Source organism: Leishmania martiniquensis, chromosome 31, assembly GCF_017916325.1.
Source record: "Leishmania martiniquensis isolate LSCM1 chromosome 31, whole genome shotgun sequence".
Classification (NCBI taxonomy): Eukaryota; Euglenozoa; class Kinetoplastea; order Trypanosomatida; family Trypanosomatidae; genus Leishmania; species Leishmania martiniquensis.
In genome coordinates this window covers 570,887-708,395 of record NC_090166.1, presented here as the reverse complement: position 1 = coordinate 708,395, position 137,509 = coordinate 570,887, and the positions used below count along the sequence as shown (strand labels likewise).

Here is a 137,509-nt window from a genome sequence, read left to right as displayed (position 1 = left end):
AAGGCATTGAAGCGCCTTGCGGTGCTCTTTCGCTCGTGTGCCTCTATTCTATTCGTTCATCAGCGCTTCGTTTTCTTCTGTTTAGCTCTGTGCGCTCTGCTGCTTCGGCCGCTGAGGCGTGCTCTCTTGCTAAGAGAGTGGCGCTGACGCGCTTGTGTGCTCCGAGCTCACGGCCCGTAGGCTTCGGCGAGACGCGTATTTTCTGACGCCTCTGTCGCCTGTCCCGCCGTCGTCTGCGGGCCTCCATCGCCCTGCTGAGCGCACTCGGCTGTACTTGGCATTTTTCGGCACAGCTCGCTTTCTCCGCCCCTTCCCTCACCTCCCCTCTCTCCTCCGTGTAGCTTTCGTGTTGCGGCCGCGCAACGCCGTTGTGCGCTGCCGCCATCGGATGAAGAGGCGACACCGGAGGCGTCGTGGATGTGGAAAGAGTGGTGGATGTGTGTGCGGCTGTGTGCGAGGATAAGAGAGGCGCTTGTGTGCCGCGGAGGAGGCCGAGGAGGTGTGCCAGTGCACACCGCGGCGGTGGAGAGCGAGGGGAAAGAACAAGAGAGGGGCTCGATGGCGGCGCCGCTCAGGCTGCGACGGACTGCTGATTCTGTTTCGTCTGCATTGCGCCTCTCTGTTCCGCTCTCCTTTCCGTCTCCTCGCGCTTTCTTTGCATGCGTATGTGCGCACGGCCACTCGTCGTCTCTCGGCGCCTTCGTCGTGGCGCGACTCTTCGCTCGCAGATGCAGGGTGCTTCATCATTGAAATTTCTATTCATTCTTCGCTGGTGCCTTCGCGCCTTTTCTTTTACCCTTTCTCTCTGCTTCTCCCCCTTTTCGCGCAAATACATCCGGCGCCACATTGTGGTGGGCGCGGGGAGCCACACCGTCCGCAGCCTAGAGCGAGGAGGGCGGGCGGGGGGAGGCGCTCTCTCTCTATGATGGTGCGATGGTGTGCATGAGGCGGTGTGGCACCTCTCTGCCCCTCTTTTGTTTCTGATTTGGCTGTTGCCCCCCTCACCCCCCCCTACACTGACACGGACACTCGAACCCGCGCATCCCCCTCCCCCCATTTCTCTCTGTGGTCCGCTCCATGGCGACAGCGGATCGCTCAAGCGAAAAAAAGAGCGACCGCGTTTTCCTTCTTTGTGCTCACGACACAGCGAAAAAAAAGCGAAGGCGGCGAAGGGGGAGAGGGAGAGGCGGTCAGGGGGACGGCATGGGGAGAGGGGCCGCAGCCGGCGGCTGCACCGCGTGGGAGGAAATCAAGTGCGACTGATACGCATTGTGCCGAGGCTTTGGCCCACGCAGGCAGCGCATCTGCCCATTGCTGCCCTACGCTTTGCCTTCTCGCTGCCCCCCTCGCCCCCCTCCCAACCTACGCGCACTCGCTTACCTCTCGCCTGTGTACGTTTCTTGGACACCAACCTGACGGCTGCTGCCCCTTTCCTCGTTTTTTTTCCCGCCCTCTAACGGATGCGATCCCTTCTCTCGTTCATCTCTCTTTCTTTCTCTATAGTGTGTGTGTGCGTGCGTGCGCTCTCTACTCCCCGGAGCAGGCGTGTGCGCAGGCGCCCTTTTCCCTTCCCGCTAAAGCCTTTGAGATCGTCTCTGGGCTCGACTCCCTCGTGGGAGGCGTTCTTTAAGCTTCTTTTTTATTTTGTGACTCATTCTGCGCTTCTTTTCTGCGTTTTTTTTTTGTGTTTGGCCGGGGCCAGGCTGCAGCGTCCCCTCCTCTGGCCTTTGAGCTGCCATGCGGAGTGCCACGGCGAGTTTCTTAGCTGCGTGGCGATGGCGATGGACATCCTTGGCAGTGGGGCGGGCTGTGCTGAGGGCACGAGAGGAAGACGAGGCAACGAGGCAGACAGCGCTTGAGGAGACGGAGTGAGCTGCAGTGGCCTGTTGAGCTGTGATCGCTTCCGCAGCTTCATTTTCTGCCGGCGCCTCTCTCTGTCTCTCTTTTCCCGCTCGACCACCGTCTCCACGCGTGCTGCATGCCGCAGAGGGAAACGCCACGGGTGCGATGGGAGTGAAAGGGGGGAGGCAACGCGCCGTCTTCCGCAGTGATTCCGCGCACTCTTTCCTCCCCCTTGCCGCCCTGTCTCGGATACGCGTGTGCAGAGAGGAAAGAAAAGGGAGGCGCGCAGCGACAGACGCGCGCACCAAAGCGGTGGCGTATGCTGCGCGCGACTTCTCTTCCCCCTTTATGACCGGAGGGGGCGGGGGAGGAGGAGGCTGCATCGACTGCTGTGGCTGCCCGACAGGACTTCCGCCGCTTCCTTTCTCTCTCGGGCGGTGAAGTTGCCCACGCCGCCACATGATGCCTCTGTTGCGATGCGCGCTCGCTTGTGCAGGTGTGTCTCCCTCCTCTGCTCGTCCCCTCGTTACTGTTTTGATCGCTCCCGTCTCCATCTGTATCCTCCGTAGACTTCTGCATCTCCTTCTCAGCCTGCAGCGGGGCGGCAGAGAGGGGGCCCCGGCAAGGACAAGAGATCCCAGCGCTGACAGGCGGACAGTCGAGCTGCCCCCCCACCTCTCTCAATCCTGGCCTATTGTCTATCGTTACCCCTCCCCCCTATGCAACTGGCGACGGTGACAATGCTGATTTTCTGCACCTCAGAGGTTAGGCATTGGCTCGTTTGTACGTGATCACTTCAGCGTGGCTTTGCCCCCTCCCTCTTCCCTTTTATCTTTTTTAGGTTTCGCCTCGCACGCTTCCGGTGGTCCCCTCCCCCCTTATGCGACCATATCCCACGTGAGAGTGGAACGGGCGCCAACGTGCAGCAAAGGCAACCATTGGTCGCAGCAAACTAAAGAGAGACGAAAAAAGGCGCGCGGTTAGCAGCGGAATCGTGCGTGTGTGTGTGCGTGCTATCGCCGCGCACAGGTGACGAGCTGAGGTGTACTCTAGCGGGGCTGGGCAAAGGATGTTTCTCGGCGGAGGCGGCCACCGCGCCGACGGGCACGCGCTGCGACGGTGTGGCGGAGGGGTGGGAGGCGAAGCGAAGGGCAGCAGGGTAAAGGGGCAGACTGTGCCTCTTCGCTTGTGCTGGTCTCCGCCAGTAGTGGTCTCCGCGCAGAGATCGCCCGCGCACTGTACCTGCACACTCCCTCCGACTCGACCAGCTTTCCTAGCCGCTCGGAAGGAGCTACGAGGCCTTCCCAACCTGCTTCTTCGCGGCACTCTGCATGTGCCCCTCGGAGAGTGTCCCTTCACCGAGCGCGGCTGTCCGGCCCCCATCCCCGTCCCACCGCGCTCTAGAGCCCCCCTCCTTTATCACGACGACGCCACCCTCTCTGCCTCCCAGTCGTAGCTTCGCTGATGCACACGCGCCGGGCGCGTGCCCTTCACCACCTCTGCGCCTGCCCAGATCGTGTGTGATTGTGGGCCAAATCGCGCGGCAGCACGGTGTGTGTGTGCGGCAAAATGTTGCATTGATGAGGGGCTTGCTCTGCTCACTTCTCTCTCTTTCTGACCCCTTCTCTCCTGCGTCCGCGCACGGTGCGACGCCTGACGGACCTTTCGCCATGACCTTCCCCTTGTGGTGGCGCATCGCTATCACTATTAAGGGCTTGCACGCCACGGCTCTTCTTCCACGGCCTCTACGTGCGCTCGAACGCTTTCATCTCTGCGTCATTCAGCGCACCTGCGTCACTCACATTGGCGTGCGAGGAGCAGCACAGCGCTGCGATCAACGAAGTGCGTCTGCTTGTCGTGCTCTGCCAGGCTCTCGGCTGACGTTTTGCCTCGTCGTGACCACATCGCGCCCCTCTCCCTCTTGATAAAATTGCCCCCCCCCGCCCTCTCCGCCTTGCCGCTCTTCGGTTCAGCCTCCGCGCGCACATAGGCGCGCAAACACGCGGGCCCGTTCGAAGCTGCTGTCTACCTCGTCCCTCATTCGCTCCTTCCCAACGACATCCGCCTCTCACCTTCTCTCGTGCCTTCGCAGTGGTGATCTCCTTTTCTCTCGCACGCGTCGCTCTGTGAGCTGCGGTGCGCCCTCCGCACCCTCCTCCCTCTCCCCCAACAGAAGACACTCTCAGCAGCTGCTGGCGCGCCCCTCTGCGTCTTTTCCCCCGCTCAGCAGTCCTCGTCACGTGCCTGCTGCGTGTGCCGCCTGTGCTCACGTCACCAATCGCGCACGCGTGCCTGTGCTTGGAGGAACTCACATGAGAGGGAGCGCAGCCACTTGTCGGTGCCCTGGCCTGTGTGCGTCGGCTGCCTCAGCGGATAACCTCACCTCGGCGCTCTCTCCGGCCGCACCTCGTCATCGCCCGTGCTCGCGAGCGTAGCGTTGAGCACTGGGGAGGGAGAAGAAGGGGGAAGGTCTGCGGCTTGCGGCGGCAAAGGGGCGGCGCCCGAGGCGGAGGCCAACATTGGATCGTTCGTTGAAGCTGTGACCACCTCGTTGTATGCACACATACACACACACATACATATATACTCATATACTTGTGCGTGTGTGTGTGTGCGCGCTGCATCTTCTGCCGGCTCCGCTGCCCAGAGTCCAGAGAAGGAATCGGCGCCAGAAGAAAAGGGACCTCTGCATGCTCGAGTGCTAGCGGCCACGCTGCCCCCTACCTCTCTGATCTCGTTTTAGAGATTCTTTGTGGGGTGTAGGCCTTGTGTGCGCTGACGGTCTTCCCTTCAACCTCCCGCCCCTCCTCTGGAGGAATTGGTCGAAAAACGTAGCCGACGCTGCATCGACCTGCGAAGGGTCTCATTTTTTTTTAGCTTGTTCGCGTTGCAGTCTTTTGTGCGATTCTAAGGAATCTCCGTTCACTTATCATTCTTTCGGATGGAAACGCGCGTGAAAAGCCGCTGTGTGTCTATACCCACACAGACAGAGAGATTACAGAGTGTCTTGGGCGGCTCTACCGCTAAGCATCTGCATAGCATAATAGGTCGCTCTCATCCGTCTTGTTTGCCTTTCATCAATTTGGTGCGAATTGTGAATCGCAACAGCGAGTCGCTGTGCGCTGGCATCCCCCTTTTTTTGTGTGTGTTCGCGTTGCTGTGAGGTGACAGGGTAGTGCGATTGCAGCGGTGCGTCTGTTACCCCATTGGTAATGATCTTGCCGTATTTGCCTTGGAACGGCAGCATTACAGTATATGAGGCGACGCTCTGCTTCTCACAGAGCTTACCACCCGTGCGACAGGTGCAGGCGCGACTCTCTTGTGCTCCAGCAAGCGGCATCGCGCAGGGCTTCCATCTCTCCTTCCCGAAAGCACCTGTTGCCGCTGCGCAAACCTCCAGTACACGGTGCTGGAAGAGGTGAAGACCTGTGTATATGTATGTATATATATGGGTGGCTTTCCTCAGACCTCTGTGCGGCAGGCGCTCCAGCAGGTGATCGCGGGCTGCGCTTATTGCCGCGGCGCTCTCCTTCTCCACTTCGCATGTGAAATCCGTTGACGCAGCCGAAACCCAAAGGCCACTTTGGTTGTCATACGGGCCACTCTTTTCGCACTCTTCACCAGTGCACTTATTCTGGCAGGCTCTCACGCATCTCTAACAGCCACATGAGCAGTGTTCGGCCGGGAAAGGCGGCGGGGTCCGAAAGCGAGGGCGTCTGCTCGTTTGCGGAGGTGAATCGGCGGCTGTGGCGCCTGCCTACCAAGGCGCCAGTACACGTCAGCGGCAGCAGGGGCGAGGAGCCGGACTGGGCTGCGGTGCGCGGGTCACTGGAGGAGGCACCGGAGGAGCTGAGCGGTGCTGTGTCGCGGTACTGGCTGAGCTGGCTTGACCCGTACATCACACTAGCATGGCGGGAGCGTCTTGAGGAGTCTTACATGCCGGTGCCGAAGCGTACGCACCGCGCTGTGTACTGCGGTGCATTGCTGAGTCGCGCCTTTCGCGAAGAGGAAGTGCGCGCTGGGCGTGATGTGTGGCGCTCGCGTGTGGAGGCGGCGCTTCCACTTCCTGGTAGGGACGGCAGCGACACTGTAGGTGCTAGAGAGAGTAGTGATCTTGACAGTCACAGCTCCTATGGAGGGGCGAGCGTGCTCGCTGTGAACGAGCGAGCGCGTGTGAGGTTCCGTGGTGAGGGCGGTGTGCACGGTCGGCTTCGTTGGGTCGGGTACGTGCGGTCGAGCGACACACCTCACGAACTTGTTGGAGGCGTGGAGTGGGACGCTGAGAGCGCGCTGCCGCGGTACCGCGAGCGGCTGGCTGGTGATGCTGACTCTGAAGTGGTGCACGACGGGTATGTGCATGGCGAGCGTCTGTTCCATCAGGTGCAGTCCGGGCGGCCGCGGTGCACGTGCGAGTACGTGCGGGATCTGGTCCCGCTTGCGGAAGGTGGGCTTGCGGATATGGAGTGTCCACGCCCGCCTCGTGCGCCGTCTCTGCTCAGGGCCCTGCTCCGCACGTTCCGTGGCGACTTGATGGCGGTATTCCTGCCTTCGATTGGCGGCATGATGTGCGAAGTGCTAACGCCATGGCTGCTACAGCAGTTCGTGCTGTTTCTGCAGTCGAACAAAGAACTTGACGGGGTGCACAGGGGCTCTTCTTCTTTGCTGTCTTTGCGATCCTGAAGATCGCCCAGCCAGCCTTTGTGAATAAAGGGATGCACCGCAGTCGGCGTCTGTCGAGCCTTTGGCGCACCTCTGCACTTGCACTGGTGTTTGAGAAGTGCCTGACGGTGTCGCCGGATGAGTTGTCGCGGCCGGACCTGAACATCGGGCGCATCTTGACGATGGCGAGCTCGGACATAGAGAACATAAAGGAATTTCCCATGCAGATGATGTACCTTTGGATGGCCCCGTCAATGCTGACGCTGTACGTCGCCTTTCTCTTTGTTCTCGTGGGGCCGAGTGCCCTGGCGGCTGTGGTACTCTTTGCTGCTTCGTTGCCTGTGCAGGCTGCGCTAACAAATGCGGTGGGCGGCGCACAAAAGAGCTTGACGAGCTGCACGGATCAGCGCCTGCGCCGCACGAGCGAGCTGCTCTCTGGCATCCGTGTCGTCAAGACGATGGGATGGGAGTCAAGGTTCATCTCGGCGATCGAATCCGGCGCCCGGGCCGAGGAATTGCGGTTCCGACGAAGGCTGCAGATATGCCAGGTGGGGCTATGGGCATGCGTGTTCTCCACCCCGACGTTCATGATCGCCGCTGTTCTCGCCTCCTACACCCTCAGCGGGCACAGGCTCGATGCATCCGTCGTGCTCCCCCTTATCGCCGTTGTGAGCGCTATAACCTTCCCAGTCATGATGCTTCCCGAGGCGTTCTCGTCGCTGGCAAAGTTCACGGTCTCGGCAGGTCGCATCACGCAGTTCCTGGAAAGCGATGACTCGCACATCATTCTGGAGCACGCAGAGCGCGTGTTCAGCGCGGCGGGTGGTGGTGCTGCCGACAGGGATGCGCAGACGCTGAGCGCTGCTTCAGTCAACGCTGCAAAGGTACTTGTGTCGTCTCCTAACGCTCTGCCTGTGTACAAACCGCGACACGGAGGACTGCGCCGCGTGACGGAGAGAATACTGTGTGCGGTGCTGCGCCGCCTCGTGCCTGTGGAGCTTCAGTGGCGGAGGGCGGCTGTTTCACCTGCCACAAGCGAAGGTGATGGGGAGCCGGCGCCTGATGCTGCGGAGCATGGCGACGGTGACGCGATACTGACGGGCGGTGAGGACGAGGACAGCGGTGATGCTGCTGGAGAGCTGTACGCGATGGAGGACAAGGCGCTGTTGCGTGACGTGGGCGTTTCGTTTCCGCGCGGGAAGCTGACGATGGTCGTCGGTGCGACAGGGAGCGGGAAGTCTGTGCTGCTGGCGACGCTGCTCGGTGCGTATCGGTTCGAGGGGCGCGTGGATGTGGCGCGGTCGGTGGCGTACGTGCCGCAGCAGCCGTGGATAATGCAGGCGACACTGGAGGCGAATGTGACGCTCTTCAAAGGTCATCGGCACGGTACCGCGCGGGCTACTGCAGCCGCTGGGGCCGGTGGCGATGGTGCGTTCGGCCGCGAATTGGCGCCAGTGTACTCGCCGCTGCGGTGCGCCGAGAAAGCGTCTGGGACCGCCGCCTTCTCGCAGCGCGGCGGCAGCCGTACGGCAGTGTGCGAGAGGCTTGCGCGCGCTCTGCGAAGCTGTCAGCTGGATGCGGATTTAGAACAGATGGCACAAGGGATGCAGACGGAGATCGGCGAACGCGGGATCAACCTGAGCGGCGGGCAGAAAGCGCGCGTCAGCCTTGCGCGCGCCGTCTACGCGGACTGCGACATGTACGTCCTGGACGATCCGCTGTCGGCGCTGGACGCGCACGTTGGGCGGCGCGTGATGGGCGAGGTTGTACTGCGTGCACTGGCCGGCAAGACACGCGTGCTAGCGACGTACCAGCTACAGTTTCTGCCGCATGCGGACCAGGTGGTGGTGCTGCGCGAGGGCTCCGTCGTGTTCGCAGGCAGCTATGCTGCTTACGCTTCCTCGGAGTGGAAGGCGCACGTGGAGCACGAGGAGGCTGCCACCGCCGCTTCGGCTTCAGGCAAGAACGGTGCAGGTGGCGGTGGCGATCCGGCTGTGGCGGAAGACCAGGAACTGAGTCCGGCGGGGCTGCCTGTTGCGAGCGTGAGGGCGTTGGATGCCACGCCGGAGGAGCTGGACCGCGCTCTGCATGCTGGTGCTGATTGTGGCGGTGCCCAAGAGGACGCCGAGCTGGTGCAGAGGATTGACGGCACTTCGCTAAAGCTTCACCGGCGCGACTCGCGAGACAGTGAGGACGCGAACGCGAAGAGCTGCACTGACGATGGCTGTACGCTGCTAAGGACTTTAGACGCCACACATACGTCTAGCGTCGTGCTGCGCTCTGCGAATGACTCAGGTGGTCTCGGCGGTGATGAGGATGCAGCCGATGGTGGCGACTTGATGACTATGGAGGAGAAGGAGACGGGGCACATACCGTGGAGCGTGTACCGTACCTACTTTGAGGCAGGGGGAGGCTTGCGCGTCGCCATTCGCGCTACACTGCAGTGCCTCCTCGGCGAAATCCTCTCAACGGCCACGAGTGTTTGGCTAACGCTGTGGTCTGTGAACTCCTTTGGCTCCTTTCTCTCCGCCAACGAACAGCTCGGCGTCTATCTCGGCTTTCTCTTGGCGTCCTCTCTCACCGTCTCCGCCAACGATTTATTCATTTTGCAGTGCTCCCGCCGCGCTGCCCGCCGCTTGCACGCCACTCTCCTGCATACGGTGAGCTCCGCCACGCTTGCCTTCTTTGACCGAACGCCGCTGGGCCGCGCCGTTAACCGGTTCAGCAAGGACATCTTCGTCCTCGATGACGAGCTCCCGGCGAACGTCATTCCATTTCTGGGCATCGGCGGGTACATCACGACGTCGCTAGCAGTGACGCTGTACACGTCGCCCTTTAGTATTGTCGTGCTGCTGTTGGCGGCTTACGCGTTTGGACGCCTGCTGAAGTTCTACGCAACAGTGGTGCGTGAGGTGCGGCGGCGCGGCAGCGTGGCTCAGTCTCCATTGTTCTCACTACTAGAAGATGTGGTGCACGGCCGCGCAACCATTGCAGTATACGACAAGTCGCACGTGCTGCTCGCGGAGGCGCTTCGACGGCTGGATCTCGTGTATAGCTGCACGTATGTGGAGAAGGTGATGACATTGTGGCTCGCTCTCCGGATCGAGTACATTGCGGCCTTCGTAATTGTTGCTGTCGGGCTGATCGGCGTGCTAGAGAAGCTGATAGATGCGTCCCCTGTGATGCCGGAGGCACGTGTGGGCCTGATCTCGCTGAGCCTCACCATGTGCCTCGACCTCAGCTGGTCGCTTTCTTCCATCCTAGACCTCGCTGCTGTTGTCGAGGCGAGCATGAACAGTGTGCAGCGTGTGTGCCATTACATTCGCTGCGTGCCGAAGGAAGCGCTGCTACTGGAGCCGCGGGAAGCGTACGCTATGCAGGATGGGATGGCGCACAACGGCAGCTGCGAGAATAGCAACTGGAGCGCCAGCGCTGCTAGCGAAATCGTCGTCGCGGCTGGTGATGACGATGAGGGCGCGCCTGCGTGGCAGGGAGGTGCTACAGGGAGCGACGCCGGCCGCGATTTCGGCGCTCTGCGGCTGGAGCACGTGGACATGCGGTACCGACCGGGTCTGCCGCTGGTGCTGCGCGACGTGTGTTTCGCCGTGGCGCCTGGGCAGAAGGTGGGCGTGGTGGGGCGCACCGGCAGCGGCAAGTCGACGCTGCTGCTGGCGTTCCTGCGGCTGGTGGACGTGTGCGGCGGGCGCATCCTCGTGTGCGGGCGCGACGCGCGGACGTACCCGCTGCCTACACTGCGCCGGCTCTTCTCCATGATCCCGCAGGACCCGCTGCTGTTCGACGGGACGGTGCGCAGCAACGTGGACCCGTTCGGCGACGCGACGGACAGGGAGGTGCTAGAAGCACTGGTGGCCGTAGGGTTCGTGGAAAGCGGTGGCTGCTGCTCCCCGGCTATCTCTCCGACAGCTGCGATGCCGTCGGCGCTTACTAGAAGGCCGAATACCGTATTTGGAGGCACGCCTGCACTAGAAACTGTGGTGCAGGCGGGCGGGTCGAACTTCAGTGTTGGCCAGCGCCAGCTATTATGCTTAGCGCGTGCACTGCTGAAAAAAGGGAGCGCGTTCATTCTGATGGACGAAGCGACGGCGAACGTGGACGCGAGATTGGATCAGACGGTGCAGCGTGTAGTGGCCGAGAAGTTTGGCGCCTACACGGTGGTGACGATCGCGCACCGGCTGCACACCGTGGCGGCGTACGACGTTGTGCTTGTAATGGATCGCGGACGCGTGGTGGAGATGGGGTCGCCTCGAGAGCTGCTGGAACGACGCGCGTCTGTGTTTTACGGGATGTTAGCGCAGAGTGCAGCGGTGACTGTTGCCCGTGAGCACTTGTCGCGGGAGGATGCTGCGGGTGCGGTCAGCGGGCCGACTTCGTGCGATGCGGATAGCGGAGGCACTGGACTGAGTACGGCAGAGCGTGAGCGCCGCGTGGAGGACGCGGTCGCGTCGCTCCTGCGTCAGTGCAAGTGATGGATCGCTAATGGATGTCTTCGTGCCATCAAGGCGACCCCCCCCCCGACCGTTGGCGTGAGGCCTCTTGTCTTGGCGCCCCTCTCTCTGCCGCACGGTACTGAGCTGAGTGAGCGGCTCTCAGGTACGTTGGATGTGTGCCTGCCTAGCGAGTCACGCACTTGGGCGAACCCGCCGAGTTTTAAGGCTTCCATATGCGCCGGCTAACAGCTGAGTCGTTGACTTGTGGACGAGGTGCGGCTCTTTCTGTTTATTTCCATTCGATTGTGCGACGGTCTCTCGGCAGAGCGGCGGAATCGCGCGCAGGGAGGAGGAGGAGGGGGGAGGCGGCAACCTATTGTACCCGTGGACGGCGTGACAGAGTTATCGATGCGCAGCTCTTATCCTGCCTGCCTATTTTTGTTGGCAGGAGATGCTGTGGCGCGGCGTGACGCAACGAGAGGCATCTGATCCATCGACCCCGCCCCTTTCCAGCGTGAAATGCGATGGCAGTCTGGGGTGGCGGAGGCTGTGTCTCACCTGTGCATGTGGAGTGGACAGGGCTCTTTCCGTTTTTTCCTTCCTCACTCAAGCAGCTTCTCTGCCGTGCGAGTCGGCGGCTTCTACGGCCGCACAGATTTCGCGTCTGGTGCGCGCAATATTTGTATGCGCACCACTGCGGCGTGACATCTTTTGTACTTCGCCATCTATTCCCTCCCTCGGTGCGCCTCGGAGGTACGGTGGCGCTATCTTCTCCCCGATACCCCCTCCCCTCCTCTTCCACGTGCCTCGTGATCGGCGGCTCCGTCCTCCCCTCTCCCCCCGACTCCTCCCCATACACACACACACACACGACGTCTTCTGCCAGGGTCGCCTGTCTGTCAGCCATACGAGAGAAGGCATTGCTGTGCTCGTTTTCTCTCTCTCTCATGCCTTTTGTACCTCAGCGCCAACGCACTTCCCCTCCCCCTCCCAAAAAAAAGGCTTACCGCCAATCAGCTGACGTGCGCCGCTCCCTCGCGTCCCCTCTCACAGGCCGTATGGAGGAGGCGAGGGCTTTTTTGCTTTTCGTTTGATCCGTTTTTCTCTTCACATCTCAGCGTCGCTCAGTGTGCACAGCATTCTCCGTTTCATCATCTTTTTTTTAATTGCTGTTGATTTTCTGCGCCGTGTCTTCCGTCTGCAGCGCGCGCTTTGCCGAGAAGGCGACGTGGCGTGATTTCTTCACGCATCCATCGACTTCGGCTGTTGCCCGCCTTGCCTCTTCCTTCGTCGGCGTGGGGGCCGCTACACGGAATCACTCATGGGCGCATCACCGAGCCGAGAAGCGCAGGATCAGTACCTCGATGAACTTCGTGAGCGAAAGCAGAAGGCCTGGCGCGTCGACCGTCGCCGAAAGGAGGTCTCACTGCTGCCACTGACGAAGAAGTTCATGCACTACGTACAACCGGATCCGGCGACACGGCCCGACTCCCGAACTTCCTCCAACTCCAGCAGTCACAGCTCCCACACGGATACTAACACCTCCAGCACGTCACGCAGCTCGCGGCGCGATTACTGCCCTGGGCAGTTATGCCTTGACGCGGCACCGGCCTCGCTGCCGTTTGTGCAGCAGCTGTACAATGCCTACAGAGAGCCGGGCATACAGTTCTACTGCCGAAAGGAGTCATGGGGAAAGATGAACGAGCTGCCGCAAGACCTCTACTACCCGACAGTCGAGTCCTTTTACGCGGCTACCGTCAGCTGCTACGAGGAGGACCTGTACGAGACCAACGAGGATATGCAGCAAGCGTACGATCAGCAGAAGCTCACGCGCCGTCTATGGGCCCTCGGGCCGTCGCGGAAGGGTCCGGCATCGACACAGCCGTCGAGGACGTATCGGCAGGGCCCGTCCATTCGGCCAACGCCGTGCGCGATTTGCTTCGAGTACCCGACAAGCTCTATCGCCCCCCCTCCGAGAGAGGGGGAGGGCGCGTCGCCGGCGGCGAATGCCCACCGCTGCGGCGCCCCGCACGGCAGTGTGGTGTTCGCGCCCCACTGCTCCTTTATGGTCGTCGGCTTTGTCGGACTGGTGCCGGCGCGGCAAGAGCGGGCGCGGGCCTGTGCAGAAGCCTTCCTTCGGCCGCCGGCGGAGAGCGCCGGGAGCGATGGGGAGGGCAAGTGCGCCGGCACCCGCGAGGAGCCCGCCGAGTACGAGCTCGTCGCGTTCATCTCCAAGTCCGCTGGCGAGCAGCATCTTGGCCGTGCGTTGTTCCAAGCAGCATTTCTCTACGTGGATCAGTGCCGTCGTGCCGGACTTCCGGGTAATCCGCCTTTGCCGAGTACGCGCTTCGCATGCTTCTTGATGGACGTGCCCTCTTTATGCTTTCTGCGCGAGGTGCGACTGCGGTGCGCTGAGTTGCAGTGGACACGGCGACTGGCGCGAGCGTTGCGGCGAATACGCATCGCGGCGCATCATTTGGCGGCCGAGATGAGTGACGCGATTGCGTCGGAGCTGTGCGCTTTCATGGCGGAGTGCTTCGTGAAGCTTGACTTTCACCCTTCGCCGACGACGCCGGCGTGTCTGTTTGCCGGCTTTGTCGGCGATGCTGGATCTGCCGTGGTGGTGGACGCAAGCGCTGCTTTCCCCTCTGCCGCCATCCACGCTGCCCCGCTGCCAACCTCGGCGAGTGCGGAGGTGAAGGCGCTGCTGAAGAGTAGGGCCGACGGCGACGGACTTTTCGGTCACGGCGGCGGGAGCACGGTGGGCGGTGGGTCTCGCGGCGGCGCCAAAGGGAGCACCGACGGAGGCGCACCTGCCGCTGCGGGGGCCGGCGCTGAGACGGTGAAGGTGGTCTGCGTTGTGGGAACGAATCAGCTGACGGTCGGGAGTGCAGTGTACCCCCATGCAACGGTGCTCGAGCGGGCTGTGGAGGTCAGCACCGGTGCTTTCGTCGAAGCGGACTGGGCTGTGGCGCAAGACTTGTCCGGCCACGAGGCCCTGGCAATAGATTTCTATGATGCAGATCCGGAAGACGAGTGGGACTACAGCATCTGCGTTCGCGCGCCCGGAGAGCGCGAGCCGCGGCCGACGGCGGTGGTCTCGGACATTATCTTGTCGTGGTCAAAGAACTTGTATGTGCAAGCCCGTCTGGCGGACACCTCAGACAGCCACTGGGTGAACTCGTACCCGCTAGACTACTATACGGCCACTCAGCTCAAGGCAACTCCATCTTTTCAGACGTCGGCTCTCAATGCGGGGCCCTCAACTCATCCGCCACTCACCACCGCCACACCCGCGGCGCAGGGCGCGAAAGATGGTACGGCGCGCACTTCTCCACTCACAACATCAAACGTCAAAGCCCTTTCACGCGCCTCGCCCGCTGACATCGGTGGTCAGCGCGTCGTTCATGCCGAGGGAGACGCGGATGCGAACACCACCCCGTCCGCGCATCCCGAGGCTACTGCACCCGGGTTTTATCTTTGGGAATTCGAGCATCAGGGCCGATTCTACACGATCGGGCTCGTTCCAAACTTCGTGCGAGCGACCCGGCGCGGATGCAGCAACGCGGGGAATCGCAACTCCTCAAACCGTCGCAACAAGAGCTCGGACACGGAGAAGAACGCGCCCGCAGCGGTGGCGGCGGCCTCCGCTGGTGGCGACGTGATTAGGAGCGCCGTGGACCCGATGTCGGAGGCGGATGTGAGCTCTGCCGCGTCGCAGCACTATGCGAATAGTCGTTCCTACAGCGGCCTCAGCTCCCGGAGCGGTGAGACGTACCGCACCGCGGGATCGTCGCACTCCACGATGAGCAACCTGCATTTGGTCGGCGGCAGGCGCACGGTGCGCCAGCGCCGCATGGTCCTCTCTCTGAGGACAGGTCAGGCGTACGAGAACGGCGTGCCCGTCTCGAACGCTATTCCACCTGTGAGTGGAGGTCGCCATTCCCGCGCGCTGTCAGACACTGGTAGCTCTGCTCGGAACGAGTCCGGCGCTGACGCGCACGCCGGCAGCGGAGCGGACACGTCAAGCAAGCGGCTCAACCACAGCGATGGAACAGCCGTCGCACCGCCTATGGGCAGCGGCGACAAGGCTACGCTCGACGAACTGGGAGGCGGGTACGAGAGCGACGATGCCTATGGGGGTCAGTCGTTCTCAGGCAGGGGTATGCCGCGCTCGTGTGCGCGGCAGCAAGCGAAGAGGTACGTGAACACACCCTATGAGCACTCGTCCCAGCAGTTTCAGCCTCCACAGGCACTGCAGCGCCGCCTGTCGGGTGGTGCAGGCGGCGGCTGTTTGCCAAAGGCTGAGGCGCGCGCGCCCTTTCAATGGCAGCGTCGGCTTGCCCTGGACGATGACGGTGCTGCTGGCAACGGCATTCCTTCTCTTCATGGATTTGGCCCAGGTGGCTACTCGGACGGGCTGGTCGACTACACCGGCTGCGAGGAGCTGGGAGAGACTGACATGCTCTTTCCCGAGTCGATGACGAGGGTAACGGCGCCTGCGGCTGGCGTGGAGACGCTGCAGCACTGGCCGAAGGAGGAGCAGCTGGGCCAGTACCAGATTAGTTGCGATCAAGGCGTTCTCGGGCCCTTGCACTCGCTGGCCCAGGGCGGGAAGGGAGCCCCTGAAGCGGAGCTAGTGGTCGGCAGTGCGAGCGGGGCTGCGGCATCGCCTCAGCCCCCGGTACTTCAAGTGACGGCATACGTACAGGAGGTGAAAGACTCGGATGGCAGGACAAAGCTGCGGTGGGACTGGCGAGGCCTGCCGAGAAAATAGAGCGCCGTCACGAGGACTACAGTTTCGCCCGCCACCAAAAGGTGATAGTGAAGGACCTCTTATTACCATCTGAAGGACCTCTCTCTCTCTCGCTCGCTCTTTCTTTCTTTATGGACATCTGGGGCCAGGCCTAAGGTCAAGCGCTCGATGCGGCTCACGCAATGCAGCTAGCGAGAGGGCGGTGTGTGTGATGATCTCTGCTGCATCTCCTGCACACCCGCGTCGCTCATGCGCTGGCGTGGGCGCGGTTGACATTCCCCGGGCGAAGAGTTCACCTGTGCGTTTTCTTCATATTCTCGCGCGCCAAGCTCCGCATTGGATTTCAGCGCCTATTCGCCTCTTTCTTCGCTGCCGCTGCCGCTCTTCTGAGAAGGAGGAGACAATCTTTTCCCTTCCCAGACGGGCGCGGTAGGTGTGCGCCCATGCGCTTACTCCTTAAATGGTTTTCGTGGCTTCTTCCTTCCTGCGCCCCCCCTTCTCCCCTCTCTCTGTTGCTGAGCGGCTCTCTCCGAGGGGCGTGGGCCGCTCCTCTTCCGTACTTTCTCCTCGCTGCAGTGGCATGCGCACTTTCCTAAAAAAGGAGTGCCCTTTTTTTTCTTGTCCGGCTGCGTTTCAGCGATGAGTGCACGTCTCCGCGCGTGAACCTGTTGCGTGGTGGACTCCTTTATCATTCTTGTTGTTTCTACGTTATGCCTTCTGCTGTTTTTCTCCCGTCCCTCTCTCCCTTCTTCCCGAGACAGCCTCGCTCGCATGCGGTGTGTGCCCCCTCTCCCCCTCCCCAACACACACACACACACTGTCCCTCTTTTTTCTTTTTCCGTTGACCTCTGAGCCCCCCCTCCCAGTTGAGGCCCTTACCGACACTTTCTCTTCTTTTTTTGTTTTTATTACCATCATGACTGCGCTTTTTGTCGTCCCTCTCCCTCTCTCTTCACCCACCCCCCTCCCTTTCTCGCATCGCCCTTTGCGTTTCATGCGGCAGTGGTGTCGCGCAAGCGTCGCCTCCAGGCCGTCCGCGCTGCCTCCCACTTCTCCGGTGTACGGGGCCGACAGGTATGTGCTTAGCACCCCATATAGCTTCTCTAAGACTGACACCGTGCTGGTCATCATCGCAGCGCAAAGCTTGTGATTGACTGCTCCGTTACGTCCACATTTTTGAGCGCAGCGAGGCTCGTGTTATGCCCCCTCCCCCTCCCCTCTCTTTTGCAGGCTCGTTTTCCTGCGTCTGTTTCGCGGCCGCTTCCACTCCCCCGTTTTTTTTTTCCTCATCGCGGCGACGGGACGAGACTCATCGTGGAGGGACGTAAGTAAATAAGAGATTACCCCTGATACCGGCTATCGAACAGAATTCTGCACACCTGTAAATATAACTGTATATACGTATATACATATATGCGTGTGCGTTTGTCCTTTTCACAGAAGATGTCGCGGAGCGGCCCGTTTCTGCTTCTCTGTAGCACTGATGGGGCGCCTGCCATCCCTCCTTTTTCTCTCTCCCCTCCTTTCTGAGTATTTTTTTTCTTCGTCGTCATGCTTCGGCAATGCTGTGGTCGTGTCTCGGGCATGCCCCACTGCAGCGGATATGTGAACAGCTCTCAGCCATACATTCACCTCTCCCCCTCCCTTCCTCTTCCTCTTCAGGCCGCTTTTGCGCTCATTCGCTCTCCGTCTGACCTCCCCATTTCTCTCTGCCTCGGCGTGCGAGGACGTGCGTGGGTGTGTGTGTGTGGGGGCGCGTGCCGCGGAACTATGGAGCGCCAGCGGACATGTATGCCAGCGCATGCGCTTGTGCGTACAGCAAAATAATCCTCTGCGCTTATCACTATCGCTTCCTCATTCCTTGTCCCCGATGGCGGAGGGACACGCACCTCTCAGTGCCTTACTGCGAAGGCCTCACTTCCCACTTTGGGAGGAAGCCGATCAGCAGCCCCCCGCCTCCTCCATCTCTGCGATTGCCGAGCTACTTCCGTAGGTGACGAGGTCGAGTGCTTACGGCATAGGGAGTCTGCATCGATGCGTTGCTGCTGTTGTCAGCGACCAAGGCCTGCCTGACACCACGTCGGTGTGACTTGCTGCACTGGACGCGTGCGCGTCATTCACACGATAGGCAGAGCATCGATGTGAATGGAACGCATCCCACTCGCTCTTCACGCTGCCTACTCGTGTAGGTAGCTTCAGTGAGTTGGCAGGGATACGCGCCTGCCGTAACCGGCACGGCGGGTGCGGCTGCGAGTCGACCTGCGAGGCAAACTGTGAGTGGTGCGGTGCGGGTAGAGTCTGAGGCACGGACCGTGCGCAGGTCATGACGTCGGTACGTGGCTGTTGCGCGTGTCGGTACGTGGCTGTTGCGCGTGTCGCTACGGCTGTATCGCAGCACCAGGCGGCGGCACCCGCGTGAGACGGGCCGATGGGAGGTCGGGCGAAGGCTTGACTGGCGCGCCATGACCGAAAATGGATACGTTGAGGCGGAGATAGGCAGCAACAGCAACAACAGCGAAAATACGTTTGCTGCTGTCACACTGAAGGCAATGGCGGCTCAATGGAGCCGCAGACCTCCCCCTTTGGCACGTGCGGAGACGGCCGCCCTTCGTTGTAAGCTTGCGATCGCTTTCACATAAAAGAGATGGCTAGTGACGGCGCCTTGTTCATCCAGGGTCGCACCAATGCAGTGCGAGCTCATGTATGTCTGTCTGCCAGTGTGTGTGTGCTTGTGTGGAGCGTGCACACATATGTTTGCGTATTTATCTTTATATGACGTGCATTCGTTCTTTTTTTTCGTTTGGACATTCGGTGATTCGGCTTCGCTCATCACATTCCCCCGAATCGGCTCGCTCACGTGTTTCCACGACTGGCAAGGCCGTGGGGGCGGTCGTCTGGGGAGCTCTGCGTGTGCGATTCCAGGGGTGCCTTCCACTAGTCTTTTTTTTGCTTGTTTCCCCGTTGCAGGACCGACGCGAGGGCGAAGTGAAAGCGTATGTGCGTATGCGTATGTGTTTGAGTGGGAGATGGGGGAAGACATGCGATCTTCTTTTTCGCCCCTGCCATACTAATGTGGAGACATGCGGAGGACGATTCTGTCGTCGACTCCGGCATTTATTTCGTCTCGCTGGTCGAGTCACCGTGGCGGCGCCCATCGAGGGCGTAGGGCGCCTTAACTTGTTTAGCAGAAAGCAAAAGAGTCTGCTGTGGCCTCTTCACTGTGGATCACAGGAACGAATCTTTCAGTCTCTCTCTCTTTTGGCTACGTGCTGAAGCGCGTGCTCTGGCAGAACTCTTCCTCGCCTGGACTCCTGACGGTGGTGGCTGCGGTCTGTGGTGGCTGATCTCACTTCTCCAGGACCCCTCAGTCGGGCTGTGAATGAGAAGCACATAGCAGGGGGTGAGAGGCGCGCTTGTGGCTGCCAGCTTCATGGCAAGCATGAGGCGTGTGGCTCGATTTTTTTCGGTTTCCGGTGGACTTTCCGCTCTTCGCACCACGTACATATCTGAACATGCATATACGCTGCCGCCTGTGGCGCTTGCGCACGACGCCAGGCTGCCCCATGGCGCCTCTATTGCAGCCATATGTTTCCGCGCATTCCTATTCTGCATGCCGCGCATCTGTGAAAAATCCTTCCGCGATGCTGATATCTGGCTGGAAGAGGCGAAGACCCCACAATGGTGGCCTGCGCTGCTCGTGGGGGTGGGGCGAGCCGCTGATTTCTCCGCACTACTCTGGCTCATATAGGCCCCCTCTGTGGGCGAGGGCCGAGGTGGCGGCAACAAGGATGTGTGTGCTAGATTTGATGAAGGGAGGCTCTGCAACCCTGTGGGGTCCCCCCGTAACGACGATCGCACCCGTTGCTGGCAGAAACCCCTCTTCTCTCGGGAAAGCGGTGAATGAATCGCTGCTGCGAGCGCACCATTCCTGAAGCCTTGCTGACCCCCATACGCTCGCATCCTCTCTTGGCCCCCCACCCACCCTCATCCCCCTTCACGCCTCTATCCCATTCAAGTGCCGCACCTCGATTATACGTCAACTGCATTCTGTACACAGTGGACACCTCCGCTCCGCTCCCCTCCCCCTTTCCTTTCGCCCTCCCTCCGAACGTGAACACAAATTCACTCGTTGACACAAGTGCACGTCGGCATCCTCCCCTCAACGGCAAGAGGCTGCTGCTGCGTAGGCGTACGCATCCCTCCGACATCATACATTTTTTTGTTTCTCTATATTTCGCCTTCATTCTATCCAAATTGCACAGTTCTCCTCACCGCATACAGGGAGAGAGAGGGAGGGGGAGAACGCAAGGAGTGGAGGAGGATTGAGAGGGAGGGGGAACGGTCAAGCGGCGCGTCCGCTGTTACGCTCACCTGCGGCTCCCCCACTCTACGACACACGTGTGCGTGTGTGCGCTATATGGAAGGGTACTTTCTTTCACTTTTTTAGTTGTTGTTTAAACGCTCCATCCATTCTCCTTCCCTTTCCCTTTGCCGTGACTCCATTCAAGACAGCAGATCTGAATTTTTTTCGCCGTTGTTGTTTCGTCCTCTCTTGTGCGTGGGATTTCGTCGCAGCCGTCTTCGCCCCCTTAACTCAGAGTAAGAGGTGCTGAACTGCGGCGAAGAGCGAGAGGGCGGCAACAACAAACAGCGGCCACGTACGCCAACATCCCAAGCCTCGAGGCAGCGCACAAAACAAGGGGAGTGACCCCGACGTGGCTATCAAGCTACACATTGTAGCAGCGTGAGGAGAAGAACACCGCCCCCCTCCCCCAAGCAGTATATATATATATCAACACAACGGACACGGTACTTTCGCGCCCCCTCCCCTCTTTCTCTACTGTTAGGCTCTCTCATTTATCGCACCGCCCTCCTGGACTGCCCCCTTTCTATTCCTTCTCCCCCCTCCTCCCCTCTGTGTCTTTTTTTTTCATCTTCTCATCCTTTTTTTTTTGTTTCGTTGTTACCGTCGTCGTTGCTGCTGTGGCGTTTACCACGCTGCTGCAGCCTTCGCGTATTCCTCCCTCCTCCCTCCACGAGAATTATCAGAAAGAGCACACACAGACACACACACACACACACAACGTACTGTACACAAAGAGTAACAACAAAAAAAAGAAACGCAGAAGTGTCTCCGTGTGTTGCCGTTTGTGCCATCGGTGCGGCGTGACGTGGCGGAGTGCAGAGAGGCTCATTTTGTGTTCGTAATCGATTTTCTGTTTAAGCGTGTGTGTGTCTGTGTGTGTGTATTCTCTTTGCTTACCATTCTTTGCTGTTTTTTTTTTAGTGCCTCTCCGTCGGTACGCGACTGCGGCTTGTCGGCGAGCGCACAGAGCAGACGAGCTGGAACAGAGGGACAACAGAGAATAGGAGAAAACGAACGGTAAGAGGTACATCAGAAACGATTACACAAAAAGGGCTGGCACCCATCTCTCTTCTCTCTGTGTGTGTGTGTGCGTGTGCCTGTCTGTCTTTGTGTTTTAACTTTCTCCGAGTGTTACGAGAGGTTCGTATTGTTCAGTGCGGCTCTTTGCGCTGGCGCTCTGCAGCGACTCGAAGTCACGTCAGCCAACGGGCTGTAGACGAGACACGCTGATCGAACAATAAAAAAAAGAGATCCGTTTTAGTGGCATTTTTATATATTCTGTCTTGGCAGGGCTCTCTCAGTGAATTTTTCTTTTGAATCTCTTCGCCTCTTTTTCTGTGTGTACTCCTCCCTTACGTGTATATTTGCATATCTGTTGTGGGGCTGTGGCTGCGTGTGCGCGTCCGTCTATCTCCTGTGCACGCTGGCCGTGGCCGTTCTCCTGCCTTGTAAAAGTCACGGTAACTGTACGCACGACCTCACAAGTGGTATCGCGATCGCAGGTAGGGGTGCTGAGGGAGGCTCCTGTGGGGGGCGTGCCGCGCACGCCCGCCTCGTTTAGGCGCGAATCTTCTCTTGCTTTCTCTACCGGAGGGCGCATTTTTTTCTTTGGGAGCACGACAAAGGCGCTTCGTGCAGGTCTGCACTGACGCATCCTCGGCTGCAATCATGGGTCTGGTGCCCTCCCGGGAGTCTCTCTACGAGACTTCGGCAGCCACCTCGCAGCCCCGCGTCTTACCCTTCATCAGCCGCGCCGCTGAAAACTATGTGTACAAGACGAATCGCACGGAACGAGTGTTCGGCAGTGATGTGGTGCCCGGCTTGGCTGGGGGTGCAGCGGTCCCGACAGCGTTGCTGCACGGTATGCCGACAGCCGAACTTGCGCACAAGATCATGGAGGCCAACTCGAATGCTGTATTCATCGACGATCCTGCAGAGGCGACCGCGGCGGTGGCAGCGAGCCGTGGAGGCCGCCGAGGCTCTGCTAAAGGCACCGAAGCTCCGAGTCGAGGCCGCGGCACGGGAGCGCTGCCAGCGGAGACCCCTGCAACAGGGGCGCTGAGGCAGGGCAAGATGCTGTACGTGTACTATTACGAGCACCGCGTGCTTCCCCTCATCGCGGAGTTCTTTCCCTCCCCGGACTGTGTGCTCTTTCGTCAGCTGTGGCATGCGCGCCAGCAGCAGAACCCGAGGTACCACTTCCAACTCGATCACACGTGGTCTCCTGGCGCCTTGACCGACCCCACGGCGGCGTATGAGTCTTTTTCAGGGTTGGCAGCGCGCAACATGACTGACATTCAGGCCGCCTGCCTCTCCGCGGGGCATCCGTCGACGAGTGAGAGCTGTGCACAGGCGCGGGCGCAGCTGCAAGAGGCGCTGCGCGCCTTGCAGGGCGGCGACGCTGACATGAGGTGCCGTGCTGCCGCATCGTCGGAGTCTCTACACACTCGCGTGCCCTTTGCCACCCGCGAGGAGTTCTACGACCTCGTCGTCGGCACAGCAAAGGAGGCGAAGGTGTACGAGACAGATCAGGAGCTGCGCGACGCCATCTGCGGCGCCACAGCGTCTGATACGGCGACGCCCTCAAGAGACAAGGGGAGTGGCGCGGGGGGGAGCGATCACGCAGAAAAAGAGCGTCAGCGCCTGCGCCCTGTCCCATGCGCCATCGTTCTCGTGCGACGCTGCATGCCGGCACACGAGTACCGGTACACGTACTACATTGCACACAACGAGCGTCATCACAAGGCGGCTGCCGGCGCCGGCGGCAGCCCTAGTCGTCGTCGAGGGCCAACCCATGCATGTGGAGCAGGAGAAATGCAGCAGCAGCTGCTACAGCAAAGGGAGTCGCACTCGACGATAGTGTGCGGTCACAGTGTGCGCGTAGCTGTGGATGAGTCCCAATTAGTCGACCGAACCCGCCAGTGTCAAGTCAGCAATGATGAGCTGACAGTGCCATGGGTGCAGGTCAGCGTACCGCAAACCCCGCTCGGCCTTGCGGAGCTGCGTGTGGTGGGCATGTACGGTTGCTGGACTGTGGAGGAGATTCTGCGCCACACCCTCTTTGCTCCCACTGTGCGTCTCTCTGGTGACCGTGATAGTGCGGCCGGCACCACTGCAGCGGCACAGAAATCGCTGTCGCGAGAGGCGCGGATGCAAACGGTGCTGCGCCGCGCTGCACCGCACGGCGTCCCATCGTCGACTCTGGTGAACACCGTCTTCTTCGAGAAGCAGGTGGGGGACAAGGAGCAGTGCCACACGTATTTCGCGCTGTGCCGTCTCTTCGCTCACGGTATGCGACGATGCGTCTTGGGCGATTCGTCCGACAGGGCAGTGGCGACGTGCGCGGGAGGTGGCGCCGGATCCGAAGCCGCCTCCACAGATTTAGAGGCGTCTGGGGATCACTCCGAGCAGACCAATGAGGCAGCAGTGGAACGCCTGCGAGCAGAACCGGCTTGGAAGGCCTTCATGGAAGTCCTCTCTGGGGGTACTTCGGAGGTGTCGGCTCTTGGCGACCTCGCCAACTGCTTCCTCATCCGCTTCTCGAACATTCCGCAGTTGCAGCTCTGCAGGCAGATTCGCTGCATGCTGACGGAGCTGCACAACATGTATCCGACCCCGCCGGCGCTGGAGGACTTCCAGGCAGCGCAGCGTCAGCGAAACATGGCCGCGATGTCAAGAAGGACGGACGCGCGAAACAGCGCAGGCAGCGATTCTGCTCGAGGAGGGAGGCGGAGAGATTCTGGCCCTTCTCCGCCAAACGACTGCGACGGCGGTGAGGGCAACACTGCGCTACCGCACCTCCAGAGTATGCCGATGCCTTCTCGGGTCGGCACCACCGGCGCTCCGCTCTCTACCGCCTTGGGGACGGACGGCAATCGACAACCAGAGGCCGCTGCAGCGGAACGCCATGGCAAGTCTGCGGCTGTGCCTCTTTCGCTCGACCCCGAGGCAATCGCTGAGGGCCCGCAGAGGGTGTCTGAGAGAGAGCGACTGGGGCGGGTCGGATTCTGCTGTTACGCGTCGCACGGCCTGGTGGTGTTCCGGCTCAGCCGCGTCGCAGTCGCCCGTGCGCTGAATCAGCTGAGCTTTTGTCCGCTGCACGACTCTGTTGAGGCGCTCTGTGTCACCTTGACGGCTGCCGCACCCCCTCCGCTGACCTACCGCGGCGAGCTGCGGCCACCAGCGAGGCTGCGAGCGCACACAAAGTCAGCGGCGGCTGCAGAGACTTGCGGCGCAGGCGAGGAGGAGAGGGACGGTGCTGTGGCGAGCGTAGAGACGCACACCCCGGAGGCTCTTGAGAATATGTATAACAATGCGCTGCGGTACTCCTCCTCCGGGACCGGCTTCTCGATGGTGCCGCTGTGGCCGATGAAGCGGGACAACGCGTCATGGGCGGCACAGGCAATGGAGCTGGAAAATACGCCTGATGAGCTGATTGGTGTCCTTCCGCGTAACTCGATCGAACGGCGTCGGGGGCGCTTGCTCCCGCTCCACGGTGTCATCATGCCTGACTGCACGGCTACAGCCGCAAACGGCTCTTGCAACCGAGAGGCTACACATCCGAGCCACAGCACCGACACATCTGCACCGCAGCAGCACCATCCGCAGCGACACAAGCCGTCTTCATTCTCTTCGGCGCCCTCGTCTGTGCTGTTTCAGGTGGATGTGTACACCGTTTCTGCAGAGCTCGACGGCGTGGCGTTTCGCGACTTGGTGCAGCTGACACATCAAGAGCAGCGAGGCCGGCAGTCGACGGCTTCTGACCCCTCAGGGGAGAACACGTCGCGCTTGCTGATCGAGTCGGTCGATGCACAAGGCAACGCTGAACCGGACAGCGTGTTGAACTGGAGTCCGATGGCGGCGCTCGGATCGTTGCGGTGGAGGCGGGCCCTGGCAGCGGCAGGCTGCGGGAATGCTGGGGCCTGTGGGGATGGTGACGGCGCAGCTGCCGAGACGAATGGCACACAGCGTGCACCGCAGCAGTCGCCAAGTGCTCCGGGAGCGCAGGGGGCTGTCTCCATCTTCGTGCATGAGCCGGAGCGCATTTTGCGCGCAGGCGACAAGATTCGCTTCGCATCATACGGCGGTGGGCCTCCGAACCCCGAGGTGGACAGGTGTTACAGGGACGCCTCAGGCAGTGGCACCCCACACAGTCGGTGCCACGGGGGCGGCAACGCGGCCTCAGGGACCTCACGGTACGGCTACTGGTATGTGGACGACAGCTTGACGACGGAGGACTTGATCTTGTCGTGGATGCGACGCGTCGGGAGTCGCGCTCGCGAGACTTGCGGCACGGACACGAAGTGGGTGCGCTTCCCAGAGCCCGTGCTGCAGGTGCTGCTGCGCTTTGGGCATATGTGCCGCCAGCAGCCAGGCGGCGGCTGGCTCACCACGGGGCACGCGCTACACCCTCTGCACCCTGCTGACGAGGAGTTGGTGGAGCCGGACCTTCTGCAGAACTACCCGGACATTTTGCGCACGCGTCGCTTCCGGCAGTGGCGCTTCTCTCACGACGGCTACGTGTACTTCCACGGCGTCACTGTGCGCATCCCGGGCTCCGCGCCGCTGCTGTCGCACCCGTCGCCTGCGGCCGCCACGGCTGCTTTTGCGCACCGTGCCGCGCTCCATAGTGGTGGAGAGGCAGCCTGGGGTATGGCTGGTGGGCGCAGCCTGGGGGCGACGGCTGTGTTCAGCGAGCGCGCCACATCCGAGCTTCAGCAGCAGCAGTACAACCCCGTGATGCAGCACGGTGACGGGACTCCGTCGTCGGCTATGATGCTGCACAATAGCAGCTGTGGAGTCAATGGCGGCCACAGCGACGCCGGCGCATCCACTTGCGGGCCCGCATGCTATGCAAATCAAGCGATGTGCCCTATCATGGGGTGCGGCGCCGGTGGCAGTGGCGGGGTGCCTGCGGCTCATTATGACCCCTTGATGGAGCCTCAGCAGCCGCATCCGCACCTTTCGGCAGCGCCTCGACAGCAGCGGCTTTCTCAGCAGTATCTGCAAGAGAAGCAGTGCCGAGGTGGCGCTCCTCTTCACCACGCCATGCCGACGCAGCAGGTGCTGCTGCAGGCTCCGCAGCCCCTGCAACAGCAGCATAGAGGACTTGGTTACGGTCTCCCGGGCCCGTACGGTGGCGGCGGGTGCGATGCCCACTGCGCACCCGCTGGCCGCTCTTCTATGGCGGGTGGCCGCGAGGAAGAGGCGATCGCCGCCGGCTACAACGGCAGCTCTTTGCCGAGCGCCGCAGGAGTCACCGGAGGGGAGGTGCCCGCGACGTCAAATGCAGCGAGTGCGCTTTACTTCGACGGCGCTGCGCTTCTCCAGAGCGGCAACCCTGCCACCCCTGCCGGCAGCGGCAACTACCAGCCGGAGCGCCACTCGACAGGCTACCGCAGCCACCGTGCCGATGGGGTGAGCTTAGGCAAAGGGACGCCCAGCGGCGGGGCAGAGCTTTTCACCGATACCGCTGATGGCGTTTTTTTCCGATCCGCCGACAGAGCGCACTCTAGCGCCACAGAGAGTGGACCGGTGCACGTGACGAGTAGCTTCTACAGGGAAGTCTGCAGCCCATCTGCACTGCAGCTGCCCCACACACCGCAGCAACAGCTGCAGCGGCTGCGCTCTCAGACGCTTTCGCCATCTAACGTGAGCGCGCCAGCCAGCAGCCGTGCGAGTGGTTCGTGGCACACCGACTGCACGCTTCTGTCCTACGCGCCACCGCCGAGCGTCTGTGGCGCCATGCCCCCCGGCCAGGACGCCCCGAATTCGCCGACGGCACCTCTCGGGCGTGGGCAGGGCCAAGAGGAGGCTATAGCGTCGCTCTCGGAGTCTTCTATGGCGCGTGCTGCCAGTGGTAACCAGCACCAACCGTACCACCTCCAGCAGCAGCCTCTCACTCCGATGCTCTCACCCCTGTCGGTGCCCGCTCCGCCTCCGCCGCAGCCGATGAATCACTCCTTTCATGGGGAAGGTGACCGGGTGGGCTACGCGGCGGAGCGGCGCACAACGCACGACTATCCTCCTCGTCGTAGTCACCACAACACCCTTCTTGCAACCGCATCCGCGACTGTACCAGTTGCGAAGCCGACGCTGCAGAAGCTGAGTGTCCAGGCGCTAAGGGGTGCGCACGCGAACGGGGGTCATCGCGCCCCGCCAGTTGCGTCGTTCGCTCCGGATGTTGTCGATCCTTCGCCTCTCAGCTCCGCCGGCGGCAACACGCGGCCGGCAGTCATGACCAAAGACCGCACTGCCGAAACGGTTGACAGTAGAGGAGAGACGGTAGGCGACTGCGGCAAGTCGAGTCAGGCGGCTCCGGCGCTCAAGGCGGCTGTCCATCATCCAGATGAGTCGGGCAGCATGCAGCAGACGCGTCATGGCCCACAGCAAGTGTACCGGCATCTTCAGCAGCAGCAACAGCAGGAACATCTGCAGCAGGCTCAGGCTCCCCCTCCACGTTCGCCTCAGCTGGCATCCGGCTCCGGCTCGTTCCGCGACACGGTCACCGCCGATGTGATTGAGGCAGACAGCATCACCGTGCGTGTCATGCAGCGGAAGCCATCGATGGCCCGCCAGTCTTCTTACAGCGGGGCTAACGGAGGAGCGCTGGCAGGTGGTTATAGGGCCAGCAGCGGTGCCCTTGGCGGCTCGTGCAACGTCGCTGGTGGTGACGCTGGCGCCCCTGACGCCTCCGCCCTGTCGCCAATGGGCTACGGGGCAATGGGCGTCTCACCTTCTGGTGGACTCGAACGTATGCGAGAGGAGACAAGCGGTACCCACCGCAGGACTGGTAACGTCTTGACGAGTGACGGCCGAGCTGCGCTGGAACACAGGTCCTACGGGACGCCTCAAGCGGCAACTCCGACGGCAGGTCAGCAGTTGTCCTCAGGCCGCAGCACCGCCAGCGCCTTTGCCGCTCCTCCGTTGCAGGGCCAGAGCAGTAAGGGGGGGCCCTCGTCCCCTGTGCAGCGGGCGAGCCAGCGCATCTCACATAATCCCTACACGAATGCTCGCTCCCTCTCTGCCACACCGGCACCGACTGCTGCCGTGTGCTCAGCCTACTCACAGGGCGGCGCTGACGGCGGAAGAGTCGGCAGCAACGGGGCCCATGACTTCTTGGCGGACGCGCTCGACAACCGCTACGGCAGCGTGAGCGACTTCAACGCTAGCGCTTCTTCTCCAGCCAGTCTTGGGCACCACGCCAACGGTATCGGACACGATACATACCACTTGCGAGGCGGAGGCGATCCGGCTGGGCTCCGGAGCAGCCCGGCGACTTCTCAGCGCCCAAGTTGCTGCCCGTCGCAGCGCGCTGCCGGTGATGCGGGCGACTTCTCCCGCGTCGATCAGCTACGAGAGGGGCAACACGCGTCCTACGCATCTTTCTATGAAGCCGCCGGAGACGTGCAGACATCACACTACTCCGACTTTTACCAGAACGCTGCCGCCGATGGCACGACGCAGGGCTTCTTCTTCTCCATGGGCGAATACGAAAACGCCGGCACCTCTGCACAGGAGCTGTATGGCGGCACTCCCCATTATCACTATCAGGACGGCCAGGGGCGCCTGGTGCAAGGTCAAGGGCAGCCGGATAAGAGTGCCGGACGCGGAGGCAGTATTGGAGGGGGCTTGCCTGCGCCTACTCGCAGCGTGTTCCACCAACAGCAGCCGCCGCCCAACGCGGGTGGTGGTGGTCATGGGTATAGCAGTGGCGTGTACGAGGATGGCACTTCGACATCTGCTCTTCCATACTTCCCACAGCCTCCACTGCCGCCGCCGCCGCACGCATACGGCTCGACGCCAGCAGCTTTCCAAATCAATGAGGGCGAGAGGCTCGGCTCGTGAGTCTTGGCCGCTCCGTCGACGCGTTCTGGCATGGCGCTCTCTGTTGCACGTGATGTTGGCACTAATCAGATCTGCAAGCCGGCGATTTTCTGTGGAAAGGAGGGAGAGGGGCTCTGTCTCATCTTCAGTGATTCATCTCCTCTTCATTCCAGGGTGGCCGACATGCAGGCCACTGCCGCTGATGTATGTGTTGCTCGTCCCCTCCCCCCTCCGTGAACCGCCTTAGCTCTCCGTTTCAAAGTCCTCCGTATCGTTCTGGCTCTTTCTGTTCTCGTTTTCCCTTTTTACACACACGCACACGGACAGGCAGACAGAGACATACACACTCGTGCGTGCGGGTGTCTGTGCATGTGTGTGTGGGTGAGGGGGGAGGAGGGTAGCAGAGGGCGGCGGTCGAGAAGCCAAGCAGCTGGCAGCTCGCCTTCGCGGCGCGGCTGCCGACTCTTTCGGCGCCGGCAGACAGGTGCGGACAGGCGCTCTGGCGAGGAGACGTTCGGTTGTGCTGGCGCTCGCACCCACCCGGTACGCATTGTGTCGACGGCTCAGCCCTTATCGACGCGTCCAGGCCCCCTGCGGTCAACGGAGGGCGGGCTCACGTGCGGGGCGAGCGCCGCTGCGGCCACCGAGGCATGGCAGCGCCCCCCGCCTGCCGCTGCACTCGCGGCCAAGCCACCCCTGCAGGCGGCCCTCCGGCCACACCGGTGGGAATGGGGAGGGAAGGCGGCGAGGTCCGCCCGCTGCGACAGCCGTGCCGTCGTGAGGCGTGCGACCGGGTGCAAGGGCGCGAGGGACTGCACCTCCACGGGTGACAGTGCGCGGGTGTGCGACATGTGCGGCATCTGCGCCACGCGGGACCTACGTGTGGCGGACGCGGACATGCCGGGGAAAAGCATTATGTAAAAGCTCTTATTTGGTGTGTCGGACGCGTGCAACATTTTTTTTTTAGCTTTCGGATTGAGTTGACTGTGCCGTCTCCTCAGATTTTTTTCCTAACGAGCGCATTCGCGCGCGCCTTCTGCGGGGTTCTTTCGCGGGGAGCTACGCTTAACGGATGTGTGCCGCTTTTTGAGATGTGTGCGCTGGTGCGCGAGTGCGCATGTGCGCTGCGTCTGTGTGGATACTGCAGTAGAGGGTGTGGGCTGCACTGGGCGACGCTATCACAGCCGTGCGAGAGATTTGCAGTGCGCGAGGGCCATTCGCTTCCGGGACTTTGTGCTCTCCTTTGTGTGCTGCTTAGAGTGTGTGCGCTTGTGCGTGCTCCTCGTAAAGTCTTTGCTCGCTCGATAGACGTCAGGGCGCAGAAAGTCACGCGCCATATGTTTTCTTCCCGCTCCCCGCATCCTGCACTCTAATACCTCATCTCGGTCGGACGAACGAGTGTGGCGGCCGCGCATGAGCGCAGGCTAAGACGCAGGCGTCTTTGACGCGTGTGCGACTCTTCGGTTAGTTTCGCTATTTTTCCTCCTGTGCATTCGCTCATTAGTGCGTTTTTTTTCTCTGTCCCCCCCTTTCGTTAGATCTGTGGTACACCGCCATTTTCGCTTCGTCGCTTCTTTCTCTTGGCACCGGCGCCTCTCCCGTTCGCCACCCTGTCGTCACGTTTTCTTCGGCTTCTTTTGTGAAAACCGCAGCCACAGGCTCCGTGTGACCTCTTTTTTCACTCCCCTCTCCTCCCCGCGGCGCGTGCGTGTGTGTCGGGGGCGGGGGGAGGAGGGAGGGGGAGGGGAATCGCATCTCGCGGTAAAAAAAATACTTCCGCGAACTGCAAGTGCTCTAGGGAGCGCTTTTGTTTTGGTTGTCTTGTGACTATACCGGAGTCGAATGCGCACGAAGTCACTCCACCCCCTCCCATTCCTCACCATCCGTCTCGAAGGATTACCGCCTGTGTTTCCCTCCCCCACCTCCGCCCCTTCTTCAGTGGCCCATATCGATTGCTTCCCTGTCGTTGTCTTTGCTCGCGTTCAGCTTCTCTTGCGAGGCCGCGTGTGCTGAAACGTGCATATCTTCGTTACCGGATAGATTCCTTGGCGTCTTTCACACGTTTCTCCTCAGTTGTTGGGTACTCTTCTCGCTCTTTCTCTGTGTGCTCAGGTGCGCGTGCGTTTGCTCATCGAATCGTGCTCTCTACGCGCGTGTCTTGGGTGCCTCCGTGCGTGAGGAGCAGCGCCGCTTCACGAGGCCATTCTCGCGTCTTGCGCCTTCTCGCTGAGGAAGGTTGCATTTTCTTAGTATGGCCGTTCTCACTCTCATTTTTTTTTCGCTGTTGCAGCCGCGGCTCCTCTTTGTGTATGCCACGAAGTCCTCCTCTCCTCCCCCTTTTCTCATTCTCACCGCAACAGCCCTCTTCTGCTTCGTTTTGTTTCGCGCCTGCAGTGAAGGTGCAGCTGTTCTTTTTTTTCTTCACGCTTTGTTGTTGTTGCTTTCCGCACTGCCCATGGCGTCTCTGCTGTTGCTGCCTCGCAAGCAGCTTCCCTGTTCTTCCCAGACAGAGCACTCCATGTGGCGCTGCGCGGCGGTGTCTGAGCCCCCTCCTCCCAACCCCGTCCGTGAAACCGTGACCATTCACATCTCTGCCCATCCAGCGCGTCTCCCGGAACTCTTTATCTCGTGCTTGCGACTCTCTGTGCGATGCCCATACGAAAGAAAGCAATCATAAACGACGAAACATAGCGCGAGCCTGCGAGAGAGGGAGAGAGAAACGGTGGGTGGGTGGCAGTGGTGACGAAGGGGACCGAGTTTTCGCCCGGCGGAGGATATCCGACGCCCCCTCCCTCCCCTCCCACCCCCACACACGCGCGAAAAGAAAAGCGGGTAGCTGTGGTGGTGGTCAGCCTGCCGCGAAGGCAGCAGTGCCATCGATGCGAGAGCGCCCATCATGAGCTGCCTGAATACGAACGGAATGCTTCCTTCATGACTAATGAAGCGCTTTATAGGCTCTCGCTTGGATAAGCGCATCCCTTTTTTCTTGCGTTGCTTGCCCTTATCGCGGTGCTTGCCGGCGCCATTGTGCGCGGTGGGCTCAGTGGAGGCACGTATAGGCTAGAACGCACTTTGTGAAGAAGCACACACGCCACGAGCGAGCGAAGGGCAGCGAGGTGTTTGCGCTGTAGCCAAAGGGTTGTGCGTGGACTGCTGCGCGCTTGTGGAGGGGGATGCGTTCGAAAATGAATCAGACAGAGCCCGTCGTTGGCTATTAGTGTGCATCGATTTTTTTTCGCTTCCTTCTTTCCTCAGTAATATGGCTGTTGGTGGTGCTACTGCTGCAGCCCGACGCGGCGCTAGAGGAAGGCTGTGCCTCGCTCCTCACTAGTTAGCAGGAGGGGGGCTACTGCGCCTGTTCGAGCCCAAGACGGAAGACTGTGTCTACAGCCGTGGGATGCGTCAGTGCGCAGGCGCCTCGGCGCGCACGCATAAGTGTCATCGCTTTTTTTTTCTACAGGGTCGCCGCTTGGCGAAACGCTCGCGCGCATATGCCTTTTACGTGTGCGAATGGGTGTCGAGGTGCGCGCCTGCCTCACGTCGGTGCACAACCCGCGGATGGGCAAGAGATTCCGAGGCCCCCCCACCTGAAGGGAGAACGGAACAAATCGCACAGAGCCGGGGTAGAAAAATTTTTTTGTTCGTGCTGGGAGGGCGGATCCTCGCTGGCACCCTAGCGCGTCAGGAAGGAGACCGAAAAAAGGGGGGCGCGGCTGATACTTGGCTCTCGATGTTATGCGTAGACGTGATGGAGGGTGGCCCGACACGCATGCACGCATACGGTCGGCCCCCTCGCAACAGTGCCACCTGCGTTTGACGTCTTCGGGCAGACGTCCCTCTCCTCTCACGCACGAGGCCGACAAGGATTCTGAGATTGAGAGCCCGTCGCCGCAGCATGCGCGGCTATGTCTCCATGGTGCTCGGCCTCGACACACCGTGAACGCTACCCCTCGCATCTCTTCCCCGCTCTCTTTTCCTCCTCCTCTCTCCCCTTTTCACTGATTTACCTTCCTGCACGAATGGGTGCGTACATTCAACTGTCTGGGCATCACACGGCCAACGCGACGCGCGCGCGTCTGTGTTTGTGCGTGCCGTGACACCCTCACCCGCTGGCGTGCGCGTGCGCGTGTCCAAACACATAAATACACACTCGATAGGATCGAACACGTTCTCGGCTTGTGCGTGTGCGCTTTTCTCTTTTTTGTCTCTCTTCCCCTTCCGCAGGATACCGACCGCTGAAGTACACGCACGTCGCAGCGTATCGGCTCTTCCTCTCGTCGCCCTTCTGTTTTCTTCCCCCTTTCCCTCTTTTTCTTCTCTGTGCGCCCCTTCCCCTCTCTCTATTCCTCTCTCTGCTGCGTAAGTGTGTGTCTGTGTGCATGTGCGCGCGTCTCTCTCCCTGAACCCCACGGCCGTCTCCCTCCCCCTCCCTTATCACTCTAAAGCAACGGATCCTCAAGAGGACACATACACACGCGTATACACACACAAACACACACACACACACAGGAAGGCAGGCAGGCAGGCAGGTAGGCACATTCGATCACGGGAACAGGCACAGACCTTGAGCTCTCCCTTCGGCCGCCTACAGACGCGCAGAGAGCGTCTCCTTCCCCTTCCACACCGTAAGAAACAAAACAAAAAGGGCACACAGCGCTACTGGACGGCTGCACAAGGGGCGACATCCCAGGTGACGGTATAAGCGGGCACCCCACCCACGAACGGCGCACCTCGAGAAGCGGTGCAAGAAGGTCTGCTAGACACATCTTTTCCACCCCTTTTCTCTTGCCCCTTTACCCCCCTTTTCGCGACGCTTCTGTGGTGAGTAATTCCTCGCCACTGCCGTGATATTTTTCTGAGCTGCTGCAACGGTGCCGACGCCATACACGAATCTTTTTTTTCCGGCATCGCGTTGTGAGTAACCTGTTACCCTCCTCTCTTCTTTCTTCACGCCCTTTCCGTCGTTCCCCCCCACATCGTCCTCCGTTGCGAAAGTTACCCTTCACAGGACCCCTCGCGCGTGCCTCCTGATCGGCTCAAGAGTCTCTGCTCTCGCCTTCTCTCTCTTTTTTTGTTCTTTCGCCTTCCTTATACGCGTCGTCTTGCGCACGTGTGCGCGCGTGTGTGTTGTGTTCCACGTGCACTTCCGCGTGCGGGCGAATAGCGTCACCCAGCGCTGTTATCTCTTCTCACTGGTCCGCTGCGCCACGCACCTCCACAGTCACCCGTGAGGGCCGATTCCACTTGCTCTCGACGTCCTTCTGTGTGTGCACGTTGCGCGTTCACCACACGGCGAGAACACACGCAGAGGTACCGGGGGAGGGGGAGGAGAGCGACGGCTGAGAAGCGAACGGGCGAAAGGGAGCGTCAACAAAAGAGCACAAGGCAGAGGGGATACACTAACTACCGGCAACCACTTAACCTTCCATAACCGCAGTCTCTTACCTGAAAGAGACGCACCCATATACAGGCCGACAGACATACGCCGTGACTGCTCTGCTTCTTTGCTGCCGCTTCTTCCGTCTTCGTTTCAGTTTGCCTAACCTCAAGCCCCACAGTCACAGACAGTGGCACGTCTGTCCGTCCCCCCTCCCCTCCTCCTCTCTCTCTTTCCGCCGACGTTTCTCGCTCTCCTGCGGTCTACCGAGAGAGTCTTCTGTTCTCTGTCTGCTTGTTCTTGTCGTCCCACGTAAGGAGCAGCTTTCGGCCCTTTCCTTTTCTGCCCTGCGTCAAGTAGCGCCCCCCCTCCGCAGGCTCCCCTCCCGTGCTACTCCTCGCACCTCCGTACCCAAGACTCTCTCTTCCCTATCAGCTCATCTCTTTTCAGGCGCAGCGCTGCGCCTCTTTTCCACTTGCACATCTCGAGGCTCAGGCGGAGGCGGCAAACGCATCCGGTGATCTGCTGAGCGGGGGCGTGGGAAGAGAGCGGGTGAGCGAAACAGCGAACGGAAGCACTCCGAGGCGATCGATAAGAAGGGGGGCGGGCACGGCTGCAGGAAAGACTCACCGCCTTTGCCTCTTGGGTGCCGTGCGTGTGTTGAACGGGTTTTCAGTGCATCTTTACCGCTCCCTCCCCCCTCTGCTATCTCTGTGCGTGAGTGTGCTTCGTACGCCGACAGACGTGGGAAGGAGGAGGAGGACGACGACGACAGTCACGACGGGAAAGGGAAAGGAGCGAACGGCGTCACGAAACGTTGGCGGTGTCGATCCGCTTTGGGGTGCTCGGCCTCGCGCACTTCTTTTCTCTCTCTTTTTTTTGTGTGTGCCCCTTTCCCTTTGTTTGCTGATAAGCGTCTTCGCGCGTTATTTTCCCTCTCTGTTCGTGTCCACACCTACACAAGACACACAACCTACGCACACCGACGCCCGCACACGCGTACCCGCCCTCCCTTCCCCAACACACACACACACACGAGAAGAGGCGCTCCGCAAATTGACACCTAAAGTCGAAGGGGCAGACTTGAGGCAAGAGAGAAATTTTTTTGGATTGAGTGAGTGAGTGAGGGAGACGGGATCGCACGCAGTACTCGCGAGGCCACCGTGCTAGTGATCGGGCACTGGAGTCTCGATCAACAACGGCCCGTTTTTGTGTCTTGCAACGATTCCGCAAGCGACGTCAAGACGATATACACACTCAAGCAACAACGAACGCGGCTGTGTGTCATCCCACTTTTGGGGTCTCTGCTCGTTGCGCGTGCGTCTTTCACTCTCGCTTCAGGTCGTGCCCCCTCCCCTCTTTTCCGTTCTCTCTTTCGCCCTCTCGTGTGTGTGTGTGCTACGCTTTTTTTCACGTGCAGTCGGGACATTCGCTTCCTTTCTTTCGACCCTGAACCGTTTTTTTTTCCGCGGGTCTCCTGCGCCGTCGACTCTCCTCATCTGCCTTGAGTGTGTGTGTGCCCCTTATATATAAATTATAAATATATATATATATATTGAGCGCTTCTTTTATCTTTCGGCTCGACCTCTCTTCACTCTTTTTTTCTCTGTGTGGCTTTCACCTCTGCTTTCATCATCCTCTTTGACGTCTGCGGATTATCTCGCTCTATCCCCTCTCCCCTCTTCCTCCTCTGTAACACTCCCTCGTCACGGACGAGGCGCTCTTTCGCTAGTACTTGCTCTGGCGAACTAACCCATCCGCCACAGAAGCAGCTGTTGCCGACGCGGGAAGACGCATACAAGACTAGCCCCCGCTTGCGGCGCCCTCCCTCCCCCCCTGTAAGTAGCCGGCCGTCGAGGTGCCCTCTCAAGGGGAACAGAGCTGAACAACAACAACAAAGGCGATTTTGAAGCGAGTCTTATTATTACTATTGCTGTTTATTAATTTTTTCCGCTTCTCCCGACTTGTACGCTACCGACAGCACACACACACACACACGGACAGAGAGAATTGCCTCGCAAGGGTGTGACCGGTGGTGGGACCTAGAGCTCCAGCAGACGCCGACAACAGTGAAGCAAGTCGACGTGACAGCAGCGGCGCGATCTGGTTCACCTTTCTCTCTCTCATTGTTTCCTTTTTCGTTTTACTGCCTCTCTGGCTTAGTGCGTTGCCTCTGACTCTTATTGAAGCGCTCTCGACTATATTTCTGCCGTTGTCTCCCCCTCCTCCCTTCCTCTTTTTTCTTCTGTGCGCCATTTCACTCTTCTCGCTGTGTTGCTTTACTGAGCATATTATAATTTATTGATTGCGTGTGCGGCGGCATGCGCGAGGGTGTGGGGAACACTCAAGAGGTAAAGCAGCACTGCCACTCGTAACCGTTTTCCCTCTGCTTCGGGCGCATTGCCCCACTCGTTCGTGTGCCGTGCCTTTTCATTATAGGTTGTACTGAGCTCTCTGTCCACCGCTGGGTGGTGCCATATTGGCGGTTCGCAGATATTTATATTTGTATATCTTTCCGTTTTTTTCCCGTCTCATCTGTCGCGCTTTTTCTCACGTTAGACGTATCTGTCATATCTTCTGCAAAGCGAAGCTGACAACAGCCACGGCTTAGGCTCTCCCCCCCACCAACACCAACACCAACACTTGAGTCCTGTGATACGTCTGTGTTGCGGTAAATTGGGAAGATAGTGACGATCGCTTCCGCTTCTTCTGCTGCTGTCACGCGATCCTCTTCACTTCACCGTCGAAGATACGTGCAGACCGTTGAGAAGGGCGGGCGCAGACAAGTGACCGGAGCAACGCAGGAAAAGAGGAAAAAAAAGCAAAACAAATCAACAACAACCGTGGCGAGCCGTCGTCTGTCAGACACACACACACACACACGCCGCCCCTGCTGAGAGTCCCGTCGCCTCAGTGTACGCCTCCGTGACGAGACGCGTGAGCGTGTCCGGGCGAGGGAGGGGGGAGGAGGGAAGGAAGAGAAGTGCGGTAGAGAGGAAGAGGTCGAACTAGGCAGCGGATCAGTTGTTTTTTTCTCCCTCTTGCGGGCTAGGTCCATTCCGCAGCACCCGTGCCTGTCTTTTAAGTCTCCTCTTTGCCCATCCAACGAACCGCACTCAGACTTTTCTTCTCGATTTGTTTTTTTTCTTTGCGCTTCCCTCTTCTTCTCTCTTTGTCTCTCTCTGTGAGTTTCCTCTCTCTGCGCAGGACCGGTCACTTGTGATTCGTGGAAGACTATTCGGCCCCCGTTTCCAGGCAATTCCCTTTTCGAACCTTTATACGATTCTGTGCGCTGATCGTGCCTTTGTGGAGGCACTTTGTGCGGGGCGGGTGACGCTGATTCAGCTGCGGACTTCTGTTTTTTTTTCTTCTTCCTCTCTTAATCTTCTCTTCAAAGGCCTTTTCTTTTGATGGGTTGGTGTCTCTAAATCGCTTCACAACGCTTCTCCGTGGCGCGCGCATTTCTGCCAGCACTTGCCGAACTTCTGCGCTGCTGCTTCTCACTTCCCTCTCTCACCTCCCTGTGCTTGTGCCACCATAAGCAGGCTCTTCAGACAGGCGCGATACGACGAGAGGAGCCATACGTCACTACGCAAGAAGTCTCGAGCAGAAGAGAAGGAAGTGCGGTCGCTCTGTCACAAGTCCCCTCCCGCCTCACTAGTGCTGTATCTTCTTCCGAGGGAGACGGCACCCATAACTGTGATTGGCATCTTCACCCCCTCCACACCTCACGTGCGCGCCGCTGCCGTTTTCGGTAATTTCTTCACCGCTTCTCCCTTACTTCCACCATCTCTCTCTCTCTCTCTCCCTCTCGCCCCTTCGTGCCTTATAATAGGGCCCACTGCATTGCTATTGACTCTGGCGATTGTGTTGCGGTGCGTGAGTGCGTGGGTGTTCCTCCCGGGTGCCACACACACACACACACAGACACACAGACAGACCCATCGTTGTTTGCCTTTTCTCCCCTTTACTTGGCGCCACGAACTCTTTTCACTTTGCCCCCAGACTGCCAGACGCCTCAGCCCTCTATCCACACACCCTCACACACACATACCTGTCTTTTTTTCCTCTCCTCATCCGCTCCATTGCTGTTCTCAAACGGTGCTTAGATCTCTTCTATCTGCCCCCCTTCCCCCCTCTCTCTCTCTGTGTGTGTACTGTGGAACGGCTAGTGAACCTCTCACTCCTTTCGCCCGTTCTCATACGCTTTTTGGTGTCATAGTTGCCTCTGTTTTTGTTTTTATATTTAACTTTCTTGTGCGCTTGTGTGTGCGCACACGGATCAGCTCTGCACCGCACGCCGCTTCCTCCACCCCCTTCCCCTCTAACCGCCCGCTCCCCTGTGCTTCCTCTTTCTTCTATTTCGAAGCTCGGTTCTTCCCCCCTTTCCGCTGCTTTTTTTTAGTGTGTGGGAGAGGGGCTCTGTTTGCTCCTTCAACTCTGCGGAAGTGCCGACTGCGGCCGTATTTCCGAGAATTGTACCAGCGACGGAGGCGCGCTCGCTGTGCGCGCATCTCTTGTCCTTCTCGGGCGCCGTCGCAGGAGTGGCTTTCTCTGCCTTGTGATCCCCCATTCGCTGCTGCCCTGCCTTGAGGGGGATCGGTGAAGTGGTGCCTCTGGCCCGACCCCTCTACAATCGGTCGCTCCCCCGTGTCACCGTCCGTCGAACGCCCTTTGCGTCTTGCGCACACGCACGCGCGCGCGATGGGAGCGCTGCCGAGTCACGAGACGCACGAGCGCGGCCTCTACAGCCACCGCCACGGCCGCAATCGGCGAAATGAAATCATACTGATACCCATGACCACCGCGTTCTTCCCCAGCCCGGACTGCCCGCTTTTCCAGCACCTCTTCAACGCGCGATACCGGCGCACTGCCAAGTACTATTTTCGTGCCCTGCGCAGTGCCCAGACACCCCGAGAGAGCGACTACTTCTGCACCACGACGGCCATCAATGAGGGAGAGGCCTTCGAGGCGTTTTACAGGGAATACCTCGCTAAGCGCGAAATTGACGAGGGAAGGCCGAACGTGGCCCTGGCGACCGCGACAACAGTGTCGCGCACAGCCTCCTCTCCGCTGCTGTCCGGCGTCTCCATGGGCAGCAGCAGCGTTGCCGACATGGAGCACGTAGCTGCGACGGTAAATGCGATTCCGTCTTCCCAATCACCTCAGGATTGCCTGAATACGCAGGGGCTTCCGCCCAAGGTGGACCCCATGGACTTCCGCAGCTACTCCGACACCCGCGAGGGACTCTATCAGGTTCTCATTCGCGATAACGAATCGGGTGTCTTCGCGACGGACGAGGCGCTGCGGCAGGCATACTGGAAGCAGCTGCAGGAGCAGCAGACGGAGCGCCAGCGCGCGTATCAGCAGCAGCAGAAGGGAAGGTCCAACGTCTCGGGCACGGCGCCAGGAGGGGGCGCCGCCATGCCGCCAGTCGATGATGTGCCGTTCGACGACTTCGTTGCCGGCTACGTGGCGGCGAGGCGGTTCCTGAGGGGCAGGCGGGCGCACACCCACTACAGCTCCGCAGCGGCCGCCGACGTTAAAGGAGACCCAATCGCGCCCGCCGTAGGTGCGGTAGGCAGCGCCAAGGTCCCCAACGAGTACTCGGCGAGCCATTACAAGCATGTCACTTCGCCGGCCGCATATGATGTGCGCCCGCTTCCGTGCGTCATTGCGTCGCGCTACGACCCTGGGAAGCCACAGCCCGTGGACGACCCCCTCTACGTCCAGTTCGGTGACTCCTACGTGAGGATCATGGGAATGTTCGGCCTGTTCCCGTCCACCGTCGGAATGCGCCGTGTGGCGGGACACTGCGACGCCGCGGAGGGTACCGGGGCCGCCAAACCGCCGCGCCGCTTTCCACGAAAGGAGGGCAACTCGAACGGCGACGACGCGGACGAGGAGTCTGAGGTGGAGCAGCATCTGCTGAAGGGGACGATGTTTGTGGACAAGGACGTTGGTGACCAGATTCTCGGTAACATGGTAATGCTCGCTACATACATGTACGTGCGCCAGTGCATTGAGGCGCGCATCCACCCTCAGGTAATTCCGATGCTGCCGGTGCTGATGCGCTTCCCTCTATCGAACATCCCCATGCTGCAGTTTGTGCGCGAGTTTCGCGTGCGCCTGCGCAGTCTCCTGGAGGCAGGGACGGCGAAGGCTGGGCAGAAGCCGGTGCACACGGGCATGAGCGGCTTCAATCCCGAGGATCTCGCTGAGTTCCACCACCCGCACCTGCAGCGCCTCGAGGAGGAGGGCTACCTCTTCGAGCCTGACATTCCATGTGCAACAACGCCACTGGAGGTGTTCATGTCTGCAGAGCAGGCGAGCGCCACCAGTGCGCCGCTGCGGCGACACACGGGCATGAAAACCCTCAGCTGTGGTAAGTACCCGATCATCATGATGTCCGGCTTCAATGTGCAGTCGACGCCGCTGCGGCACCCGGCCCTGAACACAACGGGGTACCCGCCTGCCACGGCCGCTGCCGCCGCCATGACCACGGTGCCTCGCCACTCCGCCGGCTCCAGTCCGCAGTCGGGCTTTACGCCTGCGCCTCCGTACACCGCATCAGGTGCAACCGGTGGCGTGGCCCGCGTCTCGGCCTTTCCCTCGACAGTGACGCCGCCGCCGTTACCTGGGCAGTTGGGCTCTCCGTCGGTGTCAAGTTGCTCCACCTTGCCGCCCCCTCCGCCGCCGCTCCCCGCGTCTGGCGCAGCAGCTCTGGCATCTGCCACCGCCACGCCGGCTGAGGAAGCGCGCAAGATTGCGCTGCTGCACCGGCGAAAGCATCGTTTCCGCATTTGGGTGGAGGATGGACACATCTGCATTTGGGCGAGCGCGGCCTACGCGCGGCGGGCAGCACTCATTATGGCACAGCAGCTCAACACGACAGTGGACAGCAACTCCGTCCCAGAGCAGCGCTCGTGGAACTACCGGGGGCTGTTGCACGCGAACACAACTGTACCGCCGCCGCGGCGCGTGAACGACGTCATCATCGTCGCGGAAGACATTCCCTCCATGGGCTTGTGGCAGGGTGATGTGCTGCGGTGCTGCACGCAGGAGGAACTTCAGGCGATGATCAGGTCAAAAGGGGCGGGCCCGCTACCGCTGCCGTGCGCCCTAGAGGATACCTTAGCCAAGGGCGCCGTCACCACCGGCACTATAGATTGGCAAGGTCCCTTGTCCTTCACGGGTGCCGTAAAGTCGGCTGCTGCAGAGTCGCTCGGTGACGCCAAGAGCTCGCCTGCCAGCTCTATCACGGCGGTCAGCAGCGCTGCTGCTGCTGCTGGTGGTGGTGGTGGTGGCTACATCAACTTCACGAGTAATCACGTGAGCAATCCGCTCTTGCAGGAAAAGGAGGCGGCCGCGCCGGAAGCGTTCTGGGTGCGCGGCGCCGGTGGGCTGGACGACTCCTTCACAAACTTCACTGAGACGAACATGCCGCCCCACCCGAAGGCTGAGAAGCAGCAGCTGCAGGCTGCCATGCAGCGGGCAAAGAAGGCCGCCGCTGCCGCCGCTGCCGCCGCCGCCGTTCAGAACAGCAGCAAAAAGCGGCGCAGCGCTAACACCGACGTTGCCGTGTCTGCCGCTGCCCAGCTGTTCATGGAGATAGACCGGCGCGAGGGGACGCTGAACATCGAGGAGGTAGTGCTGGCCTGGATCAAGGTGGTCGCCATTCTCACGCGCGACTCTACCGAGGAAGACCGCGCGTGGGTGCGCGACCCGCATGGCAACCCGGTCCGCATAGACCGCTACGTTATTCGCCGCTACGAGCACGACGGGGTGCGCTTCTTCATTGGTGTCACGCCACGCTTTGTGGGCCAGCAGCGCCGCATTGAAAAGGTGCTTGGCGAGGTGTACGCGCTGGAAGAGCGCGAGGGTCGTCTCTGGCGTATGCAGAGTCAAGGCCGCGACAGGGACGACGGCGAGTACGACGATGGGCCTCACACCGGTCATGACGACGACGCCTACAGCGATGAGGTGGGGCATGGACCGCAGTTCCCATTGCCGCTGGTCTCCCGACGAAAGGAATCTCTTTCGTACTCCTCCGGCACCTCTGTCGCCTCGTCTCTCAAGGGCCCAGACAGCGGTGCTGGTGGCATGGGCAGCATGGTGGACAACATCTGGGGTACAACGGTGATGCCATTGTCCCGCTCGCCACTGTCGAGCGCCTCGCTCACACCCGCTGCACCGATGACTGTCGGACCCGCGATACAGCCTTCTCTGAGAGAGTCTATGAAGGACTTCTGCCCGCGAAGTGATTCGGGGGAGTTCCCCGGAAGCAGCAGCAGCAGCCGCTTGCCATTCTCAGTGGCCTTTGGAGGTGCTGCCCCCGCAGCCGGCAAGCCTGCCACCGTGATGGCAGCAACTGTAAAGGAGGCGGAGCAAGCGGGCTATGGGTGTGAGGTGGACGATTTGTTAGAGCGGTACACGTCCGACTCCCTCTTCTTCGGCAACGTGGACGACGAGTGATGCTCTCGTTTGAGGGTCAGCATCGAAGAGCATCACGCTCGCGGGGTCGTGCCGCTGCTGCTGTGTGGAGCGACAGCTGAGAGGGTAATGGGCGCCATTCCCTTTCGCCTCAATGCGCCCGCTGGTGGCACAGGTGGCGAACTACACCGACTGCTTTGAGTAGTCAGCTTTCGCGATGTGACAAGGCGGAGTGGCAGTGGTGCTTCAGCAAGCATCGCAGCGGCGCTGCGCACTGGGCGACGCCTCGCCGGACTTTGGGGCGTCCTGTGACTGTAACGGCACACTTGAAAGCGACCACCCCACCCCGAAAGTAAAAGGAAAGACGTGAGCGGCCGATCCCCCTCGTTTGCGCCTCTCCGCGCGGACGCATTGGAGCGCTGCCGCCTCGACTGCCTCTCCTCTGCGATGGTGTTTGTGTGATGCGCAGAGGTGAGCGTGAGTTTTCCGCTGTTTTTCTTTTTATTTCTAATAGGAGCGGTGGCTTCTGGAGAATGGGGCCGAAGCCTTCGGCGCGTCGCATCTCAAAGGGCCCTTGTAACCCAACTCTCCTCGCCTGTCGAATGCCGAGCAGCCTTTAAGAGGGGAAGGGGCAAGCGCCGATGGCATGGGAAGTTCAGAGCGATGTATCGTGTCTGGTGACGGCCATGAGGTGATGCGGCGCTGCGCCGGAGGTATCTGCGACGGCGCACACGTTTGGCCCATCCATATATTAGGCATTGTGTCAGCGCGAGTTGGATGTATCTTGCTGTGCCGTCCCCACCCAAGGGTGAAGAGGAATCCTGCACTACGTTAAGAGGGCTATCCCACAAGGAGACTGGCATGATGGAGGCGACTGCGCGCAGGGCTCGAGACAGGCCGTGCTCAAGTGACTGAGTCGTCGCCCTGTGACAGCAAACACCTACGACTGTGCGGCGCCACGTGACAAGCCCTGCGCGAGAGTCCGAGGGCAGAGTGACGCTCGGCTCGCGCGTTGTAGCAGAGCATGCGTACGTGGGGAGCGAAATATCAGTGACGTTGCGGCAGAGATGGGTTGGTGCTGCGCATCGACCGAAATGTACGACACTTATCGGCGGGCGGTTAACTTTCGACAGCCTTTTCTTCTCTTTCCTCTTTTTTTCTTTCCGTGTATGAAGGCTCCTGACGGAATGGCGGGTGCAGTGGCCGCTACCGGAGTCTTTGCCGTACCGATCATCTCCGTTTGCTAAATCTGTGTGTCTATGCGTGTGTGTGCCCACTCCACTCCATTGGGGCAGAGAGAGAGAGAATGTGCGCTGTGAATGACTTCATGTCTTTCCTCTGATTTTTGTTTCGCATCCTTTTTGGCGCAGCGCATGCGGACCTCCTCTCCTCATCGTGTGTCTGAGCGTGCCAGGCTCCCTCTTCGCCGCCTCTCTTCTGGAGGTACTGATCATGCGCGTTTGGCCCGCAAACCCCCTTCTACTCGACGCGTCCAGGCCCCCTGCGGTCAACGGAGGGCGGGCTCACGTGCGGGGCGAGCGCCGCTGCGGCCACCGAGGCATGGCAGCGCCCCCCGCCTGCCGCTGCACTCGCGGCCAAGCCACCCCTGCAGGCGGCCCTCCGGCCACACCGGTGGGAATGGGGAGGGAAGGCGGCGAGGTCCGCCCGCTGCGACAGCCGTGCCGTCGTGAGGCGTGCGACCGGGTGCAAGGGCGCGAGGGACTGCACCTCCACGGGTGACAGTGCGCGGGTGTGCGACATGTGCGGCATCTGCGCCACGCGGGACCTACGTGTGGCGGACGCGGACACGGCGGGAGGGAAATTCATGTAAGTTCCGGTGTGAGGCCGTAAACAGACAGCGCTGCGTCTCTCCGCGTGGGCGCCGTGGCTTCTAGGAGAATTGAACCACCTGAAGATGCTCGTGGGATGTATGCTGGGCTGTAGTCAGCTGCCTCTAGTGACGGCAGCGTGTAATGGTTCTGCTTATGTATGCGCGCATCGCTGCCGCTGTGCCTGTTTCTCTCGTGTTTTTACTTGTCGAGAGAGACTCTCGTTGAGGTCTGTGCAGAAGCGATGTGAGGAGCCGACGCGAGGCGCTGTAGGCAGCGCTTTACTGGGAGCAAACGGACGCGGCGGGGTCGTGAGAGGATCGTCACGCTGCGGCACTTGCACTGTTTTGGATGCGGCTAATCCCCTGGAGAGGTTCTCTGCACGAACCTCACGCAGCATAGTTGAGACAGCAGCGGCGGTGCTGCGGCCACCGAGAAGGATCTGTGGTGCCAGCGGCTTTGCCTTTCGTTCTGCGCACCGCGCATCTGAGCGCTCCTTCGCGTATGGCACACACCACTTCTTCGGCCCTCCTCTCGTCCTTTGCGTTCTTCTCTGCCCGCCCCTCTGTAATACTGCCACGCCTCCCTCACGATGGCGACGGTTCTTCTGTCGGCGTCACGCGCTGCCACACAACTAAGCACGAAGGTCCTGTGCATTGCTTCACTCCCCACCCCCATCTCACGGCACCTCACTCCACCCTCAATCTGTCGCCTGCCTCCGTTGTATGCTGCGTGGAGGCCGTCTCTGATCTGCTCCGCCTTCACTCTCTTTCACACAACGCCCGTCTCTGCAGAAAAAAAGAAAAGACCATTAGGCTGCCCTACTGACTAGACTCCGCTGCACGAGAGAGGGAGAGGATCGAGCGCCTTCCGAATCCGTTCCACTTTCTTTGCACAATGCCGCACGCCCCTCAGTCGACAGGACAGATTACCTGCAGCCAGTGCCATGTGACGCTTGCCTATCCTATCGGCGCACCCTCCGTGCGGTGCCCCATGTGCGCCGCCGTGACGCCCGTCCAGCAGTTCAGTGTGACGTGCGTGTGCTGCCGCTGCATTCTTATCCTTCCTCAAAACACCAGTCTCGCCATGTGCCCGCGATGCCGCACAGTCATGTCCATCCCTGCCAGCATCCGCGAGGGTCATAGTGGCCCGCAGGCCCCTCCAAAGCTGTGCGTATATATTGAGCGCCCCCCCACGGTGAACTCGTCGGGTACGAAAGTGTCCCACTTGGCGGTCGGCACAAAGCTGGACGATGATACCACACCAGCAAAGCGTTAGGCAGGCGGCTCTGAACAACAAAAAAAGAAGCAAGAGCAGCGGCAACCATAACGGAGGTGATTGACGCGCGCTTTCGTTTTCCAGCAGGGTATCGACACCACACCCATCTCTGACGATGCACTTTTGCACCTTGCCCGTCTCACGTTGCCCCCTTACCCCCTCCTCCCCTCTCCTACGCCATTCTCCGTGAAGGTGTACGTTGCAGTGGTGCGCGCTTCTTCGAGTTGCTGCTCAACTGCCCCCATCGGCTCTCTTCGTATTGCATCTCTCTCTTTTTTACCCCTCTGTGCGTTTCGCATGGCGTTGTGCGCCGACAAGTCGGCTGTTGTGCTTTCATTTACGGCTGTCTTCAGCAGTGTGCTCGGCTCGCCTTTTATTTGGCCGTTTCCCTTCGCTTCTTTTCCGGTGCTGTGCGCCCCCCTCCCCCACCGGCCTCGTGGTGCTGCCCATTTCTTTGTGACTGTTGCTCTTGGAGCGGTGCTCTCTCTCTTTGTTGGCTCTGGATGAGCGGCCGTCCGTCTACCACAGCTCGTCGTACCATCCAGCACTCGGTGCCCTCTCCGTGCGTGTGTGTGTGTGGGTGAGGGGGGAGGAGGGTAGCAGAGGGCGGCGGTCGAGAAGCCAAGCAGCTGGCAGCTCGCCTTCGCGGCGCGGCTGCCGACTCTTTCGGCGCCGGCAGACAGGTGCGGACAGGCGCTCTGGCGAGGAGACGTTCGGTTGTGCTGGCGCTCGCACCCACCCGGTACGCATTGTGTCGACGGCTCAGCCCTTATCGACGCGTCCAGGCCCCCTGCGGTCAACGGAGGGCGGGCTCACGTGCGGGGCGAGCGCCGCTGCGGCCACCGAGGCATGGCAGCGCCCCCCGCCTGCCGCTGCACTCGCGGCCAAGCCACCCCTGCAGGCGGCCCTCCGGCCACACCGGTGGGAATGGGGAGGGAAGGCGGCGAGGTCCGCCCGCTGCGACAGCCGTGCCGTCGTGAGGCGTGCGACCGGGTGCAAGGGCGCGAGGGACTGCACCTCCACGGGTGATAGTGCGCGGGTGTGCGACATGTGCGGCATCTGCGCCACGCGGGACCTACGTGTGGCGGACGCACCAGGAAAAGATAGAGCTGTGCTACTGCGTACGCCTTTGCTATGGTAAGGCTTGCACGGCGGTCCTGCTGATGTCCCTGTTGGGCGACCTCCCTGTGAATCTCAGTGGCGGTTCCGCTGCTTCTGCCATTCGTTAGGCTGATGGCTCGTCGGTCGAGAAAGTGCGGTGACTGCGCCGTCAGGGCATGCCGTTGCCTCTAGGCTCCCATGCCTCAACTCTTCGGCATGTGCGTGCGGTAAGCGCCGCGTTTGTTGTCTTTTTGGTTGTGCTTCCCGGCGTGTTTTTTCAGTCGCGATGTGTATGCTTCAACATCGGCTTATCTTTTCATCTCTCTTGAATCCCTCTGCGCACAGCGTGTCGACGCTGTCGCTCTGTCGCCATTTCGCCATGCTGAGCGTCGAGTCGGAGGCGGTGGAGGAGTGCCAGCCAGTACTCCTCCTCGTTTGGCATTGGCCGCTCCCATGTGGTGGTGGTGGCCCCTTTCGCTTTCGCTGCAGGAGCGTATGCTTCTACGGCAAATAGATCTGCCTCGCGTGTGCGAAAGTACGTCCACACTCAACGGTTTTATCAACAGCGGCGATGGAGACCGCCGCTGTTGCTCACGGGAGCTCATTTCGCCGCAGTGCGCGTGGCGCTGCTGCCCTACAAGACATGCCTCATCGTCGCTCACCGCTCTTGGAGGTTTCCCATTTCGCTTCGCTTTGCTCCCGGCTGCTCTTGGACCTTTTTTTTTGTCATTGCTGTCGTCGCTCGTATGGCGACGGAGCGAAAGGGAGTGTGTTAGCCCGCGCGAAGGCATGTGCGGGCGGGGGGCAAGGAGGCGGACACACCCGTGAGCTCACCTGCCGACCTCGTGGCGCCCCTTCTTTGTTCCATAGTCGCGACCTGCGTTTTTTTTATTTATTTTGGGCTGCTTCTTTTGAGCAAGTGTGTAGCGGCGGCACCATTTGTGCCCTCATCAACCGTTCTGCAGAGCGACCATCTGAGAAAGCATCTGCCGAATGGGGTGCGGTAGACGGACCGGGGGACACTCCCCCCTCTGGAGAGCCACGGCCATCACCATCGCTTTCGATTTGCTTCTCGTAAAAGAGAAGCGGCGGCTCTGCCACCTTCCGCTTTCGCTTTCCCTCGACGGTGCACTCGCGCTGCGCGGTATATAAAGCGGGTTGCGTATGGAAGCTTCTGCAGCGCCCCTTTTACCTCTGCACGATACGCACGCGCTCCCCTCCCTCCTCCCCCTCCCCGACGTGTGTTCTAAGGCCGTAACTTGCCATACCGCACTGCCGCAAGGAGTGCGACACCTTAGCTCGCTGCCGGTGAGCAGACCATCTTTGGTGCCCGCATGCTCGCTCGCCCATTCAGGTACACGCTGCTGCGCAATGACTGCATGTGTTCTATTAGCGGAGAGCGCGCAGGGGGAGGGGCGTCGAGAATCTGCCCTCAGTGGGGAGGGAGGCGCTCATGGACGCCTCCCAAGCCCGGCTGAGCTCCCCAGCTAGACATCGGCTCCCCCTTTCTCAGCTCCTTTCAGCCGCCAGCATCTGTAGAAACGATGAAGAGCAATGGCATGGCACACGGAGGCTTCCGTGTGGAACCCGCGCGGTGACTTCCCACACACAGCAGCCTTATGCCAGCACGTTGCGGGGTGTGCAGCGGGGCTTTTGCAAGTCGCATGAGAGTAGATGCCACGACTCGTCGATGCAGCGCATGCGCAGCCTCTCTTTTTAGAACATCGCGAGCGCTTCCTGGCTCTCAGTCAAGGCAATAGAACCGTGACCCATCCGCCTGAAGCCCCTACTGGGATGCCCGACAGCTTCCTCCCCTTCTGCTCGTGCTCTGTGATCTCTTGGACAGAATCCTTTCTGCGTGCGATATGTCTTGACGGGCCATGCGAGGATGCGGCTCACGTGGATGCGGCGCGATTGGCAAGGATGTCTGCTGCTCTGGAGGGTGTGAATGGGACGCTGCAGATGCAGCGCGCAAGACGGTGAGGCTAATGGCGGCTTGGTGAAACCGGACTCATGACCGCAAGGACAACCCTGGAAGTTTGCTCTTGTCTCTCTCTATACCCCATCAGTACTCGATACTCGGTAGGCGGCACACTTCTACTCCGACCGCTTCGCCACCGCTGCCGCTCCGCGCGCCAACGGCCCTCGCCAAGTGGTCTCAGGTTTACCAACCGCTTTGGTCTTCACTCGAGAGGCGAACAAAGAACGTTGCATCGATATGTGCGCGTGCGTGTGTGAGGGTGAGAAGGCCAGCAGTGCGTGGCCTCTGCGAATACCTTTTCGAATCGCTGCTCCGTTTACGGAAATAAATCAACCACCTGCGGCAGATGCCGATACATCAGGCGCGCACTTTTGCCAGTGGGGGGGGGCTGTGGCGGCGCCCGACGCACTGCCACTATTTGAGCTCCTCCCAATACCACCGCTCATATGCGCCTCTGCACCCTCAGAGGCGCTGCCTGCAGAAGGTACACGGTTGACGTAGCACACCACTGTTTTGCGTGCCGGCGATCTCAGGTACCCTTCCCTCCCTTCGAAGCGAGGGAAGCGAGAAAGCGAGGAGGCCCGATGCTGCCTCCATTGTGTCTCCCCTCCCTCAGCTGCGTACGGAGGGCATATAGCTGAGCCAGCCGCCTTGCGTTCAGTGGCACTCACCGTCCGAGAGCTCTATCCGCACAGGATGAAGGCGACTCTCCGCTGCTTGTGACACCCCTCGCACCGGTTAGCCGCCCCGCAGCCAGCGACTTGGTGACCGGGTGGCGTGCTAGTGAACACCTTCACTGCGCGGCAGGCGAGTAAGGCTGTCGTCAACGCGGCCCCCGACTTTGCAGAGCAGTATGAGTGGCTGCTGCCTGCGAGAGTCATTCATGGGGTGACCAAAAGGGGGGATTCTTCACCTTTTTGTGTGCATACCTCTGCCCGTGTGCGCGTGCGCTCTTTTCTTCCCGTCAGTGCTTCTGTACCCAAAGAGACGGAGAACACAGGCCAAAAGAGCTTTGCTCCCCGTGGGTGAAAAGCCCCACGCTCTCTGCCTCCCTCACTCCTGCGCGCGCGCTCTCTCTCTTGTAGTGACGCCGCAGCCGCTCGCTTCATTTGTGAAAGCAACTTTTGTGAGGTGAGTCGCACGCATAAGCTCATCTCACCGAGCGGCGCACTGGAGAAAAAGGCCGTGCGCTCGTCCCTTGCTGTCATTGCAGCGTGCGCCATCGCTCCTTTTGGCAGTACTTTGTGGGCTGACCACTGGAAGCTTATCGTTTCGTCTCTTGTATCACCTTCTCCGCCTAATCGCCACACTCACCGTGCACCGTCTCTTCTCCCTCCCCTCCCCCCCTGGAGGTGTCATCTCTGTGGCGTCTGTGTCGCAGCTTTAGAAAAAAAAAGAAGCAACAAAGGAAGCACTCCCAGTGTGCCCCGCCACTTCCGGTCACTCACCGTCGTTGTGACTGATTCCCACACCCCACCACCATCACGCACGCCAGCTCAACCGCTGCGTGCAGGGAGAGAGCAAAAAGATAAAGCCAAGCGGTACCCTTTCTCCCCTAGACACAGACACACACACACACAGGCAGGAACAAATACATTACGGGGCCCGTATCAGACAGTTCTCTGCTGTGTGCGCGCTCAACAACGTCTCCTATTTTTTTTTTCGCTTCGGTGTGCGTGGGCTCTGTTTACCTTCACCTTGTTCTTGGCATTAGATCGTGTGGAAGGTGTCAGCTATTGACCGCCCCTATCCGCTCTTCGGTAGGCCCTCCGACGCATAGAAAGAGCGCAGCTGTTTGGCTCTCTCGCGTGAGCACCCGAAAGAGGGGGAGATAGGGATAGAGAGACGCAGCAGAAGACGAATCCGATTGCAGCGTGCAGTGATTTTCTCAGTGGCCCACATCCACCGCCACGTTGTGGCGTGAAGGCGTTCAAGAAACGAACACCGGCACCATTGTGTCACTGGGTCTCTGCCGAACGCGCCGCCGAACAAGGCGCTGTTGTGTTTTTTTGTGCTGCAGACCGCCTTTTTTCCCCTTTTTTCGCCCGTCGCTGCCTCATTCTGTTCATGCCTCTTCCCCTCCCCCCTCCTCCGTCTCGGTGAGCTGACGCGCCGACTGAAAGAGCGCCATTTTACGCGGGCGGTGCAGCCATCGAAGCAGACGACGGTAACAAAAGGGGACCAAAAGGCGGCGAAGACCCGCCCGCCATTTCGCATCGCTGCGGCGCAGCGCGTTAGGCGACAGCTTTTCGCTTCTTCTGGGGACGGTATTGCCGCGCCCGTGTCTGCATCCCCCATCGACGGCCGGCGTCTGGCTGATTCAGCTTTTCTTCTCTGAAAGGCTTGACGAATGACCTCTGAAGCGCAGAATGATGGGGGCAGCTGCCGTCGCAGCGCGGAGACCGCGACCCATCTTGGTGGCAGCAGCAGCAGCGCGAACTTCTTCAGAGAGAGCAGCGACAGAAATTATCAACTTGACGGGCGCAGTGAGAGCTTCGACAACGGCAATTTACGCTGGAATCCCCACAGCAGCGTTGGCGCCAACCGACATCTCTACACACAGCGGTGCGCCGGTGCAGATGTGAGTCCGCCACCCCGGCTGCCTCTCGCCTTCTCCTTAGGCGGCACTGATCTCGGCATTCAGCGGCAGCGCGGCTATGCTGCTCACTTTTACGAGGACGCCAACGGCTATGCGGACGAAGGGGACGCTGACGGGGCGGATGATGAGGATGAGGAGGGTGTGTGGGAAGAGGTCGATGAGGATGCCGGGAAAGACGATGTGGTCGAGGGGGACGACCGTCTCGACGGTGCGATGGGCAAAAGAGGCTCCGCTGGGCAGCGAGTGGCTCCATTGGGAGCCGTTTTACACGGCGCTCGCGCGCTCTGCTCCGAGTTTGACGAGAGCGACGCTCCGCAAACGGCTCGTGTGCAGAGTGCTGGTGGCCTCGGCGTCCAAGCTGGGATGGAGGCTCCGCCGCATGGTGGCGGGCAGGGCAGTATCGGTGTCGCTCTCTGCGCTGCTGCAAGGACTGCACCTGCCGCGAAGGCTGCACCGGAAGCGACAGGTAGGTTCCGTCGTGCGACGCCAGTGGCTCGCGCTGCTTACAGCGTCGGGTACGACCGCGCCGCTGGCGAGTCGTCGGAGGAGCCGCCCCGCGCAGGATCACCACGCGATGAAGAAGCCGCGGCATCTGCGGTCGGCCTGTTCGAGCGAGCCTCCCTCGCTCTCACCGCCACCAATGCCTTCAGCAGCACGACACAGGACGGCCCTGAGATGACCGTGGAGGCACGGCTGCTCGGGGACACTGCGTATGACACCACTCGGTCGCCTTCAGCTGGCGCTCGCCACACGCCAGCAGCATCCGTTGCTCACTGCGAAGCTAGCAGTCACGCGGCTGCTCACCGTAGGTGTGGCAGAAGCAGTGCTGGCACTCTCGAGGAACACGCCACAGACTCCTCGCAAAGGTATGAGAAGACGGAGAGGAGCACGAAAGATTCCAATCAGAGCACTCCCGGTCACCGGCGTGCGTCGACGACGTCGTCGCCGCTCTCGCCACAGCGCCCCACTGTCGAGGCAAGGGACGAGGTGCATGCCCACAGGGACAGCGGCGACAAGCCCTCCGGCAGCGACACCGAAGGATCAACGCTGCCTTCATCGGTGGAGCCGACAAGAGAGCCGGCCGCCGTCCACGTTATGCCGCTGAAGACGGTGTGCGGCGCAGTGGCTACTCCAGAGGAGGCTAATAAGCTGTGTTCCACTGGTTGCAGCCGCTCCGTGGAGGACTTGCTCGAGGCGTGGAAGGACTCTACGACCGCGGCGGATATTGCAGAGGCTGCCTGTGAAAGGGAGAGGCGCGTGCGGTTGACCCCCAACAAGGAAGCTTCGCCGGTGTGGGGCATCTCACCCCCGACAGTGACACCCCCCCCAACGAGGCAGAGCCCTTTGGCGGGGCCTCGTAGCGGAGAGGCTGACAAAGTCGGCGAAGCCGTCCGTGACTGCGGTGGGGCGGAAAAGGGGCGACGGCAGCAAAGGTTGGCGAAGTGCAGTGCGCCGTCGGCACATACACCACCTGTCGCGCTCAGCATCTCTATCACAAACGTCTTTAACCACTCGGTAGCAGAAAGGGCGTGGCTTTCGTCTGACCTGTCGAGCACCTTGCCAGCACCGGCGATGCAGGTGCCGACGGCGAGGACTGACGGCACGGCTCCACCTGCGACTGCAAGTCTTTTGGGAGAAGCACTGCCCCCTCTATCTTCTTCTAATGTAAAGGTATCGCTCTACTGTCGTCCGCTCTTGGTCCAGCTGCCAAGCCCCTCACTGCGCACTTCGGTCCTCTGCGCCACTGGCAACAGCTCTTTCGTGAGAGTGACGCTCGCGTTGCTCTTCGACACGCCACCTGTCTTGGTGCGGGTCCTGCTACGGGCACTTGCCCGCTTCACTGTGGCGCTCTTTTTCCTGACTGTAGGGCTAGCCGTGACGGATGCTGCATGGAGCCGGTGGATAATGGGGGACGCCTACGCGGCGAAGCCGCGTGACGGCATGGCCACGATGCTGCTCTCCGCCTTAGAATGGATCTCTTTCCTGGGCGTCGTGGACTGGTAAGCGATCCGATGTCGTGCACGCTTGCTGCGAGGTTCTCACGCCGTCAGGCTGGATCGGAGTATCTGAGTCGGAGGCGCCACGAACTACGCGCCGGTGCGAGGCGAATGTGTGCTGCCTTGTCATTTCTTTGCCGCTGATTCGGAGTTATATATGCACACGTGCGCATATATATATGTGTGTGTGTCTTCTCGGTATTCAGATATCTTGGCGTGTGATGGCACACCCACCCCGCCCGTGCCTCCCTTCGCTTTAGCGCGTTGTTGTTCGCCTCTTCAGTGCGGCATAAAGTACTGTCGTCCTGTACCTTCTCATGCGTCTCTGCCGCCTTGCGTGAACGAGTGCCGCGGCGGAAATCTGGACGCGTGCACGAGAGTGTGGCCCACGTGCCGCTGCGTGGGTGGACTTCTTTTCAGTTCTTCGCTTCGTGCAGAGCCCATCGTGCCCACCATTTGAGCGGATGGCGCACAGGTGCGCCCGACCTCCCTCGCGCACCACCCGTGCATCTCCGACTCTCGCGCATCGCCCCCACCCACCCTCTCTCTTTTTCCGCCCTTCTTCCTTTCAGAGCTCGCGTGATGTGGAGACAATAACGGGCGCCGCAGTCGTGAACTGTCCATCGCTAGAACAGCACTCTTATGGCAGCACAAAGCGTTACGACTCTGCTTGTATAGATCGGATCAAGGCACCGCCACCATAACCCTCCTCAGTTTTTTTTTTTTACAAGCCCCGTACGTGTCAGTCGGGGGGGCGCACACACACTGTCTCTCTCTCTCTGCCGTGCAGCTCTGACCTGCGGAGCGCGTGACTCTCTCGCGCCAAACACACGTGCGTGGCTGCCTGTTGACACTTTCCTCACGACCGCTTTCAGCGTTTTTATTTTGCTCGTTTGTCTGCTTGTGCTGTGCTGTGGCCCTTGCAGGCCTTCCCCACTCTTCTCCTCACATCTACCGTACGAGACGGTCAACGACAGCAGCAGTCGTCTGCATACACAGGTACAGTACCCGATAGAGCGTCAGCCACATGCCACACACGTTGGATGTGGTGCCGCCGCGTGAAGCTGCTGGCAGCGCCTCTGGTGTCAACGATAGCCCACGAACTTCGCACTCCGCATCGGCGGCTACTTCTCCAAGCGCCTATGCTCGGTGGCGGAACTCGCGAAAGACAGACATCTCGGACCGCAGCCTAAGTCACTCACTGCCTGCGGGCTCGCCATCGCCTGCCGCGGTGGTGTCCACGATGAATGAGGAAACGCCAAAGGGTAGTGTCCTCATCGCTGTTCGCGCTTCGCGGAGCCGTAAAGAGGAAGGCAGGCGGAGCTCCTCCGAGCAGAACGCCTCAGTTGCATCCGAGACGCTGCCCTCGACGTCGATCGAGGAGCGCTCTTTTCGCCTCGGTCTCTCCATGGCCGCTGACGCCTCGAATAGTGAACTGCCCCGGCACGCGCGCCGAGACCTTGAGGGGCGGCGGGAAGGGCACCACAATACCCTGCAGGATGGGGAGGGTGCTGTGCGATGGTCGTTGGCTTCGTTGGGGGGCAGAAGCCGTCGTCGAGGCGGGGCGCACCGCGGTAGTCAGTCGTCTGAGAAGAGCCCCGCTGCTGTGACGATCGATTCGGCAGAAACCGGCAGAGCGACTGTGTCTATCGCGGAAGCGGTGCCGCAAATCGCCCAGAAGCAGACGTCTGCTGCCGAGGCGTACGCGAGGCGCTGGTCGCGCGAGCTGCAGCAGAGCACCACAACGGAAGAAGAACTGCGCCAGATCTATCAGCAGCTCGAGCAGGAGCTGGTGAGGACACGGCGCGCGGCGAGTGCCGCTGAGACGAGGCACAAGCGCGAGTTGGACCATCTGAAGCGGCAGCTCGAACAGGAAAAAACAGAGCGGGTGAAGGCGGAGCAGGACCGCGAAGACCTCTTGTTGCAGGTGACGGTAAGCCCCTCGCTCACTCCACGCGCGGGTGAGGTGACACCCAGCGCAGAGCGCGTGGAGGATGCCAAGGGAAGAAGTGACTGCAACTCAACCAGCAGCGCATACGTGAGCAGCGTCTTCTATGACAAACTGAAGGAGAGGGAGGAGCGCGCACGTGCGCGGGTGCGCAGGGAGTTTGTACGGCAGGCCCAGGAGAGACTCTATGCGGAGCAGCGGAAGCGCTCCGAGGCCGAGAAAGCGGAGGAGATGGCGCTGAAGCGGCTTGTCAAGGCAGAGGAGGAGCTCCTCCAGCTGCGAGAGGCGGTGCAGGAGGGTGTGAGTGTTATGGAAGCAAAGGATGTGCAGCTGCACGAGCGCGCCATCCACGTTCAAGAGCTGGAAGCGCACATTCGTCTTCTCGAGCGTCAGCTTGCGGCTGCCGAGGAGGCAGGGCGGCTTTCCACCGAATCCGCGGCTAAGAATCAGGAGGAGGCAAAGGATCCGGCAGATCAGCGGCAGGCAGGGCTGGAAGCGCAGCGGCGCCTTGCGCATCAGTTACAGGAAAAAATCGGACTCGCGCCGCGCCACCGGTTCGATCGTGAGAGGAAACAGGAAGGCGTACGGCGCACCATGGATGAGCCGCAGGCGCGCTGCCATCACCTTGAAGAAGAGCTTGCGACAGAGGTGCGACAGGCGACGGCGCTCTCGGAGGAGACGCGGCAGTGCGCTGAGGACGAGGTGCTGCTTCTGCGATGCCGAAACGCTGACCTCGAGCAGCGCTGTGTAGCAGTGGGAGGGGAGCTGGCGGAGTCGCTGGCGCGGCTTCGCCACGTCGAGTGCGAGATGGAGCAGCTTCGCGCGCGCAGCGAACAGGTTATCAGTGAGTGCCATGTGGAGATCCGAAGCCTCCAGCTGCGGCTGGAGTGTGCCACCAAAGGGGAGCGCCGGTGCTCGCTGGGGAGCGGCACTGCGCAAGAGATCGAGCGGGAGCAGCGCGTGGCGCTGGTGCATCAGTACGCAGCGGAGGCAAGAGCCGCGCAGGAGGAGCTTGGCTGCCTCAAGGAGCAGCTGCACCGCGAAAAACGGAAGCACTTGGACACGGTGCTCGACCTGTCGCATCAAATCACGACGTTGAAGCGGGCGAACACACAGCTGGAGCACGCGGTCAACGTTTGCACGCACGACAGCACTGATGCGGCGCGCCTGCTGCTCCGCGCACACGAGGAGCTGTCGCAGCTGCGTGAGGAACGTCGCCGGCTGAGTGTGTCTCTGGTGGACCTCCGCGAAGAGAGTCGGGCAAGCAGTGCCGTGAGCAGCTATGACAGCCTGCGGCGCCGCATCGCAGAGCTTGAGGGTGTGCAGAAGGACTTGTCCGACAGGCTGCACGCCGCAAACGGCAGAATACGATACCTTCAATCCTTGCCACCGGTCACCGCCGACCAGCCGGGAGGGGGGTGCGCGCTCAATGGCCAGCATCACCGCAACGGATCGCCGTCTTCCATCTTTGTTCTGCGGACGAACTCCTCCTCGCAAGCGTCGGATGCCGCACAGGAGGCTCAGCGGGCGGCCTATGATGAGGCGACCAGCACGCCGCGTCGTTTCAAGCTCGACATGCACATGCCCACTTCCGGTAGAGGTAGGGAATCCCCAGCAGCGCTCCCAGATCTTTTAGAGTCGATCGCGCAGCAGTTGCAGTCCATCACGCGCGATATAGAGCAGCAGCCAGACCCCTCAGGTCAACGCAGCTTACACACCGCTGCGCTGCCCCTGCAGGGTCGGCGGAGGTGGCAATCAATGCGCCCGGAGGAGCGTGAGGCGCTCGATCGCGTGCGGGTGAGTTGCTTGGCAGCGCTGGAGTGCTGCCACCTCAGGCGCACATCCTCACCCTTTTACTCCTCCTTTCGGGACGGTGCCGAAGAGAGGACCGCTAGGCGTGCTGCAGCGTCGCCATCTCCGGTTGCTGCCCTCGCTGGTGGTGGTGGCGGAGGCGCGGCCCGGTCGCGTTCCTCCTCTACGGCAGATCGGTGCGCGCTGCACCAGCAAAACTTCCATGACGCTGCACAGCAGGCCACGCATGCGGAGCTGCCGCACGACCACGTTCCGCAGGTACCGTTGGAGAGGCCGAGGCGGAGCTTCCAGAGCCCTCGGCGCTCCGTCGTCGGCGACGACAATTCCTTAGCGCGCTTCAGTCACACGTCGGCGGTGACTCCGAACGTAGTGACCGAAAAGGCGTCGCTTGACGACGCATCGAGTGCGCGGCAGCGCGTGGGACCAGAGCAGAGCGCAGGGCGCAAGTCTGGCGTGGACGACTCGGGTGTTGTTCAGTGCATCCAGTCTCACTTCTCAGTCTGTCTGAGAAGGAGGAAGCGGGAGGAGCTGCCCTCTGAGCCGTGCTGGGGGGATGATGAGGGTGCTAAATGGATGGAGAGAGGTGAACGTGCTGGGCGTACCATGGCGCTGTCGCGTTCAGGGAGCGAAACCTGTGCTGCTGAAGTGTCTCCGGCTCAGCGGCGCCGCAGTGGGGCTGCGCCACGGATCCAAGTGCCTTCTGGAGCTTCGAACGCTGTGTGACTCATGGAAAGCGATTCGAATGTGTGACGATAGGCACACGATTGATGTGCCCCTCAGCGACCTGAGAACGGTGGTGCCCTCAGCGTAAACTCGAAAGGGGCAAGGCGAGGAGAGGACGGCGGCGCCATTCTGCGCTGCTATCCTACTCCGCCACTCACACAACTCGGTGATGCTCTGAAGACGAGGTGTGGAGTATCCGTCATGGATGCGACGCCGTCACCAGCGCAGAAACGCTCGCAATTAGATGACGCGCTAAGTCGCGCTTCAAGCAGCGCTCACTGTGTCAGCGCTGCCGGAGTATGAGTTGACCCTGAAGGCCCATCAGAGGACACAACCACCGGCGCCACAATCCTCGAGCGCGGCGTGCAACAGCAACACTGAGGATCTCGCTACGAGCTCAACCTACATCTGCTACCGCTCCTGTGCTTACTGGTGGAAGCAGGGCTGTGGTGGCAGGAGCAAAGGCGCAGCAACACACTGATGAAATGTGCACGCACCGTACCGAGCTCCGATGGCGCTTATCCCGGCGGCGCGCTCGTCGCACTGATCGAGTCACTGCTTGGGCTCTGCGCCTCTCACCCCCGGGCTTATATATATATATATTTCGTCTCACTCTCTTCGCGCACGCCTCCGCTACCCTCTGAGTGACAACAGCAGCGGACGCTGCAGCCACCGGCGCATCGCATCCCCAAGATGAATGGATCGTAGGCAAAAGAGTGTCGCCACGTGCAGCCGAGGTGGACGGGTGCAGCATCTGTCGTGCGGACCATACGAGTTGCACAAGCAGCACTGCGGCGCCTTTTTCACCGGTGCGCACCTCACCTCTCGAATGTTGCGCTGCTGCGCCATGCGCAGCGCTTCTTCGGTTGAGCGTATGCGCCTCAGCGTTTCATTCCTTCTTCTGCTGCGCTCTCTCGCGAGGGCCTCGCTTCCACACTGTCTCACCTCTGTTCCGTTTTCTGCTTTCCCTGCTCCCTCGGCACCTCCTCTTGGCGGATGAGCCCAACGGACGGGTCCTAACGCAGCACGCTTGATAGCACGCCACCGTATTACTCTTTCACTGGCGGAGGCTGAAAGTTCCCCCCTCTCTCTATCTTTGCGAGTTAGCTTCACTCTACAGGCGCTGGACTGCTGAGGCACATTGCACACGTATACCGGTGCATCGGGCAACGAAATCAGCGCAATCCTTTTTTTTTACGCCTTTGTTGCTTCTTCGTCTGCGCGCGCAAGCACACACGCGCAAGCACACACACAGGCGCGCAGTTACACGCACAACCACTTCCTCTCTTGCGCACATTCGCTGCAGCGCTCCTCCCCCCGCACATGCCTTCTTCGACTCCTTCCAGTTTAGATTCCACCGTGGCCATGCCTACCGCACCACCAGCAGCGACTTCTCGGTCCACGGCGGCGCCGTGCTCCCTGCTGAAAGGGGCTGGCAATACCGCCTCCGCGTCAGCGGCGCCGAGAAGTCCTCTCACCCCGTCGGATGTGAATGTCGCCTTTACCGCGACGAAGCCGCCAATGCTGGAGGCGCTTGGCGACGCGTCCGCCTCCTCAGGCGAGGCGCCTGTCGCCGTCGGCCGTTTCCCGTCCAGAACTGCGGAGCGGTCCGCTGTGCTCAGCGATACCGAGCGGGGGCATTTGCCGCAGCCACGGCCCGAGAAAGACTCGACAACACACGGGCGCACGCGCATCGTCTCCGGCGAGGCCTCCGCCTCTGCTGATGCAGGGCGGGCAGGCTCAGGTGCGAGGTCTGCATCCACCTTCGAAAGACCGCAGAACGACCTGGATCAGGGGTCTGCGCTGAGAGCGCCAGCGATGCCGGCCCACAAGGCCACCAACGGGGCTGGTGCTAGGCCGCATGGCAGCAAGGATGGCGACGAAGGCAGCAGCGGCACGGCAGCCGCCTTATCCCGTGATGTAGGGGCCGGAGCGGCTACTAAACCCGCCGCAGCGAGGCAGAGCGCAGGGACAGCCTCCCTCTCCACAGCGGATGCCACAGACGTTGCCGGTGGGCAGACCCCCACGAAGGCGCCAGAAGCGACGCCTCCCAGCAACGTGCGGGATGAGGGCGGTGCTTCCCTCACCCCTCGGCGGCGCTGCGGTGCTGTTCCGCCCCAACCGTCTCTGTCGCCTCTCACAACAATATCGACTGGTACCCTCAGCAGCGACAATGGCGACGTGGAGAGTAGCCCGTTTGCTTCCGAGAAGAAGGGAGGCGCTGCCCACACGGCAGAAACAGCAGGCGCAAACGGCAGAGGCCTCTCTGGGGCCCAGAGAGGAGTGAGTGTGCCATGCCGCGCCGTCTCAGCCACCGTCTCTGCTACAGTGGCAGCTGCTCGAGCCCGTCTCGCAGCAAGCTCCAGTTCTTCTACCCCACGCCCCTCGACGGGAAGTTTCGCTGCTGGCGCTTGCGGCGATGGCAGCGCTGATGCCAAGTCGGCGGACGCCGCTGCCGTGAGGGAGCTGAGAGAGCTCCGCCAGGCACTCAGGGACAAGGAACGGGACGTCGCTCGGCTTGAGCGCGACGCAGAAAAGGCGAAGCAGTCCGCAGCGAAGGCGCAAAAGAAAAACGAAGAGCTGCAGGGACGGCTGGAGCACGAGAAGTCAGCGTTCGCGGCGCACAAGAAAGACACCCTCGCCCAGAAGCACGAGCTGCAGAGGGAGCTGCGGCATGCGCAGGCATCACTGCGCTCGGCAGAACAGGTGCAAGACAAGCTGCAGCGGGACCTGGACAAGCAGCGAGAAAAGCTGGCGACTGCGCCGTCGCATACCGCCAGCTCTTCCGCCACCCCCGCCATGACTCCAAGGCCTGTGGCGCCGCCGTCGGTCTCTCCCGACGCCACGCTGCAGGCAAAGGTCTCGAGTCTGGCGAATGAGAGGGAGGTCATGCGGGATCGAATTCAGGGGCTGGAAGAGCAGCTTTCTGTTGCCGCCGCCGCCGTCACTCTTGCAAAGACAGCGGAGGAGCAGCGCAGCACGGCCGCAGCTGCAGCCTCGGAGGCAGCAGAGACAGCTGCCGCTCTGAAAGAGGAGGTGCTGAATCTGCGGCGGCAGCTTGCTTCGCAGGACGCCGCGGTGTGTGATGCGCGGGGAAGGAAGGGTGCACTTGGAAAGGAGAGCGCACCGGTCGAGGCGCGTGAGAGGGCCGACGGGAGGCCCGCGCGCACAGACGGCGCTGCTGCCACCTTACAAACAGCCGCAACATCGGGAAAGGGAGAGAGCGAGGGGCGCTCGATGTCGGTGCTGTCGCTTCGTCAGGCGGTGCCACCTGAGGCCCCGTCGAAGGAAGCCATGGCGCACCTTCAGGAGGAGCTGACAGCCGCACAGAAGCAGGTCGGTGCCTACAAGCGCATGCTCGAGTATGCCGAGCGCCACGCCGAGCAGCAACAGGCCGAGCTGGCCGCTGCCCAGCGCCGCGCAGAGGCACTAGAAGAGGAGGTGGCCAAGAAGACGGCGTCTCGCTCATCGAGCACGTCTCCCTCTACCACCGCGACGACAGCCATTCTGAGAGACACGATAGCGGACTTGCGAAAAAAGCTGGCCAGTGTGACGGCGGAGTGTGGTGAGCTGCGTCGGTGTGTGCAGGAGCGGACCGAGGAGGCCACCACCTTACAATCGGCACTGCAAGAGGCCGAAGACGAGCGCGATGCAAAGACGCGGCGATTACGAGATCTGCAGACTCGCGCTGCCAAAGCGAAAGAGAACGCGGCATCCACGCTGGCAGTCGAGAAGGTGGAGCTCTCTGATGCGCTGACGAAAGCGAAGGCAGAGTTGCGCTCCGTGAAGGCCGAGCTGCAGGCCGCCTTGGACTCTGCTCGTGTGCAGCAGGAAGTCGTCAATGCCCTTCGCAGTCAAGTTGGTGAAGAGCAGAAGCGGTGCTCTGACATGGAGGAGGCGAAGCAAGCTGCTCAGAAAGAGGCTGCAGTGGCAGCAGCTGCTGCTGAGGCATCAAAACAGGAAGCCGCTGGACACAAGCGAAAGGCGAGGCAGCTTGCAAGGAAGCTGAACGAAGCTCTGCGAGAGCTTGCCGTGCTCGGAGAGGAATACGAGCGTGTCTGCGAGGAGCGCCGAAAGATGCTGTCTCGGCCCATCGCGCAAGAAAAAGCGGCTGGTGGGACCGGCGAGGTGCTGGGTGGCCGCTCGGCCACACGCTCCGAGCGGAGCACCACCACGGGAGGCACTGAAGCAGTTGTTCGCGCAGTGTCTCCCGTCCAAGCGAAGCGCACCGACAGCGTGTCACGAAACCTTTCTGACGCTCTTCTCTCTGCGCACAGGCTGGCTGCGGTGACACGCACGACATCCGCCGCGTTGGCACTTGCCACGCCGGATGCAGAGGGCCGAGCGCGTGAGCCGCTCGAGTTGGACGTGCTTTCCCTCTACTCCAAGGTGTCCGCCATTGATTATTTCGAGCCAAGCCCCCCGTCTTGGGCTGAGCGAGGGGGGGCTGCTGCTGTCGCTGCCGCCGTCGCTGGCGCCGCCGCTGGTGCTGTCGCTGGCGCTGCCGCTGCTGTTGCGGCTGATGCGTCCTCCGCAAATCTGCTGCTGGAGGGCACGCATGATCGACAGGGAGATCATCGGAAGCCTTTACGCATGTCCCTGGCTCTGCAGCAGCGCCCCACCACCTCTAGCGCGCCTGGGCGCGCGCGCTCACCACAGGCAGCACATGCGCTGGACACTCGATACTTCGACCCCACCGTGCTCACCTGCTCGAGGAGCCCGCAGCGCAATGACGGAGCTGACTCCATCGCCGTCCACAGCCATGTTGGGCTTCCACAGCGGCGCCCCGAGTCACAGCAGCGAGGCTGTTCGTTGTCGTCTCAAGCCCTTCGGCGGTCACCGCGTTCGCAGAGCAAAGGTAGTGCGCCGTCGCCATGTCGAGGGCTTTCTCCTCGCTCAGTGGCATCGTCGGCGTCTGCCACGGCGCTCCGCGGCTACCGTGGCGACAGCATCGCGAGCCCTGCGGAAATGTTTTCGGAGCTGCCGGCCGCCTCGGTGTACTACTCCACCAGCAATACCGGTTACAGGGACAAGGGAGCGGGGCAGCGCGCTGCTGTCGAGCTACGCTTCAGCAGCACTGCCGGCCGCCTGTTGCTGAGCAAGCGGGGACGCTGCGTGCAGCGCCTCGTATGCCCCACCGCCGTACGTGGGGAGGCGAACCTCGATGTCTGCTGTACTGCCATCGGCTCCGTAAGCCACACGATTTACGCTTCTCACATGTCCGCGAAGGGGTATCATCACCTGAAGCACACCTTCCGCTTCATTATTCGCATCCTCAGCGATTGGGAGAGCTGTGACGGCGGCGATATCCTCATGGGCTTTGCAGACCGCTACGTGCCGATGGAGACCTTCGGCGCCAAGCGAAACGCGCTGCATTACAGCGGCTGCTACTACCTTAGTCTCCGAAACGGTCGCCTCTTCTGCCCTGCTCAGGATATCGTCGATACCAGGTATAGGGGGTGGTCGGCGGCGGCAGCAGGGGCGGCAGAGCGGCGCCGGGGCGGCGTGGCGGAGCCGAGACGAGACGGAGGCGTCTCGCTCTCTGGTGCACATGACGCTGAGGAGCCCACCGCTGAGGTGCGCGCGTCCAGCTCACCTGAGGGCAGGCGCGCTTTGTCGAGGCGACAACGCGTCGCGCGAGCCGGCGACGAAATCGCCTGCACTCTTCACATAGATGAGCGGGCCATCCGCTACTCGTGGAACGGCGTCGATTGTGGTGTGGCCTTCACAGATGTGTCTTTGTCACCCTCCCTTTACCCCTGCGTTGAGGTGAATGCATCAGGCGGTGCTGTCGAGTTGCTCTGAGTCGAGCGGTGCGCGTCTCGCTAGCTTGTCTTGTGCTGCTTTTTTTCGGGGTGCGCTTGTGTGCTGTGCTCGCTTGAGTGGGCGTGCGGGCGCCACTGTACCGCGCACTTTCTGCGGGCATCCGCAGCCTCGGGGGGGCAGACGACCCCCTCGTACTGCTTCCTCTGTCTTCTCTTCATTTTGCCTTTGCCTTCGAAGAGTTTTTTTTCATTTTCGCCTTTTCTCTGTGTATGTGTACGCGTGCGTGTGACTGTGCGTGTCTCTCTGTGTGTGCTTGCGCGTGTGTATGTGCATGTGTGAGCCTGCGCCTATCAGATGAGCAAGCGAGAGACAGTGGGTGCGTACCTCAGTGCTATCGTCCATAAAACTGACGTTTATTGAGTGTGTGTGTGGCCGTTTCCGCCTGCGTTCCTCCTTTTTTTCTCAGCGCACGCTCTCTTCCTCTCTTCCTCTGTTTTCGCCCTGTGTAAGGACGGGAGAAGAGCCGATCTCTTCACCGGCGGCGTGCGCCCCCAGGTGCGTGCGGGCCGCTGCTTCCTCCACGTTTGGCGTCGCCGCCGCTTTCTCGCTTGAATCTTCCCTTCTCCTACTCCGCTTTTCTCGACCGTGTGCGTTGAGCATCTTGCGTACGACAAGGCGACCCCCCTGGGTAAGCACCACGGGGCAGCGGATTAGAGTGGTCGAGCCTTGCAACTCGGCACCCCTGAATTAATGAGGAAAGACATCAGTCCCCGAAGGACGTATACTCGCGTGAGGATGCGCGGTACCGAGTACTGGAGGGCACACCTGTTCCGTGGCAGCAAGCGTTGTGCTGCGCCTTCTGGCTCATGGAGGCTGCGGGGCAACCGCCTGGGGGGGATGTTGGAGGGATCGCATGAGGTCTTCTCTCGCGAACGCCCCTGCAACGAGTGCAGGACCTGCCCTGTGCCGGCGCTCGCTCGAGTATCTGGCGCCCATTTGGGTGTTGCAGGCCGTTGCACCTGCAGCAGCTGTGCTCCTGCGCCCCAAACGGAGGGCACCTGTGTCCAAAGACGCGCTTCACCTTTGCCCCTCCTTGAGCGCTTCTGTGCGGCCACCCAGGCGCTCGCTCTCTCTGCTACCCCTTCCCCCCTCCCCCTCCTCATTCCATTCTGCCCTACTGATACCATCTCCGAAAATGACGAACCGGTACTGCGACGCTTTCATGGACACCCCATCGGTGCCAGACCACTCCGGTGCAGGCAAGTCGCCCAATATGCTAGGAAGCTTGGACGCCGCCACTGGAGATGCGCTGCGCAGCTTCCATGACGCACTAGACCAAGCCCAGCAATCTCTCCAACGGGATAGCGAGCGCTGCAGCGTAACAGCGCAGCTGCTGCGCGATTTGACAGTCGAGTTGGACTGCCTGAAAGCGGGCAGCGCCCCCAACAGCGCCGCTCGTCAGCGACGGGAGGCACTTCAAGCGGAAAAGCTGAAAATGCTGCATCACACGCGCCATCAACGCGAGGCCATCGCTGCGACTGCGGCCCATATCCAGCATCTGCAAGAGCCGCGTGTGACGCTCACCGAGCAGGTGGACGTCTTGAAGGGTGATGTCACGGCGCTCCGCCGGCAGTACGGGCTGCGAGCGGCACAAGTGCACGCATTCATAGCACAGTTTTTGCAGCCGCAAAACAACCTGGAACAACTTCGATGCCAGCTTGCGCAGCTCCAGCAGGGGCGTGCCGCACAGGCAGAGGCGGTGAAGGCGGTCAAGCAGCGCCTGCAGGAGAAGAAAATGGACTTGGCGGCACTCGAGGCCCCTGACAAGCTCGATGCCACTGTTCGTCCGAATGGGGGTGCCGCCTCCTGCAACCGCAATCCCTCCTCGATCAAGCGCGACGAGGGGCAGCCAAACGAAAAGGCTGAAGATTGCGCTGCGACTGCTCTTCTCACGGAAGCCGATAGGCGCGCTGAGGTGACGAGGCGGCGGTCTGAGCAGATGGCGGCACACAACGCCGCCGAGATGCAGCAGAGCGCAGAGCGAGCGAGGCTGGAGACCCTCCGCGTGGATCTAAAGCGGCAGGTGCTGATGCTCTGCCACGAGATCGAAGAGGTGGATGCAGCACAGCAGCGAGAGCAAAAAGTTTACCATGACGCATTGGACGACGCCGCAAGTGGAAGTGGTACAGGTGCGCTCCAGAAGTGCCAGAGATGCGCTCGCGACCTTTTCGGCGGCTTCTTGTGACAGGGGACCGAACGAGGGTGCGAGGGAGACCTAACGGTGAAGAGGGCACCAGCGCGCCTCTGCTGCTATTCATTCTGCTAATACCTCATAGACAGACTTTTGTGTCGTGTTCCTCTGAGTTTCCGCATCGCTTTCGGTTTGTGTCTCCTCAAAGGGGAGCTCGGGTGCACACACACCACAAAAAAATCGCCTCAGCGAAAGAGTAGTGCATTGTGGTCTCACCTCATGAATATGGATGCGTCGAGTGCAGCGGGCACGTTACCCGTATACGCCCCCGCCTTCCTCTTCTCCTCCTCTCCGAGCAACTCTCGGTTAGGGCAGCCACGTACATTTGTCGGCACCAGTCGCGCAAGGGAGGGGGAAGTACACTTTCGCTTTACACACACACACACTGCCTGGCACGATTAACTTCCCTGCGTCTCCTCTCCCCTTATCACTTTGACTCCTCCTCTTTCTCACTCTCCTCTATCCAACCCTTTGCTGCCCTCTCTCTCTCCCTCCCTCCCTCACACACACACACACACTCCCAACGAATCGAAACCAAAACGGGTGACGGCACTTTCTTGTGCCCTCTTTTTTTTCGATGCGCATAGTAACGTTGAGCAGAGGCAAACAGAGAGAGAGAGCGTACGGCAAAAAGAGAGCCGAAGTCAACGTCGTTCTGCATCACCGACGCCTGTTTCGTTTTTTTTCTTCTTCCTCTTCTGTGTGCACCCTCTCTCCCTCTCTCCCTCTCGACCCTCGTCTTTCGCTTTAGACAGGTTGTCTTGTCGTTCATCTGCCTTCTCCCTCTCTCTACTCTCCGGCTTTCCCCTTTCCTGCCTTCCACCCAAACTGCACCAGAGGCCTCAGACAAGCAAAAGGGAAGGCGGTAGTGTTCAGCAACGCTGACCGCGCGCGCGACTGCAGCATTGACGGCAGGTCTTTGTGAGTCGCGCGTTTGCAGTTTCTGTTGTGCTGGCCCTGCATCCGCATTGCCTCTTTCTTCCCGTTTCAACAGCGACAAAAAATCGATAAAAACGAAGCCAAGAGAACAGAAGAGCACAGTCCATCGCACACCATTTGGGCTCCGGTCAGTCGCCCGACCTCCCTTTTTTTTCCTCCACCGTCTCTCTCCCTCTCCCTCTCTCACTGCCTGTCTGTCTGCGTTTGTGCGTCGGAAGTGCGCAGGGGATCAGGAGGCAACGCAGAAAGCAAAACGTGATGCGGACGAGAGAAGAGGCGGTGCCCGCTCCACTTGAGGTTTCACTTTTCGTTTGCTCTGTGTCACCTCCCCCCTCTTCCCCCGTCCCTTCAACCCTCTCCCTCCTCCTAGCGCCACATCTCCCTCCCCCTAATTCGTGCTACATAAGCCCACCACGAATCTGTTCTAAGTTGTCGCTCTTTCCTCCCTCTCGTCCTCTCTTTCGGCCCTTTTACCCTTTTCTTTTTTTGTTTCGGTGGCGAGCAGTCCCTCTTCCTCCGCCCCCTTCCTCTCTCCTCCGCACCCCTCGCAGGCATCGCAGAGCAGTGTGCTTACGTGCTCGTTTTCTTCCGATTCCACGCACGCCTGTTCTTCGTCACGTCCCTGTCTCCGCCCCTATCTTTAAGGCCATCGAAGCGTTCCCCTCTGTCTCCGCTTCATTCATTATCACTGTCATCTCCTCTTCTTTTCTCCTCCTCTTTTGGTCTGCGTTCACGTTCATTCCACTCCCTCTCTCCTCTCCCCGATTTTTACCTTTTCACACACGCACACGCCCCCCCTCGTACATCTGCAGGTGTGTGTGTGTGTGCCGCGCTACGCTGTTTTTTTCTGTGGTCGCCCATTCCGCTCTCTCGTCTCCCCTTCTCATCTTCACGTGAACCGTCAGATTACCCCTCCCCTCCCCCTCTTTTTTATCTGTCGCAGCCTTGCTCGCCAGCCGTTTCCTCTAGGCGCACGGCTCTCTCTCACTCGCTCCCAGCGTGTGTTGCTACTTGGGCCTCTTCCGCTTCTGCCCTCTTCCCTCCCTCCCCGCGACTCGCTCACCCTCATCCTATTTTTTCCGGGCTGCATTTCTGTTGCTCGCCTCCCAGCAAGGATTGCCTTTCAGACAAGCTCAGAGGTTTTCACGCGTAGGCATAGAGGGGGCCGCGCGCGGTGAGACGGACACTTGCTCTTCTTTCTTTCTTCTAACATCAGGCGCTTCTGGCGCTGCGAAGAGAGCAAAAAGAAAGGGAGAGAAGGCTGCGCTCACATACAGTCAGACAGGGGGAGTCGGCAGCTGAGCAGCGGTCCAAGAAGCTGATCTCTTCCCCTGCAAGAAGAGGGAGTGCACGGGGAGGACCTCGTAAAGCACACAGCACCGCGGGCGCCACCCACACTCTCGCCCCAGGGACGTTACTGCGTGCCTCCTGCGTCAAGGAGGTGCAGCAGCGTCAGCGACGGAGCGCTGCAGAAAGCCTAAGCGCAGCGACAGAAGAGAGTGCAAGGCGGCCCAAAGGGGCGCCCGACTCTTCTCTATATGGCAGTACTTTTCTTGTTTGGCAGCTTTTTTTTTCGGCCCCCGCCTCTTCCAGCCATCTCTGAAGTTAAAGGACATCTGTGACTCAAGCCTCCCTTCCCCTCTACCCCCCTCCACACACACACACACGCACTGCCTTTTCTCGAGAGCTTTTGGTATCTGGTGCTGCGCCCACTTCAGAAGAATCGGTAGTTGGAGCGCTGTTTCTTCGCTGGCACTCATTACTCATAGCGATTCGGCCGCTGCCCTTCTGGTGCTGCAATTAGGCGGGCTGCCTTCCGCTCCTCTTGCATGTGCCTCCCTCTTGGGCGCGTAGCTCCTCACCTCTTTCCACTCTTCTTCTCTTCGCTCTGCCGCTAGAGGTTTGAGTCAACCCAGCTGTTTGTGTTGGCGTTGTCGTGCAAGAGTTCCCGCGCTCTCACTTTGGCCGTGCGGTGCTGCTTCTCCTTTCTGTGTACATGCTCACTGTGCCACCCTTCTCGCTTTCTCTTATCTTCCATCGCCACCCCCTCCCCCTATACGTACACAGCCCTCTCCCCAGACGTGCTCACTTCGCGCACCCCGGCTTTCCCCTCTTTCCTCCCTCAGATTCGCTGTCCCTTTTCTGTTCGCTTAAAATACGAAGCTGCCTTTACTCCTCCGTATTGAACTGTGGTGGGTGTATATCTGTTCCCGGTTGTAACGTTGTCTTGGTGAGTAGGAACGCCGCCGTCTCTCCTCTCACCGCTTTCTGTTGGCCTATTCCCATCGTCCCGCTCTCCTCCCACGCCCCTACTTGCTTGCTTCTGCGGGTACATTAGCGCCGTGCACCGCCTCCTTATTCACCGGCTTGGTTTGCTCTCTGGGTGTGTCCCACTATTGTATGGCGTCCCTCCCCCTCCCCCATCTCTCTGTCTCTCTCCCGCGAAGTATCTTTACGACTGCTCGAATTGCCGTTACTCTTCCGGCACTGTGCGGAAGCGCTTGCGTACAGGGGGAATCCAATCTAAACGCAGCACAGGCCGAGAAGGGGGCGGACAGAAAAAAGCGGTCTCGTGCACGATCCTGGAGCTGCCAGCGGTCGTGCTTGTGTGAGGCGCAGCAAGCAGGCAAGGAAAAACGGAGATCCATATCCGCACGGCCCCGTCTCTCGTGAGCATTGCCTGGCAGAAGACTATCCCCCTTTTCGGCGCGTGCGTTGGCGACTCTCGAGTGTCGCGCGCTCTTTTGGTGGCATTTCCCCCTCTTTTCTGTAAAGCGGAGTGGCGCGCCTCGCTCCCTCTTTTTCTTTTTGCGTTCGGTGCGTTGTACACCGTTCATCTCCTCCCCCCTTTGCCGTTCCCCTCCCCCTTCTCTTTCGGGTTCCACTGACCTTTTCAGCGTTTCTTTAAGAAAAAGTTTCTTCTGGTGCGCTTGTCTTTGAGACTCTTTCCCTCTCTTCTCACAGGATTGGTTTGTTTCCGTGCGTCACGGCACCTCGACAACTTCGTTTACTCGTTCTCGCCGCGTTTTTACTCTCTGTCTGGCACTCTTGAGTAGCCCTCTTTTTCTTTTTTCTTTTCGTATTTGCTGTTGCTGTGGCTACCGTGGTTCACCGGAACCACTCCCCTCCCCCTTCACTTGCAGGCCTCTCTCCCTCTCTTCCCTCCCTCTCTCCTCCCTGCCTGAGGTCTCTCTTGCGCGCGTAGCAGAAGGGAGAGGCAGGGCGCTGTCCACTTCCCTTCACCATCTCTATTCTTTTACTATCATTTCGTGCAGTGTCACCGCTTCCTTCGTTCTGTACCGGTGCCCCTCCTCCTCTCTCCCTCTGTTGACTTGGCCATCAGCCCCTCCGTTCCTCTTTGAGCATCGCCTTTTCTGACGGAGCGTTTTTTTTTCGTTCTTCTTCGCTCCTTTTGTGGCACTCTCTCGCTCTCCTGTCCTCTTCGAGTAGTCCAGAGGAGTCCTCCAGGCAGCCCCACTCCCGCCTTTCGCTGCGCGCTCCCTCTCTGTCTCTCTCTCTCCCTTACTTTGCACACTCCCCCTCCCCGTCGCTCCTTCGTGCATACGAAAGAGTCGCGTAGGCGTGGGTGAATCGTGGCGGACACGGCTGCAGAACGGGGGGAGAGAGAAAGAGAGGGGGGTAATCACCACTGCTAAGTGAAAGGGTCGAGCAAATACGGTCAGCCTTCCCCTCCACTCTGCACCACTCCGCACCACTTCACGCGAAAAGAGGCTCGTATCATACAGAGCGAGGGGCCCCTCCCCTCCCTCTCCCTCTGCATCGGTCTGCGTCTCGGTTATTCTAATCATCTTTTTCTTCTTCCTCCCTTTTTTCATTTCGCCCCCCTCTTCGTCGTTTTCTGTGCTCCGTACAGCATCACCTTCCCCTCCCCTTTCTCTCTCCCCTTTCCCCCCTCTTCTTCCTCCTCAGTGCTCTTCTTTTCCTCCCTCGCCCTCGTTGTTCTCTCTTTGTCTTTAAGGCGCACGTGAAGACGTGACCGCCTTTCTCTTCTCTCCTCTGCCGCTCACGTGCCGCCACTCACCACCACAGGTGACCCCACGCGCCCGCACATATTTGCATTGGATCCTCGCTGGCAAAGGAGGACAACAGACGAACGAGCGAGTCGAACACACACACACACACACAAGCGGCAGAGAGAGAAAGCCACCCGGCGTCTGAGCAGAACACCGCCACAACAGCAGCTAAAAGGGGGAGAAAAGGACGACGCGGCTCTGATCGATTTTTTTTTCTCTCTGGGCTTCGCTCTCTGTTTCCTCTCTCCCTCCTCGTTTTTGTTTTCTTGCTCTCTGCTCTTCCTTTTATTTATTTCTGTCGCGTGCCCCTTCTCCCTCTGCAGCACCACATTGGGCGGCAGCTCGCGCTTTCCACCGCCCTCGCTCGCTGTCAACACACTGAGGAGACCACCTCGGGCGTGACGGGCAAAAAAAGGAAGGAAGCGAACCGTACCACGCCGTCCCTCTGCCGCTCAATTTCTGTTCTAAGGCGCCTCTCTGCGTGCTGTAGCTGGCTGACACACGGGAGAAAAAGGCCGCTGCGCCTTCCGCCCCCCTCCACCCACCCTTCCCTCGACATATATATATATATATATAGCCACAAAACGCGTACGCCTCACCGAAAGGGTCACCACACGCGCTGCGCCTCAGGACGCAGCCCCGCCTCGCTCTTTCAAAGTCGCATAGCGGCCTCTCAAAAAGGAGAGAGAGGGGGATAGAGGGAGGAGGGGGGGCAGACAGCGCAGACGGAGTCGGGGCCCTCTGCCATTTCGGTTTCGTGGGTTTTGTCGATTTGGCCAGCAAAGGCGGTGAGCGGTGTAGAGTGGCCGGTGACGCGTTCGCTCACGTGGATTTGTTCACTGACACCGTCTGCACCTCCCCGCCTCCCCCAAGGCGCTGCTTTCCCGCATTCTTTTTTTTCCTCCCTCTGACCAGAGGCGTTCTCGCGCACGTGTGTGTGCGATTGCTTTGGCCTCGCTCTTCATCTCTCCTTTTCTTTGTTGCGGTTGCCATTGCTATCCGCGCCAAAGTTTTGTGTTGTCTCTGTGCTCTGCTCAAGCTCTTTTGAACGCGTGTTCGTCGATCTGCGTTCACGGGCACTGCCACCTCTCAGTCGTTCATCCCACAGCGGAACGATACAGCAGTGGCAACACTGGAGGCTCACTCGGCTTCCACGACGGGAGCCAGCAGGCGTGACGCCAGCTTCGAGTGGGTAGAAAATCATTGCCTTTGGTCCCCCTTTCCTACACAATGTACTGGCCTCCCGCGGCTTCTTCAGCCACCTTGCAAGGCGCACCACCGATATGGTCGCCCTACTATGTGGGTATGATGCCGAGGCCAACCGTCTCATCGGCTGCACCGGAAACGTTGCCCAGAACCGCTGAGGTTTCCCTTTCCGGCGCGGCATCCATGGTGCAGCCTTCCATGGTAGACGCCGCTTCGCTGTCGTCCAACGTCAAGACGCACCTGGGCGCCCCCCCACACACGCTTCGAATCGCGCAAGGTGCTGAGGGCGGGCCCACAGCGACCTCTGACGTGCCTCCCATGATGGACCCAAGCCAACTTTACATCAGGGGCCTCTCTAGTGTGGCGATGCCGGTAAATTATGCGACGCCGACCTTTGCATCTGCGACCGGAGCGCCCGTCATGGTGACTGCCGGGGTTCCGTGTGCATACGCTGCCTCTGGCGCACCGACTAACGTCGCCGCTTCCTCAATGCCACCCGGGGGCGGTGGTGCTGTGCATGCGAGTGCATCGCCCATGACGCTCTATCAAGCGGGCAGAATACCCGGCGCACCGCAGCCCCTCTCCTCGGCCGCTTTGAGGGAGGGCGCACTTGGCTCGTTCCCATTCTTTTCGCCGGCGTCTCCGATGGTGTCGCAGTGCTTTCAAGGAGCGATCCCGTGGCCCAACACGGCCGGCCGCTTTCCGCCAACGGGCATGATCCTCGTAGAGTCGCCAGTACCGCTATCGCCGGCCAACTTGCCCCCACCTCCGCAGTACAGCAGCATGGCTTCGCCATGCGCTAAAGGCGCCACTGTCCTTCGCCACGACTCTGCCGGCACTGGCGCTGTAGCCAGCCGCATCTCTGGATCTCATCTGACTCCCGTGGTGCGCAACGGTGATGCTGGCAAGGGCTACGAGGCAGGTGTGTACTACGAGGGTCGTGTGAAGCGCTTCAACCCGATCCGCGGCTACGGATTTGTCTCTGCCACACACAAGCTTATCCCACTGCAGAGCTATATCGAGAGGGAGCTGGCGAAGGCGGCGGAGTCCATCAGCGCCTCTGAGAAGCAGGGCCGCTTCCCGAAGGCGAAGCCGCTGAGCAGCTTAGGTAGCGGCAGCGATACAGAGGGGAAAGCCGGCACGAACGCTTCTTCGATGGCCATGAGTGGCGTGGACGCCGCGGCGGAGCTGCAGGCTCAAATCGGCGGTGACGATGTTGTTTACGTCAAGGGCTCTCCGCACATTCGCCGGGCCGTTACGATGGGCGACATCTTTGTCCATCACCACTGCCTGCAGCTCTCGCCGTGCGAGGTGAAGGCGGAGGCGAACAGGGGCTTAGTGAACCTACCGGCGGGGTCTCGAGTGCAGTTCAGGGCGGAGGTGTTCGTCCCCATGGAGCTGATGGAGAAGGCTGCGGACAACAAGGAGGCTGCTGCCATGCTGAAGAACTTGGGCGTGTCTGTGGAAGAGAAGGCTAATCTTCTGAGTGGGGCTATTGCGACGAAGAAGGGGTGGGGCTATCAGGCTATGGAGGTCCGCCTACTGCCTCCAAAGAGAACCCTTCCCAAGCATCTGGAACCGCTGAAGACCGCGACCGCCGTTCAAGACATTGTGGTGAAAAGTTTCCCCGGCGGCGTTCTGAGCTCTTCTGTGTTACGGGGGCACGCGCCGTCACCGCCTTCCGCTTTTTCTCAGGAAGGTGCGAGCGTGAATGACGAGCCGTCGCCCACTGTCCTCAATAGGGCACTATCCATGCCGCTGCTATCGCAGCCGCTGACGATTCGCACCTCGGCGGCGGTGGACATGCCTTCACCACCTTCGTTTGAGGAGGCCACGAGCGGCATGCAGCAGATGATGGTGCTTCCCAACTGTGCCCCCTGTACGCCAAGCTACCTTGCAAGCCAGCGGACGTGAGCACGGTGCCGTTGTTGTCGTCAGGGCCTCGTTGCTTTTGCCTTGAGTGCCGCTTCGGCCAAGGAGTAGTGCCAGGAGAGACGAAAAGAAAGGCATTTCGAAGTGTCTTTGTGTGCCACAAGGGATGCGTCACCTCCCCCTCCCCCTCCCCTCTCGGTTTGGAGCCTCACTTATTGTTGCGCCGGCGCAGGCATCGCGCGCTCTCTCTCCCCTGCTTTTTTTTTTGCTGGCCGCTCTTTGTGTGCGTGTCTGTGTGTGTGTCTCTCTTCGTGTCTTCGTTGGCTGTTTTCAGTGCGCTGCGTCGCTCACGTAGAAGGCTATCCGAGTAAAGCCAAAACGAGGACACGATAAGCCCCCCTTTTTGGATTGGGGATCCAACACACACACACACACATGCACGGCCGCCCCTATTTGTATGCGTGTGTGCTTGAAGGCAACGGCCCCCCTCTCCGATTCCCACTGTCCGTCTTGCATGCATATATTTACACCGACACAAAGAGGAGAGCCACCGATGTCGTGGGCCCTCTGCCCCTCTTTTTCTTTTTTCTTTTTTTCCTTTTTTTTATCTTCGCGTTTGCCCTTTGCCTTCATTACGTGTCCGTACGCAAAGCGAATTGTTTTCAATCTGTTCTTCCATCCCTCTCTCCGTTTTCCGCCTCATGGCAGCGGCGCCCCTTCCCCATCTGCCGTTCCTCCTTTCCTTTCGTATTCTCACGCTCGTGGCGCCCACTTTCCCCTCCCCGTCCCACAAAAAGCAGCGGATGGGGCTGATGCAACTATGCGCTTGCGTTTCCTTCCCTCCCGCACGTTTCGCGGTGCCTGCACGCACACACACACATATATATGCATATATGCATTCGTTCTCGTTTGGCATCTACGCATCTGCAGGGGGGCCGCCGATTTCCCTCCGCACCATCCACCTCCGATAGCACATCTCGTGTGCTACCGTTTGGATGGACGTGCGTGACGCTGTGTACACGGGCTGTTTTCCTGTCCCCCTCCCCCTCCTCTCCCGCTCTCTCTCTCTCTCTCCCTCTTTGGTGTGTATAAGTGCATGCGCATGCGCTCAGGGCCCCTTTTTTCATCTAATTATCCGCGTCCGTCGACTTGTTATAGGGCGAAATGATGGCGTTGGTTGCCTTCAGCAGATTTCCTCTTCAAATACACACACATATATATATATATTTCCGCTCTCCTCCTCTCTTTCGAGGGTCGTCGATTGTACCCTGCAGGTGCTCTCGCTCTTTCTTTAGCTCTCCTCTATTCATCTCAGCCTTTCATGTTTCGTTGTGCTGTCGCGCATGTATACGCACTGAAACACACAACATATATACATATATATCTAAGCTTTCGTGCGCGTTTCCTCGGCTGTGCGTATAGAAGTTCTGCGCTGCTTCCTTTCAAAAGACTTCCGCTTATTTTCGGTGTGTGTGCGCAATTTGTTCTTCTTTGGCTCGTTAGCTCACCGCCTGTTCCTCTCGATGGGGCACTTGGAAGGGCACCGCTTCCGCATCGCAGCTGCGTGTCTTCAGCACACACCCCCTTCCTCCTCCTCTACTTCAGGAGTGTGAGATGTGATTCCTCAATATCTCTGGGCGGTATCGTCGCCGCCCCCCTCCACCCCCTTCGCTGCGCAGTGCCGGCCAAAGGCTGCGTGCCTTCGTTACTTAAGTGAGGAATGAGAAAAAGGAGGAAAGCGGCCACACAACAGCAAAAAGGGCAACCGGCCCGTTCGCATCCCGCATGCTATTTCTGTTCTGCTGACCGCACCTCATCAGGACTTTTTCCCTTTACTAACGGTTCTTTCTGATCATGGCGCATCCACATGTGTCTGTGTGCTGCCTGTTTCTGTGTGGGTGCGTGATTGGTCTCGGTAGGCCCACGCTCATGCATGAGCTCTTGCTCAACGCGGGCCGCTCTCTCTCTTTTTTCCCCTGTGCTTCACTTTTCTGCCGTACTTCTGTGACGCTGATAACATCGGAACCCTTCCAGGCGTCACGCAGCCCATCCACACAGCCTTTGTGGGAAGAGGGCGCGAAGCGAAGAAGAAGTGGGTCATAAAAAGGGGCATTGAAACCTGAATGGAGCGTCGTTCGATACGGGAGACACCGTGTGAGAGGAGGGTCTCCTACCTCGGAGAGTGCTGTGACGAGGAGCAGAGAGGCCCTCACGCACCCTTTCCTGCGACCCCCGGTCACAGGTAGAACACACCAGCGACGCAGCAGCAGCCCTGTGAGCATCAGGAGGACAAGTAAGAGAGGCGGAGCAGCGGGCACAAGGAGCACCGGACGCGCATAGCTGTCAGCTTGGGCTGCACGCAGGGGCCTGTCTTTTTGGGCGCCCTCTGTTGCCCCACCGTCATGCGAGAGGCGTGCATCCACCCCCCTAAGGTGATTCAATGTGTGTCTTTCGGCACAGTGGGCGCGGATGGAAGGCAGCTTGCACAACGGGGTGGTGGATGTGCATCGTCTGAGGTGGGAGCCCCCCAGCTCGTATGACAGATCCCGTGTGTAACTGTAGCTAGTCTCTCTCGCTGCAGCGCACGAGGTGATGGACTTTGAGCGGCTCGACGGGGCGGGGACTGCCGCCATCTGCGCGGCTTACTTCCCACAGCCGTGCGTGGAGGCACTGCCCTCTAATAGTTAAACAAAATGTCATAGCTGTGATTCGTCGCCTCTGCCTTGCCTTCCCCTCTTACTCTACATCTACTCGCACATCGAGTCGCTCTTTCTTGGACTGCGCACCCCTCTTCCGCCTCGTAACGGACGGCGAACTCGCAGAAGCACTCGTCGACCCTTTTGCTGTCGAGCTGCATTCATCGAAGTCGACTGCCCCTCCTTCTCTGCTCTCACTGACGCCTCTTCTCTTCACTCCGCCTTCGCCGCGCGTTTAGTAGTAAACGTTCGTCACACACACACACACACGACAAAAGTTTTCGTGCACGAAGGTCGGTTATTCGCCGCACCCCTTCTGCATCTTACGGAGTGTCCACGATACGCACACCCCATCGGCGCGGAGACCTAAGAGATCGTCAGCACAGGTATGTTCCGCGCCGTCTACAGCAATCCGCTCGCCCTCGTGCCGGCCTCGAATAGCATGAGTGCCGGCCCCCCGCCTATGCCTCTAGGGCAGCCGTACAGCTCATGCGCTCAGGTGATGCAGGGCTACCCCGTCGCCTTGAGTGGCGGACGGGCAGTGTACTGCGTACCAGCCATGAACGAGGGGAGTCTGCAGCAGGTCTCGTACTTCCCTCCCGCTGCGCAGTGTTGGTCATCCACTTCCACAGCCAGCTCTGCCCAGCCCGCAGCGGAAGCCTACAGCTCCGTGTTGTTTGCGCCCTGCACTAGCAGCGCGAATGTGAGCGCGAGCGGATCCCCTACACTCCTTCAGCCGATCTTGAGTGCCCCGACGTTTTCGACTGACAAGCAGCTGCCTCCTCCCATCTCATCGCACCCCTCCTCCACACTCTCGAGGATGACTAGAGACGTCTCCTTCAGTGGTGAAGCGACGACGGCTTTGGACGCCTCCACCACGAGCGTCACGAGCTCAAACGTTGGCAGCAGCGCGGCGGCGGGCACGGCGACGGTGGCGAACGGTACTATGGCCTCCATGGGCGTTTCATCAGCGTTGCCATGCTTCCAGATGGCTCTGCCACTTTCGGCGGGCACCATGACGGCGGTGGCGGCGTCGCCACAGCAGCCGCAGGCGTGCTTCTGGGTGAATCATGCCACGGGTGCCCTGACGCCGATGCGGGCGGAAGACATGGTAGCGATCGGTGAAACAAGTGCGAGCACATGCATGCATTCATATGCCGTACCACCACCGCCGCCTGTGACGTCACCGTCGACCTCGGCCTCGACCTCGGCCACGTCCGTTTCTCCTTACTTGACGGCGGCACAGGTCTCCTCCTTCGGCGGGGCCATGATGCCGAGCTTCTCGCCGTCGCTCTCCGGCTCGACAGCGTTTGTCTTGCCTGCACTGCCACCGCCGCCGCCACCACCGGCAAAGATTCTGAATGGGCTGCAGTACCAGCTGGGTGAGCTTTATGAGGGCGTTGTGAAGCGGTACAACCCCAACCGCGGTTTCGGCTTCCTAACTGCGACCTCGCACATCACCGTGAGCAACGACAACACCGCTGGTAGTGCGAACGGCCCGTCTCCCGTCTCTTCGAGCCCCGCAGCCTCTCCGGTCTCCGGAACGGCAGAAGCGGAGGCACCTAAAGAGCACCACACGCCAGTGCACCTCGGTGACATTTTCGTGCACCAGTCGTCTATGCACATGGAGGGCTTTCGAACGCTGCCCGTTGGCGGGCGTGTGCGCTTCCGTATCGGCTACAAAGACGGCCAGCAGACGCTCCATGCGGTGGATGTTGAGTTACTGCCACAGGTGTTGCCGCCAAACTTGGAGGTGGCGTCGACGGCGATGTCGAAGCAGGAAGCCGAAATCGCAGGTCTCGGCGAAGCGATCGGCAGTACGACATCTATGCCGCGGGCGGCGCAGCCCGCAACTTGCGTCAGTGAAAAGGCCTCCAAAGGGCTACCCTCGGATGCGTACGCCATCAACTGCACGCCCTCTGATGTCGACGATGAAAAGGGGGACGAGCCACTCATCGAACTGGCGTACGATATGTGCTCCTGCTGTGATTAAAGTGTACCTATGCAGATGTAAGCGCCAGTCTTAGCGAAGCCTGCGGCTCCAACAGCAGAAGATTTTCGCCGGGCGTCGTTGCTGCGAAAGGCGATGTCTCTGACGCTCGCACTCACTTCTGACGCTCATAGTGCTTGCGCTCCATCAGGCTACATTGCCACCACTCCTACCTGGCCTCTCTTGCCAGTTTCGAGTGCGAAGCACACACACACACACACTCACTCACACGTATATATATATATATGGACACATGCGGCTCTGTTGTGCAAAACGGACTTGCAATACGCCGTTCGATTTCGGGGCACTCGACGCTTTCATCTTTTGCTTTTACGTTTTACGGCGGCGACTCCTCCACACTTTTTTTTTCTTGGTGCGTGCGTGTGCGTGTGTGTCTTCAGTGTGATGAATAAACGTCGTTTTTCCCTTTCGTTTCTCCGCTATCTCTCTTCTCCCCCTTTTTTGGATTCATCTCTTTTTTTTTTTTGCTCGCGACACACGCACACACGGGTGAGGTACCGCGCAACAGGGAAAAGGAGAGCGCCATGAAGAGTGGAGGGGTCTTTTTTCCACCTCTTGTCTCACCCCCGCCTTCGTGAGCGCGAGAAAGTGCGGAGGAGGAGGAGGACAAGAGGAGGGCAGAGCTCCTACCAAAGGTAAAGAAAAACTTCAGGCCCGCGCTGCATTCAAGGCGCACAGGCACAGAAAAAAATCTCAACTCTGCATCACTTTCCTCTTTGTGCTGTCGCTTCACTGTCACTGCGTGTGCGTGTGCGTGTGTACTTTTGTGCGCGTTTTTTTCCGTCTCTCCCTCTTTCTCGTTTTGGTAGACGTCTTTCGCTTTCCAACTAGTTCCCTCTCACGCACGTACTCTTTTTTGTTGTGTTCTCTTTCACAAACACTCACTTACACACACACACACACACACAATCACATACAAAATGCGACAACAACGAGAAGAAGGAAACCGTCGAGTACTCATGATAATAATAAACGCAATGGACGGCCGTGGCAGAGCGCACGCACGCGCACACACAATACAAAAGCAAAAGAAACAAACAAACAGCACTAAAAAAAGCTCAAATCGCTGCCTTTCAGCAGCAGAAAAAAGGAAAAAAGCCGTTTATTTTGTTTTTTAACCATCAGTCCCGTTTTACGTGTCTCACTTTTCTCCGCAACCCCCTTTTTGCTTTCCCTTCCCCCTTCGCCTGTGTGTTTCCGCTCTCCTCTTCGTCACCGATCTCTTTGTGCACCTCTGTGCCCTATGCCGTGTTCCACCTTTCTCTGTCGCGACGTCCCCCCTTCCATCTCTCTCGCTCTCTCAAGGCTTAGTAGTTGGTGTGAGCACATGCACCTCAAAAAAAGAGAATTTAACCTCCCACCCACTCTCTCTCTCGCCTTCTCTTTCTGTCCTTTTCGATATGTCGGCGGCAATGCACCGAAGAGCCATAACGCTCAAACGAAGCACCAGAAGCGATGCGTACGCGTGCTACATGTTGGTGTATTCGTGCAGCAAGAGCGGTGAGCGAAAAGTCTGCGTGGGCGATGTGTGAAGCGTGCTGCATCAATTCGTCTCGCCTCTTCTTACTAGATGGATACCGTCTCGTATGCTTTCTTTTTTTCTTTTGGTTACAAAACAAAATTCGAGCTGCCCGTGTGACCCTTCTCTGCGTTATGGGGGTGGAATCTGTCGCGAAAAGGCACAGAGAAATACGCTCACAGAGGCACGCGTGTCCGTGAAAAAAAAAGGCGTAGGGAAAGGAAGTCGGGCTGCGCTGGGGAGTGCTCTCTTCATCATGGCACCTCTTCTGAAAACCTTCTGCGCCCCTCCCCCTCCTCCCCGAAAAGACAGCGGTTTAGGGTGTGAACACAGAGACACACACACAGACAGCGCGCACAACGAAGAAACTGCGGCCACAGCGCGCACCGGCGATGTTGACGTATCGCATGTGTACACATTCCAGCAAACCAGCGCGGTACACTTCTCCTTTCGTTCCGTTTTTTGCCGCGGCATTATTTTTCACATCTCTCCATCCCCCCTCTCACCCTCTCTTTTTATTATTATTAATTTTTCCTTTTTTCCTGTCTCATACGGAATGGCATTTCGGGGGCAGCGCACAGGTTGATGGAGTGCGCCCTCCCGCCCACTCCCTCCCTCTCCCTCCCCACCGAGCAGTGTCAGCGAACGTTTTTTTTACCCCTCTTTCTCGACAAGAGTGAAGGCACTCCACATCCAGGCTCATGAGGGAGGGGGAAGGGGGGAAGAGAAGAGATGCCAAATGTTTTCTGCCAGTTTCTGTGAAAGCCCTCCTTTTTTTAATGTTGTGCTTCTCCTTTGACTCTCTCTACCCACTTCTTGTGGCTTACAGCGTTGGTGAGCGTGCACACACACACACACACGCTGCGTGCTTCCGCGCCCCTTTCCTCTTTTTCGTTCCCTCTCGCATGAAAGAGGGGGGCAGCAGCGGGGTGCGGCTCGCTCACTCGACGTACGTTTCTCACGCCTGTGAGAAATGAAGAAAAATCGAAAGAGGCACGATTTCGGTGTCTTTTGCCCCCCTTTTTTCTCCATCGTTTCGTTACACCTGTGCTTGTGTCTCTTACGAGCTCTTTTCGTTTTTTTTTTTCATATCTCGCGCGTGCGCGTGTGTGTGTTTCACTTCGCTCTTCTTCTCTTTCTCCCCCCTCCAACTTTTATCTACACCACAGCGTTATGTTACTGCATGTGGTGGAAACATTTGCTTTGCTTTCTCTTCTTTTTTTTCTGTGTGTCTGCGTGTGTGTGTGCTACCAGGATTTGTTGAGCGATGGACGTGACGTCTCCATCCCTCCCTTTTCTTGTCCACTTTTTTTTTTAACACCTGACGTTGTGCGTTGCCCCCTCCCCCCATCCCTCTCTCATACGCCCGAGCCTCCTGAAGGTCTTCACGGAATCCGTCTGAGTGAAAAAATAAATAAATAAACGGAAAGACGGATGGGACGGAATCTTTTTGCGCTTTGGGTTTCGCATCCTTTTGACAGCGCCTCGCCCTCTCTCTGTGATCGTTTCCACAGTTGCCACCGCCTCCACCTATAGGAAAAAGTGTCTTGGCCGTTCTCTCTGCCCCATGCCTCCACCCCACCCCCTCTCTCTTGTGCGCTGCGCGTGGTGTGGGCGCCATCGCTGCCGTCCCTTTCTATCGTTTCTTCTCATCTCTTTCGCTGCGCTCTTTTTCATTGAGGTCCTCAAAGAGGACTCGCACCCCCCTCCCCCTCTCCTCTCTGGCGAGGCGCCGGAACATGTATTCGGATGTGCGTGTCTGCACCTATGCCCGCCTTTTTTCTTTTTCTTACCGTTCTCTGTCCTGTGTTAGCATCGATGTGGCGATGTCTTATGTGCGCTTATCGTTTGCTGACGAGATGAGCGCGTAACACACAGCAACAAAACAGATAGCACTCACATGTGTGGCGGGAAGTTTGTGCGTGTGTGTGTGTGTGCGGGCAAGCGGGATGAATGCGTGAAATTGAAGCGAGACAGGGGGGGACGTGACATGGGTAACAAGGATCGTATAAGGGAAGATACCTTTTCTAGCATGCGCAGAGAGAGAAGCAAGACGCTACTTTGATCGAGCCCTGAGTGGCTGTGGCTCATCGAGGCGAGTGTACGCATTCGCGCAACCGTCTTCGCTTTCTTGCTTGATCTCAGCAGCCTCCCTCGATGAAAGTGCGCACATATACATATATATATATATGCATGTATATGTATGTATTATTTTTCCACCACCTCGAATGAAGGAAGAAAAAGGTTCGCCCCCCTTTTTTGTACTTGTGCCCACGCCTGTATTTCTTTTGTTCTCATCCCTTACGGATGACGCGTACTGCCCCTCTCTCTGTTTTCGTCGGACGTGAGGCGGTACAGGTCCCTCGTCCCCCTCTGTCTCTCTCTCTCGGGCGAATCACTGCAAGATCTGCGGCACTTAGGCATGTACCGAGACACGCTCCATTTCATTCATCATCCCTTAACAGTTTATTAGCACCCGCGCTCTCCCCCTAACCTGATTCATACAGCATCCCTGACTACGCGGCTCTCAGGAGCGAGTAGCGGAGGAAGAGGAACGCGGAAAGGCGCGGCCTATGCTCTTACTGCATCTGGAGCGACCTTACCGCATCACCTCCACAAAGTGCATGACGGAGAGGAGCGCCCTCGAAATATGAGCAGGGGAGATCTGTGACACAGTTTTATCGATTCTATTACTTGGCTTCCAACTTTTGTATGTTCCTTCTCTTTCTTTTTTTCCTTGAGTATGCGTGTGCCTCTCTCTCCCCTGTGAGTGCGTCTGTGTTTGTATGTATGTCTGTGCCTGTCTGCGTGTGTGTGTGTGTGCCTGTGTACTCCAAGACGTCTCTTCTTATTTACCTTTCCCCCAGAGGTATCAGCGTCTCTCTCTCTCTCGCTTTTTTCACCTTTCCCTTTTTTCTGTTTTTATTATTTCATTTTCTTCCTCCTCTCCATTATTTCCCGAGTACGCTTATGCTTTCTTTTGTTTCTCTGTTTCTTCGTGCCCCCCACCCCCACCCCACCCTCTGATGTCGGCCGCCTCTTTCCTTCCCTCCCTCCCTCTTCGCTTTCTTCTGCTTGCCCCATGAAGGTCTTTTTTCGATGCACTTGTTCTCCCTTTCCTCTCTTTTCCTTTACTGCCCTCTCTCCTCTCTTCCCTCGCATATGGCGCCCTGACTGCTTTTTTTTCTCGTCTTCCCACGGTGGCTGTCTTCTTGAGAGCGCCTTTCTCTTCCTCTTTCTTCCGCCTCACCCTCTCAACGCGAACTTTCTTAACACTGACAGGCCTTCGTCGCCCGTAAGAGAGGGAGCCCCATGTATCTTTCGGTGTGTGTGTGTGTGGTGGTGGTGGTGGTGGGGGCGCGTGCACAAGGCTGCGCGTGTGCTCGTCTTGTAGCGCCTTGGCCTGCACCTCGTCATTTTCAGGCACGCCTCTCTGCGCTTCTTTTTTCTTCTTTTTTTCTTTTTTCTTCCTTCTCTCTTCGGCGATTGTCTTACGTCAGCCCCGCATTTATTTTCGCTTATGATATCGAATTTTTTTTACTTCTGTCTCTTTGCGCTTCTCTTTACGAGAATCTGTGAGGGATCGAAGAGGAAGAGGGGCCTCACACAGTGTGCTGCTTTTTTTCTCTCTCTCTCGTTAACGTCTGAATTCGATTTGCTGTTATCGCTCCTCCCCCTTCCCTCATCTTTCTTCCTTCTCTTTTGTGTGTGTGTGTTTTCTTCTGTTGCCACCACTATCAAGACGCACTTCAATCAGCTATCGGCGTTGCTTTGAGGCTCTCTGTTGCTGCTGATGCCTCTTTTTGCTTTATTATTATGTATGTTGTCGCAGTGCCACGATGGTCTATACGTACACACACATATATATATACATATCCGCAGATATTTATGTCGACCATTGAATTGCTGCCGATGCATATCTACCCCCCTCTCTCTCCCCTGGTCCCCACCGTCGTTCGCCTCGAAGGACATTCCGGCCGTGTAGGACCTCTTTCAGCAGAAGGCGTGCATCAGTGCTCGAAAAAAAAGAGCTCTTTCTTTTTCTGTATGACTAAGAAAGCACAGCAACGCCGCGTCATGTGCTCGTGCGTCTATCAATGGATAGGGCTGAGGAAGAAGATAACAGTGTCGATCGTGCTAACGCATATGTGCTCACAGCGACGACGGCAAAGAAAGCGAAACAAGATTGATTCATGCGGTTCGATCTGGCTGCCGCGTCTGCTGTTAGATGGAGGCTTTTCACGGTGATGATTACATGCTTTTTCCTTCCCCCTTTCGTTTTATTTTCTGGCGCATCCGTGGCCCTTGTGGTCCGCACCCTCTCGTCTTCTTGCAACGCGCCTGCTCCTCTTCACGTGCGGTGACGTTGTGGGAGGGTATAAGCACGGCTCCCCCTAAGAAGAGTGATACCGTATCGGAGATGGATAGCAGTAGCCTGGGCTAACGCGCTTCATCTTTTTCTCTCTTTGCGTATTCAGTGCCTATCCTCATAGAGGATGGTGACAGGTCGGGTGCATGTGTGTGTGTGTGTGGCGTGACGGATGACAGCACGTTTTCTACGGGCTGCAATGATTGGGGAGGATGCAGGGGTGCCTTCCTCCCCTTCCTCCCCTTCTTCCCCTTCAACCTGTTCCCCCTCCCCGCGAGCTCTCTGTCTCCGCTGCCGTTTTTTTTTTTGTGTGCGCTCCATGCCTACTACTAGAACTGACACACAACCAAATTCTGCAGGAGCGAAGCGACAGAAAAGAGACGCTGCCGAAGTGGACGTGCGCCCATCCCTACAGAGAAGCTGTCTTTTCTCCTCAACCACACGCGTGCTCAGGTATCTTTATATATATATATTAGTTTGCGTACTCTTACTGCTTGTGTGTCTGTGCCTGTCTGTGTCTAGCTCTCTCTCTGTGTCTGTGTGGCTTTCTGGTGAGGTAATGTGTGGAGGGGGACCTCTTTATTGATTTCGCCTCTTTCTGCGTTCTCTTTTATATCGCTCGATCCCCCCTCTCTTTCAAACTTACCCACACACACACAGAGAGATACAGAGAGACCCACAAACTTTCACACCCACACGGCCCCCCCTTTTGTTTTCAGCTGTCATTTCTCTCTCGCTTTTGTCTTCCTTTTAGTGCTGACGAAAAAGACTTTATTTTTTTTTCCTCATTTCGGCCTCTCATTTTCGCCTCGTTTCGCATTTTTTGCCCTCTTTTTTTACCGTTTCTTTCCCCCTTCGTTTCGTTCATCGTCGACGATTCCGTTGCCGCTTTTCACCGTCATTTACTCTAATTTGCTTTCATTTTTGGCCTTTACCTTTCGTCTTTTCATATGGGCCTCTTTGGCCATTCCCCTAAACGCGTCACGACACCACCGATCCGGCAGAGACGGGACAGCTGCACACTCTTCTGTTGTGATATGATAGCTTGGGGCTTTGCGGCGCCGTCGGCCTCTTCTGCTGGGACGGCGTCGATTTATGTGTGTGTGCGTGTGCGTGTCTGTGGGGGAGGGGGAGACGTTGCCTTCTGCTCATGTCCTCGTTTTTCTCTTCATTAACAGGATTGCTTTTTTCCCCTCCAGCAGGCGGTAATTTCTGGTCGGCCCTCTGAGCGGGCTCAAGGAGCAGCCATTACATGAATCCAACGCCCCCTCCTTCCCCCCTCCACTCTTTCTCTGCAGCCTCCCTTTGTATGGCTTCTTGCCTTGTGCATCTGTGTTTTTTCCCCGTTGGGTGCTCGCGTGTCGCTTGCCGTCGCTTACGTGGTATTCAGAGAGACCGGTAGCTTCGCTCCCCCTTTTTCAGTGGTTCGCTTCGCGCCGTCTCCTCTGCTGGTGAGACACGCGCCCAGAGGGTTGCTTCACTGCGCGCGCGCTTGCGTTTTCTTTTTTTCTTCCTTTTCGTTCGCTGCTTATGGTTGGTCGGTTGACGGTCTGATCCCTTTCGCCTTCTGCTCCAGTACTGCTGACTGCGCTGCGATGGTATTCTCTCGCTGCTCTCTGCACGCGGCTTTAGATAATCGTCGCGTCTGTTTCTGTATGGCTCTCCTCTTTTATTCATTAGTTTTCATCTCAGGCGCGCTTGCTGGGCCCTGGAAGGAGTTGTCTTGAGAGCGCGCGTCGGCATGTGAGCGTTTTGCAGATTTTCCGTGTCTTTCTCTCTCACGCGCTGAGTGTCGCCGTCTGAATGGCTGAGTGCGCATCCTGTGAGGCAACATCGCGACAGATCCGGACGGCCAGCGCGCTCTTCCTTTTTCTTATTAGCATGTGCGCGATTTTTCAACGGGACATCCACACCAGCAGAGCAAGACGTCGCCGAAGGCCCTCCCCCCTCCCCCTCCACCCTTACCTTCCGCATTATTTCTCTTCTTCGACCTGCACCTAATACGGTGCCCTTTTCAGTTGTTTCGTTGCACATTTCCCCTCTTTCCGGCTGCGCTATTGGCGGATTTTTTTTCGCTTCTTTTGCTGTTCGCCCTCTTACGGTGCGCTTTTTTTTGTTTTCTCTTTCTGTCTGTGTGCGTTTGTGTGCGATTTTTTTCTGTGTGTGTCCCCACGCCTCTCGTCCCTTTCCGCTCGTTCCCCCCTTTTTCTTCCTTTGGCTGACAACTGTACGGTAAGCGATACATCCCCCCCAACTTCTCCATCTCACGCCTCTTTTTTCTCTGTTTCACCTTCGCCACAGCTGCTAACGTTTCGTGGCCCAGTGCCCCGCCTCTTTTCTTCCCCTTTTATTGTTTGTCTTCCCTCGTTTTCCCTCTTTTTTTTCGTATGTTTGATTTTGCCTTTGGACGCCGCTTCGTGTCTCCGATTTTTTTTTCTCCTTTCATTCCTTCTCGCGTATCGGAACGCACACGTTTTTTTTTGCTCTTGAAAGCAAAGAAATGTTTGTGCGCGAGGGTGTGTATGTGTGGGTGTGGTGAAGGAGATTGTGCCGCCGCCACCGCCGCCGCCTCCTCTTCTTTTTGCTGCGCTGATTTTATTCATACACCTTCATTGACGACCTTCTTGAGCTTACGTGTCTGAGCCTTCGCCTTCTCTTCGTTTTTGTGTGTGCGGAGGAGGGGGATCGGCGTGGCGCTCTCTGCCTTTACCCTCCCTTGTCTACAAAATAAAACGCGATCGGTATTTCCCCTTTTTTTGCTGCCGCGGGCCGGCGTCCTCTTTTGCTTTTTTTTCTTTGGTGCACTTTACCTCTGTCCATTTCGACTCTGCACTCGAAAAGAGCCATCAAAAAAAAGGGGCGGCTGAAAGGATTGCCCTCTGTCAGAAAGTCGATACGACAAGCCTTCTCACCCCTCCCCCTCCCCCTCCCAAGTATATTTCTATATTTCTATATTTATATATCGATCGATCTAAGTGACACAAGCTCGCGGTGGAGAGTCGCAGGTCACTGTGAGTCGCTGCTCTATACAGCTTTACACATGATCTGTGCCTCCCTTCCCCCTCCCCAGTACATATATTATTATTATTAGTTGCTATCGTGCTTCCTTGTAAGCATATTTTTGAGTGACATGCAAAATCTCTGTCTTGCTTCAATTCTGTTAAATCGGCACCCTTTTCACTCCCCATATGCCTCTCTCTGTTTCGTTGCTGTGCAGCGTTTTCGCCGCTGCTCGCTCGCGCCTCCATGTTGTGTCTGTGCGGCAGAGCAGTGCACTCTCGCGGTCCACGCGGGCGCCGTACACCACGCGACGTTTTCTAATGTGTTTGAATGTGAGGGACGCTTCTTTTTCCTTTAGGATAGAAGCCGAAAGTGTCATTGCCGACAGGGACGGCGCATCTGCAACCATGCACATGCCCCTCCCTCCTCCCCCCTGCACGGATACCCATTGATCGCGCTTTTTTTTGTCTCGGCCTTTTCTGCGTCTACTGCATTTCCGCGTCGAGGGCAGCGCTGCTTGCACAAATGTGGCCCACCGGAGGATTTCATCTGCTCTTTGTGTATTACCGGTGGAAGCAGAGGTGTTCTACAGCACCACCGCGTCGTTGGAGAGCGCCAGCGCGAACTGCGGAAGAGCCGTTGCAGCACATTTACCAAACGGAAGTCTCACTGGTCATGCGCGCCCCGCCATGCGCAGGGAACAGGGGCGTCCTTGAATACGCCAATGCACTGCCTTTGACTGCATGGCGCTCCCGCGCTGCACCCGCCTTGGGTTCTTCTCGTTTAGGCGGAGGAAGGCGGACCCTCGCGCAGCTCGGCGGCCGGGGAAGGCATTTCCGTAGGATCGCGGCGCGGTCATGGCACGTGGTCACCTCGCAGGCATCTATGCAGCCATCGACCTCCCTCACCCTTGGAGCGCCGAGCACGCCCACACCACCCGCATGCGCAGCGGTCGCGTGCGCTTCAACTTCTGACTTTCCGACGGGCCTCGGGTAGATTCTCTGCGCCAAGCGCAACTATAGGCATGTATGGAGTTGCTCTCTCGCTCTGCGAAGTGCCCGTACGCTCTCCGGAGAGAGAGAGCAATGCAGACAGGCATTCAGTCAGGAGCGGCAGCACTCATGGGCTCAGCGACAGGAGGCTGCCCCCTCCCCTGTGCTCGCAGATACCGCGCTGAGTGTGCAGCAGTGGGCCTGTGATGCAATCTACCGGAAAATCCGCTCGATCAACTAGAGCACCAAACGGCATGAGTGGGCGCTGCTGCTGCGGCCTCGGTACCCCTCCTCGATGCTGCTTACCTCAGGACCATTCGCGCATAAAGATAACATGCGACGTCGTCTCAGGCCGCATGTGCCGGCGCAGCTTCTCCTTGGCCTGATCTTTTCATTTCGCTTAGCCTGTGGCCCTGGCGAAGCAGAGCGCCGAAGCAATGCGCGCGCGCTGGTGATATCGGCAAGGACAGAGAGAAGCCGACGCCGATTACATGCATTACAGGCCAGCTCACACGCCCCAGGCACCAGGCCGACTCCACCCCCTCCCAATCAGACAACAGCAACGCTGAGCCTACAACAGAGCCGGAAAGTAATCTCGGCTGGCTGTGCCTGGAGTGTTGTGTCCCTTTCCGGGCATCTGCAGATGAGGCGCTGCCTTCTACTCCGCTAGCATTCGAGGCAATCCAATCCCACCCTCTGCCTGCTGTGAGAGTGCTGTACCCGGCGCTGTGCCGGATATACGGAGTGCGCTTCTCAGACTGCTGTAGGCCTGACGGTGCACGCCGTGACACGCTATGATCGTGAACGTGCCGCCTGAAACTTGAACCTCTCACTCGCGTTCCACGGGCCTCCCCGCTCGACTGTCCCGCACTCTGATTTTTCAGGACGGCGAGAAGACAGACGTTTTATGCAGAGACCGCTTCTGATCGACGCGTCCAGGCCCCCTGCGGTCAACGGAGGGCGGGCTCACGTGCGGGGCGAGCGCCGCTGCGGCCACCGAGGCATGGCAGCGCCCCCCGCCTGCCGCTGCACTCGCGGCCAAGCCACCCCTGCAGGCGGCCCTCCGGCCACACCGGTGGGAATGGGGAGGGAAGGCGGCGAGGTCCGCCCGCTGCGACAGCCGTGCCGTCGTGAGGCGTGCGACCGGGTGCAAGGGCGTGAGGGACTGCACCTCCACGGGTGATAGTGCGCGGGTGTGCGACATGTGCGGCATCTTGCAGACGCGAGAGTGGGGCAGATGCGGCACGGGTGCCGGGTGCATAGCGAGGGCGCTGGCCTGGGGGTGACTGGCTTGCGGCGCGCGCCTGGGGTGTCTCCAACCCGCAAGACCCACGTCGCTGCTTCCACGGTGGGGTGCCGCAGATGTAGGTGAGCGGTGTGGGCTTGCAAGCGCATGATCCTGCTGAAGGGTGAGAGTGAGAGTGGGCCACGCAGGCAGTGCTCCGGATTATCTGCCTTTGTTTTTTCGCCCATCGTGCAGTGCACAGCTCGCACGCTTCCGTACCCCCCCCCCCCCGAAGGCTCGTGTGCGTCAGTGCCGCTGCGCATGTTGCGTGTTGCCTGCCGAGATGCGATTTTTTCCCTATTTTTGCTTTTCTTCTGTTTCTGTGAAATCATCTTTCTGCTTTCCGTGTCTGTTGTACACTTCTTTGGTACGGAAAGCGAAATAAGGAACGAAAACGCTGCACTTTGCCGAAGACAATCGTTTCTAAAAGAAAAAAAGTAAAGAAGCCGTCTTTGACTAGGACGCTGCTGATGCTAAGCAGCGTCATCTCGGTGCGAGATGATCGCGGGCGTCTCGCATGGCCGGGCTCGCTATACTCTGCTGGCGCCTGAAGGCGTCTCGCCGCGCTCATGGTGTGCGTATCTCTCCTCGTGTGGCCTCCGTTTGACACCACTGAGGCGCGAGTGCATGTCTTGTCGACAGCGTTGCTTGGGCAGATGCGCTTGCCGGTCTGTTGCAGCGCATCACCCTTTATGGCTGGCATGTGTGTGACACCGACACCCTCTTATTCTGAGCCATCCCTTGTACGCCACCTGCTCCCCTCACTTCCTCTTTCTCTTTCCAATCTCATGTGCTTGCGTTCCATCGCGTGTGCTGCGGCGATCGATGCACCCACACAATCACCACTCCCTCTCCACCCATTCTCACCACTTCACCTCCGCACCCCTTTGCCAACACTGTCGCTCTCTCTCTTACTTCTCTCTTTCTTCCCACCTGACTTCCTTTTTTTCGTGACAGGAACTTGAAGCTTTCGAGTGTCCGGGGGATGTGCAGACCCCATTTTTTCCGTGCAGCCCTTTGCCTCACCCCCTCCCCTCTTCTTTCAGTGGGAGCTCTTCCGCACTTCACGCCGCTCACACATTCGTGCACCGGCATCCTCAAACGCGAGCGGGCAGGCTCGCAGAAACGCCTCTCCCTCCCTCCCTTTCTTCCATCACCTTTGCTCGTTGCGTGCGAAGGCGGTGCTTTCTGTTTGTGTAAGAGAGAAAAAGGTTACCCAGCCATTTTTTTTTACGGTCCATTTGGCGGTGTGCCGCATTTTTCTGTCTCTCGTTCGGCATCAGGTCGCTCTGTGCGTGCTTGTGTCGCTGTGTGTGTGTGACGCCCTCCCCCTTTCACGTTCCCTTCCCTCACTTCTTTTTTTTTTTGGAAGCGCTGAGTCTCTGTCCCTTTCGTGTAGGCGTCTGCAGTCCTCCTGCATCTATCCATATCACAACCTTGTAGTGCACGCACTCTGACACGACCGTCGATTTCGTTCTTGCTTTATTTTTTCTTGTTCCGTTGTTTGTCTGCTGTCAACTTGTTTTCTTTCGGTCCTTTCCCTATCCACAGCGCGAGTGTCTTCTCTTTCGGCGCTTGCCGGCTCTCTTCTTTCGCCACGTAGGGATCAGCCACGCCGGCCAGCGCCGCAGATCCGCACACCGTTCAGCCGAGCTATTTCACGGTCTCTTTGGCTTCCTTTTTTTTTCCATATTTATAAACAGTTTCGGCGTCTCTGTTCTTCAGTTGTAGCCACTTTGTTTCGTAGCGAGGCGAGCGTGCGTGCCTGCCTGCGGACCTAACCACTGCCCAAAGCTCTCTATCCTTGTACTCCCACCCTTCGCCGTCGCCTTTTGCCGACAAGACGTCTGTTTAGGGGGCGTGTGCGCACATATGCCTGACGAGAAACGGCCAGCGCGGAAAGGACGGGAGGTGCTTGCTTCGATAGGAGAGACGGGCGAACTAGACAAAAAAGATTAGTGTGTCGGCCTCTCTGACGCACTGTCCCCGTGGCACCTTTTCATTTTCCCTCAGGTGCCTTTTCACCCACTCGCTTGCTCTCTCTCTCTTTTGTCCCTCTCGCTCATATACAGCCTTACCAGCGGCCCTCTCTCGTTGGACGCAGCATCGCGTACGCTTTACCGTTTTCGTTGGGGCCTTCGCCTTTTCACTGCGTCGTGTTTCGTGTCCAGACTGCTGCTTTTCCTGTGCTCACTTGCTTCGTACCCGCACAACCCCCTCCCCCTCTTTCTCACCATCACCTCCACCTGCGGTCATCGGTCGGCGCGCATCGCTCTCTGATTTCTTTTTACCATCTGGTCCCCTTTCTCTTCCTTTCTTTAACTCGCTCCGCCCATCCACCACAGATCCTGTCGGAAGCGCATCTTTTATTTCTCTGCGTGTGCGATTCTGTGCGCGGTTTCTTTTCTTCAAACCTGTTTAGCGTTCTTGAAGTGGGGCAGTTGGGCTCACCTTTGCTGAACATTTTATCGTTTTTTTTTTCATCGTTCACTGGCGGAACGAAACGCGGCTCCTCCTCCTCCGTCACCTCCCCTCTCCCCCTTCCCAGCGGAAACACGAAAGCGAGACCCTTTCCCTTCCCCCCTCATCCCTCCCCCTTACCGCATCTTCGCCATCTAACTGTGTGTCGTCTTACGGAAGTGTGCGCTTAAACGAGCTGTTCCTCGGAATTTTCTTGTGCATTGTGTGTGTGTGTGCTGAGAATTCTGTCTTCGTTGCTGTTATTCCTCTGCTGTTCCATTTTTGACACTTCGCTGTTCGTTTGTGCTTGTGTGCTGCCCGGCTACGCTTTTCCTCCTGCGCGTACCGCCTCTCTCTCTCTCTCTTTCTGCCCCCTCCCTCCCTCCTCCTCCTACTTGCATTGCCGACGTGTGCGTCGGCGTGCGCGGGCTTGATTGTCGGGCGTCGGCCCGCCGCGTAGCGCCAACGAAGCCCTTCTGCGCACTTCGATCACTTCTCGTTCCCTCCCTCTTCCGGGGAGTTACTTTGTGCCGCCCCCTCCCCCTCTCTTTTTTTCTTTTGTTGTTGCTTCGGTCTGTGTTGTTTGGGCGGTTGTGTGTGCCCCTTCTCATCTTTTTTTTTTGGGGGGACGCCTCTCGTTGTCACCACATCTCTTGTACCGCACACCACCCTCTCCCCTCTCCCCGCCCCCTCCTCCTCCACCTTTCGCATCGTCACGGAGGCTCTGCCCTCGGGCTTGTGTTCGGGTGAGGTGCGGCCCACTTTTGCTTTTGGATTTCTCCATTTTTTCTCTTCACCTCTTCCGCCCTGCGCAGCGGTTCGTCGCTGCTGAATCAAACACATCGCAAAGCGAAGCCGAACATCTCAGTCGGCGGGGCGCAGGACTGCGTGAAAGACATCGAAGTACGTTTCTTCCCCCCTTCTTTTCTTGTTTGCCACCTCGCCCCTTCTTTGTGTCTTCCTCGGTGAACTTCGTTCTTATATCGATCCCCAAGTGCTGCCGCCTCCCCCCCTCGCCCCCTATTACGCCCCCCACCTCACCTCACCTCACAGGCTCTCTCCCTCTTGCGTACGTGCGCACCTCCTCCGATTTTTGATCGCTTGCCTTTTTTCCGTCTTCCTGTTTCACACGCCTCTTTTTTCTCTTTAAGCCCCCCCCTCTGTTCCTGTCACGGTCCCCACCTCACCCCCCCTTTTTTAAATTTCACGTTCTCTATTATTTCCCCGATCACTGAGCCGCGTGTGCGTCTGTGTCGTTGTTCAGTCTTCCTGAGCTTTCTCTTTCCCCTCCCTCCCCCTTCCCTGTCTCTCTGCGTGTGTGTGCCGCTTGACCATTTCGGAGGCTCTCCCGCCTGCTTGTTTGATTCCCCCCTCTTCACACCGTCTGTGTACATATATATATATATTACGCCTCTGTTGCGATTCTCTGTCCTTCTCCCTTCCTGCCCTTTTTTCTCTCACCCTCCCCCGCATACGACTCTCCACACGCTGCGGCGCCCTGTGCGCTGATTGGAAAGTCGACGTTGGCGCGCGTCTCTTGCAGTCATATTGACCTCTTCCGCCCTTTTTTTTCTCCTTCGCGTTCGACGGCTGCTGAGCTGACCCCCTCCCCCTCTTTCCCCCTTACACACCTTTCTTCTCTTCTTTCAGGGTCTTCGTCACGCCGAGAATGAGCTTGCCTGAGCACAATACCCGCGGCAGTGACCGTGGGGGCCACAAGCGCTTTTTTTCTGATAGTCATCAAGTTGCCATCCAGTCGGCAGCCCACCTCAACTCGAATGACGACGGCGGCTTCCATGGGTTAAGCCGGCCCCCCTGGGGCACACAGATTCCTTATGTGCCGTTTAGTGACCTGTCCTCTCGAGGAACCCCTATCGGTGCGGATTGCTGGTCGGACTTCTCACATGTGCCTGGCGCGGCACCATCTCTGGCCTCTTTCACCACCAATGCAAGCCAACTGCAGCAGCCGTTGCAGATACCGGCAGCTTCTGCCTTTCAGAATCTTGACATGGCCAGGACCGCTGCAGTCGCCACCTCACTACCGCACCCCGCGGATGACCGAAAGGACCGTCAGAAGCGCAACGCAAAGTTAGACTGCTCGCAGCAGCACGGCCAGACTAGCGGGGGTATGCTCTGGCCGCTGCCAGCGAAGGTGAACTGTCTTCCGGGCGGAGGTGGCAGTTGCAGCACTGCACAGGCGCCCCCGTCGTCTTCGGTGACGACCTCAAAGTTTGTCTTCGGTCTCAACTGCAGCAGCGGTGCGTACGCGGATTTCACTGGAGGGCTCTCCGGGGCCACGATGTGCGGCGACAGTGGTTTGGCGACAGCAGCAGAGGCAGGGCCCATCAACGGCGGCGTCGGAGCGGCAAGCTCACAACAGCAGCTGGTGCATCAGTGCAGTGATAGGCCCGGCTCGGGCGCTAGTGGTAACATTACCTGCAGCGCCACCGCCGTCAACGAGAACGAGTTCGTCATGGTTCGACCGCACTTTTTGCAGATTCTCCTCCAGCAGTACCAGCAGCAGCATAGCGCGCCGCCCTTGCACGACTTCATGTACTCTGCGCCTCCGAGGTCCGCCGAGCCTGGAGGGCTGACCGATTCGCCGGCCGTCGGCAGCGCTGTGGCGACGGACGCAATGAATGCCAACCTGATGCAGTTTTTCAGCGGTAGCGGAGGCAACGCAGCTGGGCAGATGATTCCCACACCCCCAAATCAGCGTCAGCTAATCAGTCCTGTTGCCCTGCCGCCTCACTGGCCATCCACAGAACCGTTCTCGCAAGCGCCTCAGGCCAGCAGCACTATCAGCTGGGATACCGCGTCGACATTGCAGCCGATCCGTAAACCCGACGCCTACATCCGCTACCCCGAAGCGCAGAAGCGAGGCACAATAGCGGCTGCAGCTGTGGCACGTCACGGTGGTGGCGGTAAAGTTAGTAGCAACACAGCAGCAGCGCATGCCGGATCGCTGGAGAAGTCAAAGCTCAACCTCTACCACCTGGCGCCACCTCCGCCCCCGACGGCTACGATGAAAGAGTCTACCAGTGGCACGCATGTGACATCGCCTGTCTCAGCGGCCTCGCTCGCATCCATGGCTGCGCCGCTCCACCCCTTCGGGATGTACTACCATTGTGGCGCTGCGGCCATGCCGCAGCCGTCGCCTGGCATGCATCCCCCCTTTGCAGGACCCCCGCAGCAGGGCCAGACCAGTCTCCCTTCGCCACCGCGGACAGTAGCTGCGCAGGCACAGCCTACTGTGAAGCCATCGGCCTGTGCCGGCAATGCGCAAGGAAGTCGAAGAAGCGCTACCACACCGGCCGCCGGAAACAACAGCACTTCTGCTACCGTCAACGGTCACAATGGTGGCCGGCACCAGCAGGGAGGCGACAGCGATCACGCAAGAAGCCAGAGCGGTGCTGCTACTCACACCTTAGCGAGCAGTGCACATGCAGAGCCCAAAAACGGCGCGAACTTCGAGGTTGGCGCCTGGTACGAGGGCATCGTAAAGCGCTACAATCCACTGCGTGGCTTCGGCTTCCTCACTTGCACGCACCGGCTAAGTCTTGACTTCCACGCGTGCGAGAGCGCCTGCACTCGCCGCGCAGATGCGGAGCACGGGATGCAGCAGACGCTCGAGGGGGAGAGGGCTGCGGTTGCCGCCACGCCCGGCGAGCGCACGCCATTGCAAGGGGTCGAGGAGGCTGACTTTGAGCACGGCAAGCAGCAGCGGCCGCAGAAGTCGTCAGTAGACGAGGGCGCGTCGCGACCAGACGACCGTAGCACCGCGCCGTTCTCGGCTGTGAGCGAGCCCGCCAAGGAGGACGACATCGGCATACCACAATCTTTAGTGGCTGCAGGCGCCTTCAGCGAGGGCGGCAATGGCGCAGCGGCTCCTGCTGCACGGACAGGCATGAAAGACGCTGAGAACGCTGATGTCACTGCCCCTGCCATGACGGATATGACGTCAACCGGTAAGGCGCACGGGACTGTTGTGTACAGCACGATGCAATGGTATCTTCACATGGCGGCGGCGAAGGAAACATCTGCTGAGGATGCTGTTGCTTCGCCGGCAGCCCATGAGGGCACCAGTGACGGCGGACATAGCCGCCGGCCACCGTTCGCGGATTTCGGCAGGCTTGAGCGCGAGCCGGCGCAGCTGGGTGACATTTTTGTGCACCACTCGTGCATTTCCATGGACGGCTTCCGCGTCTTTGTGCCGGGCACCGTCGTGCGGTTCAGTGTAGCCGTACTGATGAATACAGTGCAGGCGGTCGATGTCGTCCCGCTTGGCCCTGAGTGGAAGAAGCCGCTATCGCTGGAAGCGCTCGTGCGGCCGCCCCTGTACAAGGTGACTCCGACCGCAGCCACTGTGCTTCGCTATCACCACCTGGCGGCGCAACGGGCCGGCGACGCAGCCGGGGAGAGCAGCGGCGGCCCGCAGAGTCTCGTGGGCAGCGGGCCTGTGGAGTGGACGGACATGGCGGTGATTCCCTCGCCGGCCATTCCGAACTCTATCGAGGGTCGGAGTGAGCTTTTTGTAGTGCACGTGCCTCGAAGGATGGGGCCCCTGTCATCTATGGCAATCGTGACGCCGCGGAAGGCAGGGCCAGCAACGGGCCCCAAGGCGAGCAGCTCCGGCGCCCAGGCGGCGACCTGCACAGGACCCACAGAAGCCCTGCTCAACGACCCACTGCCGATAGAAGTGGTTCATCTCGAGAGCATCACCGCACCGTTTGGGGCCATGACAGACGAGGACCAGAGGGCGTTGCAGGGTGAGCCAGGTGCACCCGCCATCGCACCGACCGCCTTCGTGGTGGCGAAGGGGCACAGCGACGCCAGCGAACCCCGTGTGCAGCTGACAGCAGAGGCGCGGAGGTCCATAGGAAGCTCCGCGTCTCCGGTGAAGGTGTCCGACAGTAACCTGAGCGAGAGCCCGATCGCCCTTTGTAGCGGTGGGATGACGAGCAGCAAGGGCGACCAGGCGAACGGCTGTGGGTCATACAACCCCACGATGACATCCACACCCATGACGAACCCAGTCCTTAGCAGCGATCGCAACACCAGTGACCACAGTCAAGCGCTGCGGAGCAGTCGGAGGGATATGCACAGCGACCGCGGTGATATGCGTGGTGCCGCACTCACCGGCACATCTGGCGGGCGCCGAGACCCTGTCTTGCGTTACGGGGCGGATGGACAGCCCATCGCCTTTTCTTACGGCTGTGGCGCCTGCCAAAGGACTGAGAAGGACCACCGCGAGCGCAGCACTGAGGCCGACGCAGGAGGAACTGCTGCAGCGGTCGATGAGCCCAATGAAGCAGTTGCGGCGCGCACAGACATCACTGCTGACAAATGCCACCCGATCTGCGTCTGCCGCGGCTGCGAGCGCCGTGCTGCAGGATCGGAAGCTGCAGAGGCGCAGCCCAGCGGAGACTCCCCCGGCTCCCACCGGCATTAGGATACGGGGTCGCTAGGGGCGCTTGTGCATCAGTACGGCAGCTGTGATAGCGATGAGGCAGAAAAGGGCCCTTTCGCGACGGCATCGACGACGACCTCGAGCAACACGGTGCCGGGATCAAATCCTGGAGTGGCGCCTGACTGGACAGAGGTGTTCAACCTCAAAATGGCCAGCGAGAGGGCGAAGGACATCATCATGCACAAGACAGACCTCAAGTGTTTTCACCAATACTCTGCAAAGAGCACTGCTGTGGCAGCGGCGGCGGCACCTAGGCAGAGGAGTGGCGGAGACACCGCCGCGCTCGTACTGAAGGTGTTGCCTCTCTCCGCGGTTGGAAAGCTTAGCCGCAGCTCTCTGTTTGACGTGCAGGAAGATGAGGACGCTGCAGAGGCCAGCGGCTCTCGCAGCGCCATGGGGGGCTGCCGCGACTGTGGAGAGTGGGACGACGACAAGGTGAACCCGTCGTCGTCGCAGCTGCCGACCAGCGGCGGCGACAGTGAGCAGACCGGAGCAACGCAACGGACATCGGATGAAGTCAGCGACGATCACAGTGAGGCTTGCTCGCACACCAGGAGCTCTGAGAATGGTGACAATGCCAACGGCCAGCAGAAGCAGCGCAAGAACAAGGCCATGCCTTCACTCGTGCTGGTGGAAGTGGCTAGCCTGCCCCCTAAACTGGCTGCACAGGTACCGCATGGTGCCGCCATCATCGCGCTGCCACGACACACACTGAAGGCTCTTAACATCAAGGTCGCCCCCGCGTCGGTAGCTTCGAGTATCGATCCTGCGTCTTACTGCCTCTCAGAGGCGCAGGCGGCCCTGCCCGCATCCGGAGGAGCGCCAGCACCCGACAGTGAGGTGCGCATGGATTTGCAGGCGCTGACAGGAGCAGCTGGCGACTGGCCGACTCGTCCTTCTGCATCGACCGCACGAGAAACAGGTGGTGATCTGCCAGCGCAGGGCCACGCGGACAACCCCGATAGCTAGCTCTTCTGCAGCTTTTTGGCTGCCACTGGAAACAAGACAGCCTCCAGCAGCAGCCTGTCCCCGCTGAACCGTGGAAAGTGAGACCTCTCTTGAAGTTGGGAGGGTGACCGTATTGGGGATTCGTTGGCGCTTGTGTCGCTGGATAGGCAGCACAGATCGCAGCCCTCACGAAGCGCATGAATGGAAAAGGCGTGCGGCTTCAAGCCGAACAAGGGCAGCGGGCGCAGCACCACCACCTGCGTCACGGCTGGCTCTTTCCCGGAACCGATGCTGCAGAGCTTGGTCAAGGTCTCCTTCCTTCTGCATGGGTCGAGGAGAACGCGGTGCCATTGCCGTCGCCTCACTACCTCCCCCTCCCCCACTGCAACAACAGCGGCGACTGCAGCATCTATTTCTGCTGCCACATCAGGTCCAGCGCGGCTTCCCCATCGGCAGCCACCCGGCCCCTACGGGCACCACCCCTGATGATGACGCCAAAGGCTGTACTTTTCAGCAGGGGCTTGCGCCTCGGAGTAGCGTCTCTGAGCGACGCAACGGCACAGCAACCCTTTGGGCTGTGACTAGGAGTGCGAGTGGTTTCAGTACCTCACCAGGCAACAAGAGCCTCCACCTAATCCCTCCTCTGACACCCGCACATCCGGCGCAGGAGGCCCCGCCGCCTCCCACGTCCTCATGAGCACAAGCCGCAGCGACCACGACAGCCACGCTGGTCCTACTGCAGGCCGGGTCTCGATGGTACTCGACCGAAGAGACGTGGTAGCCCTTTTCGTTGATTTTTATTGGGGGAAGGGGGACGTGCACGTTTGAAGATGCCCGCGTGTATTGGTGCTGCGCTTCTTTCTGCTGCTGCTTCGTCGTTGTCGAGCTTTGTGCACAACGAATACTATATATATATATATATTTCTCTTATCGCTGCAGCACACCGCCAGCGCACGACGGATGGGGACACAGAGGCACACACAGACGCACACGCAGAGAGAGGGAGAAAAGGCGGACATGAAAAGAAAAAATGTGATCTGCGCGTGCGCGTGCGTTGAAATCGCCTCGCTATTATTCTCTTACTCTCTAGCTCTAAAAGACATGTGCTTGTGTGAGTGCCTGTGGGCAGGTGGGAGGACTCACGGTCCGCATCGCTGTGCGACGTTTTTTTTTTTGCTTTGCGTGCTGGGCAGAGGGAAGAGGCTCCCTCTGTAGTCGAGTGGGCGACATCTTCGCTCAGGTCCTTTTTCAGGCGCGCGTGTGTGAACCCTTTTTGTTTGCTTCTTCTTCACCCCGACTCAAGAAAACACGGATGGACTCGCACAGAGAGAGAGGAGCGATCTCGAAGAGGCTTTCTTTGGCTTGTCCGTAGTTTCTGTCACTGATTGGCCCTGGGTGTATCCACAATCTCACTTCACGAGCGCCCATATAGCTTTTCTTTTTTCTTTCGCTTTTCCTTTTCGCTCGCAGAAAGAATTTTTGTAGACGCCGGATGTGCCCCTCCCCTGTCGTGCTGCTCGTGTTATGAAGGTGGGAAGAAGAGAAGAGGGGGGGGCGGATGGATGGGTGGGTGAAAGCAAAATGATGCTGGGAGTGTAACAGATGTAGCGCGAGCCGTACACACACGCACACACGCTTAACAAAAAAAAGAGGTGAGCGGATCGATGCGCGCCTTTGCGCGGAAGGCAACACCGGCGGAGTCGGATAAGACGCGCTCAGCGAGGGAAAAGCACAACGGGCGAGCTACCGAATAACGCAGGAGACCAAGGCTCTCTTTTTGCCGCGATCGTGTGCGGGAGCGGAAGTGGCAGGTGGAGGGGCGGCGGTGAGAGAAAAAAGGGGTTGGGGATGGGCTATGGGGGTACAGGGAAGTATTTCAGCGCATTTGTGGGTTTAAAATGCGCCCTCTCCCCGTCTCAGTTGCGTGTCGCTCTCACTCGCTGTACTGCGCTTCTCACTTCACGTTGATTGAGGACCTTTCAACGTGGGCTTTTCCTCGCGTGCCGGTGTGCCTCTGAGTGACTGCGTGGGGCATGACACATTTGTTGGTGACAGAGTTGTGCAGGTGCTCGGCCTCATTTTCTTTCTTTGTATTCCATTTTGGGCCGTTTTAATTTTTCGTGTATATAGGCTCGCTGGCTTGCTTAATTTTTTTCTTTTTGCAGGCTGTCATGGCTGGCGAGCATAGTCGAGCATGCGCAATATCGGCCATGAAGAGGGAAGCGGTGACGTCGTCAGAAGGGGAGTAAGGGGGACCGTTTCTGCCTCTTCTTCAGAGGACTGTGCGTGGGCTCTTCACTAATGGTTATCGGCTTTTCTTTTTCTCTTTTCGTCTTGCGTCGGCCCGGTGGTGGTGGTGGTGGCGCTCCATATCCCATTTTACCCACCGTTTTGTTTCCGTCCATTCGCGCTACACAATTTTTCTTGGTTGGCTGTGCTTTCCTCTCCTCTTCTCTCTCTCTTCATCCCTCTTTTTTTCGTTCTGCTTTTTTATTTTTGTCTGTGTGAGTGTGTGTGTGTGTGTGAGAGGGGGGGAGGCAAGGCTCGCTCTGTCCTTCAGCTCCTCTTTCGTGTGTCTTCAGCAGCATCACATGTGCTGTCGAGGCGAGTGCAGAATGTACACGCACCTCTTTATTCCCCACAGACCTCAGTGCCAATATATATATATATAAAGATCCAGCGGATCAAGTGGAAAAAACACTCATAAGCTGGAGTCTCATACCGCGTGCGTCGTCAACGCTCGCCTTCAACGGAGAGAGGTACACGCTCGAGCTCCCTTCGTAGCCAGGCGGAGGGTGCACTGCGGAGCGCAATGGCTGTGGGCGCGTCCTTCTGTCCCTGGCGCCCCACCTGAGGGACCCTCCTTGAGCGGAAAGGCCCTTTCGCCACACGCGAGCCCAACACGGTGGCTGCATGCACTCACAGCGATCTCCGACGATAGCGACCGGGCGTTTGCGCTGCTGCTTTCACATAATGTACCTGAGCCACTTCACTCATCTCTTCTTTCTCTCTCTCTCTCTCGCACTGAACATGCCCGACGAACACCTGCCGCGCTGCCTTCTTCCTCACACAACACCCTCCTGCAACGAAAGGACCTCAGTGCGGGACAGCGGCAGATAAACTTGTCGCACGGGTCACGCTTGACGCACTTCCTCCCTCCCTCTTTTTCTTCTGAATATCGTATGCTGAAAGGCTCCCGTGCTCTTGAGTGTGTCCCACCCCCTTTTTCTTTTTTGCGTGTGCGCGGGTTCCGTACGGAAGGCTCTTTCCTCTCTACAAAAGACCATCAGAAGAAAGGGAAAAAAATAACAGCTACAACGAAACTCGTCGTCCTTTTCGAGGCGGCACTCCTGACTGCGGTGCGTTGAGCAGACACCCACACAGGGAGTCACTGGCGTTGGGAGCAATCGATTCAAAAAGGCTGAGTTACGCGTCCTGAGCCGAGACGAGCTGCTTCGGGCTGCGGCTGCACAACCGGTGTGACGTGTGCAGCTCTGTGGGTCTCTCTTAACCCTCTTCTTCTTTTTTCTTTGGTGCTATTCGACTCTCGCAACGTTTTCTGTATTTTGCAGTGCGAATAAACAGAAAAGTGCAGAGTGCCCGAGTTGGTGACGTCGAGTGTCGCAGCACTTAGTCGGGCTCTGTGCATTCGCCCCCTCCCCTCCCCTCCCCCCTTCCTGCGCTCGTGTAGGTGCGCGCTTTCGAGCGCCTATTAGTGAAGCGCTTGCCTTGCTGTCCTACAGCTCTGCTGCGTCACGACAGCGCTGATAGCCTTCGCTTTCCCCCCTCCCCCAAAAGCAGGTGAGCAACGAGAGTGCAGCGTTTCACATCCGCTTGCGTTTGTTGCCGTCCATCCTTTGATGCTCGACGCTTCGCTACCAACGTGCTGCCCCCCCTCCCTCTCTCCCCTGTCTCTTTTATTGTATGATCGGCTTTGCCTCTTTCGGTGAGCGCGTCTTGTGTCCTTTCCACCACAGTGTCCGCTGAACAGGGAGACGGGCGAGGAAACGTGCCACACCGACGCCCTTTTCCACACTCCTCATTTTTTTATTTCAGTATTTTGGCTGGCGCAGTCATTTTTTCTTCTTTTCTTCGCCGTCTCTTTCCGCTCCCTTTCACCGTCACTGGTCGTTGTTGTTTGGTGTCTCGCTGCTTATCCACCCCCCTCTTTCGCCTTTTTCGCTTTGCCGCTCGCGGGATTTCTGCCAATCGCTACGCTTTCCTCCCCCTTTTGTTGTGGTCGTGGTGGCTGTGAGCCACCCATTTTCTGCTGTGGGCTGCCGGTAGTCTTGTCGCTGCTGCCCCCGCTCACCGCCCATCACTCTCTCTCGTCGTCGTCGTCATCTCTCTCTATACAGAGAACCTTCGCCACCTGAGAGGCCGTAGCAGAAAGAGCAAGAGAGCGTTCGTGCGTGCGTGCTGCCGCCATACGCACTACGCGCAGTTATATCCGCACTGGAAGCGAAGGCACCTTCTTTAAGCATCACACGCACAGGCGCACACTCGCCAAAGGCGTTCGCTCACTACCGCCCTCCCCCTTCCCCTTCCTCAACAAACAAAATAAAGCGAGGCGAGTGCGCTCTGGTGGCTTTAGCAGTTGTGTCAACTTGTGTGTGTGTTGCGGAGAGAGAAAAGGGTGGGCAGAGGAGTTTTCTCTGCGTCCTTCTGGTCAGTGCCGCGAGCACCCGTCCCCAGCGCATGCGCAGGAGCGCGTTGCCATTCTGTGCGAGTTCCTTTTAACAGGGGTAAGGGCGTTGCGGCTCATTGCATAACTAGACACTGCGAGGGCGGGTCCGCCTTCCGTCTCCCTTTTTTTCTGCGTCAGTGTGGAGCAGTGAGAGGGAAGCAGAGGCGGTGCGTCATCTCCTCTCCCATCCGCCTTATTTCGCCATTAATTGAATGTTTGCTCCCTTTCCAGTGGACCTTTCGATTTCTTTTTGTGTCTCTCACCCTCACTTCCCCCCTCTCTCTCCGTTCGTTGTCGAGGCTCCCGCCGTCTTCAGTTGTCCGCCCTCGTCTTCCTCATTTGTTTGACTTTTCTCTTTGTGTTGTTGCTGCTTTTTCTCCTCCATTCGCGCCCCCCTCTGCTGCCGCCACCAGGCCCCAGCGGGCGAACGCGCGTCCTCGGCACCCTCTTCCAAAGCGTGCCTTCTTCTTCCCCCCGTCTTGTCTCGCTTTCGCGCATACGTGTGCGTTTCTTTCGGCATCAGGCCCTTCTGCCTCTTCACCTGACCACACATATTGAGTGCGCGGGGGGGGTCGCCTAATGAGCTCGAACACGGAGGCCAAGAATTCGGATGCCGGCAGTGCCACTGCCGGCACCTCTGCAGCTTCGTCGCCTGGAGTGACAGGAGACCATGAACCAGGAAGTCGGCTCACCTTGTTCTCCCCGCTTCACACAGACGCCACAGCGTCGTCTGCGACGCCCTCTCCCTCGGTAGAAAACACAAGCGACACCGCTCAAGCCGAGCCAGTGTCTCTTGCTGGACGTAAACGGCGACTCAGTTTCAAGAACAAGCAGCGTCAAGGCGCTGCCGCTGCCGGCGGCGCGAGCTTCGAGGTTAGAGGTATGCACAGCCTCCCGGTGCACTCCCCCATGAGCACCGCGCCGTTGTCTTCGCCCCTGACGGTCGATCTCTCTCCCTTTCGCGATCGTCCCCTCCAGCAGCCGCTGCTGACGAAATCCACGGCAGCAGCATCCGTGCCTCTCACCAGGTGTGCCGCTACGGGTCCTGAGTCTCCTCACGGAGTTGATGGCGCTGGTGCAATGCACGCACCGAATCAGGCGCCAACCACGGTCACCCGCTCCGAGGCACACAAGGCGGCGGTGACAGCGGAGGAGGGCCCGAAGGTACCTGACCCGCTCGTTTTGGGCGTCGGCCCATCGGCTCCCTGCTCCGCAATCACGCAGATAGGCTCACCACACGAGCCCTCTGCTGGCCCTGCATCTGCATCGCAGCCGCAGAGTCAGCCGAATGCGCCCTCGCCGGGCCCCACCCGCAAGGCAGGAGCAGCACCTCCACTGCGCTCGGCTTGGCCACCGGAGTGGCACACGACGGCCAGCTCCGCATCTGCCGATACCGCAGCAGACAAAAGCGCCGTTGGCACGACACCGCACATCCTGAGACTCGCGAAATCCATTGGCACCGATAGCGCCTGGGCTGCCCCAATGCCGTTCGACCGGCGAGCAATGCCGGAGGAGCCGCCCACACTGTCGCCTGTCTTGTCTCCCTCCACCAGCTCCTCCAAGGTGAGCTTCAAGGATCGGCAGCGGACCGCCGCCGCAGTGCGGAAGCCCATCGCGGGTATAGGCGGTGCTGCTCTCGCAAGCATCCCTCCTCGCGTAGTTCTTACGAGCTCCATCACCCCTGCCCCGTCAGAGACCAGTGTGACCACGGCATCTTCCTTGCCCGCAACTGCTACTGCGCCGCTCACACCGCACAGCACAGCGGCTGCTTCGCCGGCGGGAGGCGACCTCGGCGCGACGCCGTCTGCAATGCAGGCACGGAGCCCATCTCCTAGTTGCATCCTCCCTAGCACGTCGTCACAGCCACCGACAAGTGATCGAGCGGCGCCGGCGGAGCCCACGGCTCTGGTGTGTGCGGACAGCAGCCAAAAGAAAAGCACTAAGGGTGCCGGTGAGCCGCTAGCGACCCGGCTCCTTCCACCTGTGCCGCTCGCCAAGCTCGCGCCTACCGTGGCTCCAAGGCCGGCATCGCCACTGCTCGCCGCTAACCCTCCTACGCCGCACTCTCACCCGAGGAGAGGCGCGCAGTCTGTGCCGTCAGCAGCAGCGACGGAGAAACCGCAGTTTCGCTTCTTCGCCCACGGCTGGGAGGCAGCGAGCGAAGGTGGCTGGGGCTCAGGTGCCAGGGAGAGCGGGATGGTTGTGGAGGCAAGCAGGCCTCGTAACGGGAGCTGCAGCGCCGACACCACCTCCGCCAGCCTCACCGACGCGGACGGGGGCAACAGGATTCATGCGAGGAATGATGAGGAGAATCTGCTGGCCTGCACGGAGAAGGAGGTGTTCTGGCACGTCTGCAACCCCATCGGGTCGGCGTCGAAAGAGCGTAAGATGACGAGCCCGCCGCTTTTGCGCAGCACACGCTGTAGCTTGGCGGCCTCACGGGAAGGTGTCAGTGCTGGAGCAGCGACTTCTGCAGACCGCTCTGAAACGGTGCATGGGGGACAGGATTCGTCGCAGACAAAGTCGAGCATGCTCGCCGGCGAGCCGCAAACGACTGTGGCTACCGCCGCCTGCCCTCCACAGCCTCCTCGGTCCTGCATGCGAGCGCACTCAGAGAGCGCAGAAACAGCCCCGCAGTCCACTGGGATTCGAGTGGCGTCGCGACGTGCTCCTCCGGAGGTGCCGCAGCGGTCGTCGCCGACTGAATTGCGACTGTCGAACATCAAATTCGAGCAGCCGTCCTGCAGTGACGCGGCGTCTTCTACTGGCACCTTACCGGCCGGTACTCGCGAGCAGCGCACGCTGCCCTCCAGCAGCATGACAAGTGCGTGGAGGCAGTATGAGCGAACGCACACCTCGCAGCGAGACACATGTGCGACACGCTTCCCTGCCTCAAAGCACTCCTCACTAGCACCTGTTGTTGGCCCTGATAGCACCGCCTCCGTCAGTAATGCTCAGGTGAGCCGCGCCGCGAACTCACGCCGACGGCATCGCGACAAAATGTTAGCGCCGGAGGGTACGATGGCTGTCACTCCGCGCACCTCATGCGCGGGAGCCTTGGAAAGCAGCGGCGTCTTCCCTCCCTCGTCGATGGGATTTCATCAGCGCAGTCGCACGGTCGATGACGTTGCACTGATGTCGGCCGCGTGTGGGCGCCATGGCGGCGAGACGCCGAGTTCTGTCACGCCGGAACTGATGCCTCCGTCCCCAGGGTCCACAGTGGCGCGGCAGTCGACTTTCCGCGCGCACTTTCCTTCTTTGCCCCTTCAAACCGCGGCGGCGGCGACATTCTCTGCTCTCACTGCTTCATCTGACATGTGCAGCAGCCGAGATGGGCCGCCTATTCCGCTCTGCTCCACTCAAACCGTCACACTTCTGCCAGCCGAGACGTCAGGCGACTCGTCGGCCACGGGGTCCACTGAGCAGAGCATGAATGCCGGCGGCGTTTCGGTCTTTTCCTCCGGTGTCTCTCCGCTGCCCGCACGGCATCAGCGCACAAGCAGTCGTGCCAGCTCGCTAACCAAAATATCGGTTGCGATGACCTCCGTGCTGATCCCACCCGCGCCGTCAGGCGAGGACCTCTCCGCGGCAGCGCCAGCGTTCAACCTCGACACGCCCATCGACTGTCGCTCTATTGACGATTTGAGTACGTACACAATGCGGCGGCGGCTAAGCGTCGCGGACAGTGGCGCCAACCCTCTCACAGGCAGTGGCCTCGTTGCCGTCACGGCAAATCTCGACGATGCCGAGGACTCCGACGGAGACTTTCCTCAGCGCACCGTCAACAGCCATTACGGCGGCGACAGCATGATGAGTACGACGACGGCAGAGCTTCGGAAGCTGCGGCGACGCAGCAATTACTCCAGCCTCCACTACGGCACGATGACGGGTTATCACCACAAGCGCAGCACGCAGCGCCGGGGGAGCGAGGCAGCCTCGCATCATGGCTGGCGCCGCGGCGGCGGCGGCGGTGGTCGGCGACGGCGGCGGCGCACAGACGCAGAGAGTGACAGCAAAGAGAAGGAGTCGACAGTGCTCTTTTCACAGACAGATGCTTCCGTGAACGATGATGCAGGAAACAGGTCCGGCAAGGCAGACATCGATGACGACGACGATGATACACTATGGGAGCAGAAAGGCAGCGATGAGTATGGCGCTTCGAACGAGGAGCACGACTTCCTTGGAGAGACCACGGCAAAGCAGTTGCGTCGCTGCCGCGGAAGTCGGGCCAAAGCTGACGCGGTTGCGGCCGCCACCGCGGCCGAAGACGAAGAGGGAGATGCTGCACAGCGCCGCACGGTGGGCATGTGGGCATCGGTCGAGCACGTCTTCCTGCCTCGGTACGAGCTCGTGCCAGACGCGGCGTCGCCCATGCCGCTTACCCTCCCTGCGTCGCCGAACAGCAACACGAACGCCAGCAGCAGCACCTTGAAGAGCGACTGTGACGGAAGGCACCGCCACTGCTCCCTGTCTTGTGGTGCTCTCGACAAGAAGAGAAAGGCGACGCCGAGCACGACGCCTTGCAGCGACCCGCAGCCACGCTACGCCTCGCCTACCGTCGACTTCAGCTCGACACCCGTACGCGCCGGCTCGCCGTACGTGGGGGCTGCCAACAGCAGCCTCATGATACCGACGCTGCTGACTCCAAAAAACAGTTTCTCTATGTGCGCCAGCGGCAACACCGTTGGCGCGCGGCCGAGTGGCCTTGTGGTGCTGCCGGATGCCCACTGCAGCGCCGACGCGAAAGCATCTTCGTCGCTGTCGTGCAGTCAGTTCCGCCGCACACCGGCGCAAGCCTCCGGCACGACGCGCCTCGAACCAGAGGACTTTACCTTCGGAACTGTGGCCAGTGCGTACAACGTGGATCCGGCAGATGAGGAGGGGTACCCGCAGGGCTCGAGCGATGCAAAGGTGGCGGCGCGGCTCGTCTTCGACGCCGCTGCGGGCGTTATGCTAATGGACCCGGAGGACGAAGTTGGCCGGTACGAGCGGCACGCGCATATGTTGCCAGACGACCAAGTGAGTTTCACGGCGAGGCATGAGCACAAAGAAGATGAACCGAAGGCGAAGAGCGGCTACGACGCAGGCGACGATGAAGCTAACGATGGTGCGTGCCGCTGCGATGCAGCCTTCATTGCAAAAGATTTTAAAGGACCAGATTGTAGCCGATACGATGCGAATGACCTTTACGACCACTGCAGTCGTTGCCATCGGCGTCCAGCCGCCTTTCTGTGCTTGCACTGTCTCTCTGCCGTATGCCCGTCGCACGTTCGCCGTCACCACATGCAGAACCCTGGCCAGTGTACGCTATTTCTTAACCTGCTGGATATCATGAACAGCTTCGACCGCATTTTTTGGTGCGAGAGGTGCCAGCAGTTCACGTGGAAGCATACCGAAGTGTACGACGCGTTGGTCGACCAAATTGCTTTTACCCGGGGCACGTATCTGAAGCAACCCGCACGTGATATCCACTGCGTGGGGTACGAGGTGCGGCTAAAGGATCTGACGGCATCCACTCTGGAGCGCCGCGCTCCAGCGCCAGTGGGCAGCACTGCGACCCACGCTTGTGCAAACTTCACCCACACCATGCCACCCGCCGCACCCCTCGACCGGGAGCTCTCTGGCTTATCGCTCCCCCTCGCAGCGCAGCTTGTCGCCTCGCCGCCGGCCACGGAGGGGTTCGTGGCGTCCGAAGCGTCGGCTGCGCCTGCGAGTAAGCTGCAGCCGATTCCAAGCGCGTCGGCGCTGTCAACGGGTGACGCGCAGTTGTTGATGGGGGCAGATGTCGGTATCTTCGGTCTCTCCCCCGAATCGCCGTCGAGCCGCAGCGCGCAGGCGCGGCTGCGCCCGAACCCTTTTTTTGGCAGCTCCCCGTCGCAACTTCCGGTGCGCTCGCCAATGCAGCAGTTCCTCAGTCGTGACCTGCTCGAACTTTCTCTCGGCAACACAGTCACTGTGGGGGAGCCGGTCACAAAGCTGTGCGCGCTTGGTGCTAGTGTGCAAGGGTGGCGTACGACGCAAGAAGATGCCGAGGCGGTGTTCCTGGTCGACATCCCGGCCATTACCGAGGAAGTGGTGAACCGGAAGGAGCTGCGGGCAGTCGCGGCTGCCGCGTCAAGGAAGGCGCAGGAGGCTTTGGACGGTGGAAATGGCGCCCACCGCGACTCGTCGTCAACCGCCTACGACAACTGCAATTGCAGCACGTCACGCACCTCCGAAAATCCACCGCATTTCGAGTCGACACTGCGCGCGAGCGACCGCGGGGCACACGGGGGGAGGCCCGCCGCGACCGAGGAGGACGCAGCTGCCGCTGCCTTCGAGGCGGCAAAGGAGGAGGTGGAGACGACTCCGAGGGAGACGATACCGATGGCAGTATTCTGCATGTTTGACGGGCACGGAGGCGATGCGGTGGCGAAGTTGGCGGCCCGCCACTTCGAGGCACATTTGCGGCGCGCGATCGAGGGAACTCGCCCCGATGACGTGCGTGCGCGCGCGCTCCTGTTCTTTCTCAAGGCGGAGACGGACTCCGCCGCCGCTACAGGTGCGTCAGCACCATGGCTGCCTCCATCCGTGACGGCGGTCCCGACACGTGACGGCACCTTCAGCTACGTCGCTCACGGAGCTGCGTTCATGAATACCCCTGCAAGCCCCGCCACAGCGGCTACGGGTGCTGCTCCAAGCTCGCCAGCGTCCCTCGATGCTGCGTCCGCACGTATGCCGCTTTCTCACCTCTCTTCCCCCTTCCAAAGGGCATCTGGCGTTGCAAACATGTTGGCATCAGGCGACTGTTTTGCTGTGAAGCTCTCAGATACGCACGGTGACGAAGCTGCTTTGCTTCCCAAGTCCACAGGCACCCCGCCCACGCTGGCTGGTGAGCTGCGTGGCGCTTCTGCCACTGGGTCTCTCTCCGTTCTTGTTCCCATCACACACGAATCGCTGCGCCTACATGTCGCCGGTGGCGCTCTGGGGATCGCAGGTGCAAGCGTGAGGGGGGCGCCTCTTGCCTCCGAGAGCGCCAGTGCAGCTGTGGGCAGCAAGTTCTGGCACTCGCCCCACACACGGGCGGACGGCTTCTTGACTGCCCACAGTCACGTCAGCAACTCACATTTCTCAGATCGAAACCGCAGGTCGGGGGCAACGTTGGATGCGTGGGAGGCCGTGGAGGAGCCGTTGCCGGAGATGATCTCCGTTGCCGCAGGCGTGGCATCTCCCCGTACCGGAGCGCTGAAGTCAAGGTCGGTTGCTTCGGCAGAGGACCTGCGGCGGGGGAGCTGCTTTAGCGTTAGCCCAAGCCTGGCCGCGGGCAGCGTTGCCGTTTGCCCGTCCCCAGCGGCGGTGGTGTCGATCCCGGAGATGGAGATGCTCCGCCAGTACTTCGCCAGCATCATGGAGGATGCACTGATTTCTCTCGACGACTACCTACGCTCGACGCCGGAGGGTGTGCGCGGGGATTATAACTGCGTAGGCTGCACCGCTTGCGTCGTGGGCATCACCGCCAACTTTGTGCTCTGTGCGAACATCGGAGACAGCGGTGCGGCGTTCTATACAAAGGACCGTATGCAAGTGATCAGCGTGAAGCACCGCGTTTCGGACGAGGAGGAGCAGACCCGCATCCGCGCCGCTGGCTACGCCGTCGTCAACGACCGCATTGAGGGCATGTCTGCCGTGCCGCGCGCTCTGGGCGACTTCGACTTCAAGCAGTGCGGCGGCCGCGGACCGAAGGAGCAGGCTGTCTCTGCTGTGCCAGACGTCACCATCATGCCCGTGCCAAACGACACGGATCGATGGGGGATCGTGCTTGCTTGCGATGGCGTGTGGGACACGGCCACGCTGCACCAGGTGCACGTTGCGCTCACGAACACCGTCAACGACCTTGCCGTGTCTGGTTCGGCGATGGATGCGGTGCTGCGTGGTGCCGAGCTCTATCAGCACCACCTGCGAGGTCCAGTTGCCGCCATAGGGGACTCACCGCAGGGCTCACCTCCGGGCTCACCACCAGGCGCAGGCCGTAGCCTGCATAACAACAGATCATCTGCAAGCGACCAGAAGGCCCCGTCACCCGTCAAGCGTGATAGCTTCGCCTCGAAGGCTGGCACAGAAGACTCGATTATCAGCAGCTACGAGGACGATGACGAGGGTGCGGTTCCGCGACTGTCCCAAGTGGATGCAATACTGCTGACGGCCGCTGCCGGTGTGTTTGCGCAGTGTGTGGCGCCAGAGGATAACGATGAGGGCATTGGTCTGGACAACTGCAGCCTCATTATCGTCGAGCGGCGAAACGTGCAGGAATGACAAGGACACTCCACACCTCGGAAGCGGACGGTTGATTTTTTTTTACTTGTGGGGGAGCGTGGCAACGAGTGACCATGCGCATGTGTGCGTACTATCGCATCGCAGTGGTTGGGCGGTGTCGCTCGTTATGCGACGGAGCCGTTTCCTCTACGCTCTGCCACCTGTATGCTCTGCAGGAGGGCGGTGGTGGCGGTGCCTTTTTCCATGGCGCCTTCGCCTGCACCTCTCTCTCCCCCTCTCTCTTCCTCTTTTTTTTCTTCTTCAGCGGCATTCGGCGTTTGTGTTCCGGCCGTCTCGTATTTCGTCTCTTTATCCTGCGAACGTGGGGGACACCGCCGAATGCAGTGCGTCTTGTGGAGGGGTGCGCGTGTGCCTGGTGGCGGATGGCGGCGCATGCCCGTGTAGCGGCGGTGGCGGAGGCCTTCGCCAGCTCTTTTTCTTTCGAAGTGTGACAGCTGATCAAAGTTGCTGATGTGATGTACGAGAGAAGAGCTTCAGAGACGTCGATGTGGATGCGACACGAGGCAAAAAAAAAGAGGCGCGTGCCTCGATCTTGTGACCAGGAGGCTTCACTGTCGTGGAGTACCTATTGGCCTCCCTGCGCGACACCGCCCGTGATGGAGCGTATTACGCGCTGACGTCTATGGGGCCTCCCTCCCTCTCCCCCATCGCCCCAGCAGCCCCCTTTCCCCTCAACGATGGCCTCTCCCTCTGCAACGCCTCGGTCTCCTCTCCGCTGCTGCGACTTCGTTTTCACGCCCACAACTTCATCCCATTTTTCCGTGCTTATGTACAGGTGCTCACATCGGCATTCTCTTTCTCGGCAGCTGAACGCATGTTTTTCCTCTCCTCCCGCAGGTGATAACACTGTGACCCTTGAGGAGGGGGAAAGGGCTACGCGAGGCATCACGCACCGCCGCCAAAGTGAGTCCGAAAAAAAAGAGGCGGACAGACACAGCCCCCCTCCCACTCTCTTTCTCTCTCTCTCTTCCACTTGCCCGCGTGATAATCCACAGCGCTTTTTATACCCACATCCATTAGGGGGCGGGCGTGGCGGGCGTCGAAAGAGCTGAGCTTGGAGCCTTACCTCATCCACATCACTCTCTGCCTCTCACTCCTCCCTCCATATCCCCTCTCTCTTTCACGTTTGCGTCGTCTGCAGCGTAAGCTGAGGGCGTCGTCACACCGTCCGCAGTGCCTCGAAGCGAGGGCCGTTTCTTTTCCTCTCCGGCCCTCCCCCTCTTTGTTTGCCTGTCACTCTGTCCCCTTCTCCTTTTTTCTGCTCGTGTTGGGTTTGTTGCCAAAAAAATTGATCGCATCTCTTCGCTTGTTCTCATTGTACAATTTCAGCGTAACGTGTGGAGCTGCGCGCCCCCTCTCACTCCCCCTCTCTCCCTCTCTCCCCCATACAGTCACACACACACACACACAGTCACACATACACGCGTATATACATCCATATGCGCATGCGTGTGTGTCTGTGTGTGTGTTTGTCTCTGTTTGCGTGCACGTGCTGCCCTCGTCACTCTTTCCTCGCTCGTTGGGCGCACCTGGTGTCTGGGGAGTCGGTACTGGTGTGCCCTGTATAGGTGAACCCGAACAGTTGCTGTCAGGCTTCGTGTTCGCGGCCACGCGCGTGTGTGTGTGTTCCTGGTCCACCACCGTCTTTTTTCTTCTCTCCTCGTTGGGTTGTTGTCTTTGCTGCCCCCCCCCCCCGCACCGACCCTCTCACCCTTCGCCGTTTTATCTTCTCTCGTGATACTGGGGCAGACGTGTCGCGGCGCGAGGGTCGATGCACGTGCGGCCCCGGGCGCGCCTGACTGATGTGTTCGTGTGTCTTTGAGCTGAGCACGTAAATCGTTTGCGTCGACATTGGGGTCTTCGTCTCTCTTTCATTTTGTGTTCTGTCTTTCGGCAGTCGTTTTCCTTCCCTTTTTTTTTCACCCACTCTCTCTCTCGCATCACTCTGTATTTCGGCGGTGCACCCATTGCAGACGGGCGGAGCTGCACCCATGAAGGGCGCGAGAGACCGTGAGAGACACCACAGGCGTCATCTTGCCAGTCCGCAAGCACCCGCATATTTTGGTGATAGCTGCACCATCGGCGCCCCAGCGGCTTCGCAGCTCTCCGCCTCTCTTTGCTCCTCTTTCTATTCGTTTGCTAGCCTCGTCCGGCCCACCGGGTACGGCATCTCTTCGAGCGGTGTAGGGGGCGCTCACGCTGCGATGCCAGTCGCTGATGCTTGTGGGACTGAACACGCCACCGCCGCGCCTCGGCGCCATAGTTACGGCACCTCGGCACTGTCACCCGCTTCGCACCCACTGCCGTCACGGCCACCGCGACACCGTATAATGTACAGTGGCTCAGCGCCGCAGCGCCAGACATGCGCATCGACTGCAGATACGACACTGCCGAAAGTGGATGCGGGGGCGGCAGAACAGACGTCATATACTTTAGTAGGTACCTCTGGGGGGCCATCAGCGTCCTCGACGGATAGAGTGCTTGTTCCTTTGAGCCCTGCCCCATCCAAGACAGCTGGAGCAGGAGCAGCACCGTCGGCCAACGCGACTGGGACCCCGTCCGCCGATAAAGGCGGACGTGTCCAGGCCCTTCTGGCGCGAGCGAGAGTCGCGTTGGCGAAGACATCTGTGGCTCGAGAGTCCTGCCAGACGGACGCCCGCGTTAGCAGCGGCGATAGGGCTCCCCCAAGCGTGAACGCTCACGATTTGCGCAAGGGCTTGCCGGTGCCACTCTCTCAGGCTGTCAAAAGTCACCGCCATTCCAATCGTCATTGCTGCAAAGAGGCTGACGAAGAAAAGTGTAGCAGTCGCAGCAGCACTAGCCAGCGCAACATATCACAGAAGAGCAGTTTAACCGCAGACCCGCGCGCGGATCATCTGACGCTGCCGCTCGATGCATCTCAGCTGCGCGGTGAGAAGCTCTCAGGGTCCGCGGCGGGTTCGGCCGAATCGGGGCGTCGGGTCAGCGCTGCTGACACTCCCTTCGGGCGCTCTTCTAGCAGAGCCTTCGCTCGGGGCCGCGCAGCAGACACCATCCCGGCTGCAGTAGCCTCCGCCGTCGATGCGTCGCATTCGGCAGAGAAGTCGTCCTCTAGTCCTAGCGCAGCGCTTCGGGGCAGCTGCGAGCGACAGCCAAGGCCGTCTCTTTCAATCACACCCGGCTATCCAAAGGCGTCGAATGCAGCCGCGCCATCTGTGCGCTTCATCTACACGCGGTCTTCCCGCAGCTGTAAGGCTCGAAGCCCGGAAAAGGCCCAGTCTTTTTTGGTATCAGCGGCGAAGGATGTACGCAGTGTCAGCGATCGTGTTGCTGCTGCATTAATGGAGTCGGCGACCGCCGCCGCCGGGGTCGTGAGCCTCACTGACGAAGATGCTGATGCCCCCACGACAGTTGCTCCAGCCCACCGATCACTAGGAGCTCCTCCGCCCCCGAGTTGCAGCACTCTGCCGCATCAGAATGAGTACGGGCATCATCATCAGTCTCGTATGGGGGTCCCTCTTGCACGTCTTACCAACGCAGATGCCCCTGATATGGAGTCACAGCCAGCAGCTCCGGTTTCCTTGGAAGGACGCAAAGGCTCCACAGGCAAGAAGTGTGGCGATCGTCCAGGAAAGCATCTCGAGCGCACGGCACACAGTTCTTTTCATCTTGCCAGCACGAGGGACTTCGAGGAGGCGCCGCAGTCGTACCTGAAACGGTGGCGCCAACGCCAAGAGGCGAAGAGCTTAAAAGGGAAGACCGCTGAGCCGATCAGCGCCTCCGCCTCTCCGGATATAGAGAGTTGTGCGACGTACAGCGGCCTCGTAACGAAAGGTGCGGCAAGCGCAGCCGCCAAAGAAGGGGAGGAGCCATCCTCACGAGCGGCCACTGCCACCGCTTTCGGCCTCGCCGTCGGGCCACGGCCACACGCAAAAGAGCCGGTCAGGCCGCTTGGGCCAATCTCGATGGAGGATGCCAAAAGTGCTACCACTCTGCCTAATCCAAGTCACTCCTCTCCCCTCAGCGAGGTCATGCACGGCACCCTTGTAGCGCAGGCGCTAGAGGCGACGCTGGCGTCTGTCGGCTGCCAGCGAAGCTCAAAGGAGCCGGGAGCGACACAACCAAAGACGCCATCTGCCACGCACAGTCAGACTGCCACTGGCGGCGCTGCGGTCGCAGAGGTGAGAAGCGACGCATCGTTGCCTTGCTCGGCCACCAGCGTGTCGGCTCACCCCTCATTCCATAGCTCCTCCTCCAGTTGCTGCCTTACACTGGACGCAGCCCATGACGCAGCGGTGGGAGAGCGGATACCGGTGGGCCGGGTGATGCAGTCGTGGCCGCCACTGCACGACTCTCCGATAGGTGCGATCGTTGTCAAGTCCCCGCGCCCGTCCTCATCTCAGCCCGCGACCTCTCCCGGTCTTGCGTCAGAGGCCGCTGAGGGCACCGATTCGACGAGCCGGCGGCCACCGGGTTGCGCATTCACTCATCGTCCAGCGCGCCGCGAGGCCGTGGGCGGGCCTGCAGGCGCCGAAAAGGAGAGTGCCGCGCCTTTCCTGTTGGGAAGCGCCGCTGAGACGCGGAAGCGATTCCGTGCCGCACTCGAGCGTCGTGGGCAGCGGCTTCAGTTGCAGGAGTCCGTGAGAAGCGCTGGCCACGTCTCTCGACAGCCTACTTCGACGGAGGCTTGGGCTAGCATGCCGGACGAAGGAGCGGCCGTGCCGCTGGACTCCTACGGCCCGGGACAGATAAGCGGCCGTCGCACCACTGACATTTCCACCCCGTGCTCCTCTCCCTGGAAGGTGACGCAGGGTTCGGCTCTGGTCTTCTCATCGAGGGTCGAGTCCATGCACTCGTCTGCGTGTGCGGATCGCACCGTGACGCCTGAGGGTCTCAGCACGCTTCACCTGAGCACCGTTGCGAGCCCGCCGACGGAGCCCGGCACTGACGAAGACGCGCCAAGCATCGGCGAAAGGGCAGCAGCAGAGACGCGCGTAGAGCCGGCCTTCTCCGCCGACGGCAGAGGCAGAGATTGCTGGAGCTCTTTCCGCATCACCGAGACAGCCTCTGGGAAGGCAAGTCCCGTTCTCCAGTCGCCACAACACTCGACGGACGAGGAGCTGGTGGGCCATCGCACCGCCAGTCGGACATCAGGCGCGTACACGTCCCTCCTGCAATGGATTCGACAGAATAGGACTCCGTCGCCGCGCCCCGCTGCTGGTGTGCCAGAAACCATTTTGGCAGTCGATGCCACCGTGAGACCGGCTGCGGTATCGGCGACGACGGAGACAAAGCCGAGCGCGCACCTTGCCGAGCGACGTGCTCTCGTGGACAAGTACCGCCGGCCCAGCAGAAACGTCAGTGACGCGGAGGTGCCAAACAACGAAGCGCTTCAACCAGAGGCCGGTGCGTCGGGGCAGGCCTTCAAGGCATCCTTGGCGCACAAGTCCACAGACGCGTGGGGCTCTCAGCGACACAGTAGCAGCACTAGCTCCATGTGCATCTCCTCCTTGGATAAAGACAAGATGCCCGAGAAGCAGCTATCGCTAGCGCCTGAGCACCTGTCGGGCCAAGACGTAGCTGAAGGTAGCAGCCTCCCCGTGACCAGCGCAGGGCTGCCGTCTCCTGCTCTCTCATCCGCTGTGACCAGCAAGGTGAAGGGTTCCGCCGCCACGAGCAGTACTCTTGGAGGCATCGGCGTCGACGAGCTGGACAAACTTGAGCAGAGCGTCAACGCACTTTTGAAGAATTACCGGCACGGCAAGGCGATAGAGAACGGTGGGGCGCCGTCGAAGCTGACAGCCGCGGCCGCGCTGATGCTGGAGATGCCTCCGCCTACGCAGAAGCTCCCGGGTGGGGATGCGAAGCGCACGGATGCCACGCTTGCCTTGAGCGCAGACGCAATGAGAGACCCGAAACACGGGATGCCAGCGCGTGGCAACGCCGGGGAGAAGGCCCATGTGCGCGTCCGTCATGACTACAGAAGCGAAACGGAAGACGAGGACAGCGAGTGGGGCTCAAGCGGGCTTTGGTGTGGCGAGGAAGCCTTGCATGAGGCGAAGCCGCCACCCGCGTTTGTGCCGCCGCTAGACTTCACACTGCTGCTGTTGCCGACTGGCGACTCAGAAGAACTCACGCGATATCGCATCCCGATGCCTTCTGCCGTGCCAGCACCCGACTAGACACACCGGAGTCGTCGTCTCACTATCGGCGCCTATGCGGCATTGCTTGGCGAAGAGAGTAGCGCAGTGGCGGCAAGCAGCGCCCTCAGAGGTGTTACCACCACCGATGTGCCAATCGCCTCGCCACCAATGACCCGTGGGAATGATTCCACGCCGCGACCCAGCGGCCCGGCGTCGGTGAACGGCTCGTGCGCGCTGCCGTTGCGGCAGGAGGACAAAAGCTCCACGCCCCCCACACACAGACGTCTCCCTCTTTGCGGCTGCGAGTATGCGGCGAACGCGAGCGCCGCGGCCGCATTCCTCGTCGACGTCTGCGTCCACCGCTGACCCGCAGAGTGAAGGGGACTTCTCGCAAGGCGGCGAGCGAGCGGGTGGCGGTCGGAGGCGAACCGCCTCTGGGGAAGGTTGCAGATCCTGTCCGGAAAAACGGAAAGGAGGGGCTTTGCGCCAGTGGTGGGGCTGAAGATGCGCGCTCGGGCGTAGCTCGAGGGCTGCTGCTCACAGACGGAAACGATGCCTTGGAGGGAGGTCGTGGTGCGGAACGCGATCTGCGCTCCAACCGCCAGCAGGGTCGAGCACCGGGCGTTTTTCTGGACTGTTAGGAGCCGCGGTATAGCCGCATCGCCTTGCTTGAGGAGTAGAGCGCCTTGAAGACTATGGCCACTGCTTCTATTTGCTTGCTCGCTGATGATCGTGCGCCGTCTTGGGGTGTAAAGTAGGAGCGTGGGTGGAGGTGGAGGGCGGGCTTCCTCGAGTGTCCCAGGCTCACTTACATCACTGTGCGTGAGGGCCCCGCCCTCTTTTTGTGCTTTGGTAGGCGATGCGCGCGTGCCACTGACTGGAGGCCGAGGCTTCACTGTCGTCGCTGCTGTCCGTCGCGGCGCTTTTCAGTTTTCGCTCGTTTTGCTTGCTGCACGTTCGCCTCCTCAGGCAGGCGGCACTTGTGCGAGCCGCCACGGCAGGTTTTCGCCTGCGCTTCTCCCTTGAGCACGTGGCCTCCGTCTCCGCCCTCCCTTGCCCGTCGCCCGTCCACACGCTATCTCCTCTCAAGTGTCCATGAACGTTTCTCCATTGGTGGTCCGTGTCTCTCTCTCCGGGGCGTGCGCATGCGCTTAGGTGGTCGGCGCTGTGCGTCCCCGCGCGTCCGCAGAGATGGCGCTACACCCCAAGACGGAGGCACAGTAGTGGTGCGTCTGCGTCGTTGCGGCTGAATTCCTGTCCATTCTCTCTTGACTACTCCGCCCCTGCCAGGTCGATGGTGATGGTGGTGTCTCTCGATGTGCTGTTGCTCTCCGTTCACTTTTTTGTGTTTGTTTTTATTGACCAGCTGGTGTCGGCGCTCTCTGTGACTGTCTCTCTCTCTGTCTTCTCCCCTGCGTCTCTGCATATCTCTGTGCCCCTCCCCCCTCCTCCCCCTCCTCCCCCGACTCCTCCCCATACACGGCATCCCCTCTTTGCCGCGGCTCAGCCACGCTGCCGCATTGCCGCAGAGGCGCGTCTTATTGGAGCGCTCGACCACGATGACGCCGAGAGCGAGTATCAGGCCGTGTGGACGGATTGGGCACGCCAGATGCCGTTTGGGGACTGGTGGGTCTCCGACTTGGCGGAGCAAGTCATGCCGTGGGAGCAGCCGTTAGGCAGCGAGGCGCATTCAATGAGCTTTGAAGGGGATATCACGGACGATTCGATACGGCATTCCAATCCCGCGTCGAGCAAACCCACGGCCGCTGCGAACGCGACGCACACAGAAAGGGAACACCGTCGCGTCGCTCGGCCGCGCCCACCGTGCCACAGCGGCGCTTCGCCATTGGCAGCACACGCAGCGGCACTGCCGCGCGCGCACTTATTTCGGGTTCAAGCAACGCCGCAGCTCGACCACCGCTGCGGTCATCACCACAGGGGCTGCGCAGCCTGATCTGGACAGCGAAGGTCCCCTGCGCGACCTCCTTCCGTTAGCGGACTACCCCTACACAGGCACCAGCGTCCGCTCGGCGGCCATGAGGGCTGGGCGCCTGGGCGGTGTCCTGGTGGGCCGCCTCGTTTCCTTCTTGGTTCGATCGACTGTGCCCCATGCCGGCCACTACATCGCCGACCCCTCTTCGGCTACGGCTTTCCCAAGTGCTGATCTTGCGGCGCAGGAGCGTGCGCGGTCACCATGGCGGCGGGTGCTCCATTGGGAGGCTGGAGTGGAGCGGGAGGAGGATTGCCGGCGCAGGCAGGCAACCTCCTCGACGTGCAGCAAAGCTTGCGAAAAGGACATCACAAGCTATCGGAACGGCGGCAGTTGGATGCACTCGCACTGGTGGCTCAGCCGCCCTCTGGTACTGGGGCAGGTTAGCATGGGCACCTCTCCCCCAACGTGCTTCCACGCCACGCACGACGGTGTCTGCCGCGACGCCAGAGGCGATGCCACCCAGCAAGTTTCGCATGGCCCGTCGTGTGCAGCGGTAGCCGCTCCACCGCCGACGCCCCTCTACGCATATGGTGACCACCCCGCATTCCTTCCCTTACGCATGGCGGAAGGGTGCAGGGCTAGTGCCACGTGCTCGACTCGAGCGCGGGGGCCGACAATGACTACCGCTGAGTTGTCAAAGGAGGGCGCTGCAGATCTGGATGTGCCATCCCCGCCGCCCGCTCAAGGTGGGCAGCAGCCACGCCGCTGCTGTCCCTCTTTCCTGACCGCTGTCCATCTTTACGAGTGTAAAGCGCCGCCGATTCCGCCGTCGTCATCGTCATCCGCGGCGTGTGACAGCGCGGCGCCCTGGTGGGATGGGTTTCTCCGCTGCCCGTGTTGTGCGCATCTGCAGCTGCTGGACATCCACCTCGAGGGGGCTGACAAAGGAAACGGAGAGGGTTGGGCATCGGTGGCCGCGCCTGTGGACTCAGCGGGGCAGTCGGCCAGGGAATTTCCGCCTCCGTCGGTGTCGCCTCTATCGAACACGCTCAATGCTCAGCTCCGCAACCCGGGGAGTGCGCCAGTGGAGGGGCGCTCACGAGAGCCTCTGCTAGAGAGACGCCAACCACAAATGCAGAGCATGGCCAGCATGGCAGGCAGTGCTTCTGCACGGCTTCACCTCTGCACGCTGGTTTTGCGATACATCACGGAGGTGCACCTCATATCGTCCGAGACCCTGCACGACGTTGGTTTCCTTGGCGAGTTGCCCTCGCTCCGTCTCGCTGATGTCAGCCTCAACGCAAGTCTCGCTGACACTGGCGTGCGCGGCCTGTGCCGGAGCGCGACGCTGCGTGTGATTGATATGAGCTACTGCCCGCAAGTGGATGCAGCCGCCGCAGAGCTGGTTCGCTGTCTTGTGCAACTGGAGGAGCTCTACCTCTCCGGAACAGGGCTAACAGATGCCACCCTGTGGACTCTGATGACCCATCTACGCTCGAGCAGAGGAATACTGCTTGCCACCGGAACTGGCGCGCCGGTATCGGAACAGCCACCTGACTCAGCGAGGCCCGACCGTGCGCGGCAGCTGCGCGTCCTGCACGCACTTGCATGCCGTCACTTGCGCAATCCTTACAGGGCCCTCACTTCCGCTGCTGCGATACATCGAAATCCGCTGGTGCAGCGGGGCCGCGATGGGGAGGTTCGTGGACAGAGCTGTTGGATCGGGCAGCAGGAGCTGCGTGTTTCTGCGGTGGCCATGGGGGCGCGTCTGCACGAGTCAGGCCAAAGCCGAAGCCGCAGCAGCGACAGCAGCGGAGCTCAGCGCGAGGATGGGATGATGGAGGTGGGCGACGCTACCGAAAGCGCCGCGGATGCAGCTGAGGAAGATGCAGGGGTGATGCGAAGCCCCCTAGAGGGAGGACAGGATGCAGTGCCACACCAAGCTCGTGGCGGCTCTCTGCCCGTGGCATCGTCATCTCCCCTTACATCGGAGAGCACCGCAGCAGGAGTCGAGGAGGCTCGCGCAGTAGAAAAGGGGATAACTGCGGTTGACTTGCCTGGGCTGCTCGCGGCGCCACTCCCTCTTCTTTGGGAGCGTTTGACTACGCTCGTCTTTACAGACACCAAGTTCAGGTGCGCTCTCGGGGATGTTGGCCAGCTGCCTTCACTGCTGCACCTTTCTCTCCGTGGCTGCTCCATGGAGGTGGGTGAGTGGCGCGGTGCCGGTGAGGTTGCTCCCCGACCGTGGCTCAGCGGTCTCGAGCACAGTGCGTTCCTTCACACGGTGGACCTGGACGGATGCAGCGCGAGTGCCGTTCGAGATGCCGGCAGTCTACTGCTGCTCGCACGGCTGCCGTCTCTTCAGAACGTCTCCCTCTCCCATACGCGTGTCCGAGATGCCGACCTCGACGCGTTCGCAGCAGAACTGTACCGGAGTGGCGCCACGGCATCACAGCACCGGTTTCGCCGCCTTTGCCTCCGCGCATGCGGCTCCATCGCGCACGTCGAGGCCGTGTCACTCTTGTCCTCCGTGCGCGTGCTTGACCTTAGCGACACAGCGGTGCGGCAGGAGGTGCTGGACGTGCTGGGGAACTCATCTAGGGCGCCAGGCAGCGGCGGCTCGCATGCGCTGCAAGTGCTGAACTGCTCTGCATGTTCGCTAATTGCCGACCTGAGCCCTCTCGTCCATCTGCGACACTTGCGTTGGCTTGACGTAAGCCACACACCTGTCACCACAGTCGGGGTCGCGGCGCTGCGCTTCTGCCCCTCGCTGACTCACCTGACACTGAAGAACTGTCCCGGAGTGCATCATGTGCGTGACATCATGGCGATCGCCACGCTGGAGGTGCTCAACGCTCAGGGATCGGGACTGTACGACAGCGACGATGCGGAGGAGCAAGAAGGCGGGCCTATCAGTACTGAGGCAAGGCGAGTGACGGGACAAAGTCGGTGCCGCAGCTTCATCCGTCCCCTCCCTCGCAGTGATGACAGCCGCGCCGCAGAGAAGGACAGCAATCGCCGCCCCGACGTCACCGATGTCTTCCCGGATAGCGATGATGAGCTTTACACCTCTTCTCTGCACACGCTGTTGCTTTCCCACACGCGCGTGCGCCGCATTTACCGTCTGGGCCTGCTCCCGTCGCTGATGTGCCTCGACTTGAGCAGAACGGCTGTAACGGACTCGGAGCTCGTGAAGTTCGTGTGCACTGGCTTGGCGGTTGCTGACAAGAGAGCAGCAGGCGCAAGGCTGGAACTTGCGCGAAATGTGCCGGAGGTGATCGACTCCCTCAGCGCGCTGCGCCTGGATGAGAAGGCTGGTCAAGGTCGTCGCGGTCCGCCTCTGCGGCTTCTCTCGCTTCAGTTCTGCCGCGGCATCTTTTCCGTCGGTGCGCTGGGGCTATGCCCGCACTTGACGAAGCTCGACATATCTTCGAGCAATGTTACCAGCCAAGGGCTTCTCGGCCTGCACCGCAGTACCAGCCTTGCGCAGCTGCGTCTCCTCGCCTGCAAAGGTGTGCATGATATGCGTGTTTTGCAGCTCATCCCAAGCTTGGCAGAAGTGGACGGCAGCGGTTGCAACGCGCATAGTGGCCGCATTACAGGCACGGACGTGCGTGGTTGGATTGGAGCTCGCAATGCTGGGGATGGCAGGAGGAGTGGGGTGGAGGCCAATGAGAGTGGGGAGCGCTTTCTCTCGTCGGCTCTCTCTAGCCGCGGTGGCGACGGGCCACAGAGGGCTCCTCCTCTTTTGCGCTCAGACCTGCCGCAGGAGGGCGGCTCGGCGACGGAGGACGTCGCAGCCGTGCGGCGTGTGGCAGAAGGGCCTCCGCTGCTCACAACCGGGCTCCGCCAGGTGGACGCTTTCCTTGTCTGCTCTCCCCTGCGCGCCAGTGGCTTCCGGAGACTCGTGCTGGACGGCTGTGTGAATATTTGCAGCCTCGTGGAGTTGAGTGTGCTGCCGTTCTTGCTGGAGCTTTCCCTCTGTAATTGCCATGGAATAACAGCCGAGAGTGTGGCTGAGCTGACCTCACTGCCGCAGTGTCAATCAAGATCACCCGGCGCCGTCACGCCAGGATCAGTAGTGGCCTCATCTGCGCCGCCGCTGCTTGCGCCTTTTCCTTCGTTGCGCACTTTACGCCTCTCATCGTGCCGAAACCTCACCGGGTCCTTGGCTGGGCTACAGCTGCTGCCAGAGTTGCGCTACGTGCACATCGATCGATGCGGTATTACGAGTGTATCTGAGGTCGTAGCAGCCCTTCAGAATCGTATTGTGCTATAGTGGCGCCTGGCATGACTTGGGCGAAAGGGGGGGCAGACGAGAGGACCGGCGGCCCTCTCCCAAGCGCCCACTCACCCCAGTGTGAGTTCGCTTCCTTCTCTGCGCTGCCGTTGTGAGGCTGCTTTGTGCGCATGCGCCATTCCCGCTGCTGCTCCTGCTGCTGTCGTCTCTTCTGGTACTGCGCGAAGGGGGGCACCCCCTCTCTCGCCGCCTCGCTTTCTTTCCTTTTCTCCCCGTCCTCGAGTCCATCGCACTGCAGCTCACGCCGCGTCGCCTGCGTGCCGCCTTTGCGGGGTTCGATTCACTGAATTTGTCGTTTCCCTTTTCTGTGTGCGTGTGTGCTCTTTCGTTGCGTGGCGGTGCTCGTTGCTGTGGACGGCCCTCTGCTAGACAACGGCCGTGCATGCGTCGCTGTCTGTGTGTCTGTCTGCGTAACAAGGTGCATTCACGTCACAGAGGTTGCGGGCATCGAACTCCTCGGCGGCTTTTGTCTGTTGCTCCGCCTCCCACAGAGGCACGATCTGCATCCTCGTGCTCCACTGCTCTCAACGCGTTGACCATCCACGCACACGGGTAAGATGCGGAGGGACAGGCGGTGTTGCGCAGGCGCGCCTTTGTGCTCACCGACGTGGACACCACCAGATAAAAAAGTGCCCGTCTGCCACGTGCACGCTCCCACGAGGCCTGTATGTGGGGTGGGGTGGAGACTGCGACAGCAGCATTCTCGCTTACATCGCCGCATTCCTCACTCACGCGCGCGCGCGCTGACGTCGACTAGAAAGAGGTGTTGCCTCCGCCTTTATGGTGCCGTCTTCCCCAGGGCTCTTTGTCGTGGTGGGCCATCACCACGTGTCTCTCTTCGTGTGCTTCACTATCACTGCCCATAAGAATCGTGCGCTGCTTTCTCTCACCGCCCCCACTCCATTTATGTGACTCACACGCTGTCCCCGACATGCGATTCGATGCGGACCCCACTTCTAGTGTGCGCTGTTTCAGCTCCTACCTGCTCCCATGCATGTGTTTTTATCGTGCGCGAACGCGCTTCTCAGGTGCGCATAGAGTGGTACGCACGGCCACATGCATTCCGCACGCTCTCCGCTGTCTACTCTCCGTCACGTGACGCTCGCAGCGAAGGCGCGCATCCCCTCCCCTCTTTCTTAGGCGCGGCTGAACTGCTCATTCCATTCCGACGTCGTTCGCCTCAACGTTCTCTCGCCACTGCTCTCTTCCGCACCTCTCTGCCTTCTTCCCCTTTGCACGCCCGCCCCCTCCTGCCGGCGCTGACAGTCCCTCTCCGCGCCGCGCCTCCGCCTTTTCCCGTCCTCTTTTACCAGCCGTGGCACGGCGAGTGGGGTGGGGTGGGGGAGCCGAGAAAGGGCCGGCGCTTGCAACGGCTTTCTCCTCTCCGGCACTCCTTCGACACACACCCGCGGAGACGCTCGCTCTTCTCCCGCACGCCTCTGACCTGCCGGCATTTGGCCAGGCGCATCTTACTCGTGCGGTGGCTGCTGGCATCTCTCGTGCCGCTGCGCGTGCGCGGAGGTGGGCTCCTGGCAATCTCGATACCCGCACCTGCACAACACGCATCGGTAGTGGGCTGAGCGCGTGCGACTGCTCTACCGTTCACCGAACGTACCGGGGCCAAGGCAGTCGCTCAGCACATCAGAACCTCGCCGGAGGCGTTACGCCAACGACAGCCGTAGTGATGGAGCTGCAATGGGGCATTGACGCATGTGGCATGAGCGCTGCCCCGTACTACACGCATCGGCACCGCTGCGCCCACAGAAACGTCGTCCGTAGCAAGCAAGGAAAGACGCGATGCAGCTCTTTTTATTCTCTGTCCACCTCCACAACACGACTTGTCGCCCCTCGCCGTCTCCAGCATCCTTCGCTCTCCTTCAGGGCCGCTTTCTCGTTGCTGCCCTAGGAGGCCCAACGCACTGCCCTGCGCTGTCAATTCACCCCCGTTTCGCCTGATTCGCCTCATTGCCTTTCTCTTGTGCGCGCCATGTCTTCTCTGTCTATCGCCTTCGCCCTCCTTCCTACTTCTACCGCAGAAAAGGGCATTGCACCACCGTTACGCGCCTTTTTTCTCTCTCTTTCCCTCTTGCGGCGGTGCGCAAAGGAGAGGTGAAGGTGAGCAAAAAAAATATAGACGAACACCGAACACCAAGCGGCCGTCTCCTTTGCCTTCTCTCTCCCTTCTGCGTGTGTGCAGCGCTCCCCCAATCCGGTACACAGCGGTGCGGAAGAGGGCACTGCCACGTCTGCGCGGGCGATCTTCAAGCGCGTCTGTCTCTCTCCCACTCCCTGCGGTGCGCGACAGGGAGACGTGGCACGTGTTCAGCGTTTTATTCCCGTTCCGATGCCTTCTTTTGTCTCTTGCAACATTTGTTTTGGCCTGCTATCGTCTAAAAAAGAAGGCTCCTCCGCGTGCGTGTGCGTAGAGGGCTGTCGGTACTGCGCGTTCGCGCCGCACCCGTCTCTCCCTCCCCTCTTTTTTTTGTTGGAACGCTTCAGTTGGAAACACGCGAGCGGAGCGCCAGGTGGAGACTTGGAAGGTCACAGGAAGGAAAGACTCACTGTGTCGTGCTTTTCTACGTCACCATGCATAGCTCATGTGTGCTTCCGAGCTCTTAAACGCTCAGCGTAAAGCCCCCCCACACAAACAAAAAAAAGCGAGTGTGCGGTGCGAGGGGGGGAAGGTGAGGCAGCATGCGAGAAGGGCACGCTCTTACCTCGGTGGAACAGCCCGTTCTGGGAGCGTCTGCTTGTTGCACCACCGCGTCATCTCTCCCGCTGCTTGCTGCATACCCGGCCATACGCAGCAAGTGCTTCCTTTCCTACCCCCAACACACACGCACACACATATATATACATATGTGTATACTCTTCGCTGGTGCTACGTACATCGCTGATTCAGAGGCGACGTACGGCCTGTCTCTCTCTCTCTTGCCCCATGTAGCGCGCTTACTTCCGCCTTCATCTCTTCCATTATTCCGTCTCGCCTGTCTCTCCCTCATTCGTTGTGCCCGTCCGCATCTCTGCTCTACATCCTGCGTCGTTCGCCATGGGCCACCACTACACGGCTCACTCCCCCGCACAGCCCATTCAACGCATTCGCACACACCAGCTTGTCGGCCCCGTTGACGCCCCCCTCTCTCTCCCGCTGCTTGCTCGTCTGTGAGTGCTACGACACACTGCAAAGACCAATAAAGTTCGCAGGCAAAGAGAATTTATAACACATATTGCCCCCCTTTTCACCCTTCTTTCCACCAATTCCCCTCCGCATCCCACGTCCTTCCCACCGAAGCGGATCGCCGTCTCCCTCCCCCTCCCTCTTTTTCTTCCTCGTCGCGGACCCCCGATCGATCGGGGGTGGGGACAGTGGAAGAGGGCGGTCACCCTCCACAGCAGTGCGACCTCAACGGAAATAACAGCAGTGGCGTTTCTTGAGAAAAAAAGCGTAACCGATTCCTATCCACTTCCAACGAACCGAAGGAAGTCAAATAGGCGCTCGCCGCACACACACATACACACACACAACTGCAGGCAGAGACACAGGTGGCAGGAGAAGAAAACAAACGAGCACATATTAACGGCCACGAGCACTTTGTATCGCCCTCTCCCTCTCCTCCTCCTTCCCCACATACTCAGACGGAGACGGTTGACGTCTTCCCGTTTGAAGCAGCTCTTTTTTTTTTAAGCTTCTTTTTGTCAGTCTCATTCTTTTGTACAGCGCGTCCTTTTCCTCCGACTTCCTCCCCTCCCCTCTCTCTCTCCAACACACAACCGGGCCTGCACTATCGTGCTCGCATCCCCTCTTCTCTGTCTTCCTCCCCCCTCCCTGTGCGCGTGCACATGTAAAACAAATCAACTTCTTCGTCCCTTTTGCATCGGTGCATCCAACTCACTTTCTCTTCCCTTCCTCTTCAACTGGAGGTCTGTTGCTTCGCGCCCCAGCGGACGTGACGCCTGCCTCACCTCTCAGCGGTGCCACACGAACACAGACCACCACGTCCGACGTAAAGGACCTGTGTGCGCACTGTCGTTTTTTTTTCTCTCTCTCCGCTCCTCCCTTATCCCTCTTGCCGGCTTTGGCATCCGACGATCTCTGAGCTCTGCTGCGTCGCCTTCCCACAGACTCGGCGCTGCCATCGCCCATCGCTTGTGCCTCTTTTTTTCAATTGTTTTTCTTTCCTCTCCGCAGCGTGCTACCTCTTCCCCTTCTCCCTGTCTGTCAGCGCAAAAAACAAGCATGAGGTCCGTCCACTCCCGGCTCCGGCGCGTCATTGCCGCGGCGGTACTCCTACTGATCATGACCGACGTGCACAAGTCGCTCCAAGCACAGGCCGCCACTTCCAGTGACTTTACTGCGGAGCAGCAGTCAAACACGGTGAAGTTTCTGCAGCGGTTCATGAGCGGCGCCACCGGGCTGCAGTCGACATGGACGGGGACCGGGTTCTGCCGTTGGCCGGGTGTGACGTGCCTGGACGACGCAACGGTGAAGGTTGACCTGTCGAGCCATGCTCTCGGGCCCTCTGTGACGCTGCAGGAGCTCGGTGACGACATCGACGGCTCGCAGGTGATGGTGCGCGAGTTGCGCATCTCCAACCAGCATGCGTCGCTGTCAGGGACGCTGCCGGAGAGCTGGTCGAGCCTCGCTCAGATTCACGTGATTGAGCTTGAGCACAACGAGATCTCTGGCACTCTGCCTGCGTCGTGGTGCAGCATGACGGCGCTGACGGGGCTCTACCTGACGCGCAACACACTTACGGGGAGCCTCCCGGCTGCGTGGGCGTGCATGGCGGCGCTGAAGGAGCTCAGGCTATCGGCGAACTCGCTGAGCGGGACCCTTCCCGCGTCGTGGGTGAGTATGGGCTCGCTGGAGCTTCTCAATCTGCTGAACAACGCGATCTCCGGGTCCCTTCCCACGTCATGGAGCAGCATGGAGGCGCTGTCAAGGCTGTACCTGAACACGAATCGCCTGAGTGGGCCTCTCCCGGCTGCGTGGTCGAGCATGACGTCACTGAGGACGCTGGCGCTGTACGAAAACTCGCTGAGCGGGACGCTGCCGGTATCTTGGGCTAATATGGGCTCGATCGAGACGTTGAGCCTGTCGGCGAACACACTATTCGGCACACTGCCTGCGGAGTGGGGCGAGATGACGACGCTGAGGACACTGTCACTCGGTAACAACACGCTGTCGGGGCGCTGCCTGCAGAGTGGGACAGGCTGAGCTCTTTATCATCTCTAACGCTTTCCTTCAACGACCTGAGCGGCTCGCTACCTGCTTCATGGGGTACGGCGCCCACGCTGTCAACGGTCTCCTTGAATGGCAACGCTTTCTGCGGCTGTGTGCCGGAGCAATGGGCATCGCTGGTTTTATTTGCTGACGACTGGATGGGGGCCGACGACTGCGCCACAACGAACGTCTGCGGCAGCGGCGATGGTGCTCTGAGTCTGGAACAGTCGAACACGCTCAAGTTCCTCCGGGCCCTCAGGAGTGGGTCGGCTGATCTGCAGGGTGTGTGGACTGGCTCGAACTACTGCGCGTGGACCGGCATTACGTGCACTGCTGGTGGAATTGAACTAGACCTCATCGACTTCCCGCTGACTTCGAGCATGAAGCTGCCAGAGCTGAGCGAGAGCATCGATGGCTCGCTAGTTGCTCTGACCAATGTGCGCATCTGCAACGCGGACACGAAGGTGAGCGGTACGTTGCCTGCCAGCTGGGGCCGCCTCGCCAAGATGCAGTCGGTCGACCTGCACGGCAACGCGATCAGCGGCACCCTTCCAGCTGCGTGGGGCGGAATGACATCCTTGACCACGGTGTACTTGGATACGAATCAGCTTTCCGGTCCCCTTCCTGCTGAGTGGACGGCCATGAGGTCTCTCAGGACGCTTATGATGATGGCGAACGCGCTGTCGGGATCGCTGCCCGCGGCCTGGGGGAGCATGAGCGGGCTGGGGACGCTGGACTTGGGAAGCAACTCTCTCTCCGGCACGTTGCCAGCGGAGTGGAGCAGCATGGGGTCACTGCATATAATGACTCTTTCCTCTAACAAGTTGGGTGGGTCGCTGCCCGAGGCGTGGGGTCGCTGCCGGCGCAGGCGTTCGTGTTCCTCACTTCCAACGCCTTCTGCGGCTGCGTGCCTGCGTCGTGGTTGTCGCTGACAGTTTCTGTGGATGCCTCCGTCACTGCGGCCGCGTGCGCCACGGAGAATGACTGCGCTGCCTCAGCATCCTCTTCGTCGCTGTCACCCTCCGAGTCGGCAGCACCGACCACTGCCCCCTCCTCCCCTCCTCCTTCCGCCAAGCCATCTGGCAGGAGCCTGACCGTCCTGTGGGCGGTGCTCGGCGCTCTCGGCGGCTGCCTGATCATCGGTGTGGCGGTGGTGCTCGTGCTCTGGCACCGCTGTCGCGCCCCCACTTCCATTACCTCTCCTAAGGGGGAGGATGAGGCCAGTACAGACCCATATACAGAGAGCAACGAGCCATTCAGCTCTGCCCGCAGCGAGGCGGTGTAGGGCAGCGATGAAGAAGGAGGAGAGGGGAAGAGCTTACCGGCGGTGGAAGCCCACGAACATATTCATGCGCAGACGCGCGCGCAGGGCATGCCGTGCTAATTTGCTCTTTCCCTGCCACGTGTCTTTTCCTTGTACGCGGCGACTGAATAGCGCCCCTGTGGCCCCCCTCTTCCGTACATTTTTTCGCTTCTGTTTCCGTAGTTGGTCGACGGCTGCGCCGGGCCTGTTACCGAGCCTTTTTCGAAACTCACGGATGCGAGTGAAGCTTAATGTGAGCCGATGCGTGCCTGAACTCACATGCGCTCATGTGCCTGGGCGTTTCGATGTATGTGTGTGTGTGTGTGCAGCGATCGCGGCTCGACCCCCTCGTCTTCTGTGGATTGTCCACGCCGCTGGCTGTCTACTAGAGGTAAGGGGGCACACGCATACCCACGCCAGAGGCAGGGAAAGCGCGTTCGGTATTCCTTTTTTTCATTTACCTTCTCTCTTTCCGCCGCGTGCCCCATCCCCTCCTGTGTGGTGCCGCTGACCATGGTTTGTGCTCGGCTCACCGAGGGAAGGGGAGCCGAGAAGGCGGAACGGGGGCGAAGGGGCCCATCCCACGCCCCTCTGCGGTTGGGGGCACATCGCGTCTTCGCTTTCCCTTCTGTTTTTTCTCTCTTTGTGCTTCTCTTTTTCGTCGTTTTCGCCAGTGAATCGTTCATGTCTTATCCGCAGTCTCTGCCCCGCCCCCCCGCTAACCGTCCTCCTCCTCCACCTCCGTGTGGCTCGTGCTTTGAGGGCTCACCACCCGATATGCGCAAACACGTGCACATAACGCGGCATCCGAGGCCGCGCATAGAACAGTGACCGCGCGAGCTGATGAGGTGTGCAGGCGCGCGTGCCGCCCTCTGTGATCATTGCTACCGGTCGACGAAAGGAGAGACGCCTCGGTGAGCGGACACCTTCTTCCTTCCCCCATGCCCTCACTCCCTCGCCCGCAGGACCCGTGCCAGCATCCATAAGGGGAGGCGCTTCGCAGCCCCCACCAATCACGCACCTGTCTCTCTCCCGCGCACCCCCCATTTCCTTTACGGGCTCTGAAGCCCTGCACGCTACACTGCAGCCCAGCGAGGAGAGTAATGCGTGCCGATAGCGTCTGTGTGACTGCATGGAGTGGGATGGGTGAGGGCGTGAGGCAGCTCCCAATAGTTTAACGTTTCAGTGGCCAAGTAGAAGCACATGCGCTAGACCCCCCGCAAGGCCATTTACGCTTTACCCATCCTGCGCTTGGCACCAGCCGCGTGACTCTCACCACTGGAGGATGCGTGCATGCCAGTGGAAAGTGCGCGGGAGAGCAAGTGCTTTAGTTGTGTGTGTGTGTGTGCTAAGAGGCGACCGCAGCACACATGCACACGCACGAGGCACATCCCTGAGCGTGTCTTAAGATGGTTGAATCTATGCGCGTGAGCCTTTTACACCTTCTGTGTTTGATCATGTGGCCGCAGAGGGTGCGAGGCTGAGTATGCTCGGTGGACGTGTTCGAGGGTACTGTCTGCCCCACCCCTTCCCCTCCCCTCCCCCTCCTCCTTTCATTCGCCCAACTTTTTCTTTCTTGGATCGTCGATCCCTCCCCTCTCCCTCCCTCTCCCTCCCTCTCTCTCTCACTTTGTGGCCCCCATTTGCTTCTCTGTTCTCTGTGGGCTTTTCGGGTGGTGCGGATGGCGAGGAGCAGCACAGCGAGGCGCGCGATGGAATGGAGGGGTGCGGGGAAGGTGAAGAAGGGGACCTATCACAGCCGCTGATGGGCCATGTGACGGTCACCATTGCTTTCTCGCTCTGTGCGTATATCCCTGGCGCGCTCGCACCTCGCTCCTGACGTAGCACGCGCCGTATCTTGTCCCTTCTTTGTTCATTGGCAACAGCTCTGTCGCTCGCCGACAGCGAGTCCGTGCACTACCGCTCCTCCGCCTTGGTCCTCTTTCCCCCTTTTCGTGAAATGCCTTTATACGGTGCATCCTTTCCCTCTTTTCTTTCGGCGCACGCGGGCACGTTGCTGCCGCTTTCACAGGGAAGGAGGAGGAGGGGGGCTGCTTGTGTCCCAGGCTGAGCGCTGGCGGCAGTGGTGGATGGCGGTAGAGAGCGAGTGCCGCAGCGATGGAAGTGTGTGGGACTGATACGATACATCGCGCCCCCTCCCCTGCCCTGCCCTCCCCTGCCCAGGTGAAAAAAAAAGAACAACGGCACAAGAGAAAAAAATGTACACGCGTATTTCGCGCGCTCTCTCCCCACCAGTGGCGGAAATAGACCGGAATGCCTTTCTTGTCGTCTCCGTGAAAAAGCACACCGCATAAACAGCAGCGAAGCGCTGTGCGCCACACGCCATTGCCCTACACGCAGCCTTTTTTTTTCGTGCTCCTCCCAGTGTCCTTCCTTCCCCTGGCCGCTTTGACCCCAACGGCCCACCCTCTTTGGCGCCTCCTTCATCTCTCGCTCGCTCGCCCTCTCCGTGCCTCACTCGAGGTTTCTCTCCATGTCGCCTTCTTTCTGTGGCCGCACGCTTCTGTGATGCCGTCTACCACAGCGTTTGCCGACGCCGGGGGGGACCAGCGCCCCCCTCCCCCCTCTGGGGAACGTTGAGCAGCCTGCAGCTCCGCCCCCGGCAAGGGGAGGGGGCGACTGCTGCGGACGCTTTCACTGCCTACGGACAGGCGCGGACTGGCGCTGTGGCGAGACTTTCGGTTGTGCTGGAGCTCGCACCCTCCCACTACTCATCGTGTCGACGGCTCAGCCCTTATCGACACTCCCACACCTCCTGCGAATAGAAGGCGGGCTCACGTGCGGGGCGAATGCCGCTGCGGCCACCGAGGCATGGCATCACCCCCCGCTTGCCGTGGCACCCGTGGCCAAGCCACCCCCGCAGGCGGCCCTCCGGCCGCACCGGTGGGAATGGGGAGGGAAGGCGGCGAGTCCCCCCCGTTGCGACAGCCGCGCCGTCGTGAGGCGTGCGAGCGGGTGCAAAGGCGCTCTGTGCATGCGGTGCCCGCGACGGCCGGCAAGGTGCATCGCATCAGAGCACGGCGTGGGGAAAGCGAGAGGGTCGGGGGTGAGCGACGTGCAAGGCGCGAGTGACTTCACTCCCGTGGGCGACAAAGGCGCGGGGGCGTGCGAAATGTGCGGCGTCTGCGTCGCGCGGGGCCTTCGTATGGCGGACGCGGACGCGCCGGGCGAAGCAAACGTTTGCTGAAATGCGACCAAGAGTGCGCCCGCACAGGTACATGCAGCGTGCCGGTCGAGCGCTAATAGTGTCAGAGGTGCGCGCCGCCGTCGAGCGTCTTCTCTTGCGACTCTCTGAATCGTTCTCTCCCTGCGTCTTTCTCTCTCTTTATGCGAAAGGTTGCCTTTCTTCCAAGGACGGACTCACCGCCCTTCCCCCCTCCTCTCGTGCAATGCTAGGCGGGCCGACTCGGGCTCTTTGCATCCTGTGGGGTCAGAAGCTCAGCAGTTATGTACCGCTGTGCAGCCCATCCGGCCTTGTCCGCGGGCACGTTCTCCGTCGCTACCCCGTCTCTGGCGCCGTCGCTGCCTCTTCAGCAGGGCACAAAAGCGATGCAGAGGTGGCAGCGCACGTGGAGGCTGCGGAGTGGCTGCCGGCGCGTACTCCCGCTGAGGTGGTGCTCAACGCCAACGAGTTTTCCACGCTTCATGCCGTGCCCACGGTGAGTCCAGAGGACGTGAGGTGGTGCACACGTTACCTCTTAGCGACCTCCAGCACCTTTGCAGCTCGCGGTGCAACAGAGCGCGCAGGCTTGGTCGACTCACACGCGACGAACTTCACGCTTTCGAGGGACGTGCAGGGGATGCGTACCGGTTCCTGCGAGACGCCCTCTGGCGGAGGAAGCACAGAGGCCGCCTCCATCGCCGCCAATTTAGTGCTGATCCGTCACGTTCTCACTGAGCATCATCAGCTTCTCGCCGGGGCCGAGTCCTTACAAACTGGGGTCCCCATCTCGTGCATCTTGGCGGAGCTCGAGGAGGCGCAGATGTACCTGACGTGGAGCCTTGATTCACATCGATCGGGTCCGTCGACGGAGGGGGTGCTGTCTGCACCTTCTTGGCTCTATCTTGATGTCAATGCTGACAACAGCGGCTTCTCAGCGGTAAGGAGAGGACCGGTGGCGCCGTTGAGCGTTGGGCTCGTGCGTGCGGCGGAGGAGGCGGGGGGGTACAGAATTTTTCGCCGCGCCCCATCAGCGTCTCGGTCCAAGGGAGAGAAAAGAGCGCCTGGAGCTGCTGCGGCAGCGCTTCGAAGGAGAGGTGACACACCTTCACAGTCGCGGGCCGCGGGGGACTTCGGCTGAGGCGTTTCAGGAGATGGTGATCATCAGCGGTGAAAGGGCAGAGGGTGAAGCGTTTCTGCCGATTATTGAGCCCCGCGTGCCTTTGCTGACGGTGGTGACGTCGACAGGTAACAGCCTCGCCGCCGCCGTAAAGGCGGCAGCTGTAGCGTGGGCGCGTTGCGCTAGTGGAGTAAGGAGCAACAGCGGCGCGCCGTTGCGCTGCTGCGTCTACGCGGAGGATATCTTGTGGCGTCCGGCACCCGCGACGGCACTTGTCGCTACGTGGTGGGCTGCACTCCTCCGCCAGCACCACCGCGGCAGTATCACCACGAACGCTGCTGAGAACCCTCACGCATCGGCACCCGATGCGTCCGCTCAGCCGAGCATGAGAAGTGGCCCACCCATCCGCGCAGGCGTCTCTAGCGGGCGGGGTGAGGCGTGCCTTCGTGCTTCGGGGAGGCACAGCCAGGAAAGCGCCGCCGCTGCGTCCTCCGTTTCCGCGCGCGGGCTCAACTTTCATATGCTCATCACCGGTGGCGACACGGCCGACCATTTTCTTTTCCCTTTGATGGCTGGCGTGGACGAGAGCGTCGCCAGGACGCATGCGCCCAATGGCCGTCCGAGCAAGCGCATTGATGTGGCCGCGCAGAGCGGTGACCATGGCGGTGGTGACGCCACCAGTGCGCGCAGTACGGAAGTGGCTTGCGTGTCTGCTGCGGTGTTGTCATGGTCTTGTCGAGAGCCCGAGGCGCCTGTGATGCTGCTGTGCTATGGTTGCCCAGCGGCTCAAGTCGCACATCTGCATGCGATTCGTCATGCGTATCTCGCCCGGCATGACATGGCCAATGCCTCGATGTCCGTCGAGCCCCGAGTCCCGCTCACGAGACAGAGTGGCGACAGCGCACTCGTTCATCGAGAGGGCACTACAGCTACCTCTGGCCAGAGCCATGAATCGCTGTCAATGGGGAGGGCTGAGGATGCCACTACTGGCATGGTGGAGCTGTGCACCGAGTCGCCTGCAGTCTCCATGATCGCGGCGTCGCGTCCCATGCCAAGTGCTTCTACGCCCTCTTCAGTGTGGAGCTCAAGTGCGTTGTTGCTCTCATATCATCGGCGCGGCTCAGGGCTTCCCTTTCCTCCGCTGACGCGCCGCACGTCCTGTCAGCGGTGGCAGGGGCAGCACGAACGGTGACCCTTGAAGAGGCTGCAGCGTGTATCTTTGAGTCAAGCGTCCTGGAGCGGCCGCTTCGCCACGCGAGCCTTGGCGACGCTGGCCAAGGCGCTTGCTTGGCCGCCTCGCAGCAGCCAGTACGTGAGCGGCAGACGGTGACTGCGCCATCAGCCCTGTACGGGTGTGCATCGCTGAAGAGGGGGTGGTGCTCCCTCTGCTTAGTGCCGCGAACGCACGCCCCGGCACTCTTGAGCGCGCTGGTGCAGCGTCACTTCGGGCAGCCGCTGCGTACCGGTCACAGCCTGGACGCGCTGTGCCGCAGAGGACCGGCCCCGTCACCGTCCCACGTGCAGATGGCACAAGAGGTTCTGCGGTGCGCCACCAGGGGCGGGTGTACGCACCGACGCAGTCCGCAGGGTGGGAACGGGAGAAGCGAGCACACTAGCGCTGGCTCGTCTCCCTCGCCAGCGTCCGTATCTATCGCGCTCACATCGTCGTCGGCGTGTGCGAGTGGCAGCACCTGCGCGAGCGAAGGGCTACTGCGCTACAGTGCGCTGTCCGATGTAGGATGGAGACACGTCTGCGGTGGCTTCATACTTCCCTTGACCGCCATAGGGGGCCGCGACTCACCTTACTTAGTGCCGTGCATGCTGTTCACCGACTTGGCTGAGGTTGCGTCGACAATCACAACGAAGGGGCATGAGAGGCGACGGCCCCAAGGAGGTAGCGACGCAGCGCCATCGAGTGGGCCTGCGTCGCAGGCCTCGGAGGCCAGGCATGATGCTTCGCCGCGAGAGGCACTGAACTTGGCGCATGGCGCCCCGCCTTCGTCGGCTCTAAGGCTCTCTGCGAGTGACGAAGCCATGCAAGCACAGGTAGAGGTGGCATGTGCTGTGGCGGCAGTGGAGCGCAGTGTCTTCCAGCTGAGGTGCGCGCACGATACAGAGGGGCTGGGCTACCGCGGTGTGGTCGCTGGCAACTACTTATTTGTGTGCTCCTACCCGGATGCGTGGCAGCACGCAGTGAGGCATGCGCTGATGGAGAAGTAGCTCTGGGTCTGGTGCATCTTCTTCGCTGACAGTGCCAAGAAGGGAAGGGCTGAGCCCTCCAGTGGGCTATGCTGTTGCCTCGCCACGCCTAACGCGCTCATGGCGCAGAAGCGGTGTGGGAATCGCTTCTCTCGCCGCTGTGATTCTCCGGTGGCTTCTCTGCCCCGCTCTCCGACCGGGGGTATGCGGCGGACATCCTTCGCGTTGGCCATGTGATAGTGAGTGTCCTTACCCTTACCCTATCGCCCCCCTCCCCTCTCCCGGTCGGCGGAGGGAAAGCGAAGCGCCTTTAGCTGTGGCGGCGCCGAGGAAG

At 60.0% G+C, this 137,509-nt stretch overlaps 17 protein-coding genes across 17 annotated transcripts; all 17 read left to right on the top strand.

Moving 5' to 3' along the window:
* Nucleotides 1–5,508: 5,508 nt before the first annotated feature.
* Nucleotides 5,509–6,522, top strand: LSCM1_01447 (uncharacterized protein; the record flags this gene model as incomplete). The annotated part of the gene is made up of 1 exon (XM_067319058.1): nt 5,509–6,522. One exon carries the CDS (start codon nt 5,509–5,511, stop codon nt 6,520–6,522), a length of 1,014 nt encoding a protein of 337 aa, XP_067176337.1.
* Nucleotides 6,523–6,554: 32 nt separating this feature from the next.
* On the top strand, nt 6,555–10,988 carry LSCM1_01446 (uncharacterized protein; the record flags this gene model as incomplete). The annotated part of the gene is made up of 1 exon (XM_067319057.1): nt 6,555–10,988. The coding sequence occupies one exon, from the start codon at nt 6,555–6,557 to the stop codon at nt 10,986–10,988; it is 4,434 nt and encodes a 1,477-aa protein (XP_067176336.1).
* A 1,282-nt stretch (nt 10,989–12,270) lies between these two features.
* On the top strand, nt 12,271–15,726 carry LSCM1_01445 (uncharacterized protein; the record flags this gene model as incomplete). Its single annotated transcript, XM_067319056.1, has 1 exon — nt 12,271–15,726. One exon carries the CDS (start codon nt 12,271–12,273, stop codon nt 15,724–15,726), a length of 3,456 nt encoding a protein of 1,151 aa, XP_067176335.1.
* Nucleotides 15,727–21,739: 6,013 nt separating this feature from the next.
* On the top strand, nt 21,740–28,918 carry LSCM1_01444 (uncharacterized protein; the record flags this gene model as incomplete). Its single annotated transcript, XM_067319055.1, has 1 exon — nt 21,740–28,918. The coding sequence occupies one exon, from the start codon at nt 21,740–21,742 to the stop codon at nt 28,916–28,918; it is 7,179 nt and encodes a 2,392-aa protein (XP_067176334.1).
* Nucleotides 28,919–38,978: 10,060 nt separating this feature from the next.
* Nucleotides 38,979–42,749, top strand: LSCM1_01443 (uncharacterized protein; the record flags this gene model as incomplete). Its single annotated transcript, XM_067319054.1, has 1 exon — nt 38,979–42,749. The coding sequence occupies one exon, from the start codon at nt 38,979–38,981 to the stop codon at nt 42,747–42,749; it is 3,771 nt and encodes a 1,256-aa protein (XP_067176333.1).
* Nucleotides 42,750–45,433: 2,684 nt separating this feature from the next.
* On the top strand, nt 45,434–45,814 carry LSCM1_01442 (uncharacterized protein; the record flags this gene model as incomplete). Its single annotated transcript, XM_067319053.1, has 1 exon — nt 45,434–45,814. The coding sequence occupies one exon, from the start codon at nt 45,434–45,436 to the stop codon at nt 45,812–45,814; it is 381 nt and encodes a 126-aa protein (XP_067176332.1).
* A 5,432-nt stretch (nt 45,815–51,246) lies between these two features.
* Nucleotides 51,247–53,499, top strand: LSCM1_01441 (uncharacterized protein; the record flags this gene model as incomplete). Its single annotated transcript, XM_067319052.1, has 1 exon — nt 51,247–53,499. One exon carries the CDS (start codon nt 51,247–51,249, stop codon nt 53,497–53,499), a length of 2,253 nt encoding a protein of 750 aa, XP_067176331.1.
* A 1,020-nt stretch (nt 53,500–54,519) lies between these two features.
* On the top strand, nt 54,520–57,975 carry LSCM1_01440 (uncharacterized protein; the record flags this gene model as incomplete). The annotated part of the gene is made up of 1 exon (XM_067319051.1): nt 54,520–57,975. The coding sequence occupies one exon, from the start codon at nt 54,520–54,522 to the stop codon at nt 57,973–57,975; it is 3,456 nt and encodes a 1,151-aa protein (XP_067176330.1).
* Nucleotides 57,976–59,340: 1,365 nt separating this feature from the next.
* Nucleotides 59,341–63,780, top strand: LSCM1_01439 (uncharacterized protein; the record flags this gene model as incomplete). The annotated part of the gene is made up of 1 exon (XM_067319050.1): nt 59,341–63,780. The coding sequence occupies one exon, from the start codon at nt 59,341–59,343 to the stop codon at nt 63,778–63,780; it is 4,440 nt and encodes a 1,479-aa protein (XP_067176329.1).
* A 1,156-nt stretch (nt 63,781–64,936) lies between these two features.
* Nucleotides 64,937–65,986, top strand: LSCM1_01438 (uncharacterized protein; the record flags this gene model as incomplete). Its single annotated transcript, XM_067319049.1, has 1 exon — nt 64,937–65,986. The coding sequence occupies one exon, from the start codon at nt 64,937–64,939 to the stop codon at nt 65,984–65,986; it is 1,050 nt and encodes a 349-aa protein (XP_067176328.1).
* A 6,209-nt stretch (nt 65,987–72,195) lies between these two features.
* Nucleotides 72,196–74,085, top strand: LSCM1_01437 (uncharacterized protein; the record flags this gene model as incomplete). Its single annotated transcript, XM_067319048.1, has 1 exon — nt 72,196–74,085. The coding sequence occupies one exon, from the start codon at nt 72,196–72,198 to the stop codon at nt 74,083–74,085; it is 1,890 nt and encodes a 629-aa protein (XP_067176327.1).
* Nucleotides 74,086–77,127: 3,042 nt separating this feature from the next.
* Nucleotides 77,128–78,732, top strand: LSCM1_01436 (uncharacterized protein; the record flags this gene model as incomplete). The annotated part of the gene is made up of 1 exon (XM_067319047.1): nt 77,128–78,732. The coding sequence occupies one exon, from the start codon at nt 77,128–77,130 to the stop codon at nt 78,730–78,732; it is 1,605 nt and encodes a 534-aa protein (XP_067176326.1).
* Nucleotides 78,733–94,044: 15,312 nt separating this feature from the next.
* Nucleotides 94,045–97,827, top strand: LSCM1_01435 (uncharacterized protein; the record flags this gene model as incomplete). Its single annotated transcript, XM_067319046.1, has 1 exon — nt 94,045–97,827. One exon carries the CDS (start codon nt 94,045–94,047, stop codon nt 97,825–97,827), a length of 3,783 nt encoding a protein of 1,260 aa, XP_067176325.1.
* Nucleotides 97,828–97,992: 165 nt separating this feature from the next.
* On the top strand, nt 97,993–98,814 carry LSCM1_01434 (uncharacterized protein; the record flags this gene model as incomplete). The annotated part of the gene is made up of 1 exon (XM_067319045.1): nt 97,993–98,814. The coding sequence occupies one exon, from the start codon at nt 97,993–97,995 to the stop codon at nt 98,812–98,814; it is 822 nt and encodes a 273-aa protein (XP_067176324.1).
* Nucleotides 98,815–104,059: 5,245 nt separating this feature from the next.
* LSCM1_01433 (uncharacterized protein) lies at nt 104,060–111,772 on the top strand (the record flags this gene model as incomplete). Its single annotated transcript, XM_067319044.1, has 1 exon — nt 104,060–111,772. The coding sequence occupies one exon, from the start codon at nt 104,060–104,062 to the stop codon at nt 111,770–111,772; it is 7,713 nt and encodes a 2,570-aa protein (XP_067176323.1).
* Nucleotides 111,773–114,123: 2,351 nt separating this feature from the next.
* LSCM1_01432 (uncharacterized protein) lies at nt 114,124–117,954 on the top strand (the record flags this gene model as incomplete). The annotated part of the gene is made up of 1 exon (XM_067319043.1): nt 114,124–117,954. One exon carries the CDS (start codon nt 114,124–114,126, stop codon nt 117,952–117,954), a length of 3,831 nt encoding a protein of 1,276 aa, XP_067176322.1.
* Nucleotides 117,955–119,951: 1,997 nt separating this feature from the next.
* Nucleotides 119,952–124,127, top strand: LSCM1_01429 (uncharacterized protein; the record flags this gene model as incomplete). The annotated part of the gene is made up of 1 exon (XM_067319042.1): nt 119,952–124,127. One exon carries the CDS (start codon nt 119,952–119,954, stop codon nt 124,125–124,127), a length of 4,176 nt encoding a protein of 1,391 aa, XP_067176321.1.
* Between the last annotated feature and the right edge of the window lie 13,382 nt (nt 124,128–137,509).